Source organism: Antedon mediterranea, chromosome 8 (genome assembly GCF_964355755.1).
Source record: "Antedon mediterranea chromosome 8, ecAntMedi1.1, whole genome shotgun sequence".
In the NCBI taxonomy this organism is placed as follows: domain Eukaryota; kingdom Metazoa; phylum Echinodermata; class Crinoidea; order Comatulida; family Antedonidae; genus Antedon; species Antedon mediterranea.
In genome coordinates this window covers 7,744,554-7,852,751 of record NC_092677.1, presented here as the reverse complement: position 1 = coordinate 7,852,751, position 108,198 = coordinate 7,744,554, and the positions used below count along the sequence as shown (strand labels likewise).

The 108,198-nt window shown below is 33.5% G+C and overlaps 9 protein-coding genes across 13 annotated transcripts; 2 read left to right on the top strand and 7 right to left on the bottom strand.

Moving 5' to 3' along the window:
• Positions 1-3,156: 3,156 nt before the first annotated feature.
• Positions 3,157-11,898, top strand: LOC140056825 (GLIPR1-like protein 1). Its single transcript, XM_072102318.1, has 10 exons — positions 3,157-3,288; positions 6,983-7,133; positions 7,388-7,627; positions 8,388-8,473; positions 8,818-8,906; positions 9,266-9,295; positions 9,704-9,793; positions 10,059-10,166; positions 11,045-11,074; positions 11,309-11,898. The coding sequence occupies exons 1-10, from the start codon at positions 3,284-3,286 to the stop codon at positions 11,362-11,364; spliced, it is 885 nt and encodes a 294-aa protein (XP_071958419.1). The 5' UTR covers positions 3,157-3,283; the 3' UTR covers positions 11,365-11,898.
• A 200-nt stretch (positions 11,899-12,098) lies between these two features.
• On the bottom strand, positions 12,099-16,919 carry LOC140056826 (putative defense protein 3). Its single transcript, XM_072102319.1, has 5 exons — positions 16,506-16,919; positions 15,537-15,765; positions 14,948-15,009; positions 14,186-14,290; positions 12,099-13,661 (listed from the first exon to the last, which is right to left on the bottom strand). Exons 1-5 carry the CDS (start codon positions 16,693-16,695, stop codon positions 13,633-13,635), a joined length of 615 nt encoding a protein of 204 aa, XP_071958420.1. The 5' UTR covers positions 16,696-16,919; the 3' UTR covers positions 12,099-13,632.
• A 1,234-nt stretch (positions 16,920-18,153) lies between these two features.
• LOC140057388 (AMP deaminase 2-like) lies at positions 18,154-40,449 on the top strand. 3 transcript variants are annotated; one of them, XM_072103026.1, is made up of 18 exons: positions 18,154-18,393; positions 19,836-20,055; positions 21,718-21,768; positions 27,603-27,759; positions 29,081-29,255; positions 30,196-30,234; positions 32,478-32,697; positions 33,050-33,179; positions 33,504-33,641; positions 33,838-33,900; positions 34,192-34,323; positions 34,679-34,842; positions 35,045-35,171; positions 35,657-35,820; positions 36,239-36,359; positions 36,713-36,886; positions 37,080-37,190; positions 37,437-40,449. In XM_072103026.1, the coding sequence occupies exons 1-18, from the start codon at positions 18,261-18,263 to the stop codon at positions 37,620-37,622; spliced, it is 2,505 nt and encodes an 834-aa protein (XP_071959127.1). In that variant the 5' UTR covers positions 18,154-18,260; the 3' UTR covers positions 37,623-40,449. The 3 variants fall into 3 exon arrangements, with proteins under 3 accessions (XP_071959127.1, XP_071959129.1, XP_071959128.1); XM_072103028.1 differs by lacking the exon at positions 21,718-21,768; XM_072103027.1 differs by lacking the exon at positions 30,196-30,234.
• A 1,885-nt stretch (positions 40,450-42,334) lies between these two features.
• Positions 42,335-48,631, bottom strand: LOC140057387 (uncharacterized). Its single transcript, XM_072103025.1, has 9 exons — positions 48,474-48,631; positions 46,571-47,250; positions 46,262-46,333; positions 45,351-46,147; positions 44,436-45,231; positions 43,837-44,336; positions 43,466-43,728; positions 43,136-43,384; positions 42,335-43,046 (listed from the first exon to the last, which is right to left on the bottom strand). The coding sequence occupies exons 2-9, from the start codon at positions 47,115-47,117 to the stop codon at positions 42,515-42,517; spliced, it is 3,756 nt and encodes a 1,251-aa protein (XP_071959126.1). The 5' UTR covers positions 47,118-47,250; positions 48,474-48,631; the 3' UTR covers positions 42,335-42,514.
• A 1,259-nt stretch (positions 48,632-49,890) lies between these two features.
• LOC140057385 (uncharacterized) lies at positions 49,891-56,187 on the bottom strand. The gene is made up of 9 exons (XM_072103022.1): positions 56,030-56,187; positions 54,127-54,806; positions 53,818-53,889; positions 52,907-53,703; positions 51,992-52,787; positions 51,393-51,892; positions 51,022-51,284; positions 50,692-50,940; positions 49,891-50,602 (listed from the first exon to the last, which is right to left on the bottom strand). Exons 2-9 carry the CDS (start codon positions 54,671-54,673, stop codon positions 50,071-50,073), a joined length of 3,756 nt encoding a protein of 1,251 aa, XP_071959123.1. The 5' UTR covers positions 54,674-54,806; positions 56,030-56,187; the 3' UTR covers positions 49,891-50,070.
• A 1,259-nt stretch (positions 56,188-57,446) lies between these two features.
• LOC140057384 (uncharacterized) lies at positions 57,447-63,743 on the bottom strand. Its single transcript, XM_072103021.1, has 9 exons — positions 63,586-63,743; positions 61,683-62,362; positions 61,374-61,445; positions 60,463-61,259; positions 59,548-60,343; positions 58,949-59,448; positions 58,578-58,840; positions 58,248-58,496; positions 57,447-58,158 (listed from the first exon to the last, which is right to left on the bottom strand). The coding sequence occupies exons 2-9, from the start codon at positions 62,227-62,229 to the stop codon at positions 57,627-57,629; spliced, it is 3,756 nt and encodes a 1,251-aa protein (XP_071959122.1). The 5' UTR covers positions 62,230-62,362; positions 63,586-63,743; the 3' UTR covers positions 57,447-57,626.
• A 1,259-nt stretch (positions 63,744-65,002) lies between these two features.
• Positions 65,003-71,299, bottom strand: LOC140057386 (uncharacterized). The gene is made up of 9 exons (XM_072103023.1): positions 71,142-71,299; positions 69,239-69,918; positions 68,930-69,001; positions 68,019-68,815; positions 67,104-67,899; positions 66,505-67,004; positions 66,134-66,396; positions 65,804-66,052; positions 65,003-65,714 (listed from the first exon to the last, which is right to left on the bottom strand). The coding sequence occupies exons 2-9, from the start codon at positions 69,783-69,785 to the stop codon at positions 65,183-65,185; spliced, it is 3,756 nt and encodes a 1,251-aa protein (XP_071959124.1). The 5' UTR covers positions 69,786-69,918; positions 71,142-71,299; the 3' UTR covers positions 65,003-65,182.
• A 1,128-nt stretch (positions 71,300-72,427) lies between these two features.
• LOC140056640 (uncharacterized) lies at positions 72,428-79,393 on the bottom strand. 3 transcript variants are annotated; one of them, XM_072102079.1, is made up of 8 exons: positions 79,200-79,315; positions 77,016-77,336; positions 75,114-75,167; positions 74,460-74,816; positions 74,161-74,258; positions 73,896-73,922; positions 73,487-73,778; positions 72,428-73,330 (listed from the first exon to the last, which is right to left on the bottom strand). In XM_072102079.1, exons 1-8 carry the CDS (start codon positions 79,222-79,224, stop codon positions 72,948-72,950), a joined length of 1,557 nt encoding a protein of 518 aa, XP_071958180.1. In that variant the 5' UTR covers positions 79,225-79,315; the 3' UTR covers positions 72,428-72,947. The 3 variants fall into 3 exon arrangements, with proteins under 3 accessions (XP_071958180.1, XP_071958181.1, XP_071958179.1); XM_072102080.1 differs by having other exon boundaries at positions 72,428-73,778; positions 79,200-79,393; XM_072102078.1 differs by having other exon boundaries at positions 72,428-73,778; positions 79,215-79,306.
• Positions 79,394-84,483: 5,090 nt separating this feature from the next.
• On the bottom strand, positions 84,484-86,923 carry LOC140057581 (uncharacterized). Its single transcript, XM_072103297.1, has 4 exons — positions 86,836-86,923; positions 85,905-86,192; positions 85,221-85,513; positions 84,484-85,020 (listed from the first exon to the last, which is right to left on the bottom strand). Exons 1-4 carry the CDS (start codon positions 86,921-86,923, stop codon positions 85,012-85,014), a joined length of 678 nt encoding a protein of 225 aa, XP_071959398.1. The 3' UTR covers positions 84,484-85,011.
• Positions 86,924-108,198: the final 21,275 nt, after the last annotated feature.

Below are 108,198 nucleotides of genomic sequence, written 5' to 3'. Positions count from 1 at the left end.
GAACGTCGAACTAGACTGTGCAAGGATTACTATCAGAAACTTAAAGACCCTTCCCATAGACTACACCACCTTCTGCCAAAAGCGCCTAAATCTGGATACAATTTAAGACAAGTTAAAGAATTTTGCATTCCAAAAGTAAAAACGGAACGATCAGAAAATGTCATGGTAAATTTTGGTCTCTTTTACAAGTGGTAGGCAAAAATGTATCCCTGCACAGTCGTACCTTCCCCTGACTTCTGTTTTGTCTGTTCTTCGATGTTTTGTGTAATTTGATTTTTGTTGTTGATGGATATGATATATTTTCATTTAAGTATAATTATATATTTTTGTATAATTCAACCCAAAAGTTGCAATACAAGTATTTTATCGTTAATCGAGTATAGAAGCATATCTTTACACCTCATTGAAGACAAACATGAATATACATTTATTACTAAAAGCATGTTGCTAAATTAATATCACTTTGTTATTGTTGATATTGGAGGAGACTGAAATACAACAGTATTACTGTCTGCTGAAATAAGTGTCAAGGTCGATATCCTGGCACGCCAGTTTTTATATGTTTACAATACAATTCTTCCATAAGATTTCCACAACAGCCTCATTCATCAGAATTTACAATTCAATTACTTTATATAACATGCTTTTATGAAATATAAATGCCAATCATTTTCATTTACAACGCATTGCCCGTGAGATCTTACTTAAATAGGTCTTTATTTTTTGCATTGCCCGAACAAATTATTTGTAATAACCTGAGTCGTACCCGAGATGTACACGAGTTGTACCCGATTTTTACGCGAGTTTTACTCGAGTTGTACCCGAGTTGTGGAATTCCAAGCCTGTTCAACAGCATAAACATGTTTAATGGTTTTAAATGTATATAGCGCAAAATACAAATAGTCTCTATGCGCTGTTTAGCACAAGTGTACAAATTAAAAAGTTGATGAAAATAAACCAGGAAAAAGCCTAATAAACCGAATAATTTATGTAAAACATTTATCCATGAAAATCATACTTCCTCATGCCATTTTAGATGACACCGTAATTCTCAAGACTACGAATAACAGTGCATAAAGCATTGTTTCCAGGCTATAACCCGTAGGTCTAGTGTACTCAGTATTTCCGTGTAAAATCGTTCCTCATTCGAGACGAGTAGGGGGTTACAAAATAGTATCTGGTGCGTCAGAGGGATTACCGGCTATCTGATGATAGGACAATGATTTACTATTGGCATTCCTTGGCCATATGCGTAAAGACATACATTATTTTTATTTCATTTATATGTAATTTTTACTTTCTATGGACCAGAGATTCCGAAATAAAAGATTGAATGAATGGAATAACAAATAAATAAATAGTAATAATATATTGAACTGAAATGTATACGCTTTTGTATACCGATGCGTTCACAGTCCATTAAATTGAAGTGGTCATTTACTGTTGGATTACAAATCAAAAGTTATGTGTCGACTGTGAGACCGATAGGGTACCAGTAGCCAATATATTGTTTAAATCCACATAACATATATTAAATCAATAATATTAATATCGGTTTGTTACACAGATTTTGTTATCTTTAACTTTATCATCTTGACCCAATGAAAGGCTTGGTCAGCTTTATCCTTTCAACTGTAAATGTATCTGCTCTTTAAATTAACTTCTGGTATAATACGTTTATGGTATTCCATAATGAATACATATAAAAGGCATACTATTATTATAGGGCGTAGTCTGGTTATGAGGTAGAGGTGTAAGCTTAGGAAGATGGAAGTAAGCGCTCGTCCGTGGTGCTATTGTATTAATTATAAGTGTGTAGCTTAGGCCTAGCCTAGAGCCTTAATTTTCTGAACGAAGTCTGGCGTCCTAGGCCATAACCTGTATTATTAAAACTTTTATTTAAAATAATCAATACAAATCAATACTTCACAGTTTGCAAATAACATTTTACTGAAATTCGCTTTACTATAGGCCTATTCTCAGAAAATCATCGCGATATTTTCGGCGATGATTTTGTGATTTTGGGTAAGCTTTTGCAGTGTTATGACGTCATATGTCCACTGGTACTCATGTGAGAGAGCGAACGTCCTAGCGCATGCGCATACCAAAACACTGATGTAATAGGGTAATAGGGTAGCAGTCGACATAGTCGACGTGAAAATCTAAAAGATCCTATTCTGAGGACGCTGTTGTGGCGAATCCAGGATTTTGAAATATAAAACCTGTGTAGCGGAATCCGTACGGAACCGCGTCGAAATGTTCCCCTCAATTTACCATCTATACAAGTATGTCAGCAGTCGTCGCAAAGCCTTACGATACGCAGTTTCTCGGAGGCTTGAAACATGCATGTAAAACCAAGTTTCTATTAAATATTGTTTTCGCTAGTTGCGTGTCCCATCCTACGCAGTAGACGAGCCGATATCATGTTAAATCCAATAAGAATTTAGGAAGTGTTCATAAATTCTCGATGATGATGATCAGTTAAAACACACCAGGAATATATAATTAAGAATAACCATTGGTGAAAACCGTTATAACATAATGATTTGTATTAAGCCTACGTAAATCTGCATCTGATTATAATAATATGCTATAGGCCTACTGTATGTAGGTCACTAGGCCTAAATATAATGTATTCACGAATTTCTTGTTCATTGGTCACATTGACAGTTTTTATAGAAGGTCGTGATAAACGCAAACAAAACATTAACATTGTACAGATAAAACAAACATTCAAACACCAGTTTACAATGACAATTACAAAACAATTTCTATAATTTAAGGTTTATATAAATTAAATTAAAATGAATTGCTTATATACTTTAATTCTTTACAAAATCCAAAATGAACAAATAAAAAAGTTTCTTCAACAAGTTAAAATCAATCGGCAAAAATAAGAAATATTACCGACAATGCAACTAAAGTATAAACATTGAAGTATCGGGTTTAAACTAAACGCGACAAAGCAAACAAGTCGTTTTGTTAGAGCGCACTAACACGGAAAGCCGACAGGTTATACACCCAATTAAGCTAGAATGATTTGATATTATAGGTAAGAAGGCTGAAAATCAATTAAATCGCTAAGCGTATAATTATCTATGAATATTTGTCCAACCATTATACCTGAATCATTCAGTTAGCATTTGGCAATTTATATGGAAACGGCGAAAAAAAGTAAAAGAACGTTATATCCGGTAATCCGCGTATTTTTAAGACGAAGTGGACATAATTTACGGAATCGTACTTGAAAAGTCTTACGATAAAACTAAGAGTAAGAGACAAAATGAAGTAAGTTGGTATATTATTTGTATTTATTATAACTTAGCTGTCATATTCTTTCTGATCATGGCTCCATGTGATAGCAATTGTAGATACATTATACGCTCTCTCAGGCAATAAACGTCTGGTTCCCAAAGTCCGAGCGATGAGTTGCATTTTGTTTTTCAGATAGGCTACTCCTTCATTATAAACATGTTTTTTTATACTGTACGTATTTCGTGATATATAGTCGAAAATTGTCTTCTTTGGACTATACATTTTGTTAATGTTTATTTATAAAGTAAATGTGACTGGATATTAAAATCAAATGTGTTAATGTGTAAATGTTACAATTACAAAATATCTCTTTAAAAAAAGATGATAAAATGAAAACAAAAAACATTTAAAAAACTTACGAAATACAGTTGAAAATTTAAAATATTAAAACTGCCTGCTCAGAAGAAGATGAACATATAAATAAATCTAAATAGTAAATGTATTGGAGTTAAATATTTCTGGACACAATGAAATAAGAAATTTTTTTTTTCTCATTTGATCAAAAAATATAAACAAAATGTTACATAGAATTTTGATCAAGTAAATGTTTAACAATTTTCGCTGAATAAGAATCAGGTGCCATGCAAAAGAAAATTAAATGAGTTCTCATAACCAGCAGTGAGAGAAGCAACTTAACCCTATTTTAAATACCAGTGAGAGTTTAAACTACTAAATCCAAGACGAAATAGTATGATTTGGTTCACTTATTTTGTTTAAAAGTCAACATATCCGAGATCGCTCTTACAAAAGTTGTCTATAGGATTCTATGCATAGATGTTTATGAAAATCTATATAATTGTCTACAGATTATCAATAAAGATTTTTATAGAAAAAATCCATAGAAATGATATGGAAATTCTATGAAAACTTCTATAGAAGGTCTATAAAAACCTCGGTATAGACATTCTATATAAGGTATATAAAACTCTATGGAATGGTTGCACAGGTTTTCTATTGAATCTTTCTATATAAATATAAATGAACTATGGCCCTGGTGAAGGTGGTGCGAATATTTGAATTGGATGAACACAAAAAATGTTTATTTTAGAACTAGGAGGGTTTGATATTTTTCCTTTGAAATATCTATATAAATCAGCTTTATTAAACATTTACCCAGTTACACCAAATAAACATTCTTAGGTCAAATAGTACAGTACTAATTAATCAAAGTTAATTTTATTTTTATGTTTCAGTGGATACTGTAATACATTTGTTTGAAAACAATGCCAAAAGTCATTAGAACTTATCAAAATATTGCACGAGTTGTATTTGATTGAAAGAAATCAATTGCATATAAATATAACTCCTGTACCAACTACAGTACACATTCTCAATTCACTAATATGTTCTGTTTGTGGTGCATCCTTGCATATTATCTTTATAGATTCACATATAAAACTATTAAATATATAAAATAGTCTATACTCTTCTATGTTCTGTGTATTCTAATAATTTCTTTTACTGGTTATTCTGTCACTGCTTGAATATTGAATATTGAATACACTTCTTAAAATATAATAGTAGCGAGATGGCAAGACCTATAAAACAATAGAACTAGAAAGCCACTCCGAGAGTGCATACCTCCGCCTACTGTAAAATTCCCCTACATAAGATTTCTTCGGTAAAAAAATATATATTTATATTTGTGTGTGTCTTAATGCTGTTTGTGATTTAGGCTAATTTCACTACAAGTATGTAGTGTGTATATGCGAGTTTGGTGTAATGGTTATGTAACAAGCCTTTCAATTAACAATATAAGCTTCAGTTGACTAACAATAGCAACGCGAAAATCAAACGAGTGAATTTGAAAAGAAATAGGTTTTTAAACTACTCGCATCAAAAAATGTGCACATTAAATCAATTTGTTTTAAAATTACCAATCAAAAATTATAACTTTTGCCTCTTGTACAAAAATGAAGTTTTTTGGACAAGTAGTTCTTGAGAATATGCAATTTCAGTTCACTTGTTACTTCATGGAGATATTATAATATCTCTACGGTTACTTTAAGACTGCTCGCCGGCTTTTGAAAAATTATGTCCTATCTAGCGGGTCTGAAAAGTAGGCCTATACTAAAAAGTGGTCCCAAATGGTCCCAAAATTTAATGGAATGGTCCTTGACCACATATCTATCTGTATATTCATTTCGGTAAAGATCTTGTAATTACTTTTTGAGTAATCCTGCTAACAAACAAACAAACAAACAAACTCTTTGGCGGAGGTAAATAGGAAAGTACAGAATTGTTTTATCATGTTCATGTCCATATATTCAAGTCCATGTGTATTTTTATCACAAGTTTGATGGTGTAGACATAGCTTTAGGCTGTGTGACATTAAATTGGCATAATTATTCAACAAAGACAATAACATCTTTTGTTTTGCAGTGGGACAATAATATCTGCGATACATCGCTGTTGCCTTTCTCTCTACCGACAGTAAACAACTGTTATCGTGCACAGGAGATGTGTTGAAACTTTTAAAATACTATTTTAGACATGTAATGGTCTTATTTTAACGTTTTTATTAACTAAAATCGTATCGACACATCACTATTTAACCTAGATGTAGTTCACTGGCCCATTTAAATCTAAATAATCTGCCCTACTTTTATTTCCATAAATTCATATAATCTAAAAATTACCGAAATAAAGTTTGTTTTCTTAGAGATTTTATCATGCATTTGTTATGTTAAATAACAAATCAATAATTATTGTTTTCTACGTTTGAATAGTTTAATTCTGAAGTCGTTGAAAACCCGACGTGACGATTGACCGACATTGCTATTCATCCATTACTTTCGGTACCCTTAGAACCTTGTAAGTTGACGCTTCGTTAAACGCATTCTCAACCTAACTATAAAACGCAGAAGAAAATTCAACAACTGCGGTTCAATGTGTGGCTTACAGTTTACTTAATAAACACAACTGATCCACTGTTCTCACACCCAATACATAAAAGAATAATACAAAGACGTTTGTCTCGCCCAATACCGTATGATTTAATATTTCCAGCAACGGCCCATACAACCTTTGAATTCACGCACACCCAAGTTAAATTAATAGATTGATTTTTTCCATTTATGCTGTTGCATTTCCATATATCCATATCTTTAATTGTCGAGGTCTAAAACTGTTTGAGATAACCAATGGGCTGGTGAATTATTATATAATTTCAATCTTCCGCAAAGGATAAAAATATACTATATAATAGGCCATTGTATTCAGAATACATAATTTACCTACATATACCTGTATCAACATAAAATAAGTAAATACGGTTAAAATGCCCTTGTTATATTTATTATTATTATGCAAGGTGCTCTTTAAGAATTTTACTCAGGCATAAAGATCGCAATAACATCTATTTAAAAAAATTGTATTTATCTATCCTTTCGGAAATTGTCTATATTCAAAGTAAAATTACACTAATGTTTCTATGAAATAATGATGATAAAAAGAAATTATTATTATATTATTCTCCACCCACAACTGAGAAAAAAATAATGTAATAAATAGTCATAATACTTTCACATTTTGAAAATATTTTGCAGAAGATTGTTAAACAGTATTAAAAAGCAAACAAAATAAAATGGTATTGAAAGTATGAAAAATACATAGGTAAACAAGTTGATGTCTTGTTTAATCAAATGTCTTTCTTTCTTTTTTTCAGACTAAGGACATTTCTGTTTATCTTAATTCTTTATGTTACATTCAGACCAAGTTCTAGTAATTTGACAGCAGAAGAAATTCAGACAGTTCTCGACAAACACAATGAACTAAGGTCACAAGTTTCTCCAGAAGCATCGGACATGAAGTACATGGTAGGCCATGTCTTTCACAATATTCTGCGCACGCTCAGAAACGATACGAGCATGCGTAAAATGACTGTGAAATGAAATGAATAAAAGACATAACAGAAATATGATACTAATTTCGTTTCGTAAGTTTCAATGGAAAGTTCGAATTGAAAATCAGCATAATGTTCCCAGGAAGGAAATTGATTTTTTTTTCCAAGTTTCTAATTTATAGTTGGTAACGAAACAATTTATTTGAATGTATTATTGCATTTGTATAGTCGTGGGATGACGACCTAGCATCTATGGCACAAGAATGGTCGGACGGTTGTGTCTTTGAACATGGTCAACCAACAAACATCTCTCCATTTGACCCTGTTGGACAAAACCTTTACAGCTCCGGTGCAAGCGCTAGCAACCGTCCAAACCTGGCATCGGCAACACAGGCGTGGTACAATGAAGATCAATATTACAACTACGACACACGTGAATGTAGTGATGTCTGTGGCCATTACACGCAGGTATGTGATTTAAAAAATAATAATAAGTAATCTGCAGTCAAGTGGTTCAACTGTAAAAAATAACATGTTAATTCTTTCAACAAAATTAGATTTGAACTAGAATTTAATTCGTCACTTTAACGAATTATAGTTGATCATTTTTATAAATTTATTGACATCAATATTTTTTAAACATGCACGTATGTTAACATACAATCGGAAAATGTTGATGTATGCCATCCTATATACGCTTATAGTGCTTAGTTGTGCCTATTATATGTCATATCACATTGTAAAATGTTCACAAAGACTCATTACACAAATATGTTACACAGTTAACGAAGATATTATAGTGAAATATAGATATATATAATATATCTATGGTGGCATCAAACTTTTTTTATAATTTATAATACATAAGTATTAAACCAAAATATTCGTTTATAGAAAGCAATGGTTATGCTTTCCAGGCGCGACAAAGGGGTAAATGACGGTTGGGAAAGATTTTGCATTGTTTAACAAACTAGGGCCTATAATAGCATAACCTAAATAATATAGTAATGTATACAGGAAGAATTATCTTTCCCGTATCCTACGTATGTGAACACAGCGCCGAAAAACGTAACTGTCTCTGATTTGTCTACGGCCCGGCCTCGTTGAGGATGTAGCTTTAGCTGAAGGAGGTTGCGAGGATGACTTGAATATCGGGGACGTTACCATGGGACAATCTGTACAATGTAATTCAACTGAATCTGAGTGTTAATTGTCATGTTTTCTTTAGGTGGTTTGGGCCGACTCGTATGCACTTGGCTGTGGCCTTACTTTTTGTACAAATAAGTGGATATTGACATGTAACTATGGACCAGCGTACGTATTGTTTGTATTTTTTATTTTAAATTATTATCATGGTGTAACCACAGTATAGAAATTATTAAATCTCTCTCTATAACAACTCATTGAGAATAACATAGGACCTACCTAGATACTTAGGGCAGTAGTTAGGCTACTTACTAGCTATGGTGTATTGATTTGGGTATGGCCACCGATGAAAATGATTATATAAGCTTTCCTATCGAATTAACATAATGTAGGCTATTACACGATATTTGACAATGGAGATATTTTAAAGTGTTGTAGAAAAATACGAAAACATAAAATGTTCTCATATGGCATTCAATACATCTTTCAACAAAATCAATTATCGTTTTCAGTGGTAATTACAATCGACATCCCTACGTCAGTGGACCGAGTTGTACCGAGTGTTCTTCGGGTTCGAATCAATGCTACGAAAATCAATGTCGTAAGTAGGCCTACCTTACCTTGAATAATATTTGTTTCTTTTTCAAATTGTTCAGCATCATTAATTAGGCCTAAAAAGAATGAACGATTTAAAATTCGGTTTTTGTAATTGAGCATTACAGTAATATTTTGTTGACATAGCATGCATTGGTAAATCTTCTATCTTTAGTTTTTTTTTAACAAGATTATTACTGTATTATGTGATGTCAGTCAAACCGACCCTGTTTTTTAAAAATGTTATGCGTGATCAACTAAACAATTTTATTTGCGCTTATCCTGAATCGATTTTAAATCTTCCAGTCAGCTGGTCTGCTAATGCCTTCTTTTTATTTTCTTCTTGATTCTTGTTTTTATGTATAGGACCATGTTCGGAACACAATGAGGAATGCAGTAAGTATTGTTGTTTTTTTTTCAGTTTCATCATAAACTTTCAGTTTATTCTACACATGAGTATGACGAAAGAAAATCAGAAACATGGGAAACGGTGGGATTTCTATCTTTGTTGAGTCCTCCGTCTATTTTTCTTCCGAATTTCCAACAAAGTTTTATCTCCAGATTATAATCCTTTATCACTTTAATACAAAACTTTGATATTGTATTGTATTATAATGTAAAGTCAATGAACAGAAATTACAGCAGGCCTATCTGCAGAGTAAATACGTGATCGGTCGAAATGACATCACATGACTACCGCTGCATCGTAGACGTTATATGACTAAGTAATAAATAAAATCCATTGAAATCTCGAGCACTGTTTGAATAAGTAATTGTCGTTATAATAACCTGTTCATTTTACAGTTTGCAACCAGGTTTGTGAAAATTGTGGAACATTGAATAGTGACTGTACGTGTACGTGTAGAGACGGTTACCTCGGAAACGACTGTTCGGGTAGGTAGGGTATCAAGGTGACCGGAATTGTAATAGTATGGTTTTTAACTGCTGAGTTGGGAGAGTAATTGGTCGTCAAATCGAATAGAATTTAAGGTTTTAACTACATTTATTTGGAAACATGCCTCGAAGTGGGTGGGTGGTTGGCGAATTAGTTTGGGAGGTACCCGCTCTGGTAAACCTTACGGCCTTTATAAAGCGAAATGTTGTTCAATTGAGTCCAGTTTATATTGCTATTCAAGTTTAAAGACTTTGTCTTTCTTAGAAATTTGTGCAGACACACATGCGAATTGCGGTAATGGTTGGTTCGTAGGACAGTGTGGAAGATTTGATTACGTCGATGAAGGTTGTCCTAAGATGTGCGGGTTATGTGGTGAGAACAAACTTAATTGTCCCTGTTTTATGAATTAGGTCGGTATGCCTACCACATTGTAGAAATATTCTGTCCGGCTTGTTCATTAAATTCTCGGTTCGAGAATGAAAGTAATAAAACGACGCAGATCCGACTAGAACTATGTAATCGAGGCGCTGAGGAAAGATGTAGATGAATAAATTTCAACTTGATCTCCACTATAGACGTGGTGATTCATTATGGAATTCATTCAACGTTTTACATGATGGTTTACCGTCGTCAAAGTAGTAGTGAGCTTTTGCATCGACGGTAGACGATAGGGGACAGAGATATGGTAATCTATACAAAATATTAATCAGCGCATGCGTATAAGCCCAATATAGGCCTAAGTTTTCACTTGTAAACTAAAACATCATAGTTTAGGTATGTTACGTAGTATGTGTAGAAGTGATTTTAGATTCATTAAAAAAAAATAAGCGTCCTGGGGTTTTTTAGTTCAACCTTCTAACTTCGTTAACCTAAGACCATAAATTAATCTTTTCAAACACTCCCGCAAGCCCACGCGTGTACAGAGTCTGCGGGCATGTCAGGAGGGGGATGACCGCTGCGCCGTCGCTTGTGTTCTCGAAATAATTGTCTCTGTTGATTTAATTACCGTCCCCTTTCGTTTACCGTCGCGACGATGCATGGTTGTCTTCCCTATTCTGACGAGTCTGGTGGCTATTACATGCAATGATGATTTTGGCAAGAAGGAATAAATATTATTTCTAGGGCTACGATCTTTTAATCTTTATTCTGTCGTTTTGATGATTGACTGTTGCTATTATAAGCTCTACCTGTTGTGTTGCTGTTTTTCTCTAAAGTTTAAATTTTTTTTTTTTTTTCTTCTTAAAATACAGTTGATCCTGATCCAGATTTCGTTTGTCTTGGTGAGTACACTGTTTTAGTAATAGGTAGGCCCAGTATTAAAAATAAATGAGTAATTTAGAGGCAAGTAGAGTAGTAGACTTATTAAAGTATATTAGGCCTAGTACAGTATACACTCCTTTCTTCCTGCACACTAACATACTATTCAATTTGTTTTGCAAACAGGGTGTTGACATTAAATATAAATAGTGAAGACTTCACTAACCCAGATTTATGTAATATTATTTTCTTTACAGCCTTTCCTACTGAAACGCCTTGTCCATGTACTCGACACAAACCACCTGGTGTTTAGGTCATCTGTAAGCCACCAAACGGACGCATGTACCATGAGATTGTCGTCACAAATATCTAATATAATAGTAGGCCTATATAGCCTACAAAAAAAATGCACATGTCGAAGTGCGTTAGATTTGCTGCGCACTTTGTGCACTCCAGTGCATGCATGGTTGTGAAAAAATAAGGAGCGCAAACTTGACTCATTTCAGCGCGTTTACATCTTTGAACCCATGTAATATATTGTTCACGTACAGCACAACGAAGTGTTAGTACCGCCTCCTCCACGCCCTCTATACATAGCAACATTTTGAACATGCGCAGTAATTATTAATTAACCGAATATTAGAACTATGTAAGAAAAACTGATCAGAACTTAAACCGATAGAGTTCTTTTATATAAATGCAGATACAATTTTAAAAGAAATAAATATAGTCGCAATATTGTTAATATTTATTATAATATTATTATTCATTTTATATAGGCTTTGTTTTGTAATAATCAAAATATGTAGAAAATATAAGTAGGCCTAAAAGATATTAATATGGGGAAATAAGAAGACTTACCAATGATTAAAATAGAATTAAAATTGAAATAAACCTTGCATTTGATATATATAATGTTTAATATTTATTTATTATAGGGCCTATAGTTTATTTTTCAATATAAAAATTGTTATAATAATCATTAAAACATGTATTAATGGAGAATATTTCGTTTCTTATTCGTCAAAAAGAAGTTACAAAAACTAAACCGGTGTACCAAACATGTAAAAGTAATACAATGGCAATCACACATACATTTACATAAATAAATAATAATGTCATTCTTATTGTGCTTTATGCAATGGAATGCCTTGTTGCATTGACTTTATATATAAGTATTTTTTTGTTTTTGTTCTATGAGCTCTTAGATTAAGATTTTTTTTCTCTCTTTTGTTATGGATATAATTATTATGTCACCATGGTAGACCTATTCCGAAACATAAAGATAAAATGAAATGAACAAGCGATTCACATTTTTGGAAAACTTAAATATCATGGAAACATACAAAATAATACTGATCACATGAGGCAGCCTTAACGCAGTTGTGTTTTGACCTTACCAGGTACCCATTTGTACAACTTGGTGCCGGGAACTTAAAGACAGCGTAAATGTCTTGCATAATAAAACAAGCAGCAATGCGACGAGCGTTGGACTAAATTACCGATTAGTAGTACATCAATAAAACACACGCCCTCATAAAGATTGGACTAAATAGAATAGAGTAGCTTTCAGGCCAAATGTCTGAAGTGTAGACCTATCCCCGCCACTAGACTTTCCCCCAAGTCTGTATGCTTTGTCTTTTTTACCACGCTGCTGCTCCTCTAGCCCGCTAGGACTACTCAATCAGAACCTAAAGCAAGCAGCAATTATAGTTCTAAGGACGACAGTTTTACGAAAATGGAAACTCCACTATAATTTATTGATTCCAGCTGCTACAGTAGACCCAAAAAACGTCTAGAAAAAGAGTCTATTAGGACATATGTCATGCTAAAATTACAAATCCCAAAGCATTTCTGGTATATTCACTGTCAGATATTCATTGAATTATTATCGAAACAGTCCATTAAAGTTTGTGTTTGTAATAGGATATTTCACACTTGAAATATCTAGGGTGATGAAGTGACCCCCCAGACTTGACCTTAGCAATACAATTAACTAAAGTGACAGAAATTGAGTATTCACTTCTGTAACAAAAAAATAATATTTATTCACATATAAAAAGAGAAAATAAACCCAAAAACCATTGTCTGACAGACAATTTAAGTATTTGTTGCTTTAAATTACATTTTTTTCAGGTAAAATAACTATTATGTGCCAAATATTTCTTGTTTATTTATTTGTTTTTATTTCGATTTGTGTATTCAAACTCAAGTATAGTATACGTATGAAACGCCATATGTGTCAAAATATTTCTCTTTTTACTAATATTAAAACAAAACTCCCCCTGAAACCCAGACTACATATTTACTAATGATTGTTAAACAAAATAATAATAAATCATTATTTCTTATATTAGATAGAATATCAATAACAAAAAAAAGCATCATTGAATGTAGAAAGAACAATAAATAAAACTTTTTTTCTTGGTTATATTCATTAAATTCAAGTCATTAATAACATTCGACACACCAGCCTTTCACTCCTTCTTTTTTTATAAAAATATGTATACATTTGATGTCAGTTTTCTCGTTTACAGTCATTTTCTTCAACCTCAGATAATATTCCAAATAAAACCACTGGTTAGTTTTTACATGGACAATACACAGTTACTGTAAAAAAAAGACAATGATACATTATTTTAACATAGGCCTACACTTATTGGTTATTGGCGGGTCACATATGTAAATTTCAAATTCTGATATTATTTTAAAATAATGTGATAATAAACGTTAAAAAAATATAATTAAATTGTATTTCTAATTTGATAGCAAATGACCTCCCACGGACTCTATGCAGTTTACGATTGTCGCCTGCAATAATTGATTTTATCAGCAGAGAGAGCGAAAGCCATAACGTAGCCTAGGTCATCTTGGGCCTATTGTTTTGAAGACAAACCATGGTCTTTCGAATTAATTGACAAGCAATGAAGCGTTACAGGAGGTCAAATTGCCGTCAAGATATAAATATAGCTACTACGCAGCAATAATACTTCACACACAAATAATTATGATCTAACAGACATTTCATTTAACAAGCTCGATGGTAATATGTATCAACTAAATATTATATATATCATCAGTTATGAAATGAAATGCTGTAATCATAATTTTCCAAAATTGTCTTAAAAACTTACTAATTTTGCAAGTAGGTCCTGAAAACCCATCATCACAATTACAGATTTCTTCACCATTCCCATTGAAGCTGCATGTACCTCCATTTAAACAGTTCAAGTTGCATGCTAAAAATTATGGGAATACCAATTCAAAATAGGCCTAAAACGCATGTATGTTTTTAATATTGCAATATAAATGTTGATAATATAACTACTTCGAGGTATGGTTATTAGTTAAATTGCCATTCTGTTGGCGCAGTAGGCCCTACCGTTACGGCCTTTTATACTTTAAGAATTAATAACTTTTAGAATTTAACCCTGAACATCAGCGAAAGCTCTGTAGCTTAGGGGAATGAACGTCTAGTTTCTTTAAGATTGTGGGCTCGAGTCCTACCGGAGAATGATTAAACAAAGATCTCAAGTGTAATGATAATAATAAATAATTATTATAATAGTATTTATAAGGGGCCGTTCCAAACAAGATAGAATACCTAAAATGATACATCTTAAAATTACAAAAATCAAAACTTACCATAAAGATTATTAAGGTAAACATTTTGTATTTTACACAATCCTTAATTAAAACGATCATTACTAGAATAACAATTTTGAAATTGGAAACAGATGAGTCTTAAACGTCAGAGAGTAGAACAAACATCTGTTTTGTTTTGTTTTAAAATGCAACAAAAAAAATTCAAGAAAACAATTATTAATTGGTTTACACAATGTATTTTATACATAATAATAACTTCAGTGGGTACGATGACGATTATGAATACTTACAATTAATTTCCGGTCCCTCAAGTTTTACCCAAAATGTTAGCCTGCTCTGAACGACCGTGACACTGAAAATACAAATAATAATTTTGGCTTTGGAGAAAACACAATAAAGGGTCTTATTCGACTAAAGCTAAAAAAAGGCGCAAACAAATTATTTGTTCAGAGGGACAATTGTTTCAAGAAGAATAAGCATTAAAGGTACAAAAGTTGAAGAATCAACCACTTTCACTCTTTGACTGTCTTAACGGCAACGAGGATGCTGACACAATAAATGCATGGTATTGATGTAATTAAAGATGTTTTAATCCAATTTTGGAGGCCTATCTATGTTATTATATTCATTGTTATTATGCAAGTATTTATAAATAATATAGTTTTTTTTTGTCCCAAACATATGGGCAAGCTTCCCAGGAGCTGTCGCAAACCTTGTTATTCGAGTCCCAATGCTCCTAGTGTAAGAGGCGCATTACAAGTGTCGATGGGCCATTTTGGAAATTTGCCTTCCATGTAAACTCTAGAATACTTACTATGGAACAAGTGTCGATGGGCCATTTTGGAAATTTGCCTTCCATGTAAACTCTAGAATACTTACTATGGAACAAGTGTCGATGGGCCATTTTGGAAGTTTGCCTTCCATGTAAACTCTAGAAACATTTTGTTCGTTGAGTCTGAATGAGTGACTGCATTTGAAGTACCGCCAGTACAACCCAAATATTTCGTAGATGGTGGGTTTTCGATGAATTCGCCATAGATTTCATCAGTATCCGGATTCCTTACTTGTAAAAGAAATCCCTTAAAATTTACATCTGAAGATATCTGAACTAAAAAAGCAAAAACCAGAACAATCAGATAGTGAATCGTCAAAAACAGTAGCATGCTCATGGCTGTAATATACGTATAATTTTAGGATTGAAACTTGGTTTGCCACTAGGTTGCAACGCAAGAACGTAAGCGTAACGCATGTGGGTGGGGTGGGTGAGTCCCGTGTTCTCTGAACGTAGGGGAATGAGCTGTTAGGAGCTCATTGTACTAAGCCTCGGCATTATGTGGTAGGGTGGCCAGTTCATTTCCACGCCGCCTTTTTTCTCCCTAGTATTTTCAACCAGGTACTCATTTTACAGCTGAGTGGACTGTGAGTTGTCGGGCATTGTACGACAGTCGAGTGTCCTAACCACTCGGCTATCCAACTCCTCCAACGCATGTACTTTTACCAATTACTACATCATTCAAACCCGTCGTGATTGATCAAATTGCTTGCGTTGCGCTTACGTCCTCCTCGTTTCGTCTTAGTGAGAAAAAAAAACAGGGAAGAGTAAATCTTCCCTGAAAAAAACAAAGCTGATGGATTATGATTAGTGTTAGTACTAAGGGCTTTCCATTGGCATGCTGCTGTTTTCAGTCTGATTGTCCGAATATAGCTCCAAAATATTTGTATTTGTACACGAAACGACATCTGCTCTAAATTATAAATATAACAATTAAGAACGGTATAAACCCATCACCCTCTATACATTACCCTCATCTTTCGTTCCGTGTGCCTAAACGAAAAAATAATACGTACTTTGTATTTCGCTTTCATATGTATATGCTGAGGAACTGATCGTAACATTATATGGCGACTCGTTGTTAGGCTGTGCCGAAGCTCCATGGTTGGGAGTCATGCTCTCACAAGCAGAACTTGCGGCACCAGATGGGTAGGCTGCCACATTCCCAAAACAGAACAGTATTACCACAAATACAACTTGATTCATCCTGTAAGTGTTTGTGTTGTGTAAGTAGCAGCACAGGAATGCTGATCCTTTTCCAATGACAAATTGAAGTGAAGGTATCGAAACAATATTTTGCCTTTATCTTCCTCTCCACATCATTGGTTTAAATGAATAAAGCTTTTATACATGCTATATAATCTTGGTGCTCACAGAATAACCATCGAACTTTGCTATTATTTGTTACATTATACTGTTACTGTTTTGTATGCTCGTGAGAGAGTCCCTTTTTACTTATTTCCACACACACACACAATCTATAGGCCACCAATTGTTGCAACAATACAAAAAAAAGGTTCTCAAATGTTAACATTGTTCGAAAAAAAAAATGATGGTTGATAATTAATCATTACATACACTCATTGTATTGCGTCATAATGGGAAGCAAACATTTACATCATGATCAAACTAGTTTGACAAAAAAGTGCGATGTGCCCAAATACGGTAGTGATATGCTTAAATATGGTAGTGATATGACATCATCATGTTCATATATAGAGATAATTAGTTAAGGTGTTACGTTTTTATATTATTGTTTTAAATTGTATTGTATCTATGTTTCTAAGCTCAGGAAAACAAATTTCATGTATGTAATATTATGTGACAATAAATTGAATCTTGAATATTGAATCTTGAGTATATGGACACATTTTTTTGTTACAATTTGATAGTGTTGCTTTAAAACCTTATTAATATTATTTTGCAGTGGTCATAGTCAGTAATGGGATGCATACCTCAGGGATGCATAACAGATAGGCTACCGTTTCAATGGTTAAACCTGTAATATTTAAATGCACGGGTAAGAGACACAGGCGGAACGTTCAACTTCAACGATTTGTTTGAATATAACTTTTATGTGATATTAAATCACTGGAATTCAAAATAACAATGGTAACTGGCACACAAGCCTACTCATTCATACTTCTATTATTGTAGGAAAGTAGGCTATTGTGAAGTTATATTGAACAGCCCTAAAGGGAACCCTTTATAATTTACTGCTGTAGTTATGCATAATCATTGTGTTTATTAGAACTTCTCTTTACCTCTAACTAATTATTACTAATGAAGATAGTATCAATTCATTGTATCTGTTTTCCTCCTATGTCTTGTTACGGCTGTCATTAAGTGCTAACTAGATTTTAATTCGTCATGCATTTTTTTAGATATGACATTTGTGATTGAAGAACAGAGATAATCGGTAATAAAACATCTTCCAACAATGCAACAGCGCAGAAAGTTGATGTATGTCATCGTATGACTTGCCAATATTCAGAGACGTCATCAAAATGATTTGTTGACAATATGAAACAATTTTTGGAAGATACCTGAGCAAGATTGCAAGAACATAATTAAAATTCCTAATAATACTCTTATGGCGTCCCATATTAAATAAATTATAGAGGTCGTCAGCAGAATTAGTAAACAAACAATCGGCAGATCCATCTGTCAGCAGAGTGTTTGGATGTGATCGGTAGGCCTAGCTCTTTTTCTACTTTAAAATATCTATAAATCCAGATTTTCAACTAAATTCTAAAAGCCTATTGTGCAGAATGGAACAGGTTGCGAACGGTGTTGAACAAACAGATGAAAATAGCCAGAACGGTTTAAGATTGAGCGCAAGATCGTCAGGCCTTGGCCCCAATAATGACGAAACAAAAGAACAATCGCCCACATCATCTGGAGGTATGTTGTGTATGTGATAGATGAACGTATCGCCACCAGACCTAGGCCTAGCTATTAATTTAACTTACTAAGTACTAGGAGGTCTAGCTAACTACTGTAAGCTACAGTGCAGAGTGGGCAATATAAAGTAATATTGAGATTCTTATCCACAGACTCTTCCAGTAGTAAATTCTGCTGCAGATATATTAATATTACTTTGACCTAGGCCCAGGGCCGGGGCTAGGCTAGGCCTATTATTAGTTTGTTCACCCTGCCCTTTTTTTTCCCCTTGTTATTTGTCATCACTACACAAACTGTACACCTAGGCCTACATGTTTTTGAATATTGAAATATAGCTAACCCTTAAAACATTGGATCGAGAGGTTGGGCATGGTGAGTAATATCCCTTTTACACTAGTATCACCGTAACAGCGGTGTAACCCCGCGGTTGTTAGTACACCGGGCCGTTAAACGCCGGTGTTGTGGTTTATATTGACTGGTGTAAATGGGAAAATCCAACCACCCTGGTGTGCTCTCCCCGGGGTGAAACGAACCTGAATGTTTTCCGGTGTACCTTCTCCGGTGCAGTCAAATCTACACCGGAGACACGAAGTTTTTGTGGTTCAACACCGAGCTGTTAAAGGTCATTGACGTGAAAATGTAACATGTTGTCACAGAAATACAATATAATTATTATGCAAACAAAATAGGTTTTTTGCTTAAAATACACCTTTTCTTGCTTAAAATAATAATTGTACGATATATTGTGCTGTTCGTTATTTTCTTTTAATAGCACAAACAAATTTGTGATTTTTCTTTTCTGCTGAAAATATTGAAATTGTTCGTGTGCATTCTACCTTACCAGAAAGCCTAAATAATGTAATATTGGTGTAACTCTACCCTGGCCGATTTTATGTTGGCCTAATTGTTTTGTTTGTTTTGTTTTGTTTTATTAGTTTCTCCACACATTTTAAAATAATTAAAAGATAAAAATTACAAATTGCAAATAAGAAAATTACAATAACCAAAAAAAACATAAAAAATGTGCGGATGGAGGTCAAAATAAGTTGCGAACAACTTTAAGTCGTGTCCACCAGTTAAAAAGGGTTAAAAATAAAAAATAAATGAAAATAATAATAATGAAGGTATATAGCAGTCCGGCTTACAATAAAAATACAGAAGCTTAAATTGCTAAGACAATAGTACAATTACAAGATGAACAATATGATAAGGTATTCAATTCAATTAAGCGAAGAAGAAAGGAAACAAGAAGAACAAGAACAGGAGATTTAGCTGCCATATGCTGCGACCAAAGACTTTTTATTTTCATCTCAATTAAATGTCCCTGCCCCTGACACTATCTATTACCATAGTGACATTGCCACCTTTTAAAAAAAATGAGGGCCATTATTAAAGGGTCATTGATGATATTAAAAAAAATGTTTAAAAAACTGTTTCTTTAGGTGCAAGTCCATCAACCTTTTCTCCATCTCGTAAAGGAACATTTCGTAAACATCAACCTACATCAAAAGACCATGAGTATGCAGAGATTGCACGTCAGGTCTTTGAGAAGAGCAGAGCAGATGAATCACGGTGTGCCGACTATGAATTTCCCGAGGAAATTCCCATTGAAAATGAGCAAGAAATTAAAACAGCTGTGCAGCGGCAACTTAATTATGCAAGGTTTGTTCTTAAACATATTTTGTCATAGTTGGCAGTTCGTAGTTAGTAATTAACAGGCTTGCCATCAAATCACAAGTGCCAAGGTTCTAAAGCCTGTTGTGCTTCCTTCTAATTCTTTCTTTGCGATGAATTCTATTTCTTTAAAGTTTTTTTTTAATTTTGCCTTTTCACCTGATTGAATACAGTACTAAAATACTTTAATTGTGCATTTATAAATCATAAAATAACAATATAAATTCTTCTTAAAAATTAGAAAATATTAGTACGATAAAAAACAGATATAAAATATAAACAAAAATTAATAAATCAAAATAATACACATGCGGTTACAATTTGGAAGTGAAAAAACCATAACACCACATACGTTTTATTTGTTTCCTTTTTTATTATTCGGTATGAGGAAATAGCTGGTTATAAATATCTGCTATTTTTTGTTTTTTTTTCATTTTGCGTACAGTATTCATTCAAACAATCACTCTTTCTAACAATGTTAATACCATAAATCCAGATGAACTCAAATTGCACTTTTGAGTTAATTCATTGAATTTTCAAATTTTTCTTTTCTATTATTTCTTTTATTTACCCAAAAATAAGTTCTAAACATTGTAAAACATAAATAAAACATAATCATAATATAATAATAAAAGAAGGGCTAAAATATTTTCAGAACTAATCAAGTTCAAAACTTAAAGTTCTAAGAATAAATAGTGTGTAAAGAAGTTTCAACTAACAGTAATAATAATAATTTTTTTACTTAGTTAATTTTGAAAGAATACTGTAAAGTAGGCCTACAGTATAATAGCATAAAAAGACAAATAAGGTCTACTTTTGCCAGTGTAACAAACATTTTTATATCGAATAATATAAAAAAGAAAACTAAAATCAATTACTATGTTTTCTGCTAAATTGATAGTTGTGGCTAATCAGATTTTATTTAGAAAATGTTTCCTGTAAAAATAGTAACTACATTAAAATTTCACCCTCATTCTGTGTCTGGGTCTAGAATCCATAACATCTCGTATATCTTTTGAAAGTCATCATTGTTTTCAGGAAAAATCAGTGACTTAAACTCATGATACAAACATCTTAATCAGCATTCAATTTTGAATAGATAGCCACTCAGTACGATTGGCAAGGTATCAACCACTTTTTGATCTTTGACAAACCTGTGGCCGGCACAGAGGATTCTCCCCTCTTTTGCGACTACTTTAATTCTTGTGGCTACAGCACTGTATTGTGGTTAGTTATATTGCTTCAATCAATCCAGAAGCCTTTAAATCTCCCTGACATAACTGTTCTGTTTTGAGCGTATTTAAATATTTCATAGAAAAGTGATGAGAAATGAGATACAGGTTTATTCAGACAACAACCAACAGTTGGTGTTGAATTGAACTGAGGGCTATGTAGTCTAATTAAATTATGATAATAGCGTTTATAATACACTTTTATAAAGTACTATTTACTGTTGTCTCACAGCACTAAAAGATTTGCCATTTTCTTTATAATTGTTACTGCAAGTAGTAAAAGTGCTTAATAATATTGTGTCAAACCACTGTTGTACTGTGTACCCTTATTTGTGTATGCACATGCACAGTTGCTGCAGTAAATCTGATTAAATTGCTTTACTTCATTTTCTCTATTCTTACTGCTATGCTTTTGTAGTGCTACTGTTAAAGCCACTCAGATCTTGTGTTCCTGCTCACGTGAAACAATGTAAGTACTTAAGTGTTGAATGCTGTGACTTGCACACATAAACAGTTTTTTAAAGCATGTACAGTTTTAGTTCCCACTAGAGACATAACACATAGACGCAACGCAAGCAAGATTGACCAATGACCATTTGAATAATCCGTCACTTGTGATTGCTCAAAACATTAAGAGTATGTCCTTGTCTCTAGTGGGAATCTAACATTAACTGCATTCAAAAAATAATGTTATCATGATACACCATGGACAAATAAGTTCTAACTTATTTTCCATGGCTTCACATAGTATAAATATAAATTCTAACATACATACAAGCCAGTGTTGTTTACTTCTGGTACTTTTACCTGAAAGAACACAATTCACCCAAACTTTACTTCACCACAGCACTTAATCTACTAGCAATTTAAAATTAATCAGAAATAATTAATTTTCAACAAACTTGTTATTGTAAAAACCTTGTTACACATATTAACTATGAACTATTAAAAGACAAATTATATACTGACCTGTACCATAGTTCCACAAGAAACACTAGCTTGCACCATTATATTATACCGAAGTTCATTTTTTTTGTTCTTCTGTAATTTGATTTACTGTCAATTGTAATAGGAAATTCATACTTCAATTTAATTAATCAAGATTTGTTTAGAATAATTGTTTTCTTTGAAATGAGACTAATTTTAAAGAAATAATTACTAATCCTTGTTGAGTTACAACAAAGAATTTGATACTGCAGTTGTTTGATCATTGGAATTTTGTTTGCTATTTTGTTTCCACTTGGTCATCTGTTGTTTTGTTGACATTATCAGTTGACTAAGTGTTTGTGTTATTTACAGTTTTAGCAAGCCAAACAAATTTAGGATTTCTGTACTGTAGATAGTGTTTAACAAATATTAGAGAGTTGGCTGTTATATAACGACCTAGGAACAAGCTGGGTCATGCCAATTGATTATATCGTCAATCAATCCTTTGTACCTAGAAACCATGAAAAACTGTGCCAGGATGTGGATCAAGGAAGCTTGCCCTAACTCCCCACATAACCTAGGTAGGTCATAGGTTGTCGCAAATCAAAAGCTCCTTATTACATAATGTTCACAATTTCTTGGACTTGGTTTTAATCTTTACTAATTGATCGAAAATGTCATTGCATTTTTGACAACACCTTTATTAATAATACACATTATTAACTCTATTTTATTTGTTTACAATATTTGTTTAATTGAATATTAACATTTGTACTGCTGTATAATATGTCACTATGAACTATTGTAAATAATTAACCAAATGTTTATTGGTAAACTGGTAAGACACTAAAAAATCAATTTTTGCAAAATTAAAACATAATTTCCAGTACTTTCAATGCCTTGTCCTTCGGATCGGACGTAAAGCTATCTGTTCAAACAATTAGGAGATCATCTCCTCAGAATGATTATTAATACATAAATAATTATATTCATTTTGGAAAAAATCAATCGATAAAAACTGTATAAGTGATGAATATCTTTATAAAAAGACCTTTTTAATAAACCGTATATCCTCTGGTATAATCCGACCCAACTACAGTAGGAAAAAAAATTAAGCCAATTTTGGGGGTGGGACTATACCCGGGGGAACCCTGGTTCATCTGAACTGGCTAAAGAAAGGCCTATTGTACATCCAGACCAAAAGTCAATACCGGGACTATACCCCGGGATATGCCTGTTTGTGAAATCAGACATAAATAAAGTAGGGAGTGATATTAAACCCGAAGTGTGATTATACCCGAGGATATATGGTAATATTTGTGTTGTGGAAGAACTTTTGCATGATTTGAAGGGTCAAGTATGCAGACAAACCCTTTGACCTGAATATCCTGTAAACAATTTTAATTATTAAATTGATGTATTAAACAATAGTCTGCAAATTAGGAAACTCACTTATTTAAGTTTCTACTAGTTACTTTCCTCTTATTTTTATGTACACATAAAATTCTATTGTTTATGCCTTTTTGAACCCACCCATATAAGACATATTTTTATAACAAAAAGTATTCCAGACGTAGCAATAAAGTTAGCAACATCAAAATCGAGCAAGTTAATTTAAGATTGTCTCTCTGTTATTGAATCAGTACTATAGACTGGGGTGAATTACAGATTGTATAGTGTATTTATTATTATTTATTTAAAATGGGTCTTTGTTTTGGTACTATGAAAACAAAGAATTGGACAAGGTAAGTTTAATTTATAGTATGTATTGTAACAAGACTTTACGATTGCAGTAGTAGTTTTGACAAAAGAAATAAAGTTGAGAATGTAATGTAATCATTTCAGTTGTTATTTTCTCCAGAAGACGGTTGCAGCATAACATTAAACAACCGAAACATTGTGACATTCTCAACCGTACTTTCCTTTTGGAAACACACTGCAAATCTATCTTTACTGTGTTCGTCATGCAGACATTAAACAATAATTTTTTTTTAGATTTCTTCATCTGTTCTGTCTTGCACACTATTTTTTCAGCATTATTTCCTTTCCTAATTTAAAATTACTGTTTGTTTTATTGTTTTGTTTTATTTGATTTCCACAAATAATATATAATATATTTCTTTATAAATAATTAGTTAAGTATAAATGTGGATGGTGACAGATACTGGAGCTCTCTCCCGCATCTTGGTTGAGATTGAAATTTTAAAGTTTAAATTTATTTATCCACAGAGGCCCAGATTATCAGGACAGAGCTGTTCTTTACTAGGGCCCTGAACATACAAAATACAATTATAAACAATAGTCAATCAAGTAATATCTGCTGCGTTTCTAATTGGTTATTACCATGACCATGGAGAACTGATTTCTCCATGCCATGACCGAGTATGTATGAATACCCTGTTCAAGTATAATCCCCCCAATTTAGGCTAAATTTGGACACAAGACTTTCAAAATTTTCCCCACATTTTATACCCAGGCCCCCTAGGACCGTACTTGATAATATACAGGAATATTTTTTTTAGTTGTTCCTGGTATATTCTATAGAAACTATTTCTGTGTTTTCCATTTTTGTATCACAGTTTTTATGTAAGTGTGCGCAAAGTGCAATCGATGCTTCTGTAGTTTCATTATTATATTATAACTGTTCATGCTAAATATCTAAAATAAAAGTGTTTTATGATGTTAATAAACAGGATTAAAAATGAGTCTAGCAGTGACCCTAATTTGACATCTTGCTGTTGCTCTCTCCCACACGTTATCAAAAGACGGCCACGGAAAAGGTATAAAGTTGTTGCATGTGTCAATCGCATACTAACATTTGCATGTACAGTACTGTAGGATATGAAACATCTATGTTTTTATTCGGTGTTGCATAATAACAGCATTTTTTACTATGATCTACAAAGCATTTCTTTTCCTTAGAATGTTTCCCTGTTTTTTCAATAAATTTCACTTCATTTATGTTGTCTCTTGTAAAAGACAGGCAGAGACAGAATTCCCAAAAAGCGAATTTATCACTAATAGGTCTCAGCAGTGATTGGACGTTTATAGTTTTTAAAATTAAGAAAAACATTGAGTAAAGTTTAGTAAAAATACAACTTTAGAATATATTATAAGAGAGTCCCTCATTTCTTCTGTTTTAGAAAGTGATTAGCTCATTATAGATAGCAATAGAAAAAACAGGCCTGCATGAATTTCTTTCTGAAATTATTTGATAGACTGCCTTATGACGTAAATAAGCTGTTTATTGTCAGCTGCAACCCTCACCGCAGTTGGTCTGACCTACAGTACAGTAGATGTTGAGTAATTCTCGGGTGCCAATCCAAGGGAATGCTAAGATTCAATATCACTAATAGTCTCAAATAGATATCAAAAAGTAGTTAGTAATTTAATTTTATCTGTAAAGGGGAATGTGTGCCCTTTAGCTAGAGCTATCCTCTGGATCCTGATTCTTTACAAAAATGTTATGTACTGTCAAATGTTGCCATACATTTATATTACTGTTTTCTTTAAAAACAATAGCTACTTAAGAAAAGCAGAGATTGGCTGGCAGATTCATTAAGGGTTTTGTTTAATTAACTAAAAACAACCATACAACATTAAAGAAATGATATCTGTTGTTGTAGTCTAAAAATATCACAATAGGAAGAAGAAATATATCAGACTTCACGAAAAGTTTGCCCCCTCTGACAAATCATGGCTTCCACTACCAGTTATTAATAGCACCATAGACTATGCTGTTGAACAATTGTTTCATCTCATCACATCCCTGTAGTAATATAGCATGAATGTGTAACATAATTGTTTCCGTTTTATGTATGTAAAATGTACATTGACGGATACTGATTTGCCTTTGAGACATTTACAGACAAGTGGCATGTTTTAGCGATGCGCTAATGAAATGTCAATAATTAATCTCATTTTAGCTGTCTTGAGTGAGAACACTCCCTTTAAGCTATACCCCTGGATGTTCTCCTTGTCCGTGACATATCCTTTAATAGAGGTTCCTTTACTTGTCCATAAATAACAGATTTGTTTAAATGTGTGAAATGAATTTTAAAATGGGAGAGGAAAAAATAGGATGATACAGTGGCAGATGCAATGGTAAAGGGTGGAGAGAGGGATGCAGTGGAGACGAAGATAGTGATTTCTATTGTGTAGTAGGAGATGCAATGGTAAAGAGTGGAGAGAGGGATGCAGTGGAGACGAAGATAGTGATTTCTATTGTGTTCCATGATGTGTAGGAGATGCAATAGTAAAGAGTGGAGAGAGGGATGCAATGGAGACGAAGATAGTGATTTCTATTGTGTTCCATGATGTGTAGGAGATGCAATGGTAAAGGGTGGAGAGAGGGATGCAGTGGAGACGAAGATAGTGATTTCTATTGTGTTCCATGATGTGTAGGAGATGCAATAGTAAAGAGTGGAGAGAGGGATGCAATGGAGAGGAAGATAGTTATTTCTATTGTGTAGTAGGAGATGCAATGGTAAAGAATGGAGAGAGGGATGCAGTGGAGACGAAGATAGTGATTTCTATTGTGTTCCATGATGTGCGTTTCCATGTGTCTACTGGACAGCTGGTAGTGAAATCACATGGCATTTGTATATATAGTTTAATGTCTTTCAGAAACTCCTATTTTATTATGCACACCATATGGCCCTAATAGAACAATACACTGTTATCTTCCCTGTTATGTAATATCTCACAATGTAAAGCATGATATAACCATGGAGAAATCAGTTAGGAAGGAGTAACATCGAGAATACATCAAACGAATAGGCCACCCCGCCGCTAATTGGATTATCTGACTGTTACGTAACATTTAATTGCCGTTGATCTGTCGCTTGTTAGATTTGAGCATGCGCATATCCATTGCTTTCCTGTGACGCGCATCAAGCGAGACTCCTAACTGATTTCTCCATGATATAACAAAGTGCATGTTCTGTTATAATTAATTAAGAAAATAATTATTCTAATCTACTTTACAGTATATGTACATGTACTGTTTTTGTATCTGTAGTTCATCAAAAATGTTTAATAATCTCAAATACAATTCTTCTACTACTGTACTTAAATAAAGTTTTATTTCTATTGTTCTTTTTTCTTTATATTTTTTTTATATAGAATTTTGAAAAGGAATAAATCAATAAATAAAAAATAAATCAAATTAAAGGGAGATTTCCACTGTATAAATGACATAAGAATTGTGTGTAAATAAAATAAAGAAGATGTAAATGAAAAGTTTAAAACGTGGGATATTATACAAATGAATGTAATTTGTCTTGTTCCATATTATTATTACAGTAGCACATATAAAGATGTGTTTTTAAGCCTTGTATGAATACTTCAGTGATAACGGTTTGACGTTTTCTGTAGGACACGCTCACAGACAGTCGATGTTGAAACAGAAGACGTGGATATGATGACTCCAGAGACACCACCCCTGACGACGAGCGATGTCAACATGCAGATACACAAGCAGATCGACATGGACTTTCAACGTGTTTCAATAAGCGGTGAAGACACAAGTGGGGTAAGCATAATACGCGTACCGTATTTTCCGGAGTATAGGTCGAGACTTTGTGGGACAATTTTAATTGCAAAATCGGGGGGTCGACTTATACTCCGACCATGCGATTTTTGAAAAAAATCAGGCCGAAAAAATATGTTCAAAAGCCGTCAGCTGTCAAGCAAGGCCTAGCAAGGTCAGTGGCCTATCATCAATCACTCACAGAAGTTTTCAATTTAATACCTACATTGTACAACTCCAACAAATACTCTGGTCAATAAAATATTAATATATCACACACAAAGACTCATTTTGATGTTAATATTACGCTTTTAAGATAATTAAGAAACCGTTATTCCAACAACTTTCTTCCGTCAGCACACCGCTGTCATTTTTTTCATTTTGGTATGTGTACAGTACGTGTAGCTGTAGTAGTGGAGTTGTTGCTTGGTGGTTATGATGCTTGGCTACCACTCCAAGGGTCCTGAGTTTAAGTCCCGTCAAATGTCAGGAACTCCACTCCCAAAGACTTTGTTTATGTAGAGCATCTTGTGTAATGTGAACCTACTGTATGAGGGTCCTTAATGATCAGCAATTGCTGAATGGATCACCCTAATTAAATATGGTCAAACAAATATTTTTTTAAAGATATAAGTGTAGTGAGAAAAAAAAAAATTTTAAAAAATAAATAACCTCATATTTTTTATCAGTAGTAAAGCAGAACAAGCATCGTGATATAAGCATTTTTTTATAAAGTTGTGCTGCATTACTTTTTTTGCAAAGAAGAAAATTCTTCTATCTTACAATTTGTAATTGTGAACCGATATAAACCTGTTATACTGTATCTGTATATATTGTAACTACTGCAGGGAATAATTTCGCCAGTGTAGCATAGCAAAAAGCTATACAAAACAACCTTTTTGCTACACATTTCTACAATTGTGTAGCAAAAAATACAATACAAAACTATGTTTCTTGACTAAAAAATCAGTTTGATTAGCAATTTTGCTAAACAAAATTTTCAGATGAAATTTTTCCCTGTACTGTATTACTATTTACTTGTATGGACCTTGTAATACTAACGTGTTCCTCCGTTTTAAAGGAGAGTAACCAATAAATATTATTATTATTATTAGAGGAAAAAAGTCAAAAGAACATTTAACCTTATAAAGGAAAATACTATGTTTATAAGTTACACTAGTTAGAATTTGAATTATTTACACCACTGTTACAAAGGTAGTGTTTTACTACCTTTTAAATCTTTAAGCAAGACAGAGCAAACACTGGTGTCCCACCAGAAGTCATCCACATGCAATTTAAAATATTCCTGTGATCTTTAATGCAGGTCCCTGTTGATGATCTTCGAGATGCTTCTAGCCTCCTTGTACAGGCGTTGCTGATCCGTGAAAAGTACATGAAGTTGAATTTACAGTCGTTTCCAAAAGTTACAAAACGATGTTTACGCACCGTTGATAATGAACCAATGGACGAAGAAGATGCGACAAGTCATGACGATGAAGGTTTGTTTTTGTAATTTTTTATTTTAAAGTTTTTCTCCAAAGTTTTTATTTTTATTACCATCATAGAACTATCTTGGTGTTCGTTAAAATGCTCTTCAATGTTGTCCCCATAGTCATTTTTGACTAAAGGATGCATGATTAATTGATGGATAGATGTATTATGGATTATATACATTCCTGAAATCATGTAAAGCACATAATAATGAGTTAATTGATTATACTGTAGCTCTCATATAATTACTCAAAATTCACCCTGCATACTAGCAATGCCTGAGTACGTTTGTCATAATTGCCACTATTGTTCGATAATGGTTGTAATTTTGTTGTAATCATTTGTAGTCTGACAACAGTACTTAAATCTTGTTTTTCTGTAAATTCAGCATTTTTTAGAATCAATTAATTTACCAAAAATATGTAAGTGGGTCTAAAACCAAGGTACATAGATAATAGTAGTTATAACCTGGGCAACAGTTGTTTATTTTGTATACTATTGAAATCAGTAATGGTGTTGATTATTTACACTTACCTGGATAAACTAATAATGGCCTATGTTCTCCCAGTAAGTATTCCAGTCAGGAAAACATACTATCTGTTTGCACAGGATTGTTATGATTTCAAAATCTGCTTGCTTGATAATGCTAGTTAAAGAACCATTGTATTTATTATTTAATTGATTAACAAGTTTTTAGTAAACAAACTTAATTCTCTCTATCTGAAATTCCAGATAATTATTTGTTCTGTATCATTAGTACCAATAATCTGACAAAATTGCCTGCAGAAACAAGACATTCTCACAAATTTTCTCTGCACTTTCATACAATTTTTATATAATTATATTATATTATGTAAAAGAAAATCATTTAATTTCCTCATTATATGTGCTTTATAATTGTGGTATTTTATTTTGCGTGATGTTCCCTTTTTTCTTTCGCTTTTCTAGTGGGTTACGTATATTTTCCCATGTCTCCTCGCAGAAAAGGTACAAAACGTAGATAGTTCTACTCAAAACGTGTGTTTGTTGTGGTTTTATGCCGCCAATAACGTTCACCAATATGTTTTATTTGTATTATTAATATTTAATAAACTAATATTTAAAATCATTTCAATATTTTTCATCTGAATCAGAGTAGTGTTTTTAATAATAATAATAAAAATAAGATTTATACAGCGCACATATTCACTAAAGTGCTCAAGCGCTTGTGAAAACCATGAAACATATTCCCCTTAAACCTAAATACTATTGATAAATTTGACAAAAACTTAATAAAAAACCAAAGCAAATCGAACCCACATCACTGCTTCCGTTTACCAGCAATTTAAGGTGTATAGACCAGCCAATACATAACTCACAGGTGTTCTCAGTGATGTGGGTATCTAGCCATTCTATTTTTCAAAGTAACTAGTTTCAAAATTATATGCTAAATTTCATATTCAAATAAAATATGTATATATTCTATGCTTGAAGATGTGTGAATTTCATTTGTATGTATTGGAATTGTATAAGTTCTTCTAACTTTTTTAACTCTTAATACTCAACATTATTACTTGTAATATAATGTGACGTTAGTTTAAATATTATCTGCAGCATCTCAATGCCAACTAGTCACGTCATTTATTAAAAATAAATAATAAGTACCAATAATAAAAGGATTTGTATTGATAAACATAATTGAAATATATTTATAGAATTACTTATGATATTTAACATTTTACCCTTTACAGTTGTATTTTGAAATTTCCGTTTGCTGTGATTTGCACACCTGTAGGCTAAAACATCTGCTGTTGCCGTTGTTGTTATTAATATTCTTTTTGCTGTTGCTTTTTTTAAACTCTTTTTTATGAGATTTATTTTATCTTTGAAATAACATTTTTATTTGCTAGTTATTTATATTGTTTGTTTATTTGTTTGTTTATTAATTCTTTTCCACACACATCAATATACATTTTACTTAAATATTTAGATATTAAAAAAAGTATTTTGAGTGTGGAAGGTGACCAAATAAGTTGAAAATTTTAGGATATGGTCACCTTCGTTAATCATCAGAACGGAATTTAGTTTGGATACCCAGACAAGCACACGGGAGAAAAATTATCACTTAAACAATAATTACAGATAAATATACGAAAATGATTATACATTCATTTAACTTATAATATGTCTTCTTTATACTGGGTGACCCCTTTGGTACAATATATGCATGTACACATGCACAAATCCTATCTGTTGCCAGCATTTTAACTGACACTTCCTGGAATAAAAATCTTCTTCTACCAGATTCAGTTTCAGCCATATTTCTTGGACAAAAGGGAAGTCATGTTCATGTTTTGGCACACCTACAGTAATCTTTTCCATGCATTATAAAAACCGGCAGTAACATGAATGCTATTCTATACCAATGCATGAAAGGCATAGGTCATTATAAGCAGAAGTCATACTACAATACTTTAATAATTGCATTTCACAGTTTCTGTATGACATCACTACATAATTGCAATGCCTTTGTTTTGTATATTGTAATGTTATTTTTATTAGCATTGGAATTTCAATTCTTTAAACAGAGAAACATTGATTGAAGCATATCTTCAAGTTTCTTGTCTCCCAATAAAGTATTATTTCTCCTAATGGTTTGGAATACAAAATAAAACATCTTGAAAAATGACTTCTTTGCATACAAATTGTTTATTAAAACATTTTTTTAATAGTACTATCTATTTTTGGATGTATTTATTTAATGTAGCATCCTCTATGGTTTGGTCATGCTTTTATAAAGTCTTGATATTTCATTTTTTCAGGGCTTCTGTTGAAAGACTAAAGTACAATTAAAACCTGTTTCATACCAATTGTATTATACTAATTTATTCTCTCCTTGGTTGAAACTGCCATATTACCTGTAGATATACTGTGCCTTGTTCATTGTCACCTATTGTCCATTAATAATCAACGTCTATGTGATTCTACTGAGATCTGTTGTGATATACATTTGTTGTGGCAGACTACTAAACATGTAGTTTTAAACAAAAGAGAACTATTTTGAAAAGAATGTTTCAAATAAGTGTAAATACTATTTTTATTTATTTATTTTTTATATATTTTATTTTTTTTTATTATACTTGTTTTACATATAATCACAGTTACTGTTATTTCTAAAAAAATCTACTAATTTCAATTTGATTTGACTGTAGCTTGTAACCTCGCTAATAGTCTTGAATTATATATTTTAGACCACCCAATCCATCCACCTGCGACCAAAGGAAATCCGTTTCAGTGCCCAGTACCCGCAGAAATCTGTTGCGAACTGAAGATGGTGGATGGTGTCATCCAGGTGTTTGAATCTGCAAGCTGTACAGAAAACCAACAGTCAATCGATCTGCCGTACCCAGATCGCCAAACATTCCTGGCAGATATGAATATCTTACTGGCCCTAATAGCAAATGGTCCAATGTAAGAAATGTTATATACTAAATGCCATATCACTGATTCTTAATCCTTCCAAGTGTATATGAACATTCTACTGGCCAAAATTTCAAATTGACCAAATTGTTAGCAATGTTAGACTAATTGCGGTATCCAGATAGTGAACTTCTTTTTTTCCTTTTTTTTTTTTTGAGTCTATCAAGAGCAGAGGAATTTATTTTCTTTTTGTTTTAATTCAAAATAATTATTCACTAATTGCCCAATGTAAGAAACAAATATTTATATAAACAAAGATTAACATTTGTAACTAGGTGCCATATTGATATTGTTTTTTACATATGTTTGTAGTATGTTTGGTATTTCTATTTTTATGTTCCAGTAAATCATTTGCTTACCGTCGTCTGTCGTACCTGTCTTCAAAATTTCACTTGCATAGTCTACTAAACGAGATGAAGGAGTTGGCAGCGCAGAAGACAGTTCCGCATCGTGACTTTTACAATATACGCAAGGTTTGTTTGTATGCTATATAATAGCGGACCAGCCAATAACATATATAACCAACTTAGAGAACAAAAAAGTGGTCCTAAAGCTTAATTAAAAATGATAACGTGAACCAGCCAATAGAAGTGCAAAGATTTTGTGAACCAGCCATTTGTGTTGGCCAGGATCAAATAAGTATTGATTGTTGGTTGTATAGTAATATCACAGTGTTTCTGATCGAAAGAAATATAACTTGCTGTACCATAATCTATTTTTAATTTGTTAGCTTAGCTAGTTCTGTAATCTTGACTTTACATTTCTTTTCGCTGATTCAAACGCTTTTACATCTGCAGGTTGACACTCACGTTCACGCTGCCTCTTGCATGAACCAAAAGCATCTACTACGTTTCATTAAGAAGAAGATTAAGAAAGATTCGGAAGAACTAGTCTACTTTGATAAGAAGGAAAAGAGAATGATGACATTAAAAGAAGTACATTACATTCACTTTTTTTTAATTTCACAATATAAAGACACAGATTCTGTTCAGTGTACATTTTATTTAGTTCATTCATTAGTTTTGATTTTATAAAATATCTGTATTTTTTAATTAAAATATTGAATTAAAAATAATATTTAGTTATTACCGGTATTTAGAAGAATACTTTTTACAAACATTTTTTTTAAAGGTATTTGACATACTTGGCCTTACCGCCTATGATATTAACATCGACACACTTGACGTACATGCAGTAAGTATTAAAGTTTCTTATAAAATAAAGGACATAAAGTGTACCCAAAAACCAGCCAATACCAGTGAAATACCAGTCTCACAATCTGCAATTTATTTTTAGAGGTCTCATATTGTTTCAAACTCTTTAAAATGTATTCTGGAATCTCAAAAATAAGTTTTGTGGAGTGTATATTCCAAACCTGTTATCTGTTCGCACATAGTCACCTAAATGAATTCTGTTCTTATAAACCTGTCAAATCCTTTTTGTTGGTGACTTTGTGATGACTACCAAAAAATATTTTGTCTACAGGACCGCAATACATTTCATCGTTTTGACAAATTCAACTCCAAGTATAATCCTGTGGGAGAAAGTAAGCTGCGTGAGATCTTCATTAAGACAGATAATTCATTAAATGGCAAATACTTTGCCCAAATTATTAAGGTAAGTAGTTCTTCTGTTCAGCAGATTTGAATGAAGAATTCCACATAATTAGGTTTGTTAATTGTTATGTTGTCCAAGTAAAACATCACTTTAAAATACAGGATCTGTCGACCTGACATAATTACATTAAAAAAGACAGAAAACAAAGTTGGAAACATTACACCAACACAAAAGAAAAAAAAAACGTAACACTAATTTTCTTAAATCTTTCCCAATAATTATATCAATAAATATGAATTCTTGCTAAAAATTACCACTTTGCCAAAATCTAATCTTGAGCAAGGTCTTAATATCACGTAAATAACTGATTATAAAAATGATTTAAGAATACTGATTGCCATCTGTATCTTTTTAGGAGGTTGGTGCTGATTTAGAAGAATCTAAGTATCAGAATGCTGAGTACAGACTTTCCATATATGGTAGGAATAAAAATGAGTGGGATCAGCTTGCAATCTGGGCAGTTCGACATCAAGTATATTCCGACAACATTCGCTGGCTTGTCCAGATCCCCCGACTTTTGTAAGTTTTGATAAACGCCACTGAGATTCTCGCATTTTTAGAATTAGTTTAATAGAGCAATCATGTTCACAATATGGAAATAAAATCTGCATATTTTGGACTGATGTTCACCAACATAGATTAAGATAAGTTGAATGAGTGAAACAAAATATTGTACACAGAAATTCACACAAGCTTTAATGACAATCTTTTAATCTTACAGTGACATTTACCGCTCTAACGGTATTCTCAACAACTTTGGAGAGATGTTGAACAACATTTTTATGCCGTTGTTTGAAGTAACCAAGGATCCCAAGTCACATCCTGAACTTCATCAATTTCTTCAGTTTGTAAGTGAAGCTCTGTCTACACTATGAAACTGTATGTGATCAAAAAATGTGATGTGCTCATATATGGACATAATGATGATATCATATCACTACCATATTTGGGCATATAACTACCATATTTGGGCACATCCACTTTTTTTGTCAAACTAGTTTCATAGTGTAGACAGAGCTTTATGAATTACCAACATCAACTTCTTCTAATTCTGCTTTTCAAATTATTTTTAATTATTGAGAGATGCTGTCTAAATAATTCTACTGCACTTTCTGTATTTCTTACTGTATTACTTACTTACTATATTTTGTTTACTCTTACCTTATTAATATTACTGTATATGCAATTGTTTTACTGGAAAATTAAAAAAACTATTAAGTGCTATTTAGTGCCTCAACCTTTACATTGAAACAAACTAAAATCATGAAAAAATATTATTACTGCAGTAACTTCAGTTAATTTTGAAATGATCTCTACATGTTATTTTTTCTAGTTGACTGGTTTTGATAGTGTAGACGATGAATCTAAACCAGAAGACATTGTTTTCACAATGGATAGTCCAACTCCAGAGAAGTGGGAGGCTACTGAAAATCCACCATACGCTTACTACCTGTATTACATGTACTCAAATCTGGTAGTACTGAACCACTTTAGACAGTAAGACATTGTTTGTATTTTGAGGGAAATTTCTCATTAAAAAATGCATTTTTTCCCTAAAAAATTGTTCCCTAATAACATAATAATGAAGATTAATAAATCATAAATTAAAATATTAATAAATCTTTAAATAGGCGATTTTGCAGGTTTTAATAAAAAGTTATAATAGAAAAATGTTTCCATAGAAATAAGAACAATTATTTCACTCCAAAATCCATTGTTTGACTATTTATTGCTTTAAATTACATTTTTTCAGGAAAATATTTCTTTTTATCCATCTTTTTGTCAAAGTGAATAACTATAATTATATATATTCAACACAAAGATTAAAAAATTATTTTTTCATGGAAATAATATATCTTTAATTGTTTAAATAAATAAAATGTTTTCAATGTACTGCTTTGGTTTTTTTGTACAGAGAAAGAGGTCTTAACCAGTTTGTGCTTCGACCTCATTGTGGTGAGGCAGGACCAGTTCATCATCTTGTGTCAGGGTTTATGGTTGCTGAGAACATCTCTCATGGCTTGTTACTTAGAAAGGTAACAACAGTATTTTTAATGAATTTGAAGTTCTTCTTCTCGATACAGATGGCTCAGGTTGTCTGAGGAACTGTGCCAATAATGAGATTCATCCATGCCTGATCATCCTGTGCTTTCTAACTGTTTCCACAGCTGTATGACCAGTATTTAGTATAACTCCATCCATCTTGTCTTTTGCCTTACATGTGGTCGTTTACTGCGGACAGCTCTTGTTCTAGTCCCCGACTAGCAACATGTCCGAAATATTAAAGTTAATATAATATTTAAATTGGTGATAGCAATAGAGGGTTTAATGCATGGATTGTTTTTTCACATAACAAATAATTTTTTAATCAAATCTTGTTATTTTCTAGACACCTGTACTTCAGTACCTTTACTATTTAGCCCAAATTGGAATTGCTATGTCTCCACTCAGCAACAATTCTTTGTTTTTGAACTACCATCGCAACCCTCTTCCTGAGTTCCTGGCACGTGGTCTTGTGGTGTCTCTATCAACTGATGATCCTTTGCAGTTTCACTTTACAAAGGTATAAGTAGTTACTTCCTATGTTTTGTAGCACTTAAATATAAACGGTAAATGAAGACAATAAAAGAATTAAATTTCTTCTGCTGCAGTTACTGCAGTAACTGCTGTAGAGTAATTTTAGTGTGGCCCCTTAGTGTCCTTTGCATACGTAGTACACATATACATATTCCTTTGACTATTTGAATATTTTACAGGAACCCTTGATGGAAGAATATAGTATTGCTGCCCAGGTATGGAAACTAAGCACAGCAGATATGTGTGAACTTTCCCGAAATAGTGTACTTATGAGTGGATTCCCAGATAAGGTTAGTGCAGTTCCCCTTTATAGTAGCTAAACTTACTCTACCAATGAATATACAGTATAATAGAGGTCCCAAAATGAATACTTTATAAAAGCGTGGCCAAACCATAAAGGTGTTTTTTAATACTTCCAACCATGGGTACTATAATTATTAACAACATCCAAACATAGAGGGAATTTGTTAGTAGTTCCAAAAATAGAGGGCGTTATATCTTAAACCTTTCATTTTCCTGTTTTAATTTTTCCCCAGATGAAAGATTATTGGCTTGGTCGCAACTGGCGCCTTGAGGGAGCAGCTGGAAATGATATTACACGCACAAACGTACCAGGAATAAGGGTTGTTTTCCGGCATGAAACTTTATTAGAAGAACTATCAACAATTTGCAGTGCAGCGCGTGCCCGCTTCATGTCCACAGAATCTACAGAGAATATGTGATTTTTATTGATGGAGGAAAGAAGACACTTAAAGGTATGAAAAGCATCCTGAAATCACCAGTGGTCAGATTTATCATACCTGCTTAATAACCATATTATCTTAAATTTTTTTTAAGTCAATGATTTCGCTTAAGTCAGTTTACAAACTAAGCCAAGAAAATGGTTTTACCTATTTTTTTTTCTTCAATCTTGGATGACAAAGTCCAATATAGAGTAAAAAGAAGTCCTGGTTTTAAAATGAAAGCCTCAGTTTTCACTTAAACATTTCTTAACTATTTTAGTAGAAGAAGTAGAAAGATTGATAACAAAGTATAATGCCATGAGCATGATTACAGGGTGCTTGATTTAGGCCTAACTGTATCTAGACCTAGCTACATTATTGCGCACATACGGATCCAAAGCATAGAGTTATTGAACCTGAAAATAAAATATGATGTTGAAAAATCCTCACAAAAACCATTTATTGAATTTCCACAGGCTTTACATATTTGAATCTTGCTGATAGAATCTTTCCTAAATTGTCTTTACAACTCAAGTATTTAGTCAGTATAATAATATATAATATAATTAAAAAATGCAGTAAGTGTTGTAGAGGCGCTGACCCCAAAATGACCCTTATTACATCCCAGTACAGTACTGCTGCACTATACACAGATCCTTAGAAAATACATTATATACATTTAATATTGAAATATAATATTGTAAAAGATGTGTTAGCTTTTTTATATGTATTTTGTGAAACCAAAGGTTGGGAAAAATATTATGAAGAAGAAAAGATATATATTTGAAAAGACTGTTTTACTTGGAAAAACCTTTTACCTATATAAAACAGATATATAAGATTTTATTGAAATGGTATGTGTTTTATTTGTTTAAATGTTAATAGTATCTATATATAAATTTAAGTAATTTGTCTTTCAATTTTAATTATATGATTTTTGGTTAAAACATAATTAAATAGTATTGAATTTAAATAAATTCTAATGAAGACTGAATTTTATCATATCTATAAAAACTCTTTTCAACCCTTATGGAAAGACATGGATTATGTTATCCTGGTTAATATGTTTTTAAATTTAAAAAAAGATAAATAAATATGTATATACATACATATAAAAATGATGATATTCTCACTCTAGAACCACTATTTTATAGTTTCACTAATTTCATACTCGTTCCAGTATTACTAATATTTTTTGACAATTCCCAGGGTCTTTTGTAAATAAATAAAAATATACCAGTATAGGCAGTCTAATCTTAATTAGATTAGAAATGTTTGAGAATTCCCAGGGTCAATAAATAAAATAAATATCATCATCTATGCTATTCATCTTGTGTAGACATTGTGTTTGCTAATCGTTTCTATTTTTTCGATGACTTTCTTTCTAGAGTTCCTTGTCAATGTTTTCTATCAAGAAAGTTTTTGGTCTGCCAATGTTTCATAAATATTCTGTTATACCTATTTCTGCTGGATTATCCATGGCAGAGACATGGTAATATATTTCTCTGTCCATGGGAAGCCTTAAGCTCTGTCTACACTATCAAACTTTATGTGACAAAAAAATGTGATGTGCCTTATGGACGTAATGATGTCATATCACTACCATATTTGTTCATATATCTACCATATTTGGGCATTTCTCTACCATATTTGGACACATCACACTAGTTTATATCCTGTCCATTTGTATCTTCTCTTATTTTTTTTACCTTTTTAGTTATATCGTTCTGTTATGATGATTCTATGATTGTGTACAGCCAGATAATTCAAAACAAATACAGGCAGTTCTAAAGCTCTATCTACACTATCAAACTAGTTTAACAAAAAAGTGTGATGTGCCCAAATATGGTAGTAATATAACATCATTTTGTCCATATATGGGCATATCACATTTTATTATCACATAAAGTTTGAGTGTAGACAGAGCTTTAATTAGATTGAGAATAGAAATATGGTGGATAAAAAGTATTATGCAAATTTTGTATTTTGTCATTTTTTGTATTCTAACAATCATTTGATTTTATTTGAGGGTAAATTTAATCCAGTTGTTCCTTTTGTATCTAGGCAAATGCTACGATACATAGATACATACATGACCAGTATTATCATAAGAATTAGATTCTAGATACACATGTGACATGGTTTCATAGAATCTGTCTAGATATAAAAGGCATATTCAGTTCACACTAACTTTTTTGTGGTGAACAGACAATTTCAAAGTTTTTCTACTGCTGTTACTGCAGTACTATGTTTTGTTTATTGTAAATTATCTTGTTTAAGTAATTATTAAGCAAGATTTATCTGGCTAACAATATAGGCCTACACATTGTTTATTCATGAACATTAAAATACTAACCTAAAATCATATTTTATTGCAATAAACGAATGTAGTTTACTGCATTAACTGCAGTAAAATAGTTGTTACATGGTCCCTAATAAATGTATTTATTTCATTAGTATATTGTTAGTGTTTAATCTAAATGTTAATTGTATTTTTTTATTTGAATGTGTGATTTGAGTGTTATTATATTATAATATTGTTTAAGAGTTGTAGATTGAATAAATCAGATTATAACAACAGGAATGGTATATATGTATAAATAAATGGAGGGATGAAGGATGAAGTAAATAAAAGAAATATTAGTGTATGAACAGAAGAATAGCTAAACAAAAGAGTGGATAAATGAGCAGATAAACTAAACAGTAATTTAAAAATACTAGAGGTTGCCTATTTTGCTTTATAGCTTAGTATTTAAGTTTAAAGAAATTGTATGTAACATCTTAAATAACTGAACTAAAGTTAAATAAAATCTGATTCTCATACATAAGAAAATGTTGTCAGTGCTGTTATTCATTCATTCATTCAATATTTTATTTCGGAATCTCTGGTCCATAGAAAGTAAAAATTACATATAAATGAAATAAAATAAACAAGACTACTACTACTCATCTCAAGATGCATTTTCGCTTGCATTTAGTCTACCCATCAGTGTTTTATATATAACTATAACTTATTTTACCAAAGTATTTTCATTAGTAGTGATTATGTATAGTTATTATGGTTAGGACAGCTACATATCAAGCAGAAGGTCCGGGTTCGAGTCTCGGTTGGGGCGACTTTTACACATTCTTACAGATTTCTTCATCTTATCGTTGTAAATTAATTAATTACATTTCAGTATATCACAGGCGGGTTTAGAATTAATGTTCTTTGCCTGTTGTGTTTATTATAAAATGTTATATAAGTTATATACTTACAAGGGAAAATAATTCTCAAATTAGAAAGTAAATTATCTAACACTTTAAATTTCGAAATTTTTTTATAAATTGAAATGAGCCGAATCACATAATGTGTTCTGCGCATGTTACCTCAACACTTTTTTAAAGAGTCAATATTTGGCCATTTTTTAAAGGTAAATTAAGAGTAATAGTCGTAGACAAATATCCTCTAAAGTAGATAACCATTCTGTGTAAAAAGCATGAATGATGGAAAGTAACCAGTTTTTTCGAAAAATAAAAAGGTCGAAAATTGGCCATTTTTGACATGCGCAGAACCCATTATTCCTCTCTGCGCATGTTTATTATGCAATAGTAACCATTTATGTCAAAAAATAAATGGGTCAAAAATCGGCCATTTTTCGAAAATTTCCCTGCGCAAAGGGTACAACTCAATCTTCTCACTCGAAACGGTAAAGAACGCAAAAATAAATGGACAAGAAATGGACAGAGCCATGTGGGGTCATTAAAACTGAATTGGACTGGGTCATTAGATAATGAGGAAACTAGACAATTGGCCAATGGGACCCAAGAATCTAGGAGGTTGTTTTGAATACCGGCATACTAAAAACTGTCAATTTTAGGGGTTTATCACATGATCGATGTATTAAATGAATAAAAATATTAAATAATAGAATAATAAGACTTAAATTTTTTGTTAAAAGTTGAGAAAGTCGACATTTTTTTCATCCAATTTTCGAAAAATCCTTGTACTACAGTACATGAATTTTGTTTTTTAAAACACGGTAAATTCGACTACAATATGTATGTTGTATTAATCGTTAGTTCTTTTAATATGACGAGACGTTTTTTGTTGTGTTTTTAGGGTGTGAACAATTGTCAATCAAAATTGTATATATATGTTAAATACTATGTAACTATTTAAAAAACCCACCCTGACTTCTGATTGGCCAACCATATTCCAAGTAGTTTGATAAGTCAGCCTTTTTCAAAAATGTAGACAAAATTACCGTTAACTTTGTCTGGGGCTTTTTTTCTAGGCCACATGGTATCATAGGATATGTGTAACTGTAAGAGGAGTAACTGAAGGTTACTGGATAATAACCTCTATAGTATGAGTTATTATCAAAATATATTATTAGAATTGGTGGAATGAATTATTTGATTCACATCAAAATGAATTGTAGTGGAATTGCTCTTGAAATAAATATAAAATAGTTGAGAATTTACACTACTAAGGAAATAGTCTTGACAAGAATATAGAATTCACCATTTAATGTACACTCAACTGCAAAAGTTTCCCCTCTGCTTTTTTTGTAAGGGCTTGGGACCTTCAAATACAAAGTGCAATGAATGATATAATGTAAATTATAATGTAATAATTAAAACTGAATGTAATTTATAAAAATTACAAAATAATTTACAACATTAATTATTGCTCTTTGGATTTGGCAGCATTAAAAACTTTTTTTTTTTATTATTATTATTAACTTTACTGCACATTCAGAATACCATTAGATATGGTGGCCCAATGGCCAAATTGCATAAAATACAAATATTTTGTAAAAAGTGAATATAAAATCACAGAACAAATAAAAATTGAAGATATACGAAACAGTATAAAAACTATCCATGGCTACAACAATCATTTGGAATCATTCTTTTTGCTGCTTTTTTTTCCTCTCTTGACGAAGGCGACGGATGGCAACCATAGCCGATTTCCATTCTTTAAAAGTCACATCAGATGTTGCAGCACAATACCAATTTCCATAGTACTGAGTGTGGTTCTTATTTAATCTTGGTTGCTTACACTTTGAGCACACAATCGCAGACGTTCTTGGTTTGTATATTTTGATCGGTTTCCCTTCCGATATGTCTTTAGCCACTCGTTTTCTGTACAAGAGGGTAGTTCTAGGAATACGAGTACTGCTAGCCTCAGGGACTGACGGTGGTGGTTTTGCTATCTCGCCAGGAACTGGGATCGACGGTCTGTTTCCTAGAGTCGCTAGGCCGGAAGTGTTTTTTGGTAGGACAAATGTGAAAGATGGAGCGCTTGTATGAACGTTTAGCACCGCTGGCTTGGTTAAAGGTTCAAGTAGGGTTTTATCAGAGACAAGTTTGGGTATTGTTGCCGAGATGCCAGATTCCAACACTTGCCGCTCTTGCTTCTTTGACGTTCTGTTGTACCTGTTGAAAATAAATCAAACACAGTATTTAAAAACTTTAATGTATTTACTGTAGCGTAAAATAACAATCAATAACAAGTAAAAACTCACCACTGGATGAGTGTCGTACGATTTATCTCCATCAACTGAAGCTTAGCAAACAACATCAGGTGTCCATTCGATAGCACTTTCCGACGAATGTTCTTGTAGCCTTTGGTAATGAGCGGCCAGCGCTGGAAACGTTTACCTTCGATAGATACGGTAGATGGATACGCTTCACATAGTTTTGTAATAATGCACTCCATATATCGATTGCAGTCCGGCCACTGAGCTGGCCCGGTGTTCTGACCTAAGAAGCATCTTTTAAAAAAAAAACAAAGAAACAAGTTAGATTTAAGACACATCATGCAACAAAGTAAAAAACGCTGGAAACTGCCTTACCGTCGAGTGCTTTCGACACCAGGTATTACGGAAGTAGTTTTACTTTTCTTGAACCTGCCTTTCGTCAGGTAATCTTGATGCCGTGCTTTGCGCTTAATGGTTTTGTCATAAGCATCCAGGTTGTTCCACAACTTTGCGACATGTTCAGCATGACTTTGACTTATCACTCCACTGTCTTCCTTAAACTGCATAAGGTAGTCTGCCAGGGCTTCAACTTTGGCGTAGCCTGGAATGTTGTCCGGTCCAGTGGAATCCTCAAGTTCCTAAATTGTAAAATATGAAAACAAAATATATAATCAGACTCGTGCATTGTATTTCAAAACAGAAACAAAATTTGTGAGGTAGAAGCTAATGATACAAATTTAACTCACTGTGTCAAAAAGGGCTGCTTTTCCTTCACCATCATCATCATCATTATCGTCACATGAAGGCAAGGGCTCCAGCTGGGGTGGTGAGGGTTCTTTAGCATTTCGAGGTTTAAAACAACGCTTAGGTGGTTTGTAGTCTGGTTGAGTCTTGTCATCATACCCTTCATCAACATCAAAAGTGTAAATTTCTTCATCAAAGTCTTCATCATAAATGGTATCTGTTTTGACAGGAAATTGAGTTTCGAGCACTTTGTTCGACTGGTTGTACAGGTACTCCACTCCGATGAGTTCTCCAGTGTACTTGTTTGGAATGATAAAACTTTTGTACACTTTTTTGCCAATCACTTGCTCTGCCAGTATGTTGAGAGCATGCTGATGCAGTCCACTATATGTACTGGAGATGGGTCCTCCAGACTGGGTAGCGGCTAGTGCACGGTTTGCATTCCATCGAACAAGTCCATCCATCAGGTAAGCTTGGAAATGTAAGTCGCTAGCACGCTCACCTGAGAAAAAAATAAAACATCCATAATAATGAAATAATACAAAAATCTGTAGATCGGTTTGAAGATTTGGTAGATACCAAATAAAAAGTAATACTGTACCTGGAATAAACCTGTTAAGATGAAGATGAAACGATTCCAAAGAAGTGGAGCCTCTTGCGCAACGATATACTGGCAAGGTAACTCCACCCTTAAGCATCTCACTGGTTTTTGTGTAGAGCGGGATGCCTTCTGGATCCTGGATGCAGGCGATGTGTCGCTCTTGTGAGCTCCAGATATCCCAGGTCTGTTCAGAGTCTAAGAGTGGGACGCCCATTGTGTCACGGCCTTCTTCACCATCGAGGGAAGTCAGCAGCTCTCGGATTAGGTTGGCAGTCTCGCGAGTCCCTCGTGTTGTCCTGCGACAATGTAAAGCATACTCCTTCTTGCTGATGTTTTTCAATATGATGTCGTCTGTTGGGTTGGAATGCTTCTTGCTTGCAATGAGCTGTTCACGCTTGGCGAGCTTCAGACGTTCAACATCGTCAGCGCTCCACTCAAAAATGCAAGCGGAAAGACGTTTGAGAAATATCGGATACAACTGATGTGATTCTGTTGAACAAGCTGCAGCAATTCTCCTCATGAAGTGCCAGATGTCCAGACGAATTTTCATGTCAGGCCAGGCGCTGAACATCTTCCTTATGCTTGAATGACCGCAGCAGTCACGGTCGACGTAGAGAATCTCGGGAGGAGGTACGCCTGCCAAAGCATATCGGTTAATGATGCCGTTTGTCATGTTGTTTAAGCCACATCCTTCTGCAGCAGTCAGGACTGTAATGAGCACCTGGCCGTACTCATTTCCGACGTTTGTTGCCCACGCTCCTGTTCCACATGCACGACCGGCTAGCTTCCTTACAATCTGCAAAAAAACCCAAACAAATTTATTCGGAAGAAAGCTTCCCCACAATCTGCAAAAAAAAAAAAATTAAAATAATTAAAAGTAAATTGCAGAAATAGTATTGTTTATAAATTATTTACCCTTTTGGTCGAGTCAATCTTCAACACTCTTCCGAACGTCGATGTGATAGAAGCCTTGAGTTCGTCGATTCTTCCCATTACTTCGTTGCAGTAGATGGTAAGGAACCATTGGACAGAGGGAACAGGAATCATTTTAGACACCTCATCAAATTTAGAAGCAGCAATGACATAATCATCACGAGAACCACAGAACTTCTTGCAATTTTCTAAGTAGAGAGCCACTCTCTCATTCCACCGCCTTGTGTGTTGTTCTAAGACTTGTTGGCGAAGCTGTGATGGACTGTTACCGAGACCGCGGTACTTTAGAAGCTGCAGGACCCGGTTGTCGCAGGCCAAGTGATACGAAAGTACAACAGGAAACTGAAGGCGATGTTCTAAATCAAGTTGCTTTAAAATGTTTTCACTCCAGCCAATTTGTCTTTGTTTGCAATTAGAGCACCTCAGTTGCTCTGTTGCAAGAAAGTAGTGGCAGTCTAAATCCAGGACCGGACGAACGATTCCATGGAGGCCGCCTGATGTTAGTGGATAGCTCTTGCATTCTGGCCGAGGGCAGACCAGCTTGACCTGCCAAGTCTTGCGGGGCAACCAAAGAAGAAGACGATGACCGAAGTAACTGTTGGCCATGGGTATGTTTTTGTTGAGCGGATCCGGTTGAGGTGGATAATACCAAAGTTGTTTGAGTTTAGTTGAATCCAACTCTGCAGTCCCCTTCTTCGATTTCTTGAATAAGGTTTTTGAAATCCACTGCTGATCGATCTCGGGCAAGTTCTTCTTCCATTTATCTGGTATGAGACAATCTGCAAGAAAAACCAAAACAAAATTGTATAATTTATGAAACTACATTATGTAATTTTCATTTTCTAGTTTTAAAAATCAAACAAAATAATTAAAATTACACTGAAATAAACTACCTTCACTCTGTTTGATAGTTATTGTAGTGGATGGCATAGTACTAACAGGTTCATAAGATGTATTTGGTTGAGCTGTAAGACGGAAAATTAAAGAATATTTAGCAGTAAACTACTACTTCATTCGCTATCTACAGTATGCTATAAAACAATGTATTTAAACAACACGATTTTATGATTGAGTATAAATGAATGCATAAAAAAAAACGTAAACCCAGCAAGCCTACAACATACACAGGCACTAAAAATGCAAAACCTGAAATTTGTAATTTAGAAAATGCACAAAAAACACAAATATGGAATAAGTCTTACCTGGTGCATATGAGGTTGATGGTTGCAAAGAAGCATCAAAGACATCAGTACCAGAAAGTGTTTCATCTGTGACATCCTCAACCTTTTGTAGCTTAATACCAACAGGTATGTACGATGTCTGTCTAGTTGGGCATTTCCTGCGGCGTTTTATTTCTTTCATTGCTATGGCTTCTTTGCCTTCTGGGAAAGACTCCAAGTACCTCTTAAAGTTGAATTTGTTAATACTAAGTGAACTTGTACTTGGAATTTCATTAGCCATTTTAATAACAAAACATACTGCATATTCCAGTACATTTTCGACCATCCACTTGAATGTTTGTCCACTGTATTTACTATGCTGAAACTTGTAGCAGCCCAACACATCACATTCATCTTTGGTGTTTCCACCCAGCCTGCACACCTCCTTCAAGGCATCTTGGCGTACATCATCAGGAGTTAGACACTTGCCAGTTGGTCGTTTTCTCAAGCTGTTAAATACTACAGCAGCAGATGTATCTTCAAGAATTAAGGCACCCTCTTCACTGCGCCGAAAAGTTGGTCTGAACATACTGTACTGTCTATTGAACACCTGCAAAACTAAAAAAACTGATCAAAGGCAAAAATATATGTAAGTAAAGTATGTAAAAAAGAAAATTTTACCCGTATAATGCCACTGTGCACCGTGCAGTTGTAGTAAATGGCTGTAAATAAAAGAAAATCAAATCTAAATAAAATAAAATATCTGTGGGTTAAAATTTCTCAAGTAATAATTAATAGTAGACCAAGACTTTAAATGTAAAATATTAATAAAATGAATTACATATAGCATTAAAACATATCTACTAAGAACAAACTATTTTATCTAAATTAAATTAAGAAAATATTACATATGAATAATTATGTTTTTTTTTCAATTAAGAAAACTATATAAAGAATTACAACATAAATTAGAGTAAACTGAATAATCTTTGTTTATTAAACAGTGTATGTATCAACTCTTTGATCCCTGAGCACTTCCTTTAATGCAATCAAATTATTTGAGAATCTTATCTAAATCCACAAATACAGTTGATTGCCTAATTAAACGAATGCTTTAGATCAAAGAGTTGAAGCCTACACTTAATTAAACAATCATTATAATAAAAGTTAAATTGTTTATCTATCAATTAAAAGGGTTGACATGTGAACAAGGCTTTAGTCTGTTTCCCATGGATGCTATTCTGATACAGCACACATTTAGTTGTTTATAGTTTAAAATTATGTTTAGGCCTAAAATCTATTACAGGGTACATAGGCTAGTCTAACTAGTAGTAGGATTGTTAAAATATTAAATAAATTAAACTTTAAAGAATAGCTTAATTACTTTAAACTAAATTTATTTACTATGGGATGGTTCTACGATAAATACTAGCCTAGGCCTAGTCTAAACTACTGTAGTAAGTTTTGAAGAAAAAAAATAACAGGGAGCCCTAAGTAGGTAGCATCTTACTAGGGCCTAGCACTTACAGGCCCATGGTTTGACTTACAATTCATGGCAACCAAAAAAGATCTAGGCCTACCTAGAGGTCTTTCTATCTAGCCTACTAGCTAGGCCTAGGCTATATAGGCCTAGTAAATACATTAATTAAAGTAAGTGTCGAGTGACACTATCTAACCCTAACTAACCTATAAAGGCATGCGTTATTGTTAATACTTTATGAAATATATGTAGGCCTACTGGTAATTAGGGGGATAAGTAATAATAGCAAATGCATTTTACCACACACAGAGCAGACTACCGCCAACAAGAATTAGCGTCGGCACCCATACAAACACATTTGCTAGGCCATGGCATAGTTTCTATTGACTATGGCTAGGCCTAGACCAAACAAGTTATCAACACTTTAAATGCCGATTTCAAGCATGAAATCAATTTCGCTCTTACCTTTAATGCAAGTACACGTTCGAGTTGAATACAGCTACTACCAGAATTCGCCTTGAAATTAATAATAATAAGTCTAGAGGATTTGTAAAAAGATGTTGTCGCATGTAAGTCTCTGGACAAAATCTCATCATTGTTTGTGTTGTGAAAAACTTGTTGAAGTCACATATTAATTACGTCACTTTTCAGTGTTCTGATTGGTCAAAATGACAAATTTGGAACAATTTTTCTAATGCCCTGATTACGTCACTTTTCAGTGCTCTGATTGTTCAACTTTTGGAACGCTTTCCGCTGCTCTGATTGGTCAATCAGTTGTTCAATTCATTGTCCAATTCTACAGCACATATTGGGTTATTTGTAGCGCATAGGGTACAACTCAATCTTCTCACTCGAAACGGTAAAGAACGCAAAAATAAATGGACAAGAAATGGACAGAGCCATGTGGGGTCATTAAAACTGAATTGGACTGGGTCATTAGATAATGAGGAAACTAGACAATTGGCCAATGGGACCCAAGAATCTAGGAGGTTGTTTTGAATACCGGCATACTAAAAACTGTCAATTTTAGGGGTTTATCACATGATCGATGTATTAAATGAATAAAAATATTAAATAATAGAATAATAAGACTTAAATTTTTTGTTAAAAGTTGAGAAAGTCGACATTTTTTTCATCCAATTTTCGAAAAATCCTTGTACTACAGTACATGAATTTTGTTTTTTAAAACACGGTAAATTCGACTACAATATGTATGTTGTATTAATCGTTAGTTCTTTTAATATGACGAGACGTTTTTTGTTGTGTTTTTAGGGTGTGAACAATTGTCAATCAAAATTGTATATATATGTTAAATACTATGTAACTATTTAAAAAACCCACCCTGACTTCTGATTGGCCAACCATATTCCAAGTAGTTTGATAAGTCAGCCTTTTTCAAAAATGTAGACAAAATTACCGTTAACTTTGTCTGGGGCTTTTTTTCTAGGCCACATGGTATCATAGGATATGTGTAACTGTAAGAGGAGTAACTGAAGGTTACTGGATAATAACCTCTATAGTATGAGTTATTATCAAAATATATTATTAGAATTGGTGGAATGAATTATTTGATTCACATCAAAATGAATTGTAGTGGAATTGCTCTTGAAATAAATATAAAATAGTTGAGAATTTACACTACTAAGGAAATAGTCTTGACAAGAATATAGAATTCACCATTTAATGTACACTCAACTGCAAAAGTTTCCCCTCTGCTTTTTTTGTAAGGGCTTGGGACCTTCAAATACAAAGTGCAATGAATGATATAATGTAAATTATAATGTAATAATTAAAACTGAATGTAATTTATAAAAATTACAAAATAATTTACAACATTAATTATTGCTCTTTGGATTTGGCAGCATTAAAAACTTTTTTTTTTTATTATTATTATTAACTTTACTGCACATTCAGAATACCATTAGATATGGTGGCCCAATGGCCAAATTGCATAAAATACAAATATTTTGTAAAAAGTGAATATAAAATCACAGAACAAATAAAAATTGAAGATATACGAAACAGTATAAAAACTATCCATGGCTACAACAATCATTTGGAATCATTCTTTTTGCTGCTTTTTTTTCCTCTCTTGACGAAGGCGACGGATGGCAACCATAGCCGATTTCCATTCTTTAAAAGTCACATCAGATGTTGCAGCACAATACCAATTTCCATAGTACTGAGTGTGGTTCTTATTTAATCTTGGTTGCTTACACTTTGAGCACACAATCGCAGACGTTCTTGGTTTGTATATTTTGATCGGTTTCCCTTCCGATATGTCTTTAGCCACTCGTTTTCTGTACAAGAGGGTAGTTCTAGGAATACGAGTACTGCTAGCCTCAGGGACTGACGGTGGTGGTTTTGCTATCTCGCCAGGAACTGGGATCGACGGTCTGTTTCCTAGAGTCGCTAGGCCGGAAGTGTTTTTTGGTAGGACAAATGTGAAAGATGGAGCGCTTGTATGAACGTTTAGCACCGCTGGCTTGGTTAAAGGTTCAAGTAGGGTTTTATCAGAGACAAGTTTGGGTATTGTTGCCGAGATGCCAGATTCCAACACTTGCCGCTCTTGCTTCTTTGACGTTCTGTTGTACCTGTTGAAAATAAATCAAACACAGTATTTAAAAACTTTAATGTATTTACTGTAGCGTAAAATAACAATCAATAACAAGTAAAAACTCACCACTGGATGAGTGTCGTACGATTTATCTCCATCAACTGAAGCTTAGCAAACAACATCAGGTGTCCATTCGATAGCACTTTCCGACGAATGTTCTTGTAGCCTTTGGTAATGAGCGGCCAGCGCTGGAAACGTTTACCTTCGATAGATACGGTAGATGGATACGCTTCACATAGTTTTGTAATAATGCACTCCATATATCGATTGCAGTCCGGCCACTGAGCTGGCCCGGTGTTCTGACCTAAGAAGCATCTTTTAAAAAAAAAACAAAGAAACAAGTTAGATTTAAGACACATCATGCAACAAAGTAAAAAACGCTGGAAACTGCCTTACCGTCGAGTGCTTTCGACACCAGGTATTACGGAAGTAGTTTTACTTTTCTTGAACCTGCCTTTCGTCAGGTAATCTTGATGCCGTGCTTTGCGCTTAATGGTTTTGTCATAAGCATCCAGGTTGTTCCACAACTTTGCGACATGTTCAGCATGACTTTGACTTATCACTCCACTGTCTTCCTTAAACTGCATAAGGTAGTCTGCCAGGGCTTCAACTTTGGCGTAGCCTGGAATGTTGTCCGGTCCAGTGGAATCCTCAAGTTCCTAAATTGTAAAATATGAAAACAAAATATATAATCAGACTCGTGCATTGTATTTCAAAACAGAAACAAAATTTGTGAGGTAGAAGCTAATGATACAAATTTAACTCACTGTGTCAAAAAGGGCTGCTTTTCCTTCACCATCATCATCATCATTATCGTCACATGAAGGCAAGGGCTCCAGCTGGGGTGGTGAGGGTTCTTTAGCATTTCGAGGTTTAAAACAACGCTTAGGTGGTTTGTAGTCTGGTTGAGTCTTGTCATCATACCCTTCATCAACATCAAAAGTGTAAATTTCTTCATCAAAGTCTTCATCATAAATGGTATCTGTTTTGACAGGAAATTGAGTTTCGAGCACTTTGTTCGACTGGTTGTACAGGTACTCCACTCCGATGAGTTCTCCAGTGTACTTGTTTGGAATGATAAAACTTTTGTACACTTTTTTGCCAATCACTTGCTCTGCCAGTATGTTGAGAGCATGCTGATGCAGTCCACTATATGTACTGGAGATGGGTCCTCCAGACTGGGTAGCGGCTAGTGCACGGTTTGCATTCCATCGAACAAGTCCATCCATCAGGTAAGCTTGGAAATGTAAGTCGCTAGCACGCTCACCTGAGAAAAAAATAAAACATCCATAATAATGAAATAATACAAAAATCTGTAGATCGGTTTGAAGATTTGGTAGATACCAAATAAAAAGTAATACTGTACCTGGAATAAACCTGTTAAGATGAAGATGAAACGATTCCAAAGAAGTGGAGCCTCTTGCGCAACGATATACTGGCAAGGTAACTCCACCCTTAAGCATCTCACTGGTTTTTGTGTAGAGCGGGATGCCTTCTGGATCCTGGATGCAGGCGATGTGTCGCTCTTGTGAGCTCCAGATATCCCAGGTCTGTTCAGAGTCTAAGAGTGGGACGCCCATTGTGTCACGGCCTTCTTCACCATCGAGGGAAGTCAGCAGCTCTCGGATTAGGTTGGCAGTCTCGCGAGTCCCTCGTGTTGTCCTGCGACAATGTAAAGCATACTCCTTCTTGCTGATGTTTTTCAATATGATGTCGTCTGTTGGGTTGGAATGCTTCTTGCTTGCAATGAGCTGTTCACGCTTGGCGAGCTTCAGACGTTCAACATCGTCAGCGCTCCACTCAAAAATGCAAGCGGAAAGACGTTTGAGAAATATCGGATACAACTGATGTGATTCTGTTGAACAAGCTGCAGCAATTCTCCTCATGAAGTGCCAGATGTCCAGACGAATTTTCATGTCAGGCCAGGCGCTGAACATCTTCCTTATGCTTGAATGACCGCAGCAGTCACGGTCGACGTAGAGAATCTCGGGAGGAGGTACGCCTGCCAAAGCATATCGGTTAATGATGCCGTTTGTCATGTTGTTTAAGCCACATCCTTCTGCAGCAGTCAGGACTGTAATGAGCACCTGGCCGTACTCATTTCCGACGTTTGTTGCCCACGCTCCTGTTCCACATGCACGACCGGCTAGCTTCCTTACAATCTGCAAAAAAACCCAAACAAATTTATTCGGAAGAAAGCTTCCCCACAATCTGCAAAAAAAAAAAAATTAAAATAATTAAAAGTAAATTGCAGAAATAGTATTGTTTATAAATTATTTACCCTTTTGGTCGAGTCAATCTTCAACACTCTTCCGAACGTCGATGTGATAGAAGCCTTGAGTTCGTCGATTCTTCCCATTACTTCGTTGCAGTAGATGGTAAGGAACCATTGGACAGAGGGAACAGGAATCATTTTAGACACCTCATCAAATTTAGAAGCAGCAATGACATAATCATCACGAGAACCACAGAACTTCTTGCAATTTTCTAAGTAGAGAGCCACTCTCTCATTCCACCGCCTTGTGTGTTGTTCTAAGACTTGTTGGCGAAGCTGTGATGGACTGTTACCGAGACCGCGGTACTTTAGAAGCTGCAGGACCCGGTTGTCGCAGGCCAAGTGATACGAAAGTACAACAGGAAACTGAAGGCGATGTTCTAAATCAAGTTGCTTTAAAATGTTTTCACTCCAGCCAATTTGTCTTTGTTTGCAATTAGAGCACCTCAGTTGCTCTGTTGCAAGAAAGTAGTGGCAGTCTAAATCCAGGACCGGACGAACGATTCCATGGAGGCCGCCTGATGTTAGTGGATAGCTCTTGCATTCTGGCCGAGGGCAGACCAGCTTGACCTGCCAAGTCTTGCGGGGCAACCAAAGAAGAAGACGATGACCGAAGTAACTGTTGGCCATGGGTATGTTTTTGTTGAGCGGATCCGGTTGAGGTGGATAATACCAAAGTTGTTTGAGTTTAGTTGAATCCAACTCTGCAGTCCCCTTCTTCGATTTCTTGAATAAGGTTTTTGAAATCCACTGCTGATCGATCTCGGGCAAGTTCTTCTTCCATTTATCTGGTATGAGACAATCTGCAAGAAAAACCAAAACAAAATTGTATAATTTATGAAACTACATTATGTAATTTTCATTTTCTAGTTTTAAAAATCAAACAAAATAATTAAAATTACACTGAAATAAACTACCTTCACTCTGTTTGATAGTTATTGTAGTGGATGGCATAGTACTAACAGGTTCATAAGATGTATTTGGTTGAGCTGTAAGACGGAAAATTAAAGAATATTTAGCAGTAAACTACTACTTCATTCGCTATCTACAGTATGCTATAAAACAATGTATTTAAACAACACGATTTTATGATTGAGTATAAATGAATGCATAAAAAAAAACGTAAACCCAGCAAGCCTACAACATACACAGGCACTAAAAATGCAAAACCTGAAATTTGTAATTTAGAAAATGCACAAAAAACACAAATATGGAATAAGTCTTACCTGGTGCATATGAGGTTGATGGTTGCAAAGAAGCATCAAAGACATCAGTACCAGAAAGTGTTTCATCTGTGACATCCTCAACCTTTTGTAGCTTAATACCAACAGGTATGTACGATGTCTGTCTAGTTGGGCATTTCCTGCGGCGTTTTATTTCTTTCATTGCTATGGCTTCTTTGCCTTCTGGGAAAGACTCCAAGTACCTCTTAAAGTTGAATTTGTTAATACTAAGTGAACTTGTACTTGGAATTTCATTAGCCATTTTAATAACAAAACATACTGCATATTCCAGTACATTTTCGACCATCCACTTGAATGTTTGTCCACTGTATTTACTATGCTGAAACTTGTAGCAGCCCAACACATCACATTCATCTTTGGTGTTTCCACCCAGCCTGCACACCTCCTTCAAGGCATCTTGGCGTACATCATCAGGAGTTAGACACTTGCCAGTTGGTCGTTTTCTCAAGCTGTTAAATACTACAGCAGCAGATGTATCTTCAAGAATTAAGGCACCCTCTTCACTGCGCCGAAAAGTTGGTCTGAACATACTGTACTGTCTATTGAACACCTGCAAAACTAAAAAAACTGATCAAAGGCAAAAATATATGTAAGTAAAGTATGTAAAAAAGAAAATTTTACCCGTATAATGCCACTGTGCACCGTGCAGTTGTAGTAAATGGCTGTAAATAAAAGAAAATCAAATCTAAATAAAATAAAATATCTGTGGGTTAAAATTTCTCAAGTAATAATTAATAGTAGACCAAGACTTTAAATGTAAAATATTAATAAAATGAATTACATATAGCATTAAAACATATCTACTAAGAACAAACTATTTTATCTAAATTAAATTAAGAAAATATTACATATGAATAATTATGTTTTTTTTTCAATTAAGAAAACTATATAAAGAATTACAACATAAATTAGAGTAAACTGAATAATCTTTGTTTATTAAACAGTGTATGTATCAACTCTTTGATCCCTGAGCACTTCCTTTAATGCAATCAAATTATTTGAGAATCTTATCTAAATCCACAAATACAGTTGATTGCCTAATTAAACGAATGCTTTAGATCAAAGAGTTGAAGCCTACACTTAATTAAACAATCATTATAATAAAAGTTAAATTGTTTATCTATCAATTAAAAGGGTTGACATGTGAACAAGGCTTTAGTCTGTTTCCCATGGATGCTATTCTGATACAGCACACATTTAGTTGTTTATAGTTTAAAATTATGTTTAGGCCTAAAATCTATTACAGGGTACATAGGCTAGTCTAACTAGTAGTAGGATTGTTAAAATATTAAATAAATTAAACTTTAAAGAATAGCTTAATTACTTTAAACTAAATTTATTTACTATGGGATGGTTCTACGATAAATACTAGCCTAGGCCTAGTCTAAACTACTGTAGTAAGTTTTGAAGAAAAAAAATAACAGGGAGCCCTAAGTAGGTAGCATCTTACTAGGGCCTAGCACTTACAGGCCCATGGTTTGACTTACAATTCATGGCAACCAAAAAAGATCTAGGCCTACCTAGAGGTCTTTCTATCTAGCCTACTAGCTAGGCCTAGGCTATATAGGCCTAGTAAATACATTAATTAAAGTAAGTGTCGAGTGACACTATCTAACCCTAACTAACCTATAAAGGCATGCGTTATTGTTAATACTTTATGAAATATATGTAGGCCTACTGGTAATTAGGGGGATAAGTAATAATAGCAAATGCATTTTACCACACACAGAGCAGACTACCGCCAACAAGAATTAGCGTCGGCACCCATACAAACACATTTGCTAGGCCATGGCATAGTTTCTATTGACTATGGCTAGGCCTAGACCAAACAAGTTATCAACACTTTAAATGCCGATTTCAAGCATGAAATCAATTTCGCTCTTACCTTTAATGCAAGTACACGTTCGAGTTGAATACAGCTACTACCAGAATTCGCCTTGAAATTAATAATAATAAGTCTAGAGGATTTGTAAAAAGATGTTGTCGCATGTAAGTCTCTGGACAAAATCTCATCATTGTTTGTGTTGTGAAAAACTTGTTGAAGTCACATATTAATTACGTCACTTTTCAGTGTTCTGATTGGTCAAAATGACAAATTTGGAACAATTTTTCTAATGCCCTGATTACGTCACTTTTCAGTGCTCTGATTGTTCAACTTTTGGAACGCTTTCCGCTGCTCTGATTGGTCAATCAGTTGTTCAATTCATTGTCCAATTCTACAGCACATATTGGGTTATTTGTAGCGCATAGGGTACAACTCAATCTTCTCACTCGAAACGGTAAAGAACGCAAAAATAAATGGACAAGAAATGGACAGAGCCATGTGGGGTCATTAAAACTGAATTGGACTGGGTCATTAGATAATGAGGAAACTAGACAATTGGCCAATGGGACCCAAGAATCTAGGAGGTTGTTTTGAATACCGGCATACTAAAAACTGTCAATTTTAGGGGTTTATCACATGATCGATGTATTAAATGAATAAAAATATTAAATAATAGAATAATAAGACTTAAATTTTTTGTTAAAAGTTGAGAAAGTCGACATTTTTTTCATCCAATTTTCGAAAAATCCTTGTACTACAGTACATGAATTTTGTTTTTTAAAACACGGTAAATTCGACTACAATATGTATGTTGTATTAATCGTTAGTTCTTTTAATATGACGAGACGTTTTTTGTTGTGTTTTTAGGGTGTGAACAATTGTCAATCAAAATTGTATATATATGTTAAATACTATGTAACTATTTAAAAAACCCACCCTGACTTCTGATTGGCCAACCATATTCCAAGTAGTTTGATAAGTCAGCCTTTTTCAAAAATGTAGACAAAATTACCGTTAACTTTGTCTGGGGCTTTTTTTCTAGGCCACATGGTATCATAGGATATGTGTAACTGTAAGAGGAGTAACTGAAGGTTACTGGATAATAACCTCTATAGTATGAGTTATTATCAAAATATATTATTAGAATTGGTGGAATGAATTATTTGATTCACATCAAAATGAATTGTAGTGGAATTGCTCTTGAAATAAATATAAAATAGTTGAGAATTTACACTACTAAGGAAATAGTCTTGACAAGAATATAGAATTCACCATTTAATGTACACTCAACTGCAAAAGTTTCCCCTCTGCTTTTTTTGTAAGGGCTTGGGACCTTCAAATACAAAGTGCAATGAATGATATAATGTAAATTATAATGTAATAATTAAAACTGAATGTAATTTATAAAAATTACAAAATAATTTACAACATTAATTATTGCTCTTTGGATTTGGCAGCATTAAAAACTTTTTTTTTTTATTATTATTATTAACTTTACTGCACATTCAGAATACCATTAGATATGGTGGCCCAATGGCCAAATTGCATAAAATACAAATATTTTGTAAAAAGTGAATATAAAATCACAGAACAAATAAAAATTGAAGATATACGAAACAGTATAAAAACTATCCATGGCTACAACAATCATTTGGAATCATTCTTTTTGCTGCTTTTTTTTCCTCTCTTGACGAAGGCGACGGATGGCAACCATAGCCGATTTCCATTCTTTAAAAGTCACATCAGATGTTGCAGCACAATACCAATTTCCATAGTACTGAGTGTGGTTCTTATTTAATCTTGGTTGCTTACACTTTGAGCACACAATCGCAGACGTTCTTGGTTTGTATATTTTGATCGGTTTCCCTTCCGATATGTCTTTAGCCACTCGTTTTCTGTACAAGAGGGTAGTTCTAGGAATACGAGTACTGCTAGCCTCAGGGACTGACGGTGGTGGTTTTGCTATCTCGCCAGGAACTGGGATCGACGGTCTGTTTCCTAGAGTCGCTAGGCCGGAAGTGTTTTTTGGTAGGACAAATGTGAAAGATGGAGCGCTTGTATGAACGTTTAGCACCGCTGGCTTGGTTAAAGGTTCAAGTAGGGTTTTATCAGAGACAAGTTTGGGTATTGTTGCCGAGATGCCAGATTCCAACACTTGCCGCTCTTGCTTCTTTGACGTTCTGTTGTACCTGTTGAAAATAAATCAAACACAGTATTTAAAAACTTTAATGTATTTACTGTAGCGTAAAATAACAATCAATAACAAGTAAAAACTCACCACTGGATGAGTGTCGTACGATTTATCTCCATCAACTGAAGCTTAGCAAACAACATCAGGTGTCCATTCGATAGCACTTTCCGACGAATGTTCTTGTAGCCTTTGGTAATGAGCGGCCAGCGCTGGAAACGTTTACCTTCGATAGATACGGTAGATGGATACGCTTCACATAGTTTTGTAATAATGCACTCCATATATCGATTGCAGTCCGGCCACTGAGCTGGCCCGGTGTTCTGACCTAAGAAGCATCTTTTAAAAAAAAAACAAAGAAACAAGTTAGATTTAAGACACATCATGCAACAAAGTAAAAAACGCTGGAAACTGCCTTACCGTCGAGTGCTTTCGACACCAGGTATTACGGAAGTAGTTTTACTTTTCTTGAACCTGCCTTTCGTCAGGTAATCTTGATGCCGTGCTTTGCGCTTAATGGTTTTGTCATAAGCATCCAGGTTGTTCCACAACTTTGCGACATGTTCAGCATGACTTTGACTTATCACTCCACTGTCTTCCTTAAACTGCATAAGGTAGTCTGCCAGGGCTTCAACTTTGGCGTAGCCTGGAATGTTGTCCGGTCCAGTGGAATCCTCAAGTTCCTAAATTGTAAAATATGAAAACAAAATATATAATCAGACTCGTGCATTGTATTTCAAAACAGAAACAAAATTTGTGAGGTAGAAGCTAATGATACAAATTTAACTCACTGTGTCAAAAAGGGCTGCTTTTCCTTCACCATCATCATCATCATTATCGTCACATGAAGGCAAGGGCTCCAGCTGGGGTGGTGAGGGTTCTTTAGCATTTCGAGGTTTAAAACAACGCTTAGGTGGTTTGTAGTCTGGTTGAGTCTTGTCATCATACCCTTCATCAACATCAAAAGTGTAAATTTCTTCATCAAAGTCTTCATCATAAATGGTATCTGTTTTGACAGGAAATTGAGTTTCGAGCACTTTGTTCGACTGGTTGTACAGGTACTCCACTCCGATGAGTTCTCCAGTGTACTTGTTTGGAATGATAAAACTTTTGTACACTTTTTTGCCAATCACTTGCTCTGCCAGTATGTTGAGAGCATGCTGATGCAGTCCACTATATGTACTGGAGATGGGTCCTCCAGACTGGGTAGCGGCTAGTGCACGGTTTGCATTCCATCGAACAAGTCCATCCATCAGGTAAGCTTGGAAATGTAAGTCGCTAGCACGCTCACCTGAGAAAAAAATAAAACATCCATAATAATGAAATAATACAAAAATCTGTAGATCGGTTTGAAGATTTGGTAGATACCAAATAAAAAGTAATACTGTACCTGGAATAAACCTGTTAAGATGAAGATGAAACGATTCCAAAGAAGTGGAGCCTCTTGCGCAACGATATACTGGCAAGGTAACTCCACCCTTAAGCATCTCACTGGTTTTTGTGTAGAGCGGGATGCCTTCTGGATCCTGGATGCAGGCGATGTGTCGCTCTTGTGAGCTCCAGATATCCCAGGTCTGTTCAGAGTCTAAGAGTGGGACGCCCATTGTGTCACGGCCTTCTTCACCATCGAGGGAAGTCAGCAGCTCTCGGATTAGGTTGGCAGTCTCGCGAGTCCCTCGTGTTGTCCTGCGACAATGTAAAGCATACTCCTTCTTGCTGATGTTTTTCAATATGATGTCGTCTGTTGGGTTGGAATGCTTCTTGCTTGCAATGAGCTGTTCACGCTTGGCGAGCTTCAGACGTTCAACATCGTCAGCGCTCCACTCAAAAATGCAAGCGGAAAGACGTTTGAGAAATATCGGATACAACTGATGTGATTCTGTTGAACAAGCTGCAGCAATTCTCCTCATGAAGTGCCAGATGTCCAGACGAATTTTCATGTCAGGCCAGGCGCTGAACATCTTCCTTATGCTTGAATGACCGCAGCAGTCACGGTCGACGTAGAGAATCTCGGGAGGAGGTACGCCTGCCAAAGCATATCGGTTAATGATGCCGTTTGTCATGTTGTTTAAGCCACATCCTTCTGCAGCAGTCAGGACTGTAATGAGCACCTGGCCGTACTCATTTCCGACGTTTGTTGCCCACGCTCCTGTTCCACATGCACGACCGGCTAGCTTCCTTACAATCTGCAAAAAAACCCAAACAAATTTATTCGGAAGAAAGCTTCCCCACAATCTGCAAAAAAAAAAAAATTAAAATAATTAAAAGTAAATTGCAGAAATAGTATTGTTTATAAATTATTTACCCTTTTGGTCGAGTCAATCTTCAACACTCTTCCGAACGTCGATGTGATAGAAGCCTTGAGTTCGTCGATTCTTCCCATTACTTCGTTGCAGTAGATGGTAAGGAACCATTGGACAGAGGGAACAGGAATCATTTTAGACACCTCATCAAATTTAGAAGCAGCAATGACATAATCATCACGAGAACCACAGAACTTCTTGCAATTTTCTAAGTAGAGAGCCACTCTCTCATTCCACCGCCTTGTGTGTTGTTCTAAGACTTGTTGGCGAAGCTGTGATGGACTGTTACCGAGACCGCGGTACTTTAGAAGCTGCAGGACCCGGTTGTCGCAGGCCAAGTGATACGAAAGTACAACAGGAAACTGAAGGCGATGTTCTAAATCAAGTTGCTTTAAAATGTTTTCACTCCAGCCAATTTGTCTTTGTTTGCAATTAGAGCACCTCAGTTGCTCTGTTGCAAGAAAGTAGTGGCAGTCTAAATCCAGGACCGGACGAACGATTCCATGGAGGCCGCCTGATGTTAGTGGATAGCTCTTGCATTCTGGCCGAGGGCAGACCAGCTTGACCTGCCAAGTCTTGCGGGGCAACCAAAGAAGAAGACGATGACCGAAGTAACTGTTGGCCATGGGTATGTTTTTGTTGAGCGGATCCGGTTGAGGTGGATAATACCAAAGTTGTTTGAGTTTAGTTGAATCCAACTCTGCAGTCCCCTTCTTCGATTTCTTGAATAAGGTTTTTGAAATCCACTGCTGATCGATCTCGGGCAAGTTCTTCTTCCATTTATCTGGTATGAGACAATCTGCAAGAAAAACCAAAACAAAATTGTATAATTTATGAAACTACATTATGTAATTTTCATTTTCTAGTTTTAAAAATCAAACAAAATAATTAAAATTACACTGAAATAAACTACCTTCACTCTGTTTGATAGTTATTGTAGTGGATGGCATAGTACTAACAGGTTCATAAGATGTATTTGGTTGAGCTGTAAGACGGAAAATTAAAGAATATTTAGCAGTAAACTACTACTTCATTCGCTATCTACAGTATGCTATAAAACAATGTATTTAAACAACACGATTTTATGATTGAGTATAAATGAATGCATAAAAAAAAACGTAAACCCAGCAAGCCTACAACATACACAGGCACTAAAAATGCAAAACCTGAAATTTGTAATTTAGAAAATGCACAAAAAACACAAATATGGAATAAGTCTTACCTGGTGCATATGAGGTTGATGGTTGCAAAGAAGCATCAAAGACATCAGTACCAGAAAGTGTTTCATCTGTGACATCCTCAACCTTTTGTAGCTTAATACCAACAGGTATGTACGATGTCTGTCTAGTTGGGCATTTCCTGCGGCGTTTTATTTCTTTCATTGCTATGGCTTCTTTGCCTTCTGGGAAAGACTCCAAGTACCTCTTAAAGTTGAATTTGTTAATACTAAGTGAACTTGTACTTGGAATTTCATTAGCCATTTTAATAACAAAACATACTGCATATTCCAGTACATTTTCGACCATCCACTTGAATGTTTGTCCACTGTATTTACTATGCTGAAACTTGTAGCAGCCCAACACATCACATTCATCTTTGGTGTTTCCACCCAGCCTGCACACCTCCTTCAAGGCATCTTGGCGTACATCATCAGGAGTTAGACACTTGCCAGTTGGTCGTTTTCTCAAGCTGTTAAATACTACAGCAGCAGATGTATCTTCAAGAATTAAGGCACCCTCTTCACTGCGCCGAAAAGTTGGTCTGAACATACTGTACTGTCTATTGAACACCTGCAAAACTAAAAAAACTGATCAAAGGCAAAAATATATGTAAGTAAAGTATGTAAAAAAGAAAATTTTACCCGTATAATGCCACTGTGCACCGTGCAGTTGTAGTAAATGGCTGTAAATAAAAGAAAATCAAATCTAAATAAAATAAAATATCTGTGGGTTAAAATTTCTCAAGTAATAATTAATAGTAGACCAAGACTTTAAATGTAAAATATTAATAAAATGAATTACATATAGCATTAAAACATATCTACTAAGAACAAACTATTTTATCTAAATTAAATTAAGAAAATATTACATATGAATAATTATGTTTTTTTTTCAATTAAGAAAACTATATAAAGAATTACAACATAAATTAGAGTAAACTGAATAATCTTTGTTTATTAAACAGTGTATGTATCAACTCTTTGATCCCTGAGCACTTCCTTTAATGCAATCAAATTATTTGAGAATCTTATCTAAATCCACAAATACAGTTGATTGCCTAATTAAACGAATGCTTTAGATCAAAGAGTTGAAGCCTACACTTAATTAAACAATCATTATAATAAAAGTTAAATTGTTTATCTATCAATTAAAAGGGTTGACATGTGAACAAGGCTTTAGTCTGTTTCCCATGGATGCTATTCTGATACAGCACACATTTAGTTGTTTATAGTTTAAAATTATGTTTAGGCCTAAAATCTATTACAGGGTACATAGGCTAGTCTAACTAGTAGTAGGATTGTTAAAATATTAAATAAATTAAACTTTAAAGAATAGCTTAATTACTTTAAACTAAATTTATTTACTATGGGATGGTTCTACGATAAATACTAGCCTAGGCCTAGTCTAAACTACTGTAGTAAGTTTTGAAGAAAAAAAATAACAGGGAGCCCTAAGTAGGTAGCATCTTACTAGGGCCTAGCACTTACAGGCCCATGGTTTGACTTACAATTCATGGCAACCAAAAAAGATCTAGGCCTACCTAGAGGTCTTTCTATCTAGCCTACTAGCTAGGCCTAGGCTATATAGGCCTAGTAAATACATTAATTAAAGTAAGTGTCGAGTGACACTATCTAACCCTAACTAACCTATAAAGGCATGCGTTATTGTTAATACTTTATGAAATATATGTAGGCCTACTGGTAATTAGGGGGATAAGTAATAATAGCAAATGCATTTTACCACACACAGAGCAGACTACCGCCAACAAGAATTAGCGTCGGCACCCATACAAACACATTTGCTAGGCCATGGCATAGTTTCTATTGACTATGGCTAGGCCTAGACCAAACAAGTTATCAACACTTTAAATGCCGATTTCAAGCATGAAATCAATTTCGCTCTTACCTTTAATGCAAGTACACGTTCGAGTTGAATACAGCTACTACCAGAATTCGCCTTGAAATTAATAATAATAAGTCTAGAGGATTTGTAAAAAGATGTTGTCGCATGTAAGTCTCTGGACAAAATCTCATCATTGTTTGTGTTGTGAAAAACTTGTTGAAGTCACATATTAATTACGTCACTTTTCAGTGTTCTGATTGGTCAAAATGACAAATTTGGAACAATTTTTCTAATGCCCTGATTACGTCACTTTTCAGTGCTCTGATTGTTCAACTTTTGGAACGCTTTCCGCTGCTCTGATTGGTCAATCAGTTGTTCAATTCATTGTCCAATTCTACAGCACATATTGGGTTATTTGTAGCGCATAGGGTACAACTCAATCTTCTCACTCGAAACGGTAAAGAACGCAAAAATAAATGGACAAGAAATGGACAGAGCCATGTGGGGTCATTAAAACTGAATTGGACTGGGTCATTAGATAATGAGGAAACTAGACAATTGGCCAATGGGACCCAAGAATCTAGGAGGTTGTTTTGAATACCGGCATACTAAAAACTGTCAATTTTAGGGGTTTATCACATGATCGATGTATTAAATGAATAAAAATATTAAATAATAGAATAATAAGACTTAAATTTTTTGTTAAAAGTTGAGAAAGTCGACATTTTTTTCATCCAATTTTCGAAAAATCCTTGTACTACAGTACATGAATTTTGTTTTTTAAAACACGGTAAATTCGACTACAATATGTATGTTGTATTAATCGTTAGTTCTTTTAATATGACGAGACGTTTTTTGTTGTGTTTTTAGGGTGTGAACAATTGTCAATCAAAATTGTATATATATGTTAAATACTATGTAACTATTTAAAAAACCCACCCTGACTTCTGATTGGCCAACCATATTCCAAGTAGTTTGATAAGTCAGCCTTTTTCAAAAATGTAGACAAAATTACCGTTAACTTTGTCTGGGGCTTTTTTTCTAGGCCACATGGTATCATAGGATATGTGTAACTGTAAGAGGAGTAACTGAAGGTTACTGGATAATAACCTCTATAGTATGAGTTATTATCAAAATATATTATTAGAATTGGTGGAATGAATTATTTGATTCACATCAAAATGAATTGTAGTGGAATTGCTCTTGAAATAAATATAAAATAGTTGAGAATTTACACTACTAAGGAAATAGTCTTGACAAGAATATAGAATTCACCATTTAATGTACACTCAACTGCAAAAGTTTCCCCTCTGCTTTTTTTGTAAGGGCTTGGGACCTTCAAATACAAAGTGCAATGAATGATATAATGTAAATTATAATGTAATAATTAAAACTGAATGTAATTTATAAAAATTACAAAATAATTTACAACATTAATTATTGCTCTTTGGATTTGGCAGCATTAAAAACTTTTTTTTTTTATTATTATTATTAACTTTACTGCACATTCAGAATACCATTAGATATGGTGGCCCAATGGCCAAATTGCATAAAATACAAATATTTTGTAAAAAGTGAATATAAAATCACAGAACAAATAAAAATTGAAGATATACGAAACAGTATAAAAACTATCCATGGCTACAACAATCATTTGGAATCATTCTTTTTGCTGCTTTTTTTTCCTCTCTTGACGAAGGCGACGGATGGCAACCATAGCCGATTTCCATTCTTTAAAAGTCACATCAGATGTTGCAGCACAATACCAATTTCCATAGTACTGAGTGTGGTTCTTATTTAATCTTGGTTGCTTACACTTTGAGCACACAATCGCAGACGTTCTTGGTTTGTATATTTTGATCGGTTTCCCTTCCGATATGTCTTTAGCCACTCGTTTTCTGTACAAGAGGGTAGTTCTAGGAATACGAGTACTGCTAGCCTCAGGGACTGACGGTGGTGGTTTTGCTATCTCGCCAGGAACTGGGATCGACGGTCTGTTTCCTAGAGTCGCTAGGCCGGAAGTGTTTTTTGGTAGGACAAATGTGAAAGATGGAGCGCTTGTATGAACGTTTAGCACCGCTGGCTTGGTTAAAGGTTCAAGTAGGGTTTTATCAGAGACAAGTTTGGGTATTGTTGCCGAGATGCCAGATTCCAACACTTGCCGCTCTTGCTTCTTTGACGTTCTGTTGTACCTGTTGAAAATAAATCAAACACAGTATTTAAAAACTTTAATGTATTTACTGTAGCGTAAAATAACAATCAATAACAAGTAAAAACTCACCACTGGATGAGTGTCGTACGATTTATCTCCATCAACTGAAGCTTAGCAAACAACATCAGGTGTCCATTCGATAGCACTTTCCGACGAATGTTCTTGTAGCCTTTGGTAATGAGCGGCCAGCGCTGGAAACGTTTACCTTCGATAGATACGGTAGATGGATACGCTTCACATAGTTTTGTAATAATGCACTCCATATATCGATTGCAGTCCGGCCACTGAGCTGGCCCGGTGTTCTGACCTAAGAAGCATCTTTTAAAAAAAAAACAAAGAAACAAGTTAGATTTAAGACACATCATGCAACAAAGTAAAAAACGCTGGAAACTGCCTTACCGTCGAGTGCTTTCGACACCAGGTATTACGGAAGTAGTTTTACTTTTCTTGAACCTGCCTTTCGTCAGGTAATCTTGATGCCGTGCTTTGCGCTTAATGGTTTTGTCATAAGCATCCAGGTTGTTCCACAACTTTGCGACATGTTCAGCATGACTTTGACTTATCACTCCACTGTCTTCCTTAAACTGCATAAGGTAGTCTGCCAGGGCTTCAACTTTGGCGTAGCCTGGAATGTTGTCCGGTCCAGTGGAATCCTCAAGTTCCTAAATTGTAAAATATGAAAACAAAATATATAATCAGACTCGTGCATTGTATTTCAAAACAGAAACAAAATTTGTGAGGTAGAAGCTAATGATACAAATTTAACTCACTGTGTCAAAAAGGGCTGCTTTTCCTTCACCATCATCATCATCATTATCGTCACATGAAGGCAAGGGCTCCAGCTGGGGTGGTGAGGGTTCTTTAGCATTTCGAGGTTTAAAACAACGCTTAGGTGGTTTGTAGTCTGGTTGAGTCTTGTCATCATACCCTTCATCAACATCAAAAGTGTAAATTTCTTCATCAAAGTCTTCATCATAAATGGTATCTGTTTTGACAGGAAATTGAGTTTCGAGCACTTTGTTCGACTGGTTGTACAGGTACTCCACTCCGATGAGTTCTCCAGTGTACTTGTTTGGAATGATAAAACTTTTGTACACTTTTTTGCCAATCACTTGCTCTGCCAGTATGTTGAGAGCATGCTGATGCAGTCCACTATATGTACTGGAGATGGGTCCTCCAGACTGGGTAGCGGCTAGTGCACGGTTTGCATTCCATCGAACAAGTCCATCCATCAGGTAAGCTTGGAAATGTAAGTCGCTAGCACGCTCACCTGAGAAAAAAATAAAACATCCATAATAATGAAATAATACAAAAATCTGTAGATCGGTTTGAAGATTTGGTAGATACCAAATAAAAAGTAATACTGTACCTGGAATAAACCTGTTAAGATGAAGATGAAACGATTCCAAAGAAGTGGAGCCTCTTGCGCAACGATATACTGGCAAGGTAACTCCACCCTTAAGCATCTCACTGGTTTTTGTGTAGAGCGGGATGCCTTCTGGATCCTGGATGCAGGCGATGTGTCGCTCTTGTGAGCTCCAGATATCCCAGGTCTGTTCAGAGTCTAAGAGTGGGACGCCCATTGTGTCACGGCCTTCTTCACCATCGAGGGAAGTCAGCAGCTCTCGGATTAGGTTGGCAGTCTCGCGAGTCCCTCGTGTTGTCCTGCGACAATGTAAAGCATACTCCTTCTTGCTGATGTTTTTCAATATGATGTCGTCTGTTGGGTTGGAATGCTTCTTGCTTGCAATGAGCTGTTCACGCTTGGCGAGCTTCAGACGTTCAACATCGTCAGCGCTCCACTCAAAAATGCAAGCGGAAAGACGTTTGAGAAATATCGGATACAACTGATGTGATTCTGTTGAACAAGCTGCAGCAATTCTCCTCATGAAGTGCCAGATGTCCAGACGAATTTTCATGTCAGGCCAGGCGCTGAACATCTTCCTTATGCTTGAATGACCGCAGCAGTCACGGTCGACGTAGAGAATCTCGGGAGGAGGTACGCCTGCCAAAGCATATCGGTTAATGATGCCGTTTGTCATGTTGTTTAAGCCACATCCTTCTGCAGCAGTCAGGACTGTAATGAGCACCTGGCCGTACTCATTTCCGACGTTTGTTGCCCACGCTCCTGTTCCACATGCACGACCGGCTAGCTTCCTTACAATCTGCAAAAAAACCCAAACAAATTTATTCGGAAGAAAGCTTCCCCACAATCTGCAAAAAAAAAAAAATTAAAATAATTAAAAGTAAATTGCAGAAATAGTATTGTTTATAAATTATTTACCCTTTTGGTCGAGTCAATCTTCAACACTCTTCCGAACGTCGATGTGATAGAAGCCTTGAGTTCGTCGATTCTTCCCATTACTTCGTTGCAGTAGATGGTAAGGAACCATTGGACAGAGGGAACAGGAATCATTTTAGACACCTCATCAAATTTAGAAGCAGCAATGACATAATCATCACGAGAACCACAGAACTTCTTGCAATTTTCTAAGTAGAGAGCCACTCTCTCATTCCACCGCCTTGTGTGTTGTTCTAAGACTTGTTGGCGAAGCTGTGATGGACTGTTACCGAGACCGCGGTACTTTAGAAGCTGCAGGACCCGGTTGTCGCAGGCCAAGTGATACGAAAGTACAACAGGAAACTGAAGGCGATGTTCTAAATCAAGTTGCTTTAAAATGTTTTCACTCCAGCCAATTTGTCTTTGTTTGCAATTAGAGCACCTCAGTTGCTCTGTTGCAAGAAAGTAGTGGCAGTCTAAATCCAGGACCGGACGAACGATTCCATGGAGGCCGCCTGATGTTAGTGGATAGCTCTTGCATTCTGGCCGAGGGCAGACCAGCTTGACCTGCCAAGTCTTGCGGGGCAACCAAAGAAGAAGACGATGACCGAAGTAACTGTTGGCCATGGGTATGTTTTTGTTGAGCGGATCCGGTTGAGGTGGATAATACCAAAGTTGTTTGAGTTTAGTTGAATCCAACTCTGCAGTCCCCTTCTTCGATTTCTTGAATAAGGTTTTTGAAATCCACTGCTGATCGATCTCGGGCAAGTTCTTCTTCCATTTATCTGGTATGAGACAATCTGCAAGAAAAACCAAAACAAAATTGTATAATTTATGAAACTACATTATGTAATTTTCATTTTCTAGTTTTAAAAATCAAACAAAATAATTAAAATTACACTGAAATAAACTACCTTCACTCTGTTTGATAGTTATTGTAGTGGATGGCATAGTACTAACAGGTTCATAAGATGTATTTGGTTGAGCTGTAAGACGGAAAATTAAAGAATATTTAGCAGTAAACTACTACTTCATTCGCTATCTACAGTATGCTATAAAACAATGTATTTAAACAACACGATTTTATGATTGAGTATAAATGAATGCATAAAAAAAAACGTAAACCCAGCAAGCCTACAACATACACAGGCACTAAAAATGCAAAACCTGAAATTTGTAATTTAGAAAATGCACAAAAAACACAAATATGGAATAAGTCTTACCTGGTGCATATGAGGTTGATGGTTGCAAAGAAGCATCAAAGACATCAGTACCAGAAAGTGTTTCATCTGTGACATCCTCAACCTTTTGTAGCTTAATACCAACAGGTATGTACGATGTCTGTCTAGTTGGGCATTTCCTGCGGCGTTTTATTTCTTTCATTGCTATGGCTTCTTTGCCTTCTGGGAAAGACTCCAAGTACCTCTTAAAGTTGAATTTGTTAATACTAAGTGAACTTGTACTTGGAATTTCATTAGCCATTTTAATAACAAAACATACTGCATATTCCAGTACATTTTCGACCATCCACTTGAATGTTTGTCCACTGTATTTACTATGCTGAAACTTGTAGCAGCCCAACACATCACATTCATCTTTGGTGTTTCCACCCAGCCTGCACACCTCCTTCAAGGCATCTTGGCGTACATCATCAGGAGTTAGACACTTGCCAGTTGGTCGTTTTCTCAAGCTGTTAAATACTACAGCAGCAGATGTATCTTCAAGAATTAAGGCACCCTCTTCACTGCGCCGAAAAGTTGGTCTGAACATACTGTACTGTCTATTGAACACCTGCAAAACTAAAAAAACTGATCAAAGGCAAAAATATATGTAAGTAAAGTATGTAAAAAAGAAAATTTTACCCGTATAATGCCACTGTGCACCGTGCAGTTGTAGTAAATGGCTGTAAATAAAAGAAAATCAAATCTAAATAAAATAAAATATCTGTGGGTTAAAATTTCTCAAGTAATAATTAATAGTAGACCAAGACTTTAAATGTAAAATATTAATAAAATGAATTACATATAGCATTAAAACATATCTACTAAGAACAAACTATTTTATCTAAATTAAATTAAGAAAATATTACATATGAATAATTATGTTTTTTTTTCAATTAAGAAAACTATATAAAGAATTACAACATAAATTAGAGTAAACTGAATAATCTTTGTTTATTAAACAGTGTATGTATCAACTCTTTGATCCCTGAGCACTTCCTTTAATGCAATCAAATTATTTGAGAATCTTATCTAAATCCACAAATACAGTTGATTGCCTAATTAAACGAATGCTTTAGATCAAAGAGTTGAAGCCTACACTTAATTAAACAATCATTATAATAAAAGTTAAATTGTTTATCTATCAATTAAAAGGGTTGACATGTGAACAAGGCTTTAGTCTGTTTCCCATGGATGCTATTCTGATACAGCACACATTTAGTTGTTTATAGTTTAAAATTATGTTTAGGCCTAAAATCTATTACAGGGTACATAGGCTAGTCTAACTAGTAGTAGGATTGTTAAAATATTAAATAAATTAAACTTTAAAGAATAGCTTAATTACTTTAAACTAAATTTATTTACTATGGGATGGTTCTACGATAAATACTAGCCTAGGCCTAGTCTAAACTACTGTAGTAAGTTTTGAAGAAAAAAAATAACAGGGAGCTTTAAGTAGGTAGCATCTTACTAGGGCCTAGCACTTACAGGCCCATGGTTTGACTTACAATTCATGGCAACCAAAAAAGATCTAGGCCTACCTAGAGGTCTTTCTATCTAGCCTACTAGCTAGGCCTAGGCTATATAGGCCTAGTAAATACATTAATTAAAGTAAGTGTCGAGTGACACTATCTAACCCTAACTAACCTATAAAGGCATGCGTTATTGTTAATACTTTATGAAATATATGTAGGCCTACTGGTAATTAGGGGGATAAGTAATAATAGCAAATGCATTTTACCACACACAGAGCAGACTACCGCCAACAAGAATTAGCGTCGGCACCCATACAAACACATTTGCTAGGCCATGGCATAGTTTCTATTGACTATGGCTAGGCCTAGACCAAACAAGTTATCAACACTTTAAATGCCGATTTCAAGCATGAAATCAATTTCGCTCTTACCTTTAATGCAAGTACACGTTCGAGTTGAATACAGCTACTACCAGAATTCGCCTTGAAATTAATAATAATAAGTCTAGAGGATTTGTAAAAAGATGTTGTCGCATGTAAGTCTCTGGACAAAATCTCATCATTGTTTGTGTTGTGAAAAACTTGTTGAAGTCACATATTAATTACGTCACTTTTCAGTGTTCTGATTGGTCAAAATGACAAATTTGGAACAATTTTTCTAATGCCCTGATTACGTCACTTTTCAGTGCTCTGATTGTTCAACTTTTGGAACGCTTTCCGCTGCTCTGATTGGTCAATCAGTTGTTCAATTCATTGTCCAATTCTACAGCACATATTGGGTTATTTGTAGCGCATAGTACAGGGATTTTTTTTTAAATGTCAAATTTTCGACCTTTTTATTTTTTGATAAAACTGGTTACTATAGCACAATTGACATGCGCAGAACCTATTAGTCGCCCCTTTATCGAAAAATAAAAAGGTCGAAAATTTGACATTTTAAAAAAAATCCCTGTACAGGGAAATTTTCGAAAAATGGCCGATTTTAGACCAATTTATTTTTTGACATAAATGGTTACTATTGCATAATAAACGTGCACAGAGTCGAATAATGGGTTCTGTGCATGTAAATTGTGCTAAAGTAACCAGTTTTATCGAAAAATAAAAAGGTCGAAAATTGGCCATTTTTTGAAAAAAATCCCTGTACTAGTATATTTTTGCCATATTTGGCTATATATGGCAATATTATGGCTTAAATATTGAATTTTAAAAAGTAGATATTTTGGCTATTTTCCGAAAAAAACCCTGTACAGGGAAATTTTCAAAAAATTGCCGAAATTAAACCCTTTTATTTTTTGACATAACTAGATACTATAGCTCTATAAGACGATGATAACACACAATATATGCGCATATATGGCAATATTATGCCTTATTGAATTTTAAAAAGTAGATATTTTGGCTATTTTCCGAAAAAAAAACTGTACTATTAGTACAGAACATTTTTCCACAAAATGGCAAAATTTTGACCCTTTTATTTTTTGACATAACTAGTTACTATGGCTATACAAGATGATGATAACACAATATATGAGCATATATTGCAATATTATGGCTTAATTATTGAATTTTCAATAGTGGATATTTTGGCCATTTTCCGAAAAAAATATCCCTGTACTATAGTACAGGAAAATTGGCAAAAAAACGCGCCAAATTTTGACCCTTTTATTTTTTGACATAACTAGTTACTATGGCTCTATAAGATGATGATAACACAACATATGCGCACATATGGCAATATTATGGTCTAGATCTATTTATTGAATTTTAAAAAGTGGATATTTTGGCATTTTTTCGAAAAAATACCTGTACAGGGCATGTTACCTCAAAGAGTCAATATTTGGCCATTTTTCTAAAAATGTGTTTTATATTGTCATTGGCACTTTGGTCAAAATATAAAAATCGATTATTAGTATGTTAGAAGAAGCATAATAACGGTTTACGCTAGACGCAATAACAGTACAATATTTGAACGCTAGTTTATGAAACATTTTCACGACCTCAATTAAATGTGATTATAACAAACGTGTTATGTCGTCTTCAAAGACATAATTTGACTAAAAAACAATTTACTTAAAAAAAATTGCCATTCTAACATGACCTAAATACTTTAGGGGAATTCAAAGATTCCCCGGCAAAAAATCGCTCTTGTAGTGTGTAGTCGAGTTGCGAAAAAATCCGCCTAGTGGAAAAGAGGCTTAAAACAGATGAACCTCAAATAACAGCAACATACATTTTTGTTTACTCAATCGTGTGATAAACAGCATTCTGGTTTGTAATAGCAAGATTAACTTGACTGTATTTAACTGCATTTGATCTGGTGACATATGAAGCTTCACTAAGCGGTTGAAAGCAATCATCAGGTCCATCAACACCAGACGATTTGTAGTTAGCAACACTAATAGCACCATCAGTGAAAACATGCGGCCCTCTTGCAACTCCAGTACAAGTGTGATGGATGGTTACACGAGAAGGTTCACCACCAGAGCGTTGGAAGCAGGTAACTCCAGACATTTCAGCAGTATCAGAGAGCTCAATGCCGGTAACCTCAGATGGCTCCTCACCAGCTGAACAAGAGCGTCGGAAGCAGTTAACACCAGATGGAACATCAGACGGATTACTAGCTGAAAAAGAGCGTTGGAAGCGGTTAAAACCAGGCATTTTACGGGCTGAACAAGAGCTCTGGCCACCATCACTAGGATGTTGGAATCTGTCAACACTAGAAGTTTCGCCTAATGTGGAGCTACTGAAGTCAACGACACCACAAACGTCGCCATTACCAGAGAACTGAGAGCGACCAGCACAGGGTTGACCAGCACATGGTTGACCAGCACAGGGTTGACCATCACGGGGTTGACCAGCACGGGGTTTACCAGCACGAGGCTGACCATCCCAGGGTTGACCAGCACGGGGTTGACCAGCACGAGGCTGAGCAGCACGAGGCTGCTGGATGTTAGTGTCGTATATTGATTGTTTGCTGTAATCATTGCTGGGTCTATTTCTCACTAAACGTGGTGCCTGAGTGATTGTCGGATTCTGGGTATGAGGTTGGTAATTCGTCGAGATTTCATTCTGTGCAAGAGAAACAAGATTATTTGAACATCTACATGTAAATAAGTTTAAAACAATATAGATGTGCATAAACATGTACAAACCAAAAGTACGACATTTTTAAATTTCAATATTTACCGATTTCTTCTTACACTTGTTTACAGTCTATAAGAAAACATATTGTATAATTAACGTATAAAAACGTTGGTTAAAGAAATGAAATACCTAATTGAGTATTGTTATAAATCATTATTTCTCCTTCCTGATGTTTTACCAATGGAAAATCTGTTTACTTGGCTCTGCTTATTTTGGGTACGATAACGGTCGCTCAATATTGTATTATTATAGATAGTACTGTTTTTTACACATTTTACTTAAATTGTAGGAAACAATTATGCCTTACCGTTGTACTGTAGATTACACAGCCTGCAACTATGCAGCCAAACAAAAATGCAATTGCAATCGATGAAATTTCAATTACTGTAAAATTAATGTCATTTTCTGTAGACAAATAAAACAATAGGCCTATGTTAGCATAATTATAAATTATGTATCACTCGCGTACCCTTTAATTATTATACAGTAATTATCACTTTTTTTCTGGATTTAGACAGTTTTTTTTAAGTTGTTTAAATAAGTATTGCTATGTTGAGGTGCGCAGTATTATAAGCGTTTATTCTAATGTTTGAAAATCAAATTTACCGGTAGAGAACTGCTGCTCAGGTGGTGACATGCGACAAGGTTGTTGACCATCATCTTTTGTTGACCCGAAAATAAACGAAAGTTGACTTTTACCAATTGGGTTCCGTGCGAAGAAAACGAAACTGTATCCAGTTCCAGGCACCAGATTCTCGATTAGTAGGTTATGATTCTTGGAAGAGTTTCTGTTTTCAATTGCAACAGATTCATTCCAGGAGCTATGTGGCGGAGTAATACAGTCGACGAAAAATGTAGTTTCACCGCAGTCACTGTTAGAAGACCACTCCCATACAATAACGAGACTGCTGTGTGTGACGTTAGTTATACTCATGGATGTAATAGGTGCAGGTGTTTGACATACTGTATAGAAAATGTTATCACCAGTCATATAGCAAATTAGTAATACCACCTCAGCTAATCCTAAACTAATACATTCTCAACACTGGGAAATTGTGGCGGATTTACCAATGGAGGTGATACGAAGTACGAAAAACAGTGAAACATTTTAATTTCCGAATCTTAATAGAAAACCAAACTATGTATAACTTAAATTAGTATTGCTAGTCTCATTTGCTTTACAGCAATATACTATTGAAAAGTTAAATATTGTAGTAATAATATTGTAGTAATGAAAAGAAATAGAAAAACATAACTCACGATTCGGTCCAACTTTCAAAGTAGCAGTTCTTAGGATGGAGGTTGAAACTTCAACTGGAAATATAAATCATTCACTTTATTTAAAATAGCATTTCAAACAACACTTTCAAATAACTTTCAAAGTACTAATGTTATAATTAGTGTTATGTGATAAAATTCAAACAAACATACATCAGTTAAGGTTACCTACAGTACGTTAGTCTTTAACGGTAACGTAGTGTAATAGTATAATTATATCTATATATAAATTTACGTAAGGGCAACATTCGGTAAATCGCGCCTTACTTTTAGAATTTTTACTCGATGGTATATAAAGTTGGTTCGTACTTTCGGTACTGATTTTAACCACCTGATGTAACCCTGTTTACTAATTAAATTAAGTTAGATAATTAGTTATTGACGATTAAAATAGGGGTGTTTTCCGATCGTGGTATACACTGTCTAATGGATGTCCATTTTGAAAAATACCCGCCACAAAAATGCGAGGAGGCTTCGCATTTTCCTATCTCCTCCTACGATAATTGTTTTTAATAGCTGAAAACCGGTTGAACAGCTCGAGTACAGTATCATAATGTTGAAGACAGGCTGATTTTCTTAAAAAATACTATTGTGATAGATTTAATATACGTTTATACAAATGTATTGATTTGCGATGAATGGAACATTCCAATCTCTGTGTCGTTCCACAAGTGTCTATTCTTTCAGGCGTCGTAAAGGCAAGTACTGTATACTCATAACAGAAATTCGATCCATTTTTTTTTTAATCTGTGCTGCAGAGGTTGGATATAGATTTTTTTAACGGATAATGAGCTAGCGTTTTCAGTCGCCGTATATTATGTACAAAGCTTTATTATTGCAGTTAAACCACCCACGTGACATCATCACCCTTCCCTCACTGGTATGAGTAGCGTTGTAAAGCCAGTAGAGGATAGGCCTACGGTGCATCACATGCCCTAAACGCAGAACAACTTTGGTGGGTAGGGTTAGGAACCAACTTAAGTATGAATTGGCTCTAAGAAACAATTGAAAACCATTAGGCCTACTAAATAAGTTGAGTTAGATGATTTAATATTTATTGACGATTAAATCGAATTTATCATTTGCCACGAATAGGGGGTGGTTTTCACAAATTGTTTTACATTATATAAACATATTATACACGTCGTAGTGATGTATCGTTACATGTACTATACTATTTCAATCGACTAGGACGGTGATAGTTTCAACAAAGTATTACATCGCAATGTTTTACTGTGTTTAGTGGTATATTATTTGTAAAACATGAAAACAATTAATATTTCGTTACTACATGGATAAAGAATATATTTAAAAATTGTTCCTCTTTGCACCCATCCTCTTTCCCATCCCTCAACCCTAATGTTACATACAAAACACAAATTAAGTTTGTTTAAATTTGACTTAAACAATTGGTCTCATTTTGTGACAAGTTTCTCTTTCGGAAGTAATTCCCAGGGTGCTAATTTTAGTTCAGTACATAAATCACAGTGTCTATTTATTCGTTCCTGTAAACGACATGTATTATTGTCCTGCGGTACGTACATTTGAAATCGCCAGTTTTTTAACGTTGAAGTATTATGTATTCGAGAACCATCTGTGGGCACGACCTAGATGGTACGCGAGCGAAGCGAGCGTACCATCTAGTAATAATAATTATTCAAATATACCAAAATCTCATTTTTCACAAATTTGGACAAATATTGATTTGTAGGGGCTAGCCTTAAACACTTTAGTACTTAAAGAATAAACAAAAAAAAAGATGTAAATGTTCAACTTACGACTAAAGTATATGAGACTATCGGCTCAGACTTTTAAAATGTCGGTAGAAGACTCAAAAACACTATAAATCAGTACTAAAATGGTTTAATTTAGTAGGCTACTTACAGATTTTGAAATCAATCTTAATGGTGTAATAACAATCTGACGCTAACACCGTGCAACCATACATCCCATAAGCCATCTCCGTTGTAACACTAGATATTACTATTGTAAAGTTGTCATCTTTCTGCTTTAGTTGAAACTGCGAAGATTTAGATACATTATCGCTGTTAAAGATTATGGTGTTGTTACAGCGACATACAATAGCGATGAATAGGTCAGAAAAGAAAGAAGTTGACGTATCACTGCCATTGGAAACGTCCAGCGTCTTGGTGACATTTCTGCAGGTGTTTGAAGCAGAAACAGGACGAACAGACAGAAGAAGGCCTAAAAGAGAAGTATGAAAACATAGTAGAATCGTGTATAGGTTCATGTTTCTTAGTGGTTAAGTTAATAAATAATGTTACTTCAATTCCACTACCCATAATCACCTTACTACCTACATTACAACATTTTAAATGCAAAGATACATAACTATTCAGTAAGAACACTAACAATGTGTGAAATCATTCACCCAATCTTACCTATAACGAAAAAGAACTTAGACTAATTTTGAAATAGAAATCGAAATAGTAGTATTTTACAATTACGTTAGAGTCTATCAAATAAATAAATAAATAAGTGACTTCTTTCTAGGCCTACTTACAAATAATAATTTCTACGCAACTGTAGAATTTCATCGGCGCTAATAGCTCTACATACCAGGAGAAATTTGTTTCTTAAACTCATTCCTGTAACTTATGTACCTTACTTAAATATCAAATCGTATTTTATCAGTGGATTTAATCAGGAGCGTATTGCAGCAAAAGTAATTTAAAATTGGTACATGACTTTCTATAACCAATATTTCCAAATAAGCCTACCTCTTTGAATTCTTTCTATTTCTCATTCGATGTAACTTTCGGAATAAGAAGTTCATACAGGGCACTATGTTTAAAGATTTGTAAAACTATTTTATCTCAAGATAGAATTACACAGACCAGGGAGTTGTACAGACATTCTACGCATTTTTACTTCATGTTTATATTGATTAAAGTAATTATTAAAAGTAATTATTATTTTCTTCATACTTTTATAAATGTTGTATTTTCTCTTGTTTGTTATGTGCAATTTGGACCCCATTGGAAATGGGCTGGTTTTTCCGGCCTAATGGGTGTTCCTGATGCTCGTTATTTTGTCTTTTGTCTGTTTGTTATTTTAATGTTGAGCATCAAATAAATTCAATCAATTAATTTATTTAATGACAAAATGTTATATCAATAAATATAAAAAGATTATACAGTAAGGTAAACAGTATAAGAAAAAACAATACCAAAAAAATTATATATTCTAGTATAAATACTCAAAAAGATTAATGTCGAAAATAGTATAATTCTTTCATTTTTCATTTTACATTATTACCTAAATAATTATATCCTTTATACAATTATGCTGAATCAAAAATTACAGGAAAAAAAAACAATATTTTGGGTATCAGTGGCGGAATCCAAGTAGAAGATACTAATATAATTTTTAGAAATTGCACCGCTTTCGGGCAACACTAACCCTTCCTTATGAAAGACCACAGGATGTTTTTAAATGCTCTATCAACACAACAGAAAGTGTAAATACCGAATAAATAGATTTATTTCAGTCATAATGCTACTACAAATCAATCTGGTTAAACGGAGAATTGGAATTGAAACAAATTTGTGTTTATATTGTCAGTATGAAAGTAAAAATGTTTACAACCGTAATATAAAAAAATAATAATAGCCAAACACTTTGTATATCAATCAAACCATAGAAAGCTTGTGTTTTTCGGCGTGTTGGTGTTAGACATTTCGTTCGTTTTATGTGAGTAATCTTCTTAATATGTTGCACCCATAATATTTTGTAAAATAATTTCTATTTTTTTTTTTAATATTTTTTTTTAATGTAATGTAAACAAAATTTGTGAAAATCATTGCATTCCATCTACCAAATATTTATATCCTTTATACAATTTCAAAATGAAACCGAAGACTCTACGAATCAATGCCGAACATGTGGAAAACGTTTTTTTTGTATTTGTCGTATTTCTATTAGGTAAGTATTTATTTTAAATTTTCGGTAATATATTCGTTTTTATTTATTCATTACTTTGAAGGCGTATCCCTGAATGTGGAGACATATGCGGTAATAAGTAATACTTAAATCGTATAAACCCACATGCTTTGCTCTTACGGTTATCCATCCATATAAGTTGTTCATCTCTTATGTTCAGAAATTGAAATGGTAAATGAACTGAAACTGAAACTGTGCTTATGTGGTCCAGGTTGACGAGCCAGGAATGATAGTAGTGCCAGTATACCGTGTAGTTTAGCCTCAAGGCAATACCATGTAGCTGGAGTAGCTTGGACAAATACAGTAGAGATTTATGAGACTTGGTGTGTGATGATTCAGTAAGATAAAGTTGTGCTGTGAAAGACAAAATTGTAGAATTATGAAGAAAATATTGTAAAATATAACAAGGAAATTATACTATAGTATAATTAAGGGGTAACCGTATAATAAATCTGTTTTTGAATGAGAAAAAGCCGTCCCAACCCAGATTTGAACCCAGCTATCAATAAAGCTATAAAACAAAATAGACCATATTGTAGCCGGACTGGGTAGCGTAGACTTACTTGAGGCCTAGGCCTAGTACGATTAGCTAGAAGGATACAGGTCAACCCGTACCCATGCCAACTCGCTCGTACCCAAATTTTGGTTTACTTATATCCTATATTTTGGCTTACTCGTACCCATCATGGGCTGTGGCTGCCTAGTAGTAGTAGTAGTAGTAGCCTAGCCTAAGGCAGCAGGTCAGGCCCTAGCCTACTACAACTTAAGTCTAGGCCTAGCCTAGTATTAGTAGGCCTAGGCCTAGGCCTAGGTAGTAGTTAACATCATACATACACCCTACCTAGAGCCTAGTAGTAGCTACCTAGTACTCTACTAGCTAGGCCTAGGTAGTAGCAGTAGTAGTTATTGTAGTAGTATTATTGTATTGTAGTATTAGTTGTAGCTGTCCGGTGGTCCTTGGTCACTTGTCTAACTAGCTACGTCTATGCTAGATCCCCTAGTAGGCCTATGCCTAGTACGTAGTAAAGATAATTAGTTATTCAACAGTCACACAATTCAGATTCTGCCGCTGATTGCTAGTGAACAGGGGGGGGGGGGGGGGGAGAGAAAGAGTTAGAAGAAGTTAAATAAGCCGTGACGTATAAACAACATCATACAAAATAATAATATAACTAACGAATCCGTATAATATAATAATGTTGTATGTTATAAAGTAAGGTAAATGCGTTTAATATAATACAATTATATTATAATATAATGTATTTTATTAATAATATAATAGCAAATGTTCATAATATAATGCCAAAACCGAATAATATAATACAAAAAGTCAATAATTTGTTACATTTTTCACATAATATATTAGAAATAGATATAATATAATGCTAAAACCAAGTAATATAATGCAAAACGTATAATTCATTACAATAAAATATATAATATAATAAAAAAATGATATAATAATATAATATTTTGAATACTTCAGACAGCTGAGGCTTGCCATACGTTGGCATTTGTCTGAGCGATTAGTTCGTTTTTTATATTCATTATTATGTTTATTCTCATGAGACGACGATGTTTTGTTAAATAAAAATATACAGTAGGCCTACTTAATTGTAACCTGAAAAATATTACTTTGCTATAATGTAAACAAGTTCTTGGTATTGATTAGGGCCTATTATAATAGAAAAACTGTCGAAAACGATTATAGCAAAAATGAGCGTTTAGACCTTTCAGTTACTGCTCTGTCGAGCAACAATCAAGGTAAGATGTTTGCCCATAAACAATGGTTGAATTAAGGTGTAATAATTTGTACTTGAGGCCTACAGAAAATTAAAGTGTTGTTGTTCTGTATACATCTTAATAGAGTCACCATTATCAGCAAAATTAATAGATAAACATATGTATACAAACGGTTTTTTTATTAGCATAGTCCAGATGAGTTTTGCGTAACAAATACACAGTAGTAGTAAGGACTGTCAGAAACGACGTCATGCAACCACTTGCACAGGCGCACTAATACAGGACGATAACTTGCATTTTAAAATTTTAGTAAACCGCGCAATGGTTCGTAGCAATGTTATGCATTTAATGCGACCTATCTGTAAGGTTTATTCTTAAACATTGCATTTATGTCTTTTTATTATTTATTTCAAATTAAGCAATGACGTAATCGCAATGTAAATAAGTTGACCAATCACGATGCGATGGATCATCATTTTGCGCTTACGTCATTATGTTGCGTCCGAGAGCGAACCAAGAGTTCTATTTAGTTTTTTTGGGATGAAATATTTAGATGGTCATAACAGGAGTTGTGGAGTTAATTCTCGATAAAAAACACCATACAAATAATAAACCACGGAATAATGAAATTTCAATCTTCTCTGACTAATAATAAGCGAAAAGGCCGACTTAGTTTAGTCGATCGTAATAACACAAGCCTATGGCACATATGTGATATAAAATCATGAAAAGTTAAGGCCATTAAACGTTGTTTAGGCCCGGCATTAAATGTTCTTTGTGCACGTCACCACAATTACGGTATCCAATAAATGTATACAATTGATAAAAAAAAACACTGAATAGTCATTATTGTATACACAAAATCAATGGTGAAACCGAGAACCAAAAATAAAACATATGTATATGACTAGCTTAGAAAATAAAGCATTCACTCGAAGAAAAGCATTCGGCATGAAGTTAGGTTTCTTGTTGTTCTTACGTAAGTATTTTTTTTTTATTATTAGAATCACCACCTGGGCAGACACGTCGCGCTATTTTAAAAATATGTCAACAGTGATTTAGTAATAGTTTATGAAATTATAGAAATAGGCCTAAGTTTCATTGTTTGCGCTAATGTAATGTGAATAAAGGAGGTTTTTTAATCATTACCAAAAACTGTATAAACTTCAGTATTTATATATAATGTGTTATTAGTATGTATTTATATAGATACATTTTTATCAATTATGATTACCGGTAATATTAAGCTCTTAAGCTAAAAAAGACGCGCATCCGAATGTTATGTGACAAGTTTCAGGTAGGCCTCTATTAATAATGGTTTATTTTTACGCACATCCAGTGAAAATTGTTGTTTTTTTTTTCAAACTAAAGTATACATATTATGCTATGCCATGTGATAATGTTAATCAATCGGTATCTAAACTATAATAACGATTACAAAAACGTTATGTTTATGCGTAATGTTATAGCTCGCAACAAAAAAGGGTAGTTTTGTTGATTATTGAAATATAACGCTATGTTCTCAGCTTATATCAGTATAAAACAGCATAGCGCTCCATTTGATAGATAAACAAATAAATAAAATAAACAAGCACGAATGTGCAATATTCGGCGTACAGCAAAACAAGCGGTAATGACGTCATAACGTCACATAGTTATTGTTATCTATTTTTAATCTATTTTAAAATAACCGGTTAAATTGCGTTATGCAGAAACCTCGCTACCAAATAGGCCTACGGCTAAATTGATCGATCGTTTGGATGTGGATACAAGATGCTAAGGGCTATTGCTTCTATGTATAATGTTACTAATTTAGTATTTGGATCATCAATAATTCCGTGTACACGTGGTCTCCGTCAGGGAGCTCCTACGTCATGTTTTTTATTTACAGCCTTTGTAAACCCCCTTATCCGTGGGTTTGCAGAAAAATTTGCACCGGATGGTTTTCTTAAATCACTACACTGTTTAGGCCTAATGTTAATGGATGATACAGTTATATTAGCTACCTCTCGAGATAAATTTCTGGCCAAGCCAGATCATTTAATGCAATTCTGTACTAGCTCTGGTATGATTATTAATGCAAAGAAAACCAAGTTGATGGTTATTAATGGTGATAATTATGACAGAGCCGCCATATGTTGTAAAGATGATAAAGTAATTGAACATTGTGATAAATATGTATACCTGGGTGCAACATTTACATCTGATGGTCGGTTGGAATCCGCTATTAGAGCTCATTGTAATATTAAGCGGAGCCACCTATTTAAATGTGTAGCCTTTGTTCGTACAAATTGTAAATACCCATTTAATATAAAAAGAAACGTCTTCGATGCTGCTTTAATGTCCAGTATATTATATAGTTGTGAATCATGGATGTCAAATTCATTTAAATCTATTATCAGGTATTGTATATGTCAGCGATAAAAGTACTTTTAGGAGTTAGATCATCTACAGCTAATGATATTTGTTTGATCGAACTAGGTTATCCGTCAATTGACGGCATGTTAAAGCAGGTTCAATATAAGTTTCTTAATAAAATATTAAATGAAAGGGAGAATATGAATGATGACCCGTTCATGTTAGCATGGTCAATATGTCGACTTGCTCAAACTCCATTTTATCGTTATGTTTGTAGTATTTTAGAAATTTCTGATCACCTTAATAATGATATAACTAGAATCCGTAACCGTGTATTAGAATCCAAGCGTACTAAACTTAGTACATATTGTCTCACTTTAAATCCTTCTCTCGATATTCATCCGATGTATTTTGATCATAATGTACCTGAGCATGAAAGGTTAGCTTTCTTACGTTTACGACTTATATCGCATAACCTTAGAAACTGGGAGGTGGTCTCTCACGCCACCCGATGAACGTCTTTTTAAATGCGGCAAAGTGCAGACCGAGCTTCACGCATTATGTGAATGCCCATTTACTGCACACATACGCCAAACTTGTAATATACATTGCCATAGACTTGTGGTTTTATTCTCTATTGAACCTTTATTACTGTCAACATTTGTTTTTAAAGTTCTTAAAGTTAGTGAAAATATTATTTAAGTTGTTATTGCTATTTTCATGCTTGTATCGCCTACTATTTGTATGCCATGTTGGACACTGTTATCCCCAGTTGTCAATAAAAGATAATAATAATAGTATACCCATGCCAAATCCCAGCTCAATACTACAACGAAAAAGGAAGGAGTAATACTTTATAAATCGCAATTTTTTCGATTGGTACTATGTTTATGACGTCATAATTCTGCATCCAGTTGAAGTACGAACATTTTCTCTCTATAGCTTTGTTCACCAATTACCCTAGTATATGCATGCCATGTTTAAGAGCCGTCAAACGACGCGTAAAGAACTAGTAGGATTTGAAAGTTGGCTCAATAGTGTCCAGATGGAAGAGGAGGAGGAAATGAGTATAGCGTACCCCAAGTAAAAAGTTGATACGCGCAGGGTTAATGATTGAACGCCAGGCGAGTGATCTTGGGGTCATGGGTTCGAGTTCCGCCCGGGAAAATGTTGTCAATGTACACAATTACGTCAGAGTAGGCAAACATCTGATCAACAAACACAAAACAAAGACAAAGAAATTGAAAAACGAGTCAAGTAGCCAATTTGGTTTATTTATTATAAGTAGCGGTTTTTATAACGTGTAACGTATAACATAAATTAACTACATGTCGCCGTGTGATGAAATAATAGCAGGTTTTGTGTAAATAGGCTATAGTTTTATATCTGAACATTTTTAAAATGGGTCGAAGAGTCAATGGTTAAAAACAACCAATATTTGCGCATATCATGTAATAGTGATGGCACATAAAAGCTATAACATTTTTGCAACAATTGTAAGGACCCTACTAATAATTTAAAATGCGAATTGACGGTGTCAGCTTCTTCTTCAGCTTTTCCTTGTTTGGTGAAAATCTATTAACATATGTTACAAAACGTATTGATTTTACCTATGTGTTTTAAGTTCTAAATTTCATTTTTAAAGCATTTCGTCTATATAAACAAATTTCCATACATGAAAACATTTTGTAATTAATCTAAATATCACCGAGATTAAATTTAATTAAATTAAACAAAAAAACAGCGTAAATAATAGATCAATCAGTTCATCATGAATACAAATACAGGATGTCACATTTCAGAAATGTTCTACTGCTTATGGAATCTATAAAAAAACAGAAAAATAAACTATTATGAGACTAAATCGGTGACAAAAACTATTAAACAAATAAGAAAGCGTTCATTAGGGCCTACAGATACGTTTTCAGTAAGTCAAAAGATAAACAAAAATAATTAATCGATTGAATAATGTGTTTGTTTAGTCTTTCTTATTTCTGAGATTCCAATTTAAAGCCTATATCTTACCCTCCCACAGCCCTTCGGAAACTTGAATTTTATTGATTCAGAATGGCATTTTCCAACCATTGTGCACCCAACACCATGTGTTCCAACGATAAACTTCACTTTTTCATCATCTGCCATAAAGCTTGATGTCAGAACACCGGCTTCAAAAGATGTGATAATATTCATTTCATCTTCCAATGTCCAATGGATATGGGCATCTGCTTCCTGAGTAAGGTTACCAACGCTGCATGTCAACCGAATGGGTACTCCATCGATAGAGCAAAAATTGCATTCGGTTGAGAAATAAGGTAGATCTGCAATTATAAATAAACAATCAATTGTGATTTATTTACTTATTTCGGACACTTACAAAACCAAAACCATGTGTGCATGGTGCGTTCAAAAAGAAGAAAAAAAAAACATCAACATTAAATATTAACAATATGTACAGTATATATTTTTTTTAATAGTTAAGCACTAGAAAAAAAATATATCATAAAAAACCCTAAAGGTACCATATTTACAAAGCAATCACTGTCTTTGTCCATGTTTAAGATAAGGTTATCGGCATCTAATAACTATTTAAAATTATTAATCTTGTGTTTCTATCTATAAAGGTCAAAGTAATATACGCAAAGATGTTGGCATAATACTTCTTTAGGTAATATGTTTAGCTAGTAATTATTCTTGATCTACCGTACTTACCGTGTGGTTGTGTTGTCCACACTACCGTGTGGAAATTATTTTTGGTATCAAGCACTGTACACTCATATTTTTCGGATTTTGACGTACCGCAGACCTTCAATGAAAATGTTTCTTTCTGAATTTGAAACATGGTTTCATTGAAATCTACAAATTTGTTGTTGGTCCCTGAATAGCTGGACACAAATTCATCATCTACACGCCATCTCAGTGATAGTGGGTTCTCGTCGATTCTACCACAGTTTATAACAATGTCTTCGCCGGGGCAGAAACGAATCACATTATCAGTCGCTATAATAAAAAAAAATGTTTGTTAAAAAATGTTTAATGTAGAATAATTTAATTGAAGTTTACTGTCTTTGGTAACTTGCTATCAGACTGTTTATATTTCTCTAGGCTGTATAGTTAATTCAGATAATTCTCGGATAAGGACTATAAACCGTAGGTCCAGTGTACACAACTTGCTCGTGTGCACTTTAAAGAACCTAGTACATCTTTCGAGACGAGTAGGGGGTTACCCCGGTGTATTAGTACATCACAGCCACTGATCACCAACTGGGCCCTCTGGGAGACCAGTCTTTGACTGAAGAGGTTACCCAGTATAAATATATATTTCAATCAATCAATCAATAATACAATACATTAAGTTTTAATTGCCACTTAATATTACAGTATACTCAGACTTCTTAAATTACGGATTTGTATTATAATATTTTTAAACCTATAATCAGTCTTTTGAATTTGTAAAAATACATTGTTTTCGTTTAAAGGACAGTAGACCACATGCATCAACATCACACACAGCAGGATGCATAATGCACGATGGAAACAGCCATTATAATCCAACAGAAGGTTTGAAGTATTTTTAAAAGAATCATGATTATAATGTATAATTTTACTGTATGAAAGATCAGTCTATTTTAATTATACTTACACGAATCACTGTGTACTAGGCCTGCACCAATGCTTAAAACCAGAATGCCTAATTCCAACCTATAATCAAAGTGAAAAGGGGTAATCATGTTATCATCTAATCCAGTTCAAACAATTCTATAACGGCTGACGTTCTTTTTTGTAGGCTGATTTATATTATGATAAAAAATATAATATATATATATACAAAGAAGAACATAATTAATTTCCAATTGGGTCTTATGTAGCATAAATAATAATGCGATGTCGTTCTTATTTTATAGCGCTTTATAGGCCCTATGCATTACTATTATTTAAAAATCACTTGATATCAAACAATTGCATAATATGCTTTATTAAATAATTGAGTAGTAGAATAGTTGTAGTTATTATCGATTCAAAAATATTTGCTGTTTGATTAATCATTTTGTTTATTTCGTTTTGTGTATAATATAAAGTATTACTTTATTATTATATAAATGCATTGTTATACCATGGAGCTATACAATTTTATAGCTTCATGGTTATACAAATACTTAAGAGCCATTGTCTGTAAGAATCAGAGAAATATCAAAAAGAGTGGCAGACTCAAAAAAATGGATTTCTTTCAAATTTTGCACATGGCTATATATGTGTTGAGAGAAATCAAATATGAAGTATTTTTTATTTCACACGTATATTTCCATGGCAACGGCCAAATTTGTGTTTTTGACAAATTTTGTCCTTTTTTAAGGTTTTTTAAAATGGATATTGGTACTACTTTGATGAACGATATTTTTGTGTTGTTCATTTAATTATAAAAAATAATTAGTGTATGCATAATAACAATGCATTGTGTACCTGTTTCAAATTTTTTTATTTTTTTTTATTTCATACTTTGGGAGATACCATTTATTTAAAAAGGGGTGTTTTTCACTTTTTTAAAATTGTTCAATGCAACTAAACTTTACTTCACCATAACGCCCAAAGTGGTGTATTTTTTTAGCTGATTTATTACAAATAGGTAGTTCTAATGTTTAATAATTGTTTTCTAAAATAAAATACTGGGGTAAATTTAAAATCTACAAGCAGTGTTGCGAGAAACATAGGCATTTTTATAAAAAAAAAACATGGTATATTAGTAAAAACATTTTATTTTCTTTGATTATTTGATTTGAAACTCATTGGTCAGAAAAATTCTTAATGTTTTATATAGTTCTAGTTATGTTGTGAGAAAAAAATTTATTTTTTAATTATAGATTCTGTAATTCCCAGTTTTAATGTCATTTTATAGGTTATATCCTCTGGAAATTTGAATAAATTATCAGATCGTTGTGAATTTTAATCTTTGCAACAGATTACTCCTCTCTTATTTTGAAGCTCCTCTTTCATTTGTTTACTTCTTTTATTTGCTAACCTAAGCAGATCCCACATGCCCATCCACCACCACTTTCGACTACCACCCCTCCCCCCCCCCCCGACTATAACCACAAAAAGATAAACTGCAACACTTTGGTCGATCATCCACTATAGAGTGTCAAATGCATGCATTCAAGCACCACCCACACTGCCGCTACCATCGCCCCAAAGAATAGACGGATTCCAACTCCTCCATCCCACTCCATCCCACCCTCCCCTTTCTCCAAGCCCCCACCCACCCCAAGTTAAAAATTGCAATGCAAAAGATAGGACATAAAGTTAAGTTTTTAGACCCTCGCCTTCAACCACCTAACTATTTAAAAGTCCTGGATCCACCACTTTCCCCTCCCCAAAATAGAACCAATCAAAAGTCAATGATATACTCAGGTATGTTAATGCTACATAACAAATATTGAAGCCCTGATTTGAAATTTCATTTCATTTAAGGTCAGCATGTAAAATATCACACTTTATTATTAAATATTGGTTTTAAATTCTATATTTTTTTTAATGTGATGGTTGGATTCAGTATTAATTATTAATTAATAATTATCTGATAATTATTTAATTTCTCTTAGTTATGCATAGCACCAGTTACTATGGTAACTAAAAATGAGATATTCTTTAGATTTTGCATATTTATCTCATACAAATTTAAATTTGTAGATTATTAGCAGGCATGCCTTATTTGCATTTTCAAATTACCGTTTCACAAGGTCATATTCGTAAGCACTTTCTTCTGTGATTATTTTTATTCATGAAAACCCCATATTTTATTTACAGCGGCCACCTCCCTTAACGGACGCACTTTGAAAAGCCTGTTTGTTCTTCCTATCTAATTAGTGCATTTGGTGCTTACCGTAAGCAGCTGCGGGCACCTTTTTATACTAAAAATGAGATTTTTTGTAAGCGGCCAATCGAAAAATGTGATACTTATTGCATGGACCTATGAATTAGAGGTGCATGTTTATTGTATTTCTTTATATATTAGCTTTATTTTGAAGAGGTTTTAAAAACATTACTGTGAAGAGATGAGAAAACTACACAGATTTTGACCGACCATTTTTCATATGATAAAAGTTTTTAAAATTTGTCTGAAAATGCTAAAAAATACTAAACCACCTGATTATAAATAATAATAGGCCTACAATTAGCTGGAAAATTGAGACGCTCGTTTCGTTAAGAATATCGTATATAGCTATAATAAGTGATTTTGGCCCTTTATCGGCAGAACCTCCCGTAAGGGGTCACCGCCCGTAAGCGGCCACTTTTCCAGGTCCCGAGGGTGGCCGCTTACGGGAGGTTCAACTGTATTTAAAAAAACAATTATCCTTAGTTACGCATAGAAACAGGTTCTAAGATAACATAAATAATACATTTTGACATAACTTGACCCAACAAATGACCCTTTCACAAGGTCAGACATTTTCTGGGATTCAGTAGATAAGTAAATTTGGAAAAAGGTAGTAAAGCTATGTAATCAATTGTTTGTAGTCATGAAACCCCATATTAAAAATATTGTACTTAGTTACGTATAGAAACAGTTGCTACAATACACTATAGGTAAAATGTTGATGTCATTTGACCTCAATATGTAAAATATTTTTTTTTTCATGAAACTCCATATTTAATTTTTTTTTTAAATATCATTTGTTACGTAAACAGGTTTAAGATAACACTAAACGCTTTTTTACCTTTATTCAGATTCGTCAAGACTTTCTTTCTGAGATTATTAGGATTCAGTGTTTAAAGTAAATTTGGCAAAAAGTAGAAATGTAAAACTATGTAGAAAAAATGTTTTGTATTTATGAAAAACCCCTTATTTTTTTTAAATTTTCGCATAGAAACAGTTACTATGGTAAAATGTTGACCTCAAAATGAATTAATTTACAAGGTCAAGTTTGTCATTAATGGAATGCAGTAGAAGTCAAATTGAGAAAAATTACAAATGCAATCAATTCTTTGTATTTATAAAAACGCCATTTTTTACGTTTTTTAAAAAATTACTTTCCTTAGTTACACATAGAAATGGTTGCTAAGGTAACACTATAGGTAAAATATGAAAATTGTTGAGAATTGTTATGAACTATCTTGTAAATTTTGATCAAACATTAATAGTTGTAGTAAAGTGGGACCTGTCCTGTTTTGCATTCTGACCCCTTTTGACCTCAAATGACCTATTTACAAGGTCAGATTTTTTGGGAGGTCTTTCTGTATCTCTTTACACAAAATAGATTTAAAAATTTATAAAAACCATTGACTCAATTATTTCCAAGTTTAACATTATTTTCCATCAACTAAATATTTCAATGCAAAATACTGTTTTTCTGGCAATTAATTGAAATAAACCTGGCAACACATTCTCCTATTTTATCTAAACTATTCGTATGACTCTAGTAGCATTATGACAAGCCATATATACATTTTATTATTGGATTAGCCATATTTAAATTGTGTTTCATGTGTTTTGTTTGTTGATATTTTGTTATATGTTTTGTATTTTTCGTATTTTCCTGGCAACACAAAACCTATGTACGAAATTTACCCCAGTGTTTTTTTCGTGATTTATTGTTGACAAAGCTATTGACTATCAAATTAAAAAACCTCATTGATTTAAAAACACCACTTTGGAAGTTATAGGTACGTTTATGAGGTATACTTTTATAAAAAAAAAATTTTTTAAAAACACCTCTTTTTAAAATAATGGTATCAACCAAACTCCATTTTGTAATTATTTTTTTTCTACATTAAATGGAACTCAATACATGTTGTTTACACTGCTATAAACAAAAACTGTATACTGTAAGTATTTTTGGTTAGAATAAGTATACAAGTTTGTACTTTTTCACTATAGAAAATCTTTGAAAAATGGCAAAAACATCAAAATTTGGATAATTGACCGTTGTCATGGCAACGGAGGCTAAAAATTAAAATGAATGTTGTAGATATGCTTTTTATTGAAATGTCTATTCATGGTAAAAATTTGAGAGAAATCCATTTTTTTACATCTGCCACCAAATCTTTGATTTTTACAGACAATGGCTCTTAATTGCGATGGTACAACAATTTCATGAGCTGAAAGACAATGTTTTCGAATAAAATTATTTGTTCCATTTCGTTATTTTATAACATACCTACTTTTAACATTTAAAAGCCTAATGATCTAAAATTTAATTGTTCCAAAATAACCCAAATGTTTGGTTAAAAAATGTTTTTTTTTTAATAATAGCACTTAAAAATCACATTATAAGTAGGGTTTATATAAATTAACTACATGTCGCATGTGATGAAATAATAGCATTTTTTTAAATATTGATGATTTTATTAAATAATATTTTTTTCATAATGGCTAGTATTAGTAACATAGAAACATGGTAAGATAATTTGTCTATTTTTGTTTTCAAGTCTATTAGAATACAAATTAGATGGCATTTGGCCTCAAAGATGACTTAAACCATTTTGTTCCACTATATGATTATGTAAGATCTAGTAGTACCAAATATGAACACTTCTAGGCCTATAATTGTTCACCTTTTCACTTAAGGGTAAGCCAAAAGGCTGTCTTAAATGTTTACTTTATTTTTATGAACGAAAGTTTTCATCACAATGAATGAACATCGTTAATTTGTACTACATTAAAATTAAACCTTATGTGTTTATATAATAAACCAGTAGGAAGGTACTTAATCGGTCTGACAGAAATTAGACCTACTGTACTAGGCTAGTCTATATAAGCCTAATTAAATAATACGGTAACTTACATTATTTTTAAGAATTATCCTACTGTTGTATAGGCTAGGCCTATATACTTGTGTTGAAAGAAATAAAGTCTGCTCAACTGTGAATAGGATTATAGACATGATTCGAAAAGCAAAAAGAGATTGTTGATAAAATGTTTTTTTTTTTAAAGTGTGGCGAAAGGTCAAAATGTCACGGTGAAAGGAGTGTAAGACCAAACACCAATATGTCCTTAAATCTCGACAACCACTGGTCACAGCTAGGTAATTTTGATCTCAAATTGATCTGAAGGTATACATTTATATTCAATCTAATGGGACATGTTAGTCAAAAATGATCGGAAATGCCATTTCTGACCTTTGACCCACAACCCAGGGCGTGTATCTCCGTAACTATACTGATCGTAGACACTTGAATTAGGTCTTAAATTGTTCGAAATATACATTTTGTTATTTGTTACACATTTTTTTAAATAAAACCAATTTTTGAAGTCAAATTCTCTGGACCTCAAAGTGCATACGAAAGTTGATCTAGCTACTAAAGTAATTAGTCCATCGCTCCAGGCTTTCGCTCTCTGTAAAGCGGTCAAACATTTCATTTTTCTGCTCATTTTTTGTTCGTCGCAGATCTCGAAAACGGCAATAGCAGTTATGTTGTAACTTGGCCAGCAGGTGCACGTATATATTTAATTGTGCAACACACTTTGGTTTAATGAAAATATGGTCGCGTAGTAATCTGTTCAATTTAATGGTATTTAGTTTTGTCTTTTAGTCTTGTGATGAAATAATAGCAGGTTTTGTGTAAACATAGTTTTAGATCGGAACATTCGAGAATATTTGCTGTTTGATTAATGATTTATTTTGTGTATAATATATTATTACTTTATTATTATATAAATGCATTGTTATACAAATAGTTTATTGCAATGGTACAATAATTTCATGAGCTGAAAATATACATTGTTTCATCTTTTGGCGAATGAAATTATTTGTTCCATATATATAAACATTCATTAGTTGTTTTATAACATACCTACTTTTAACATTTAAAAGCCTAAAGTTTCTTACATAACACAAAATAAATTCGAAAAATGTTCATTTTAAAACTAATAGGATACGGTAACCATTTATGCTGGCTTTGATCAACGTAATTTTTGTTTTAATCCTCATTGATTTAAAAACACCACTTTGGAAGTTATAGGTACGTTTATGAGGTATACTTTTATAAAAAAAATATTTTTTAAAAACACCTCTTTTTAAAATAATGGTATCAACCAAACTCCATTTTGTAATTATTTTTTTTCTACATTAAATGGAACTCAATACATGTTGTTTACACTGCTATAAACAAAAACTGTATACTGTAAGTATTTTTGGTTAGAATAAGTATACAAGTTTGTACTTTTTCACTATAGAAAATCTTTGAAAAATGGCAAAAACATCAACATTTGGATAATTGACCGTTGTCATGGCAACGGAGGCTAAAAATTAAAATGAATGTTGTAGATATGCTTTTTATTGAAATGTCTATTCATGGTAAAAATTTGAGAGAAATCCATTTTTTTACATCTGCCACCAAATCTTTGATTTTTACAGACAATGGCTCTTAATTGCGATGGTACAACAATTTCATGAGCTGAAAGACAATGTTTTCGAATAAAATTATTTGTTCCATTTCGTTATTTTATAACATACCTACTTTTAACATTTAAAAGCCTAATGATCTAAAATTTAATTGTTCCAAAATAACCCAAATGTTTGGTTAAAAAATGTTTTTTTTTTAATAATAGCACTTAAAAATCACATTATAAGTAGGGTTTATATAAATTAACTACATGTCGCATGTGATGAAATAATAGCATTTTTTTAAATATTGATGATTTTATTAAATAATATTTTTTTAATAATGGCTAGTATTAGTAACATAGAAACATGGTAAGATAATTTGTCTATTTTTGTTTTCAAGTCTATTAGAATACAAATTAGATGGCATTTGGCCTCAAAGATGACTTAAACCATTTTGTTCCACTATATGATTATGTAAGATCTAGTAGTACCAAATATGAACACTTCTAGGCCTATAATTGTTCACCTTTTCACTTAAGGGTAAGCCAAGAGGCTGTCTTAAATGTTTACTTTATTTTTATGAACGAAAGTTTTCATCACAATGAATGAACATCGTTAATTTGTACTACATTGAAATTAAACCTTATGTGTTTATATAATAAACCAGTAGGAAGGTACTTAATCGGTCTGACAGAAATTAGACCTACTGTACTAGGCTAGTCTATATAAGCCTAATTAAATAATACGGTAACTTACATTATTTTTAGGAATTATCCTACTGTTGTATAGGCTAGGCCTATATACTTGTGTTGAAAGAAATAAAGTCTGCTCAACTGTGAATAGGATTATAGACATGATTCGAAAAGCAAAAAGAGATTGTTGATAAAATGTTTTTTTTTTTAAAGTGTGGCGAAAGGTCAAAATGTCACGGTGAAAGGAGTGTAAGACCAAACACCAATATGTCCTTAAATCTCGACAACCACTGGTCACAGCTAGGTAATTTTGATCTCAAATTGATCTGAAGGTATACATTTATATTCAATCTAATGGGACATGTTAGTCAAAAATGATCGGAAATGCCATTTCTGACCTTTGACCCACAACCCAGGGCGTGTATCTCCGTAACTATACTGATCGTAGACACTTGAATTAGGTCTTAAATTGTTCGAAATATACATTTTGTTATTTGTTACACATTTTTTTTAAATAAAACCAATTTTTGAAGTCAAATTCTCTGGACCTCAAAGTGCATACGAAAGTTGATCTAGCTACTAGAGTAATTAGTCCATCGCTCCAGGCTTTCGCTCTCTGTAAAGCGGTCAAACATTTCATTTTTCTGCTCATTTTTTGTTCGTCGCAGATCTCGAAAACGGCAATAGCAGTTATGTTGTAACTTGGCCAGCAGGTGCACGTATATATTTAATTGTGCAACACACTTTGGTTTAATGAAAATATGGTCGCGTAGTAATCTGTTCAATTTAATGGTATTTAGTTTTGTCTTTTGGTCTTGTGATGAAATAATAGCAGGTTTTGTGTAAACATAGTTTTAGATCGGAACATTCGAGAATATTTGCTGTTTGATTAATGATTTATTTTGTGTATAATATATTATTACTTTATTATTATATAAATGCATTGTTATACAAATAGTTTATTGCAATGGTACAATAATTTCATGAGCTGAAAATATACATTGTTTCATCTTTTGGCGAATGAAATTATTTGTTCCATATATATAAACATTCATTAGTTGTTTTATAACATACCTACTTTTAACATTTAAAAGCCTAAAGTTTCTTACATAACACAAAATAAATTCGAAAAATGTTCATTTTAAAACTAATAGGATACGGTAACCATTTATGCTGGCTTTGATCAACGTACTTTTTGTTTTAATCCAATCAAATGAGGTAATTATCAATAAGAGAAATAAAATATATATATATTATCATTATTTTTATTGGACGTGTGAACATATTATGGTTATCCTATAGTTCAAGAATGAAAATGCAGATTTATCTATTTAATTTTTTTTTTTTTTATTGAATACGGTATCATGTGAGCCACAATCATTCAATCAATTTAAGTGACATCTACTAAGGTGTGTTATAAAAGTCTTGACCAAGACATCGTGGATATTACACTTTCATTATCTAGGCCTATAGTAAAATATTTCAAGATTTTATTTGCGCAAAAAAACAAAATTTAATCATGAACAGTTATGTCCTACAGGTCTGAATACTGTAATAATCAGTCTTTATTATAAGCATTTACAGTAACTTACATTACTTATTCTGTTATTTATCTGTAAACCCTATTTTTCTACAATTTATTTTTACATAAGAAATAAGGGTAGGACATCCATTTACCATCCAGGACAATAGCCTAATATGAATATCTGATTATAACAACTTTCTTTTTATAATAGTATTAATTAAAACAATTGAATATGTTTTAAATAGTACATGAGCAATCAATTCAGTCTTCGATAATATATTACATTTACGTATGTTAGTTTATTTTTAAAGGATGTTCATTCTATAGAACTATAGGATACAATTTGATGCTGATAATATTTTTGATTGCAATCAAATGACGTCAAGATCAATAAAAACAACCTTATAAGTTACGCAGATGGTGGTACTTATTGCACATCTGCCTGCAACATCTAATTCATATGTGTGAAAAATACTCATTAACGTATGATATGCAGGTATGTTATTCTGTCTGTATGGATATCAAAGACAGTACAGGTCATTGTGCATTAGAGCTAATACACTATGTAGAACAAGATGCTCTAAAAACATAAAGTGTTTTTTGTTTAAAACATATTGTAATAAATGTAATAATACTGTGCTTCTCTGTGGGCAAATTTTAATGTAAAATCTATGGAAGAACTAAAGGTGTGCATCAACAATGCCTTATGCCTGCTTCTTAATAAACCTAGGTCATGCAGTGCCAGTACCATGTTTATAGAAAACCGATTTGGTCATTCTATGAAATACAGCGTAAGATGGTGTATTGCATGTTGTGCAGGTTGGGGAGGACAGGCAATATGGTCACGAAATGTATTTATGATTTTGCTCTTCCATCATCCAATCTACATGGTAGATGGATGAAGCTATTGTATTAACCACGTTTTTCCTTTATATTTATAATAATGTACCACCATTCTTTTTATCCTTCTTTCATTGTTGGCATACTGTATTTTTGTATATATATATATATATATATTTATTTTTTATATCTTTGTTAATTTTGTGTTTTTATAGTTTATTTTGTATTTACTGTTTGTTTTATTTGAGGGTCCCTAATGATCAGCTGATGCTGGATGGACCACCCTCATAAAATATTGTTGAAATAAAAATAAATAAAAATAAAAACTAATTTGTAATAAAAGATGAATGAATTATATTATTTCTTACTAATTATGACGTCATTTAATTGGACGTGTGGAAATATTATTTTCATCAAAAGAAGCATAGATGGTTATCCTATAGTTCTAGCATAAAATCCTTTTATGATGAAAAATACATATTTATTTAAAGGCCCATTACACTAAAGGATTGTGTAATCCCTATATTGATGAAATTATGATAATAATATTTACTGTAATCAATGGAAAACTCATTTCGGGCTAATTTTATAAGAACATAACATTTCATTATATGTTTAATAAATCAATATAATGACGCCCTCCTTATTTACTGTCCTGTATATAGCTGTCCTCACGAAGGATTTTTCCCAAAGTCCCTACTTCACTGTTTTCAGAAAACGAAAACAGGTAGAAAATGTATACAAATTCTGAAATTATCATTTATGAAACAGTGAATAAATAAAGGTGGTACTTAACCACAAAAGATAATTAATTATTCAAATATTCCAATCGTATAAGGCGTATTTGGACACTCCTTAAATAATTATTATAGGCCTAATTTGATTTTATAGATAACAATAACTGACATTTATAGGTTTACCTCCATTGCAATCAAATCTAGATCTGGCCATTAAGTATAATCCTTGTGCTAGGCCTATTTATTTTAAACTGTATTGTATTATTAAGTCCAGGGAGTTAATAATTTAGATAACTCCCTGATATCTAACTAGCTGCAGGCAACTGGAATATCGTCAATTGCCGTGTAGGTTGAGATTTAGGCCTAGTACCAAAATAAATACAGGTCCGTTGTTGTAATCTTTAAGAGAACTAAGATATATGAATACTTACATGTTGTAATGCATGAACAGTATCTAGGCCTATACTCATCTATTTCAAAATTACTACAATTAAGATAGTCAGCTATCGTAAAATTGTGTATTGCTACGGTACCGGAAGTACACAATGATCCTCGTTCAAATATAAATGAAGATTGATTTACATTAAAGCTTTATAGAAATCTTGTAAATATAACCTCACCTCCTTGTAATATTTTCTCCAACAAAATGGTCCTATGTAAATATTTTTCCCCAAATTATCCTATAGTTCAAGAATGAAAATGCAGATTTATCTATTTAATTTTTTTTTATTGAATACGGTATCATGTGAGCCACAATCATTCAATCAATTTAAGTGACATCTACTAAGGTGTGTTATAAAAGTCTTGACCAACACATCGTGGATATTACACTTTCATTATTTAGGCCTATAGTAAAATATTTCAAGATTTTATTTGCGCAAAAAAACAAAATTTAATCATGAACAGTTATGTCCTACAGGTCTGAATACTGTAATAATCAGTCTTTATTATAAGCATTTACAGTAACTTACATTACTTATTCTGTTATTTATCTGTAAACTCTATTTTTCTACAATTTATTTTGAAATAAGAATTAAGGGTAGGACATCCATTTACCATCCAGGACAATAGCCTAATATGAATATCTGATTATAACAACTTTCTTTTTATAATAGTATTAATTAAAACAATTAAATAGGTTTTAAATAGCACATGAGCAATCAATTCACTCTTACATTTACGTATGTTAATTTATTTTTTCCTGAAAACCATGATCTAATTCAAAATGCTTTAAGGCTCATTTACACTAGGACGATAACGAACGACAAAGATCGACGATATACATATATAAACATTCTTACGTAAAACAAAAGAATCTAAAGGATTTTCGTTCTATAGAACTATAGGATAAAATTGATACTGATAATATTTTTATTGCAATCAAATGACGTCAATAAATAATAATAAAAAACAATAAAATCGTTGTATTATAATTATTATTTCTTACTAATCATGACGTCATTTAATTGGACGTGTGGAAATATTATTTTCATCCTATCTATCATTATTATCACTATATCCTATAGTTCTAGCACAAAATCCTTTTAGAATCTTTTTTATGATGAAAAATACATATTTATTTAGAGGCCCATTACACTATAGGGTTGAGTAATCCTTATTGATGAAATCATGATAATAATATTTACTGTAATCAAACTCATCGGGCTCATTTTATAAGAACATAACATTTCATTATTATATGTTTTGATATGCATGTATGTTATTCTGTCTGTACGGATATCAAAGACAGTACAGGTCATTGTGCATTAAAGCTAATACACTATGTAGAACAAGATGCTCTAAAATCATAAAGTGTTTTTTGTTTAAAACATATCTGGGGCGGATCCAGAGGGGGGGGGGGGGTCCACGGGGTCCGGACCCCCCCTAAATTTTAAGGGTGCCCTTTTTAGAGGTTCAATATTTTATTCGTGTGACATATTTGTGTGTACAGAGTAGGCTACACTAACCCCAAAAATAAAAACAGAAATTTATCACAACTAGAGGGTGAGCTCGCTTCGCTCGCTCCCCCTCTAGGAAGTGTAGACAATGGTTCTCGGAATGATAATGTTCTCCTTATATGTTTTCTGTCGGTTACCATTATTGAAAATGCTTGACATTCGTAAAACTAAACTACTTCGTTTCACAGTGTTTTAGATGATTAATAACATTTGAAAGTATAGTTTTTATTGTTTGGTAGGGCCCTTTGTGGAGGCGGATGTCATTTGAGGGAGGTGCTTATTCGAGGGATATATGTTAAATTTTTTAGTTTTAATAATGGTAACATTTATAATCAAATGAAATCCTCTAATAGATATGAAAAGTGGTAAAAAAGAATAACAAATGCTTGGTAAATTGTAGATAACAGTGCGGTGAATTCTACTACAAATAGTATAATTGTGTTATTATAAATATGTGGATGGACGTTTATTAGATAGTTGGGTTGGGGGTGGGTGGGGGGGTATTATTCAAAGTGATGTTTTATTGGAGAGGCGTTTATTCAAATGAATACCATCCTAATAATTATTAATACATTATTTAATTTAATCATCTTTTGAAACTAACTGCCGTGACAGAGTGGGCCCAAGAAAGAAGACATTACGGCTTGCAACATGGGCAGACATCTCGGTCCTAACGGGACACAGGAAGATAGCCTACAGTTATTCCTGCAAGCTTACTCAATAAAACTCAGCTATCGGGATTTCACTCGAAAAATGTCTTATCATCAAATCTCCCTATGTAATTTTATAATACTATTCCCCACAATATATTCTGATTCTTTATGGCGTATATTTAATTTGATCTTTATTAATTTGCAGTATAATTCCTATTATTTAACTACTGTAGGCCTACCTTCACACATGCGCGCGGTATGTTTTAAAATAAACAAAAAACTGAAATGGATATATCTGATTTTTTTTTCGTCTTCCAAAGGGACACTGTATTGATTGATGGAAAGTGCCTGTTTCCAGTCACCTTTAGGGTCAAATCTATTATTTTAACTGCTCCCTTGTGTTTAAAAGAGAGAAAATATTTGAAACTAAGGTTGTTGCAAGGTGAACTTATCTTAAACCCGGAACCTTACTTTGACCGGGAAGAATTGAAATTGAGAGGAAAATCTAATGTTGAAATCATAAATGTTGTTAAAAAACTCTTTATAATATCTTCCTAAAAGATATAAATATGGAACAATAGCGTCGGCGTGCACACTAATGTTATCTAATCTACGTTTCACGGTACATCTTGGATAGATAAGGTAGGTATCCAAGGCGGAGATTTGTACCGAAGTTTTTGCATTGTGCTCGCCTATGTCAGAATTAACCATAATTTATATATAGATGAGCGCGATGTTAAGTTACGGCGGCCGATCAAAGAGCATCGTGAGAGGTGGTGACGCGTGATGATCTCTACTTAAACTTCTAAAAATAGATCGTTTCACATACTACAGAGGGCGCATGTAAACCTTTTACGATTCAACTCCGCGTACGTTACCATGCGCGATATGTCATTGACGCGATTATTTGTCCATTGGTAAACACATTTTTATGTATTATTATTCTGAAAATAATTGAACTGTAAACATAATTCTTTTGAGTATTTGTTTATTTACATATCATTCCATCAGATCAACTATTTTTTATTTCCATTACATCCAACCAAACATGTAAAAAATGTAGTTAAAATATCGTACTATCTAGCGCGTACGACCATACGCGGTAGATTGTTTACTCAAACATCATCGAACGGTCCTTACACTATTCAACCTCTCATGACCTGGGATTTGTTTGTCTTCCTACGCCAAGATAATATAGTTCTACAAGCCATGTGCTTTTTTCTCTGAAAAATATTTATTATAAGTGCCAAAAAAATGTTTTTTTCTCGATATGAAGCCTTTATTATTCAAATCTTTTAAAGAAAAATCACACATACCATAAAGAAGGTTCATTTATTTCATTTTTGAAACACTATTTGTGAAAATTACGTGAGGCTCAACTACAAAACCACCATTTTGTGATATGATGTCATCGTAAGCCAATCAAAGCTGAGCTTCCCCCCCCCCCCCCGCGATCGGCAGAGCTCACGGTTGAATGATTTTGGATTCTGGCTATTTGATTGGTGGACGCGAATCACCCACAGCGGAATGTTTTCTCTCGCGTGTACCAAGAAGTCACGTGATCTCTCTGTACTGAACGGTACTACACAAATTTAGAGCAATGAATTTGTACGAATTCCGTAAATAAACAACTCTATATATTTTATAAACATTTAATAACATATTTTATTGACATTTCCAATGTTGATATAAAAGAAATTACTATAAAACGTAATTATATGTAATTATTTTAGCGAAAAATGGCGCAATTTGTTAACGTTCGTGGCTAAAAACGATCATTTTCGGCAATGTTTTAGACCCTATATTTTGAAAACTACAAGTCAGATTTTCGTAATTCTTTCTTTATTGGAATATTGAAACAAAATACCAACAGATAATGTTTAAATTGGTTGAAAAATAACAACTTTTAATTTTGCATCGTTATCCCTGCTAATAAAGTGTCATTTCCGGCGAACTAGAAAGGTGCCATTTATCATGGATTTTGCGTGCGAGAGTGCCATTTCCGGCCACCTAAGTGTGTCCTGTGACAAAATTCGCTTCCCCACAACCCCCACCATGGGGGGGCTGTGGCTCAAATACTCAATACCTCATGTGCCCTTTTTATCGGCGGACCCTCCCCCCCCCCCCTCTCAAAAATGTCTGGATCCGCCCCAGCATATTGTAATAAATGTAATAATACTGTGCTTCTCTGTGGGCACATTTTAATATAAAATCTATGGAAGCACTAAAGGTGTGCTTCAACAATGCCTTATGCCTGCTTCTTCATAAACCTAGGTCTTGCAGTGCCAGTACCATGTTTATAGAAAACCGATTTGGTCATTCTACGAAATACAGCGTAAGGTGGTGTATGGCATGTTGTGCAGGTTGGGGAGGACAGGCAATATGGTCATGAAATGTATTTATGATTTTGCTCTTCCATCATCCAATCTACATGGTAGATGGATGAAGCTATTGTATTAACCACATTTTTCCTTTATATTTATAATAATGTACCACCATTCTTTTTATCCTTCTTTCATTGTTGGCATACTGTATTTTTGTATATATATATAAATTTATTTTTTATATCTTTGTTAATTTTGTGTTTTTATAGTTTATTTTGTATTTACTGTTTGTTTTGTTTGAGGGTCCCTAATGATCACCTGATGCTGGATGGACCACCCTCATAAAATATTGTTGAAATAAAAATAAATAAAAATAAAAACTAATTTGTTATGGAGAATTATTTTTTCCGAAATAAAAGATGAATGAATTATATTATTTCTTACTAATTATGACGTCATTTAATTGGACGTGTGGAAATATTATTTTCATCAAAAGAAGCATAGATGGTTATCCTATAGTTCTAGCATAAAATACTTTTATGATGAAAAATACATATTTATTTAAAGGCCCATTACACTAAAGGATTGTGTAATCCCTATATTGATGAAATTTACTGTAATCAATGGAAAACTCATTTCGGGCTAATTTTATAAGAACATAACATTTCATTATATGTTTAATAAATCAATATAATGACGCCCTCCTTATTTACTGTCCTGTATATAGCTGTCCTCACGAAGGATTTTTCCCCAAGTCCCTACTTCACTGTTTTCAGAAAACGAAAACAGGTAGAAAATGTATACAAATTCTGAAATTATCATTTATGAAACAGTGAAAAAATAAAGGTGGTAATTAACCACAAAAGATAATTAATTATTCAAATATTCCAATCGTATAAGGCGTATTTGGACTCTCCTTAAATTATTATAGGCCTAATTTGATTTTATAGATAAAAATAACTGACATTTATAGGTTTACCTCCATTGCAATCAAATCTAGATCTGGCCATTAAGTATAATCCTTGTGCTAGGCCTATTTATTTTAAACTGTATTGTATTATTAAGTCCAGGGAGTTAATCATTTAGATAACTCCCTGATATCTAACTAGCTGCAGGCAACTGGAATATCGTCAATTGCCGTGTAGGTTGAGATTTAGGCCTAGTACCAAAATAAATACAGGTCCGTTGTTGTAATCTTTAAGAGAACTAAGATACATGAATACTTACATGTTGTAATGCATGAACAGTATCTAGGCCTATACTAATCTATTTCAAAATTACTACAATTAAGATAGTCAGCTATCGATCGTAAAATTGTGTATTGCTACGGTACCGGAAGTACACAATGATCCTCGTTGAAATATAAAGGAAGACTGATTTACATTAAAGCTTTATAGAAATCTTGTAAATATAACCTCACCTCCTTGTAATATTTTCTCCAACAAAATGGTCCTATGTAAATATTTTTCCGCCAATTATCCTATAGTTCAAGAATGAAAATGCAGATTTATCTATTTAATTTTTTTTTATTGAATACGGTATCATGTGAGCCACAATCATTCAATCAATTTAAGTGACATCTACTAAGGTGTGTTATAAAAGTCTTGACCAACACATCGTGGATATTACACTTTCATTATCTAGGCCTATAGTAAAATATTTCAAGATTTTATTTGAGCAAAAAAACAAAATTTAATCATGAACAGTTTTGTCCTACAGGTCTGAATACTGTAATAATCAGTCTTTATTATAAGCATTTACAGTAACTTACATTACTTATTCTGTTATTTATCTGTAAACCCTATTTTTCTACAATTTATTTTTACATAAGAAATAAGGGTAGGACATCCATTTACCATCCAGGACAATAGCCTAATATGAATATCTGATTATAACAACTTTCTTTTTATAATAGTATTAATTAAAACAATTGAATTTGTTTTAAATAGTACGTGATCAATCAATTCAGTCTATGATAATATATTACATTTACGTATGTTAGTTTATTTTTAAAGGATTTTCATTCTATAGAACTATATGATACAATTTGATGCTGATAATATTTTTGATTGCAATCAAATGACGTCAAGATCAATAAAAACAACCTTATAAGTTACGCAGATGGTGGTACTTATTGCACATCTGCCTGCAACATCTAATTCATATGTGTGAAAAATACTCATTAACGTATGATAGGCATGTATGTTATTCTGTCTGTACGGATATCAAAAACAGTACAGGTCATTGTGCATTAGAGCTAATACACTATGTAGAACAAGATGCTCTAAAAACATAAAGTGTTTTTTGTTTAAAACATATTGTAATAAATGTAATAATACTGTGCTTCTCTGTGGGCAAATTTTAATGTAAAATCTATGGAAGCACTAAAGGTGTGCATCAACAATGCCTTATGCCTGCTTCTTAATAAACCTAGGTCATGCAGTGCCAGTACCATGTTTATAGAAAACCAATGTGGTCATTCTACGAAATACAGCGTAAGGTGGTGTATTGCATGTTGGTACAGGCAATATGGTCACGAAATGTATTTATGATTTTGCTCTTCCATCATCCAATCTACATGGTAGATGGATGAAGCTATTGTATTAACCACGTTTTTCCTTTATATTTATAATAATGTACCACAATTCTTTTTATCCTTCTTTCATTGTTGGCATACTGTATTTTTGTATATATATATATTTATTTTTTATATCTTTGTTAATTTTGCGTTTTTATAGTTTATTTTGTATTTACTGTTTGTTTTATTTGAGGGTCCCTAATGATCAGCTGATGCTGGATGGACCACCCTCATAAAATTATTGTTGAAATAAAAATAAATAAAAATAAAAACTAATTTGTAATAAAAGATGAATGAATTATATTATTTCTTATTAATTATGACGTCATTTAATTGGACGTGTGGAAATATTATTTTCATCAAAAGAAGCATAGATGGTTATCCTATAGTTCTAGAATAAAATCCTTTTATGATGAAAAATACATATTTATTTAAAGGCCCATTACACTAAAGGATTTAGTGTAATCCCTATATTGATGAAATTATGATAATAATATTTACTGTAATCAATGGAAAACTCATTTCGGGCTAATTTTATAAGAACATAACATTTCATTATATGTTTAATAAATCAATATAATGACGCCTTCCTTATTTACTGTCCTGTAAATAGCTGTCCTCACGAAGGACTTTTCCTTCCCTGAAGTCCCTACTTCACTGTTTTCAGAAACGAAAACAGGTAGAAAATGTATACAAATTCTGAAATTATCATTTATGAAACAGTGAATAAATAAAGGTGGTAATTAACCACAAAAGATAATTAATTATTCAAATATTCCAATCGTATAAGGCGTATTTGGACACTCCTTAAATTATTATAGGCCTAATTTGATTTTATAGATAAAAATAACTGACATTTATAGGTTTACCTCCATTGCAATCAAATCTAGATCTGCCCATTAAGTACATTCCTTGTGCTAGGCCTATTTATTTTAAACTGTATTGTATTATTAAGTCCAGGGAGTTAATCATTTAGATAACTCCCTGATATCTAACTAGCTGCAGGCAACTGGAATATCGTCAATTGCCGTGTAGGTTGAGATTTAGGCCTAGTACCAAAATAAATACAGGTCCGTTGTTGTAATCTTTAAGAGAACTAAGATATATGAATACTTACATGTTGTAATGCATGAACAGTATCTAGGCCTATACTCATCTATTTCAAAATTACTACAATTAAGATAGTCAGCTATCGTAAAATTGCGTATTGCTACGGTACCGGAAGTACACAATGATCCTCGTTCAAATATAAATGAAGATTGATTTACATTAAAGCTTTATACTCTAGTAGCTAGATCAACTTTCGTGTGCACTTTGAGGTCCAGAGAATTTGACTTCAGAAATTGGTCGTGATTTTAATGTAAAATCTATGGAAGCACTAAAGGTCAACAATGCCTTATGCCTGCTTCTTAATAAACCTAGGTCATGCAGTGCCAGTACCATGTGTATATAGAAAACCGATTTGGTCATTCTACGAAATACAGCGTAAGGTGGTGTATGGCATGTTGTGCAGGTTGGGGAGGACAGGCAATATGGTCATGAAATGTATTAATTGTGCTGTATTTTTTTTTTACATCTAGGTGGTATTTATTTGATTATACATATTACCATACCACAAATAAAGATGCCTCCCCTGCCCCTAAAAACCCCTTTGAACAATAAATGCCCGGGGAGTTTAATCGGATACACATGGCAAGTTACTTCTAGCATTCTGAAAAGAACTGTTGAGCTTGACGTTTATATCAAAATGTTCTCGTGGACAGCAATAACTAGTAGGCCTACTTGAAATTGAAACAATTTAAAGTATCATATTGCATAACATTACTGTCTAAGGATAAGTTGTGTAGAGGTATGTTTTTTGTTTGAAACATTAGTAATAGTATTTTCTGTTCATCTTTTAACCACATTTTCTATTACAATGAATGTAAATATGTATATTTCGAACAATTTGATACCAAATTTAAGTTTCTACGACCAGTACTTCCAGAGATATGAAGATGCCCTGGTATGTGGGTCAAAGGTCAGAAATGGCATTTCTGATCATTTTTTACTAAAATGCCCTATTAGACGGAATATAAATGCATGCCTTATGAACATTTTGAGACCAAAATTGACTTGCTGCGACCAGTGGTTGCCGAGATACAAGTACCTTTATTTATTTGTTTATATTACCCTTGACCCTGACCCTTTGACGTTTTGTAACATTTTTCAAAATGTTTTTCATATAACAAAATATATATTTCGAACAATTTAAAACCAAATTCAAGTGTCTACGACCAGTAGTTACGGAGATAAATACATGCCCTGGGTTATGAGTCAAAGGTCAGAAATGGCATTTCCGGTCATTTTAAACTAAAATGTCCCATTAGACTGAATATAAATGTATACCTTCTGATCAATTTGAGACCAAAATTACTTCGCTGTGACCAGTGGTTGTTCAGATTTAAGGACATATTGGTGTTTGGTCTTATGACCTTTCACCCTGACCTTTTGACCTTTCGCCACATTTTCAAAATGTGTAACCAAGCCAAAAATGATTGTTTGACCACCCTAAACCAATTTCTGAAGTCAAAAGTTGATCTAGCTACTAGAGTATTATAGAAATCTTGTAAATATAACCTCACCTCCTTGTAATATTTTCTCCAACAAAATGGTCCTATGTAAATATTTTTCCCCCAATTATCCTATAGTTCAAGAATGAAAATGCAGATTTATCTATTTAATTTTTTTTAATTTTACGGTATCATGTGAGCCACAATCATTCAATCAATTTAAGTGACATCTACTAAGGTGTGTTATAAAAGTCTTGACCAAGACATCGTGTATATTACACTTTCATTATTTAGGCCTATAGTAAAATATTTCAAGATTTTATTTGCGCAAAAAAAACAAAATTTAATCATGAGCAGTTATGTCCTACAGGTCTGAATACTGTAATAATCAGTCTTTATTATAAGCATTTACAGTAACTTACATTACTTATTCTGTTATTTATCTGTAAACCCTATTTTTCTACAATTTATTTTTACATAAGAAATAAGGGTAGGACATCCATTTACCATCCAGGACAATAGCCTAATATGAATATCTGATTATAACAACTTTCTTTTTATAATAGTATTAATTAAAACAATTAAATAGGTTTTAAATAGCACATGAGCAATCAATTCACTCTTTGATAATATAGGCCTAGTCTTATTACATTTACGTATGTTAATTTATTTTTTCCTGAAAACCATGATCTAATTAATTCAAAATGCTTTAAGGCTCATTTACACTAGGACGATAACGAACGACAAAGATCGACGATATACATATATATAAACATACACTTTTCTTATGTAAAACAAAAGAATCTAAAGGATTTTCGTTCTATA

Bases quoted from the DNA above. Each gene is read 5' to 3' on its own strand.
- LOC140056825 (XM_072102318.1), top strand. The intron at 7,134-7,387 runs GTAGGCCATGTC...GCATTTGTATAG, and splicing joins CATCGGACATGAAGTACATG to TCGTGGGATGACGACCTAGC. The intron at 7,628-8,387 runs GTATGTGATTTA...TGTTTTCTTTAG, and splicing joins TCTGTGGCCATTACACGCAG to GTGGTTTGGGCCGACTCGTA.
- LOC140056826 (XM_072102319.1), bottom strand. From the start codon at position 16,695: ATGAATCAAGTTGTATTTGTGGTAATACTGTTCTGTTTTGGGAATGTG. The intron at 15,010-15,536 runs GTAAGTATTCTA...TTGTATTTTCAG, and splicing joins CCATCGACACTTGTTCCATA to TGTCACGGTCGTTCAGAGCA. The intron at 13,662-14,185 runs GTAAGTTTTTAA...TTTTTTTTACAG, and splicing joins AGGACCTACTTGCAAAATTA to TAACTGTGTATTGTCCATGT.
- LOC140057388 (XM_072103026.1), top strand. From the start codon at position 18,261: ATGGAACAGGTTGCGAACGGTGTTGAACAAACAGATGAAAATAGCCAG. The intron at 29,256-30,195 runs GTTTGTTTTTGT...TCGCTTTTCTAG, and splicing joins GACAAGTCATGACGATGAAG to TGGGTTACGTATATTTTCCC. The intron at 32,698-33,049 runs GTAAGAAATGTT...TTTATGTTCCAG, and splicing joins CTAATAGCAAATGGTCCAAT to TAAATCATTTGCTTACCGTC.
- LOC140057387 (XM_072103025.1), bottom strand. From the start codon at position 47,117: ATGTTCAGACCAACTTTTCGGCGCAGTGAAGAGGGTGCCTTAATTCTT. The intron at 46,334-46,570 runs GTAAGACTTATT...TCCGTCTTACAG, and splicing joins ATCAACCTCATATGCACCAG to CTCAACCAAATACATCTTAT. The intron at 43,047-43,135 runs GTGAGTTTTTAC...TATTTTCAACAG, and splicing joins CGTACGACACTCATCCAGTG to GTACAACAGAACGTCAAAGA.
- LOC140057385 (XM_072103022.1), bottom strand. From the start codon at position 54,673: ATGTTCAGACCAACTTTTCGGCGCAGTGAAGAGGGTGCCTTAATTCTT. The intron at 51,285-51,392 runs GTGAGTTAAATT...TTTACAATTTAG, and splicing joins AAGCAGCCCTTTTTGACACA to GAACTTGAGGATTCCACTGG. The intron at 50,603-50,691 runs GTGAGTTTTTAC...TATTTTCAACAG, and splicing joins CGTACGACACTCATCCAGTG to GTACAACAGAACGTCAAAGA.
- LOC140057384 (XM_072103021.1), bottom strand. From the start codon at position 62,229: ATGTTCAGACCAACTTTTCGGCGCAGTGAAGAGGGTGCCTTAATTCTT. The intron at 58,841-58,948 runs GTGAGTTAAATT...TTTACAATTTAG, and splicing joins AAGCAGCCCTTTTTGACACA to GAACTTGAGGATTCCACTGG. The intron at 58,159-58,247 runs GTGAGTTTTTAC...TATTTTCAACAG, and splicing joins CGTACGACACTCATCCAGTG to GTACAACAGAACGTCAAAGA.
- LOC140057386 (XM_072103023.1), bottom strand. From the start codon at position 69,785: ATGTTCAGACCAACTTTTCGGCGCAGTGAAGAGGGTGCCTTAATTCTT. The intron at 67,900-68,018 runs GTAAATAATTTA...GTTTTTTTGCAG, and splicing joins AGATTGACTCGACCAAAAGG to ATTGTAAGGAAGCTAGCCGG. The intron at 67,005-67,103 runs GTACAGTATTAC...TTTTTTTCTCAG, and splicing joins TCTTAACAGGTTTATTCCAG to GTGAGCGTGCTAGCGACTTA.
- LOC140056640 (XM_072102080.1), bottom strand. From the start codon at position 79,224: ATGGATAACCGTAAGAGCAAAGCAT. The intron at 75,168-77,015 runs GTAAGTAGCCTA...TTATATTTCCAG, and splicing joins TAAGATTGATTTCAAAATCT to TTGAAGTTTCAACCTCCATC. The intron at 73,923-74,160 runs GTAAGGCATAAT...GTTTTCTTATAG, and splicing joins GTGTAATCTACAGTACAACG to ACTGTAAACAAGTGTAAGAA.
- LOC140057581 (XM_072103297.1), bottom strand. From the start codon at position 86,923: ATGATTACCCCTTTTCACTTTGATTATAGGTTGGAATTAGGCATTCTG. The intron at 86,193-86,835 runs GTAAGTATAATT...TTTTTATTATAG, and splicing joins CCTAGTACACAGTGATTCGT to CGACTGATAATGTGATTCGT. The intron at 85,514-85,904 runs GTAAGTACGGTA...TTATAATTGCAG, and splicing joins GTGGACAACACAACCACACG to ATCTACCTTATTTCTCAACC.